General features: G+C 42.5%; 2 protein-coding genes across 3 annotated transcripts in view; both read right to left on the reverse strand.

Moving 5' to 3' along the window:
• Nucleotides 1-6,777: 6,777 nt before the first annotated feature.
• On the reverse strand, nucleotides 6,778-91,572 carry LOC137654628 (sodium-coupled neutral amino acid transporter 7-like). The gene is made up of 11 exons (XM_068388426.1): nucleotides 90,940-91,572; nucleotides 88,398-88,519; nucleotides 77,462-77,542; nucleotides 52,050-52,167; nucleotides 50,883-51,015; nucleotides 32,950-33,061; nucleotides 30,148-30,252; nucleotides 28,985-29,181; nucleotides 10,275-10,356; nucleotides 8,272-8,389; nucleotides 6,778-7,103 (listed from the first exon to the last, which is right to left on the reverse strand). The coding sequence occupies exons 1-11, from the start codon at nucleotides 91,259-91,261 to the stop codon at nucleotides 6,913-6,915; spliced, it is 1,581 nt and encodes a 526-aa protein (XP_068244527.1). The 5' UTR covers nucleotides 91,262-91,572; the 3' UTR covers nucleotides 6,778-6,912.
• A 19,497-nt stretch (nucleotides 91,573-111,069) lies between these two features.
• The window catches only part of LOC137654629 (uncharacterized), a 129,704-nt gene continuing 96,594 nt past the window's right edge, over nucleotides 111,070-144,179 (reverse strand). For both annotated transcript variants that reach the window (XM_068388428.1, XM_068388429.1), the window contains exon 8: nucleotides 111,070-111,741. In XM_068388428.1, coding sequence (XP_068244529.1) covers nucleotides 111,535-111,741 — 207 coding nt within the window. In that variant the 3' untranslated portion in view covers nucleotides 111,070-111,534. The remainder of the gene's footprint in view (nucleotides 111,742-144,179) is intronic.

Raw genomic sequence — 144,179 nt, forward strand, 5'->3', positions numbered from 1 at the left:
CAAGAGGCCACCTAGAAAGGCAATGGCAAGAAGCCACCAAGAAGGGCAATGGCAAGAGGTTGCTGAGGAGGCCAATGGCGAGAGGGCAATATGCCACCAAAAAGGGCAATGGAACTAGTGAAAAAGGTCGCTGTGGTGGGCAATGGCGAGAGGGTAACAGACAACCAAGGAGGGCAATGGCAAGAGGGCAAGATGCTGCCGAGGAGGGCAATGACAAGAGGGCAAGAGGAAGCCAAGGATGGCAATGGCAAGAGGGGAAGACGCGCCTTGCCAAGGAGAGCAAGGGACAGAGGGCAAGAGGTCACCAAGATGGGTAATGCCAAGAGAGAAAGAGGCTGCCAAAGAGGGCAATTGAACCAGTGCAAGAAGCTACAGTGGAGGGAAATGGCGGGAGGGCACAAAGGAGAGCAATGGCAAGAGGCCGCCAAAGCGGGTAGTGGAATAAGTGCAAGATGCCGCCGAGGAGTGCAAGGGCAAGAGGCTCCGAGGAGGGCAAGAGGCACCCAAGAGGGACCATGGCAAGAGGTACCAGGGAGGGCAATGGCAAGAGGGCAAGAGGCACCCGAGGAGGGCAATGGCAAGAGGGCAAGAGGCACCCAAGAAGGGCAATGGCAAGAGGCTGCCAAAGAGGGCAATGGAACAGGTGCAAGATACCGCCGAGGAGGGCAAGAGGCCACCGAGGAGGGCAAGAGGCCACAGAGGAGGGCAATAGCAAGAGGACGCCGAGGCAGGCAATGGCAGGAGGGCAAGAGGAAGCCAAGGCGGGCTATGGAACAAGGGGCCAGAGACCGCTGAGGTGGGCAATGGCAAGAGGCCACCAAGGAGGGCAATGATAAGAGGGCAAGAGACCATCAAGGAGGGCAATGGCAAGAGACCATCGAGGAGGGCAATGGCAAGAGGGAAAGAGGCCAGTGAAGAGGGCAATGGCAACAGGGCAGGAGGCTGCCAAAGAGGGCAATGGCAATACTTCTCTGAGATGGGCAATGGCAAGAGGGCAAGAGGCACCCGAGAGGGGCAATGGCAGGAGGCACCAAGGAGGGCAATGGCAGGAGGCACCAAGGAGGGCAATGGCAAGAGGGCAATGGAACTAGTGAAAAAGGTCGCTGTGGTGGGCAATGGCGAGAGGGTAACAGACAACCAAGGAGGGCAATGGCAAGAGGGCAAGATGCTGCCGAGGAGGGCAATGACAAGAGGGCAAGAGGATGCCAAAGATGGCAATGGCAAGAGGGCAAGAGGCACCTAAAGAGGGCAATGGCAAGAGGTACAGAGGAGGGCAATGGCAAGAGGGCAAGAGGCACCCGAGGAGGGCAATGGCAAGAGGGCAAGAGGCACCCAAGGAGGGCAATGGAACAGGTGCAAGATACCGCTGAGGAGGGCAAGAGGCCATCGAGGAGGGCAATGGCAAGAGGATGCCGAAGCAGGAAATGGCAGGAGGGCAAGAGGAAGCCAAGGCGTGCTATGGAACAAGGGGCCAGAGACCGCTGAGGTGGGCAATGGCAAGAGGCCACCGAGGAAGGAAATGAAAAGAGGGCAAGAGGCCACTGAGAAGGGCAATGCAAGAGACCATCGAGGAGGGCAATGGCAAGAAGCTGCTGCGGAGGACAATGGCAAGAGGGAAAGAGGCCAGTGAAGAGGGCAATGGCAAGAGGGCAAAAGGCCACCAAATAGGGCAATGGCAACAGGGCAGGAGGCCACCAAAGAGGGCAATGGCAATACTTCTCTGATATGGGCAATGGCAAGAGGGCAAGAGGCTCCCGAGAGGGGCAATGGCAAGAGGCACCAAGGAGGGCAATGGCAAGAGGCTGCTGAGGAGGGCAATGGCAAGAGGTGAAGAGGCCGGTGAATAGGGCAATGACAAGAGGGCAAAAGGACACCAAAGAGGGCAATGGCAAGAGGACACCAAAGAGGGCAATGACGAGGTCACCGAGATGGGCAATGGCAAGAGGACACCAAAGAGGGCAATGACGAGAGGTCGCCGAGATGGGCAATGGGGCGAGGGCAAGAGGCCGCAAAAGAGGGCATTGGGACAAGAGCAAAAGGTCACGGAGGAGGGCAATGGCGAGAGAGCAAGAAGCCACCAAGAAGGGCAATGGCAAGAGGTTGCTGAGAAGGCCAATGGCATGAGGGCAATAGGCCACCAAAGAGGGCAATGGAACTAGTGCAAAAGGTCGTCGTGGAGGGCAATGGCGAGAGAGCAACAAACAACCAAGAAGGGCAATGGCAAGAGGGCAATATGCCACCGAGGAGGGCAATGACAAGAGGCTGCCAAGGAGGGCAATGGCAAGATTGGAAGATGCTGCCAAGGAGGGTAATGGACAGTGGGCAAGAGGTCACCAAGATGGGTAATGCCAAGAGAGCAAAAGGCTGCCAAATAGGGCAATTGAACCAATGCAAGATGCTGCAGAGGAAGGAAATGGCGAGAGGGTAATAGGCCACTGAGGAGGGCAATGGCAAGAGGCCACCAAGGAGGGCAATGGCAAGAGGCCGCCAAAACGGGCAGTGGATCAAGTGCAATATGCTGCCGAGGAGTGCAAGGGCAAGAGGCACCAAGGAGGGCAATGGCAAGAGGGCAAGAGGCACCGAGGAGGGCGATGGCATGAGGGCCAGAGGGACCCGAGAAGGGCAATAGTAAGAGGCACCGAGAAGGGCAATGGCAAGAGGGCAAGAGGCACCCAAGGAGGGCAATGGCAAGAGGCCACCAAAGAGGACAACGGACAAGATGCAAGATGCCGCCGAGGAGGGTGAGAGGCCACCGGGGCGGGGAATGGCAAGAGAACGCCGAGGCAGGCAATGGCAGGAGGGCAAGAAGAAGCAGAGGCGGGCTATGGAACTAGGGGCCAGAGGCCACCGAGGTGGGCAATGGCAAGAGGCCGCCGAGGTGGGCAATGGCAAGAGGCCACCGAGGAGGGCAATGGTAAGAGGGCAAGAGGCCACTGGGAAGGGGGAATGACAAGCAGGCAAGAAGACGCCGAGGAGGGCAATGGCAAGAGGGTAGGAGACCATCGAGGAGGGCAATGGAGAGACCGCAGAGGAGGACAATGGCAAGAGGCTACTGAGGAGGGCAATGGCGAGAGGGGAAGAGGCCAGTGAAGAGGGCAATGGCGAGAGGGTAAAAGGCCACCAAAGAGGGCAATGGCAAGAGGTCGTTGAGATGGGCAATGGCGCGAGGGCAAGAGGCCAACAAAGAGGGCAATGGAACAAGTGCAAAAGGTCACCGAGGAGGGCAATGGCGAGAGGGCAAGAAGTCGCCAAGAAGGGCAATGGCAAGAGGGTGCCGAGGAGACCAATGGCAATAGGCCGCCAAACCGGGTAGTGGAACAAGTGCAAGATGCCGATGAGGAGTGCAAGGGCAAGAGGCACCGAGGAGGGCAATGGCAAGAGGCACAGAGGGCAATGGCAAGAGGGCAAGAGGCACCCAAGAAGGGTAATGGCAACAGGCACGGAGGAGGGCAATGGCAAGAGGACAAGAGGCACTCAAGGAGGGCAATGGTAAGAGGGCAAGCGGCACCCAAGGAAGGCAATGGCAAGAGGCCAACAAAGAGGGCAATGGAACAGGTGCAAGATGCCACCGAGGAGGACAAGATGCAAGCGAGGAGGGCAATGGCAAGAGAAAGCTGAGACAGACAATGACAGGAGGGCAAGAGGAAGCTATGGCCGCGAGGAGGGCAATGGTAAGGGGGGCAAGACGACGCCAAGGAGGGCAATGGCAAGGGGGCAAGAGGACGACAAGAAGGGCAATGGCAAGAGGGCAAGAGACCACCGAGAAGGGCAATGGCAGGAGACTGCTGAGGGCAATGGCAAGAGGCTGCTGAGAAGGGCAATAGCAAGAGGGGAAGAGGCCGGTGAAGAGGGCAATGGCAAGAGGGCAATGGCAATAGGGAAAGAGGTCCTCAAAGAGAACAACGGCAAGAGGACGCTGAAGCAGGCAATGGCAGGAGGGCAAGAGGAAGCAGAGGCGGCAGAGGTGGGCAATGGCAATAGGCCGCCGAGGTGGACAATAAGAGGCAAACGAGGAGGGCAATGGTAAGAGGGCAAGAGGCCACTGAGAAGGGCAATGGCAAGCAAGAGGACGCCGAGGAGGGCAATTGCAAGAGGGCAGGAGACCACAAAGGAGGGCAATGGCAAGAGGGGAAGAGGCCGATGAAGAGGGCAATGGCAAGAGGGCAAAAGGCCACCAAAGAGGGCAATGGCAAGAGCCCGCCAAAGAGGGCGATGGCATGAGGTCGCCGAGATGGGCAATGGGGCGAGGGCAAGAGGCCGCCAAAGAGGGCAACGGAACAAGTGCAAAAGGTCACCAAGGAGAGCAATGGCGAGAGGGCAAGAAGCCATCAAGAAGGGCAATGGCAAGAGGGCAATAAGCCACCAAAGAGGGCAATGGAACTAGTGAAAAAGGCCGCCATGGAGGGCAATGGCGAGAGGGCAACAAACAACAAAGTAGGGCAATGGCAAGAGGGCTAGATGCTGCTGAGGAGGGCAATGACAAGAGGGCAAGAGGCTGCCAAGTAGGGCAATGGAAAGGGGGGAAGAGGCTACCAAGGGGAGCAATGGACAGAGGGCTAAAGGCACCCAAGGAGGGCAATGACAAGAGGTCGCTAAAGACGGCAATGGAACAGGTAAAAGATGCAGCCGAGGAAGGCAATTAACCACCGAGGAGGGCAATGGGAAGAGGACGCCGAGGCAGGCAATGGCAGGAGGGAAAAAGAAAACTGAGGCAGGCTATGGCACAAGAGACCAGAGGCCGCTGAGGAGGGCAATGGCAAGAGGCCGCCGAGGTGGGCAATGGTATGAGGGCAGGAGATCACCAAGGAGGGCAATGGCAAGAGGCTGCTAAGGAGGGCAATGGCAAGAGGCTGCTAAGGAGGGCAATGGCAAGATACTGCTAAGGAGGGCAATGGCCAAAGGGGAAGAGGCCCGTGAAGAGGGCAAAAGGCCACCAAAGAGGGCACTGGCAATAGGGCAAGAGCCCGCCAAAGAGGGCAATGGCAAGAGGTTGCTGAGATGGGCAATGACGCGAGGGCAAAAGGCCGCCAAAGAGGACAATGGAACAAGTGCAAAAGGTCTCGAGGAGGGCAATGGCGAGAGGGCAAGAAGCCACTAAGAAGGGCAATGGCAAAAAGGTTACTGAGGAGGCAAATAGCAAGAGGGCAATAGGCCACCAAAGAGGACAATGGAACTAGTGCAAAAGGTCGCCGTGGAGGGCAATGGCGAGAGGGCAATGGCGAAAGGGCAAGATGCTGCCAAGGAGGGCAATGGCAAAATGGAAAGACTGCTAAGGAGGGCAATAGCACAAGGGCAAGAGGTTGCCAAGGTGGGTAATAGCTAGAGGACAAGAGGTCACCAAGGAGGGCAATGGCAAGAGGGCAAGAGGCCACCAATGAGGACAGTAGCAAGAGGGCAAGAGGACGCCGAGGAGAGCAATCGCAAGAGGGCAAAAGGCTGCCGAGATGGGCAATGGCAAGAGGCCACTGAAGAGGGCAATGGTAAGAGGGCAAAAGGCCACCAAGAAGGGCAATGGTAAGAAGGCAAGAGAATGCCAAGGAGGGCAATGGCATGAGGGCAAGAGGCTACCAAGGAGGGCAATGGCAATAGGGCAAGAGGCAGCCAAAGGGGGCAATGGCAAGAAGGCAAGAGGTCGCCGAGATTGGCAATGGCATGAGGGCAAGAGGCCACCAAAGAGGGCAATGAAACAAGTGCAAGAGGTCGCTGAGGGCAATGGCGAGAGGGCAAGAACCCACCGAGAAGGGCAATGGCAAGAGGTTTCTGAGGAGGCCAATGGCAAGAGGCCACTAAAGAGGGCAATGGAACAAGTGCAAGAGGTCGCCGTGAAGGGCAATGGCGAGAGGGCAGCAAACAACCAAGATGCCGTCGGGGAGGGCAATGACAAGAGGGCAAGATGCTGCCAAGGAGGGCAATGACAAGGACTAAAATTTACCACCTTGCTGCAAAAGACAGTTTTAGACAAATATTTAAAACTGTCCCACCATGTTGATATTTTGATTCTTTTATCTTATGTATATTAGTAAATTTTTTGTCTCCTTTCATCCATTTTTTAAATTTAAAGCTTACTGTATTTCATTCTAAGGGAAAACTAGGAAATATATATACAGTACACAAGTTCTTGAGTCTTTTCTAACATATTTTCTCTTACAGTGCTTTAAGCTGCTTTTAAGAAAATTTAATCCATTCCACAACACACCAACAAAGTATCAAAAGAATAATTTGCCAGAACTACCTATCGGAATTTAACTTTACAAAATTTTTTTAAAAGATGAATCTAAATCAAAGATCAAAGTAGAGTGGACTACAAAATTTCAAGGACCAAAAATCTATTTGAGAAAGTTTTTCAAATACCTTAATTGAAAAAGACTTACTGTGAGGAACTATCTTTAATAGATTTTAGAAAATTCATTTTGCATGTTTTATGGTATTATACTGCATTTCTCAAGTTAAATGTGGCAAAAACTTTACTGGTATTTTGTTAAGTATTTATGAGTTGGTTTTCAATTAATACAAATCTATATCCAGGGACACTGCAATTACAAAATCCATGAATTACAATAAAAAGTATAATTGGGAATTATTAGTTTTGCTAAAACTTGAGAATTATATAGCATGTCTCCCCTTAATAAAGATTTGTTCTCATTGGAAGTAAAGTTAATTTCAATTCAAAATATTGTACTGTAAACTGCAAAATTTCCACAAAATGATAGTGAGTACAGAAAGTCTGATGAATGAAGACAAATTTTTTTTCAATTACATAGGAAAAAATAACTAACCTTTAATTTGAAAAAATTTATTGCATAAGTAGTATAAAATGAGAATGCATCGTACTGTACTTAAAGTAGGATAAATTAATCAAAGGAAAATGTATAAGCAAAAGATTGTCCAAATATCTTGCTAAATGCAGAGCAATTACTCGCACAATGGTGTGGATTCGTCTGGATCCAGCATATTTTCTATTCCTAATACAAAAGCCAGACCAAAAGTAAACATTCCTAACATTACATACATTACACCTACTGCGCACCACCCAACTTCACGCCATGATTTTGTAGAGCTGTTCATTTCACTTTCACATAACACCAGCTGCAACAAACTCATACCTGAAAGAAAGGAAAGGGTTTTACTATTATATTCATGATATTCCTTTATAAATATGCAATATATCATTTATCTTCAGAAATCCTTAGCTTGCTGCAATATGTGTATTGTACAGCCGGCTACATAAATTGTAAGTCTTTGCTTTTCTTATTATTTCATTTAACAGTAGTTGGTCATTGTTAATAGTTTGGCAATTCTATTTAATCCATGCTGTCTATTTAATCTATGCTGCAATTGCTTCCTTTCTTACTAGACTCTATAGGCCAACTACAGGTTCATATTGCAGTGCAACCTCAAGTTAAACAAACTGCTCTAAATATTAAGGTCTACCATTTATTGTAACTCTGTTCTATACTATCTTGCCCACATCTGGTGCTTTTGTAAAGTTTGGAAATAAAAATTCTCTACTTCACATATACATGTAATGTGTAATCCTCTAGTGACAAAATCTTTTTCATATGGAATAATAATATTCACAAATACACCTTTCCTATAACTGTTTCGTGACTATTCTACACACTACTTTTACTTCTGAAGTACAGTACTTCCTTTCCTGAGACTATATACATTTTTGCTTGCACTGATTTTTTAGTTTTCCTACTCTATTTTACATTTCCAAGTATACATCCCATGATTTCCATATTAACCCTAATTACCTTCACAAAGTAGAGCCTCTTTCCCACAAGCAATTAAAAGCTCCTGAACCAAAGAATCAAAGAGTAAACTAGACAAAATAGTCAAACAAAGAAACTGTAAATATTCCTAAAACTGTTTTAAAAGTCACTCTAAGGCTAATTCTTAAACAAATCTGTTAGATTATTCATTTATCCTGTCCCTTTTGTGCAGTCCTTGACCTCCCTGTCCCTTTTGTGCAGTCCTTGACCTCCCTGTCCCTTTTGTGCAGTCCTTGACCTCCCTGTCCCTTTTGTGCAGTCCTTGACCTCCCTGTCCCTTTTGTGCAGTCCTTGACCTCCCTGTCCCTTTTGTGCAGTCCTTGACCTCCCTGTCCCTTTTGTGCAGTCCTTGACCTCCAAATTCTCAGAAAGGTTGTAACAAATAAAGGAAAACCTACTTTTAACATGAAAGTTACATCAAGATCATTGATAATTATATTTTGCACAAATTAAATAGGGAATTTAGCATACAGGGAATCTGGAGATAAAACCTCACCTGGGAAAACAAATATGAAAAATGCAGCAAGGCTTCCTAGCAGTTTTACTACAATATCAATATTGGGAGTAAATGATGCCATTAAAATTGATGCCAACCACAGCACTATGGCAATAATCTGTAAGACAAGAGATAAAAAACAATTAGTAATGTTAGTCTCAATGAAACATCAAACCTTGAAACTATCAACACTGATAATAGTACCGTAATATTTTCTACTAACATACCAGTATTAATCAAAATATACTTTTAACAACAAATCATAAAACAGTATATAAATACCATTAAAATTTCTCCTCATCATTATCTTTTTACATAGTTCTCTTAAACCAAATTGTTTTAAACACTTCCCCACATAACCACTTAATATTTTCTGGGTCCCTCTGTCATACTGTAGTCCAGTTCTGTACTGCAACTTTCATCTCTCTTATTTTTCTGATTAACTGCTCTTCTTTGCTCCCAATTACATAACCAAACCATCTCCCTTTAACAGCTCCTTGGACACCAAATATAAATGCAACTTGATTTGTTATATGACCACGCAAACAATCAAGCCATGAATCTTGGCTTGCCTGTATTTCAATAATCTCTTCCTCTGTCGTTGATGTTAGCCCCTTTTCTCATTGCTTTCTTTATACCAACTCCATGGTCCAGTGTATTTCTACTGACAAAAGAAATGTTCCATCTCTCGGACTATCTGTCCCTCTCATCTCTTTAGACCACCTCATTCATAGTATCGTCCACCTCCTCCGGTTCTTTCAATTCTTGGTATCTCTTGTGATATCTATTATACCTTACATCACTTTTAATTCATCCACAATATGCACATCTACTTTCCTGAAGGTCAATTTAGAACTTTTTCTTATTCCATTTTCAAGTTTCAAAACTTTTATTTAGTTTTTCCTGGTCTCCATTCTCCACTTCCCTATTGTTAATTAATATTGAAATCTTTCATTTTGGGCATAACATGTGCTAAAATATTTCTTCTGAACTATTGTTAAAATTCTATTTAGGTTCCCTTTAAATTATACTGATAACACATGTCTTGCCTTGCTTGCATCCTATAATATACTTTTTCCTTCATAATCTATCTGTAACATTAAAATCTTATTATATTTTGGACCAGTTTAACATACTCTTTCCTTATGCTTTGTCTTGTCTATATTTTACAACAATTTTCTGTGTGCTACTACCAATTTTATTGACTTCTACTTACTTTCAACTTTGACACCTTTGCACAATACATTGGTCTGATGGTATTTTTCACGTCTCCATAAAAATGTGGTGGTTCTAACATCCATGGTTAGTTTTTTTTATCATAAGCATCTTTGGGAACTCCTTTTTTTTTTTTTTTTTTTTTTTTTTTACTATGAGCATGTTTTTTCACAAAGCCCTTGTTAGTTCATAAATACTACCTTTTGTCCATAAATTTGTCGTATCCTGAAGAATGTTCTTGTATTCATGAGCAGCCCATTAATTAATTGTTGTCCAAAGACATTGTAGTTCTTGATTCCTTGCTGTTAAATACAGTCCCTGTGCTATCAGCCTGAATCTCAAAACTTAGTCATCATAATCATCAATTCATAAACATCTGCTCTCCCTCAAAGGTTACGCAATGTTACGAATGAGTAATAAAATCCAGAGACTGGCAACTGTACATATGGCACTAGTTTGAATGTCGCCCATATTTTCTCTCCTAATGCAAAATTTGGGTAAGAAAGACATTGGCTCCTGATGATAAGAGACGTAAGTATACTTGTCTATTCAATAGCACACTATTTTAATTGGGGTATTGCTTAACATCATAGTTCAAGATAGTCCTTGTCAGTGGTTTGTTCAGCTGCCTGGTGGTAAAGGACTTTTATAAAATTTGGTGGTCTTTTTAACTCTCTACTGATGAGACATTTTACCCATGGTAGAAATCCTGAACTTGAAACACACGCAAATGTAGCATAATTCTACTAATAATTGGAAATAGTCTGACAATTTTTCAATATGCTTACCCTTCTTCGGATAGGTTCATCTAGTGATGCTTCAACAGGAGATAAAGATCTTATTTGTATATAAAGGTCACTCACTGCTTCCCTGTTTAAATGAAATGGCAGGTATCACTGCATATGAAGGAAAACCATAGAAAACTAAATATACAGCACAAATATACAGCATGAAAAACTTTTCATTGTTCCTGATTATGATTAGAACAATGCGGATGATCCGTGTAAAAAAAAATTTCCAATGAAAAATAATTTTAAACATTTTGTTCAACTGCATTCTTTTACAGATCCCAACCTCCTTACTTTGATGGCTTACTCCTGTCCAGAAGATAAAAAAAAAAAGCTCAACTATTGACTAAACTTCCAAATAAAAGTTTCAAAAGGTAAGAATTGTATGCCTTCCATACATAGCAGGATCCCTCTTTTATTTCCATCGTTTTTTTTTTCTCGGTTGGGGGTCTATCAGACGTGGGATGACATTATCAGTGCAATCACTTAGTATGAAACAAGATTGTTGAAAAAAAGATTTTGATAAAATAATTTTCCCCTATTATTCATTACTGTAATTTAGCAATATTATATATTACTGTACTTTACTAATGTTAAATGGGTCCTTTCAAATAATTATGACAAACTGAGTATTTCAGCAGTAATTACCATCTAATCTGAATCTTGCTTGGTTAGCTTCTAGTCCCATTTATTCTATGTATGTAAACTCTACTTGACTTTTTTTAATTATGGGTCTCGCTTTGAGTGTCCCTAATAATGCACTCCTTACTTACAATGAAGATTTATTATGAAAGGTTCTAGCGCCATTCAAGGCCCATACAAGATAAAGACTAAAAAAAAAAATCCATACTGCCATACTGCATATAGTTAACAACAGGATAAAATAATAAGAATTCTCTTGTAGACTGATTTGTTGGTTGCCATAAAGGTCCTCGAAATTAAGAGATTTAATTGGGCCATACACCGGACAATATTATTGGACCTATGAAATATTATTATGACTTGGGAAATAAATATTCTCTTAAATCTCCAGCCTTGGGAAACATGCACCTAATTTGAGCAAGAGGTAATTGAGAGGAAGGATAACAAGATAAGGCTCCTTACTCCTGAAAAGTGTACAATGAAACAAGGGTCAAGGACCAAAGGAGGGCAAGAGCCAAAGCTGGACACAGACAGCAAGATCCATAAGAGGACAATGAGAAGAGGGCAGGGACCAAAGGAGGGGAACAACCCAAGCAGGGCAATGAAAAGAGTACATGGACCAAAAGAGAGCAAGGAGAACAAGGCAAGATCCAAAGAAGGGCAATAGGATGACAATACAATAGAAAGAAGGGCAATGAGAAGAGGGTAAGATCCAAAGAAGGGCAAAAGGATGGTAATACAATAGAAAGAAGGGCAATGAGAAGAATGGAGGAAGGGCAATGTATAGACGGGTATACCCAAATACAGCAAGATCCCTAGTTGGGAAATGAGAAGAGGGCGAGAGCCCAAGGCAGGCGATGAGAAGAGGGCGAGAGCCCAAGGCGGGCGATGAGAAGAGGGCGAGACCCCAAGGCGGGCGATGAGAAGAGGGCTCTCTAAAGCGGGCGATGAGAAGAAGGCGAGAGCCCAAGGCGGGCGATGAGAAGAGGGCGAGAGCCCAAGGAGAGCAATAGCCAAAGGAGGGCAATGCAGAGGGCAAGAGCCAAAGGAAGGCAATGCAGGGAAGGCAGGAGCCAAAGAAGTGCAGTGAGGAGAGGGGAAGAACAAATAGAGGGCAATGAAGAGAGGCAAGAGCCAAAGGAGGGCAATGCAAGAAGGACAAGAGCCAAAGGAGTGTAATGCAGCAAGGGCAAGAGCCAAAGGAGTGTAATGCAGCAAGGGCAAGAGCCGAAGGAGGGCAATGCAGAGAAGGCAAGAGACAAAGGAGGGCAATGCAGAGAAGGCAAGAGACAAAGGAGGGCATTGGAGAAAGGGCAAGAGCCAAAGAAGGGAAATGCAGAGACAGCAGGAGCCAAAGGAGGGGAATGCAAAGGAGGGGAATGCAGAGAGGGCAAGAGACAAAAGAGGGTAATGCAGAGGGCAAGAGCCAAAGGAAGGCAATGCAGGGAAGGCAGGAGCCAAAGAAGGGCAGTGATTAGAGGGGAAGAACAAATGGAGGGCAATGAAGAGAGGCAAGAGCCAATGGAGGGCAAGAGCCAAAGAAGGGCAATGCAGAGAGAGGCAAGAGCCAATGGAGGGCAATAAAGAGAGGGCAAGAGTCAATGGAGGGAAATGCAGAGGCTGGAACCAAAGGTCAAAGTAGAGAGGGGCAAGAGCCAAAGAAGGGCAATGCAGGAAGGATAAGAACCAAAGGAGGGCAATGCAGGAAGGATAAGAGCCAAAAAGGGCCAATGCAGGAAGGGCAAGAGCCAAAAAGGGCCAATGCAGGAAGAGCAAGAGCCAAAGGAGGGAAATGAAGAGAGGGAAAGAGTCAAAAGAGGGTAATGAAGTGAGGGCAAGAGCCAAAGAAGGGCAATGAATAGAGGGCAAGAGCCAAAGGAGGACAATGCAGAGGGCAATAACCAAAGGAGGGCAATGCAGAGGGCAAGACATAAAGGAGGGTAAGACATAAAGGAGGGCAATGCAGAGGGTAATAGACAAAGGAGGGCAATGCAGAGAGGGCAAGAGCCAAAGGAGGGCAATGCAGAGAGGACGAAAACAAAATGAGGGCAATAAAGAGAGTGCAAGACACAGAGTAATGAAGAGAGGTCAAGAGCCAAAAGAGAGCAATGAAAAGAAGGCAAGAGCCAAATCTATGCAGAGGGCAATAGCCAAAGAAGGATGGCAAGGCAGAGATACAAGATCCAAAGGAGGGTAATGCAGAGACGGGCAAGAGCAAAAGGAAGCCAATCAAGAGAGGGGAAAAGTCAAAGGAGGGCAATGCAGAGGGCAAGAGCCAAAGGAGGGCAAGAGTCAAAGGGGGCAAGAGCCAAAGGGGGCAAGAGCCAATGAAGGAGGGCAATGCAGAGAGGGCAAGAGACAAAAGAGGGTAATGCAGAGGGCAAGAGCCAAAGGAAGGCAATGCAGGGAAGGCAGGAGCCAAAGAAGGGCAGTGAGGAGAAGGGAAGAACAAATGGAGGGCAATGAAGAGAGGCAAGAGCCAAAGGAGGGCAATGCAGCAAGGGCAAGAGCCAAAGGAGTGTAATGCAGCAAGGGCAAGAGCCGAAGGAGGGCAATGCAGAGAAGGCAAGAGACAAAGGAGGGCAGTGGAGAAAGGGCAAGAGCCAAAGAAGGGAAATGCAGAGACAGCAAGAGCCAAAGGAGGGGAATGCAGAGACAGCAAGAGCCAAAGGAGGGGAATGCAGAGAGGGCAAGAGACAAAAGAGGGTAATGCAGAGGGCAAGAGCCAAAGGAAGGCAATGCAGGGAAGGCAGGAGCCAAAGAAGGGCAGTGAGGAGAAGGGAAGAACAAATGGAGGGCAATGAAGAGAGGCAAGAGCCAAAGGAGGGCAATGCAGCAAGGGCAAGAGCCAAAGGAGTGTAATGCAGCAAGGGCAAGAGCCGAAGGAGGGCAATGCAGAGAAGGCAAGAGACAAAGGAGGGCAGTGGAGAAAGGGCAAGAGCCAAAGAAGAGAAAGGGCAAGAGCCAAAGAAGGGAAATGCAGAGACAGCAAGAGCCAAAGGAGGGGAATGCAGAGAGGGCAAGAGACAAAAGAGGGTAATGCAGAGGGCAAGAGCCAAAGGAAGGCAATGCAGGGAAGGCAGGAGCCAAAGAAGGGCAATAAAGACAAGACAGGAGTCAAAGGAGGGCAATACAGAAAGCAAGAGCAAAAGGAGGGCAATGCAGAGAGGCAATGCAGAGAGGGCAAGAACCAAAAGAGGGTAATGCAGAGGGCAATAGCCAACGGAAGGCAATGCAGGGAAGGCAGGAGCCAAAGAAGGGCAGTGAGGAGAGGGGAAGAACAAATGGAGGGCAATGAAGAGAGGCAAGAGCCAATGGAGGGCAATGCAAGAAGGACAAGAGCCAAGGAGTGTAATGCAGCAAGGGCAAGAGCCGAAGGAGGGCAATGCAGAGAGGGCAATGCAGATCGGGCAAGAGCCAAAGAAGGATGGCAAGGTGGAGATGCAAGAGCCAATGGAAGGTAATGCAGAGATAGGATAGAGCCAAAGGAGGGCGATACAGAGGGCAATAGCAAAATGAAGGTAATGCAGAGATAGGATAGAGCCAAAGGAGGGTGATACAGAGGGCAATAGCAAAATGAAGGTAATGCAGAGAGGGTAATAACCAAAGGAGGGCAGTTCCACAGGAAGGCAGTACAGAGAAGGCAATAGCCACAGGCACAGGAAGGCAGTAGAGGGAGAGCAAGGGCCAAAGGAAGGCATTGCAGAGTGGGCAAGATGCAAAGGAGAACAATGCAGAGAGGACAAGAGCCAAAGAAGGGCAATAAAGACAAGACAGGAGTCAAAGGAGGGCAATACAGAAAGCAAGAGCCAAAGGAGGGCAATGCAGAGAGAGTAATAGCCACCGGAGGGCAATACAGAGAAGGCAAGAGACAAAGGAGGGCAATGCAGAGAGGGCAAGAGCCACAGGATGGCAATGCAGAGAGAGTAATAGCCACCGGAGGGCAATGGAGAAAGGGCAAGAGCCAAAGAAGGGAAATGCAGAGACAGCAAGAGCCAATGAAGGAGGGCAATGCAGAGAGGGCAAGAGCCAAAAGAGGGTAATGCAGAGGGCAAGAGCCAAAGGAAGGCAATGCAGGGAAGGCAATGCAGAGGGAGTAATAGCCACCGGAGGGCAATACAGAGAAGGCAAGAGACAAAGGAGGGCAATGCAAAAGGGCAAGACCCAAAGGAGGGCAATGCAAAAGGGCAAGACCCAAAGGAGGGCAATGCAGAGAGGGCAAGAGCCACAGGATGGCAATGCAGAGAGAGAGTAATAGCCACCGGAGGGCAATACAGAGAAGGCAAGAGACAAAGGAGGGCAATGGAGAAAGGGCAAGAGCCAAACAAGGGAAATGCAGAGACAGCAAGAGCCAAAGGAGGGGAATGCAGAGAGGGCAAGAGCCAAAAGAGGGTAATGCAGAGGGCAAGAGCCAAAGGAAGGCAATGCAGGGAAGGCAGGAGCCAAAGAAGTGCAGTGAGGAGAGGGGAAGAACAAATGGAGGGCAATGAAGAGAGGCAAGAGCCAATGGAGGGCAAGAGCCAAAGGAGGGCAATGCAAGAAGGACAAGAGCCAAGGAGTGTAATGCAGCAAGGGCAAGAGCCGAAGGAGGGCAATGCAGAGAAGGCAAGAGACAAAGGAGGGCAGTGGAGAAAGGGCAAGAGCCAAAGAAGAGAAAGGGCAAGAGCCAAAGAAGAGAAAGGGCAAGAGCCAAAGAAGAGAAAGGGCAAGAGCCAAACAAGGGAAATGCAGAGACAGCAAGAGCCAAAGGAGGGGAATGCAGAGAGGGCAAGAGCCAAAAGAGGGTAATGCAGAGGGCAAGAGCCAAAGGAAGGCAATGCAGGGAAGGCAGGAGCCAAAGAAGTGCAGTGAGGAGAGGGGAAGAACAAATGGAGGGCAATGAAGAGAGGCAAGAGCCAATGGAGGGCAAGAGCCAAAGGAGGGCAATGCAAGAAGGACAAGAGCCAAGGGGTGTAATGCAGCAAGGGCAAGAGCCGAAGGAGGGCAATGCAGAGAAGGCAAGAGACAAAGGAGGGCAATGGAGAAAGGGCAAGAGCCAAACAAGGGAAATGCAGAGACAGCAAGAGCCAAAGGAGGGGAATGCAGAGAGGGCAAGAGCCAAAAGAAGGCAAGGCAGAGAGGGCAAGAGCCAAAGGAGGGCAATACAGAGAAAGAAATAGCCAAAGGAAGGCAATACAGAGAGAAATAGTCAAATGAGGGTAATGCAGAGAGGGCAAGAGCCAAAGGAGGGCAATACAGAGAAAGAAATAGCCAAAGGAAGGCAATACAGAGAGAAATAGTCAAATGAGGGTAATGCAGAGAGGGCAAGAGTCAAAGCAGGGCAATGGAGAGGGAAAAAGCCAAAGTAGGGCAATGAAGAGGGCAAGAGCCAAAGGAGAGCAATGAAGAGAAGGCAGAAGCCAAAGAAGGGCAAGAGCCAAAGAAGGGCAAGACCCAAAGAAAGGCGATTAAGAGAGGGCAAGAGCCATAGGAGGGCAAAGAGAAGAGAGGGCAAGAGCCAAAGGAGGGCAATAGAAGAGTGGCAAGATCCAAATGAGGGCAATAGAATATGGGCAAGAACCAAAGGAGAGCAATGGTAGAGAGGTAGGAGCCAAAGGTGGGCAATGAAAGGGCGAGGTCCAAAGGAGAGCAATGACCAAAGGAAGGTAATGAGGAGAGAATCATTTAAAGGGAGCAGAGAATCATTTAAAGGAAGGCAATGAAGAGGGAATGGTTTAAATGAGGGTAATGAGTAGAGGGCAAGGTCCAAAGGAGGGCAATAAAAAAGCAAGAACTAAAGAAGAGCAATAAAACAGTAAGAACCACAGCAGGGCAATGAGAATAAAGCAAGAAAATAAAGAGGGCAAGGGGCAATGACAGTAGAGGGCAGCAAGCAAAGGAGAGCAATATTAGTAGATGACAAGAAGCACAGGATGGCAGTAAGAAGAATGTTAGAGGGTAAGAAGCACAGGAGGGCAATAAGAATAATATGCAGAGGGCCAGATGCAATGGAGGACAATGAGAATAATGCAGAGAGCAAAATTCACCGAAGGGCAATGAGAAGAATACTGGGGCAAAAAACAAACGATGGCAATGAAAATATTGTGGGCCAAGAACAACAATCAGGCAATGAAAAAACTGAGGGGACAAGAACCACCGCAAGATATACGGGAGGGCAATGAGATAATTGTAGAAACAAGAACCACCAAAAGAAGAACAGGTAGGCAATGAGGAAATTGTGGGGACAAGAACCATAGGAGGGTAATGAAAAGGATGCAAGAAGCACAGGCTATGAGAAGAATACAGAGGATAAGAACTACAGAAGGGCTGTGTAAAGAATGTAGAGGGCAATGAGAAAAATTTTGGTGACAAAACCACATAAGTATTAGGAGAGCAAGAAGCAGAAGAGAGCAAACAGAAATATGTAGGTAGCCAATGAGAATAATGTAGAAGGAAGGAATCATAGAAGGGCAAATACTGTAAAAATCTTGAGGGAAAACAGAAGGACAGGAAGGCCAATGAAAGAAATTTATAGGGTAACTGGAAGAATGCAGTGTGCTGGAACTACATGAGCAATAAGACGAATGTAGTGGCCAAGAAGCACAGGAAGAAAAGAGAACACAGGTAATGAAGAGGACACAGAGACAAGGAGGACAATGGAGAGAACATGGTGGATTAATGAGAACAAATATGGAAGACAGGATAGACCGGAACCATGGAGGGCAAGAGACATGATACATAGTACAATGTACTCTGCTAATAATACAATAAAATCTTGAGACCTAGCCTTCAAAGGTTTCTTGAAGCTAATAAAATTGACAGGCAGATTACCAATTGTTTTTTCTTTAGACCGTTACTGACCTTTTTCACACATCACAACAGAATTACAAAACCAAATGGAGCAAAATAGAGAATTACTACACTACAATTGTATTTTTCAGATCTTGCAGACAATAAATCTTCATAAATACAATACATATTTTTTGTTCTTTTCCCCAAAAAATATTCCATAGTAGACAATGTTACTTCAGATGACATGTGGCTATGAAATTATCATTGTAATGCATAGGTGGGTGGTAGTGTAGAGCTTTGCCTCATAAAGGCCTCACTAAGTATTTAATAGTGCTCTACTGCTAAACACTTGTGGTGAAAACAATGACACAAAACTCTTTATTTATTAGGAATTTTATATTTAAGAGTGTGAGTTTTATATTGTTTTTCATAGTTTGTTCTCGTGTATTTAGCTTACTGACTACTCCATTACTGCCTGGTAGAGTTGTATAAAATTAACTAAATTTTAATGTTTAATATATAGCAGATTTCAAAAGCAAACAATGACCCGTGTATCACCATACAGAACAACCAAAGATATACAAATGGGTTAAACAAGAAAATCTAAAGTATGTTACCCTAGTAATCAACTCTAAAAAGTTCCTTTAAATAGCAGAGGGATGGTAATCGGAATGTAAGTCGACAATAGTTCAACAATAGTTTGCATTATATGCAGAATATTGACAATAGATGAACAATTTTTCCACCAATACACGAGTGCTTTTAAATAATGAAGTAGATAAAGCATATGTAAAAGTGCATCTGCTCTCCCATAGAATCTGTGTGTGTGTAAACAAAATTGTAAAGTAGCTTTAAGCAGATTATTATTATCTTAGTCTATATTTCTTGTTCTTTGTAATAGGATATATTGCATAAAAAATATTAATTCAACACTGAGTTTCCTTTTAGTTAAAAGTCACTGAATCCAGCCAATTCATTATAAACAAAGTCTAAACAAACTATTATTTGAGCTTGCAATTCTTGATAAAAGCACCTCAAGACTTTGTTCCTAAATGTGGCATAGCAGTCTCTATACAGTATCACTATCTCATCAGAATTTGTGGGAACTTGTTATCCGATGTTTTGGTGGCCTTAGTTTTGCCACATGAATCATAGATTATTGAAAGCTACCCTTCTAGGAGCCTAATAAAGTAGCAATACTGTATTGTAATAATTATAACCGATCTTCCTTCTGCTGGCCCTGAATGAGTAAGTACTTATTATAATTCAAAATATTTGCATATTCTTATACATAACAAAAAGACCAAACCAAATGAGGCATAGGGCATATGTTGAGCAAGGTTCCACAAAGCCACATACAGTACATACATACTTGTACTGTACAGTATATCTTGAACATAGGGAAAAAAATAAATAAATACAAAGCAAATACCTAAAAATTTACAAACCTAGACATAAAGTGGCAAATAAGAGTCAAGTATAAACTAAAGGTTCTCCAACTAAAGCATAACATCAGCAACTAAAGCATAAAATCAGTACCTATACCCCAGACAAGAGGACTTTTTCAGGTTTCCGAGTCATCTAGTAGTGTGCCTGATATTGGGAACACTGAATAAAGTGTTCACTAGACTGAATTAATTACCTTTGTCAGGAAAAGCAATACTGTACTGTACTATATAGCAATATAATAGTTACTCTATAGAAAATAAAAACCTTTTGCAAGGCAAAGTAAACATACTGTACATGTCCTATTACCAACATAACGCACATTTTACCGGTATAAAAAACTACCCGCAGTAAGAACTACTAAATGTTAAACTAAGACAGAAACAAAGTAATAAAGTTATTAGATAGACGAAAAATGGGTATCACCTCCTAGGGAATACTGTACATCCAAAAGCACTTTAGTCCAATTTATTAAAAAGGAACAAGCAGAAAGCCAGGCAAATGGGGTCAAATGGCCACATTAAAGAACCTTAAGTACTGACAACATAAGTGTGTCATGCAAAACATTCACTGCAAGCCATTACCCCTACTTACCCTTACAGTGAGTTATTCACCTTTCAACCATTGCTGGACTGGTTTCAATTTGATAGTGATCAGCATTTGCTCACTATCTCTGATCATGTGTAAATGGCACTTTTCAAGATCCATCGTTTATATTTCCATATGAACATACTTATAAATATACTGCACTAATGATATAAAACTTCAGGAGATTTTTTGCAACAAAAATATTCCCTATATACATGCTAAAAAAAATTGAAAAATAGTCCATATGAACATGCTAAAAATAAAAATGTCCGATTTTTTGCACACAAAAATATGCAATGTATAATACAAAGAATTCATTAATCTTTTTAAAAAAAAATATCTTAAAAATAACTGCAATTATTACCATTCACATCTAAAAACTGACATAAAAGGACAAATTTAATAATGAATACTAATTTACACAATCCCACAAAAATAATTTTTGGGCTCAAGCCATGGCGTCCTGATGGAAGGTTCCTGTTTGGTAGCTTCCTTGGGTATAAGACTACTAAGATATTCCCAGAGAATTTAACCACAGGTTATCACAGAATTCTAACTTCTGGAGCGAGTATCTCAAAGGTTTCCCTTTAAGACATCGTAATACAACAGGGGACACGCATGTCTGGTCGTGCCACATAGCTATCTCCACCCCGAACAGGGTTAACGCTTCGGTGTGTAAGGGCTGAGAATAGCTGGGAGCCGTTCCACAGCTAATCTCACTCGTGGCTACTACTGATACTCGAGACGTAAACAAACGGACGCCATTGCTCTAATGACGTCACGAGCGTCTTTATCCTTTTGTTAGTAGCTGCCCTACTGAGACGGATTTTCCCTTGTGTGAACTTTATCGTTTTGCATCTTCGCTATGTCGTTACCTTCAGCCTCGCCTTCTTCTGGAAAGTTGAGTACAAGGTTCCAGTATTGTTTAATTAAGCTCTGGCCGTAAAGTAAATATTATTTCGCGAAATAATTGATGTTTTGTGGCGGAGCTGTGCCTCTACCGGACCCGCCATTTTATGGCGTCGTTGTTGTTTTGCATGTCTTAATTAGTTAGCCACAACAACGCTTCCGGCATTATATACTAATCGAATACATTAGTTTATTTAGTCTTCATAGCTAGGAACTTTTATATCGTGTTAGACGCTTTTTATCGGTCATCGATTGACCTCATACCAGTCGGCTACTATAGCCCCCAGGCCAGGAGCCTATATACAAGTGTTCATGCATGATTTATCAGTGATCCTAGACTAAGTTATGAAGATAGTGGCATTATTATTTTACAATACTTTTGACTAGTGATGCAAATGTTTTCGCCTTCAGGGACCATATAGGGGATAGGCTAGTCAGTGATTCTTTCTAGCCTAACCTAACCTTAGGACCCCTATATGCTTCCTTCATCCCCTGCCTTGGCACTCCCTCTATTTAGCCTTGATCCCTTTTCTGAGTAAAGGGATTTATTGTCTAATAGAGTATTATATCGCCTCTCAGTCCTCCCTAAAGGAATGAACCCCCTTTAGGATTGCGTCTGAGAGTGAGGTTAGGCTAGCCTACCTCTATGGCTAGGATAGTCTACGACTTTCCTGCGATAGCGATATGTCTTCTTCCTTGCCTAGTTCAGGACTTTTAGCCCTGATCTAGGCCGGGTTAGGAAGGTTTCTCTGTTCCATGCTGAAACTGTACTCTTGCACCGTTTTTAGCTGATCAGCCTAATCTTAGGTTAGGGAGTGTCCTCCCTTCCCTTTGTGGCCGCTCTGGTACAGAAACCCTTCCTGGGAAGACCCCTCTCTTCTCCCTCCCCACCTATCTCTTGTATAGCCTAGCCTATGCTTAGGTTAGTTTATACTCATCTGTCCCCTGTCCTACAATTCCTCCTTAGGGTGGAAGAGTAGGGCTACCCGAGCTTCCCTGTGCTGTCCGCTCTGGTACATATACCTTCATAGTGTCCTATAAGGTTAGTTACTAGTGTAGCTCTGCATAGGGGAGTCTCCCCCCCCCCCTCTTGGGTGTTCCCTAGCCCTCCCTTGGGCTACCTGCTCCCGGTCCCTAGTGACCCCTGCTTGGATGCTAGAGCCTGTCTCTATCATGGGTACACCCCCTCAGGGAGGGGGAGGGATGTCTGGAACCCTGACGGTACTTCCTACATCCCTTCCCCCCTCCCCCTGTCTCTCTCTCTATCCGGGTGCCGGTCTCTTGCCGCCTCTACTGCCGGCAATACCTGCCTCCCTCTTGGTGACTTCCCTACCCTTGCCCCCAGCCCCCCGTGTACCGAGGGACTGCCGGCTGCCGCCGGCTACTACCGGCGGCTCTCCTACTCCTATCTATTCGTCCGCTTGCCGGTCGATCTCCGGAGTGCCGGCATATACTGCCGGCAACCCGATACTACCTGTACCATCCTTACCCGTCACCAATCCGGCATCCTCCGGCTGCCGGAGCCGCCGCTCCCTGCCGGCGTGCCGCCGTTGTGCCGGCGGCCGCCATCCTGGTATCTAACTGACTTTGAAAATTGTCTGTTCTAATGCCAGAATCTATGCTGGAGCGAGCTCCGGCGTGCCGGCGGCTGCCGGATGCCCCGGAGGCGTCAAGAATACTTGCACCCCCTCTCTTTAGCTATCATAAGACTAGATAGCCCTACCTTGCAAATAGATAAGCTGCTTTGCTTCTGAGATCAGTACCTAGTACTGCTCTATTAGTGATCATGCTGTCTCTTTGCATTCTTCTATTTCCAGCATGCTATGTGCATCTTAGCGCGGCTGGTTGCCAGAAGCAATTACCTTAATGAGGCCTTCTGGCTCTTATCTGGGAACCGAATGAATTCGATCCCAACCTTGTCCTTGGCTTTCCATGGAGTTCCATTATAATGGGAATCCTAGGAAACTATATCCAATGATCTAGGTCATTTGGATTATCCCAGGACCAGCCTATGGTAACCAGCCGGGCGAGATGCATGGAGCGTGTCTCCTTTACTGTTTCATTCTCTATGCATCACACCTTCCTTAAGTTAAAATTAATGATTAATGTTAACTTAATTTAAGAGCCATTCTTATGGCTCCCCCATACTCATTTTCTCTTTCTTCCACAGGAGGAGCAGATGAAGTGCGATTTCGCCTACTGTGCTGTGAAACGCTCCCAGTTTTACGGACATACGGCGTGCAGGACTCACGCCCCTTGCTCAGACAAGAAAGGGGATTGGAAGTTCTGGAATCCACTGGAATGTACGGTCTGCCAGGCCTATCTAGTTGAGGCCTTCCATAACCCTCCCTCAGCGGAGGTTAGAGACATTGCTCGTGAGAAACTGCGCAAGTGGGTGCGTGGTTTTCAGAGAAATGCTACTGGACCGTACCTGGCCACCGAAGAACTGAGGTCCCTGTTGTTCCCTAAGGCCTCCCCTGATTCAGTGGTTCCAAAGGAAGCAATCCCCACTGTCCAAATTTCAGTGGAACCTGATGTGGTCATGGCTCAGTCCATGCACGAGTGCCGTTTAGATTCCGAGGATGATGAACGGATCTCCGACGTCTCGGAAGACACGGAGAAGACGCTTATGGCTCAAGGAGCCGAAGAGGACGAAGACAAGGTGGAATACACCGAGTCGGAGATTGGAGCTACTCCCTCGTCCATCCCTCCGCCTACTCCTACACCGACGGAATTGTCCCTTCCGTCTACCTCCTCGACCCCGGATCCTTCCTCTTCCACCCAAGAACTGATCCGACTGATTAGAGCTGTCATGGACGACAGACTGAAGGAGAACCAGGAGTCCATCAGGTCTATGATTGGATCCAGAGACACGAAGAAGATCTCGGTCAAGGATCTCCCAGCTTGCTCTCATGCCAACCCGTGGAGGTATGCAGAGCATATGGTTATTGCAACCGGCAGGATCTTTGTTAGCGACAAGATCGGCACGGTCCCGTTGGAAGATGTGGAGTTCTTCCCAAGCTTCGAGGCCTACCCGGACTGTTACGTCCGACTTCGTGCCGAACCTGCCTCGAAGGAGGAGACCGAACCTAAAGAAGAGATAGTGTTCGATCTCGCAAAGGCCCAAGCTATGCTAGCCAACGCATTTAAGAGCAGGGGCTTTACCTGCTCTAAGCTTCCTGCCTTGAGCAAGAAGCATCCTACCTATGTCGCACCTGACACTGCGATTCTTCCATTTCTGGAAAAGGCCTTAGCTGCATGCCTTAAAGCGGCGGAAGAAGGGAAACCCTGCCCTGCACTGGAGGAGTGCAGACCCTTCTCCATCGTGACACCCCCTGACACTAGGCAATGGAAAGATGTCCAACATACTTTCGTCGTGGGTAGGCTCGATCCTGACGTCGCCGGACGTCAGTTTAATGAAGACCTCCCTAAGCTCAACGACCACCTCCTTCGCCGGGAACAAGACACGAAGGAGAGGCTTGCAGCTTCGCTTTCTCATCAAGTCCAACTTGAAGTAATGGCCTGTGACACAGCGGTACCCGATCACTACATGGTACTGGCCAAATCCCACTTACTCACGGTAATGAAGGACTTGTACCATTTCATAAAGGCTCGTAGAGCCTGTCGTGAATTCGTGTTTGTCGGTGCCACCGTGAAACACGAACCCCGGAGGCTGATTTCCTCCAACATCTGGGGAAAGCACCTGTTTCCTTCTGACCTTGTCAAGGAAATAACTGACAGAGCCGCCACGGAGAATAGGAACCTTCTCCACAAGTGGGGCATGTCCAGAAAAAGGAAAACCTCTCAGGACGATGGACCTCAGCCTAAGAGGAAACCTCAGAAGCCAAAACCCCAGCAACGTCAACAACGACGTCAGTTTCCGGGACCCGCTACCTCCCAAGTGGTTGCCCAACCACAACAGACCTTTCAGTTGGTCCCCCAACCGGTGTTGTCACAGTCACCGGTCTTCACCCCTGCCTTTGAGCAGTCATCCACTACCTTTCATGCCAGAGGTAGAGGCTCGTCCAGGGGTGCAAGCAGAGACGCCTCTCGTCGTCCCTCCAGAGGTAGAGGAGGAAAGGGAGCTAGCGGCCGAGGCAACAAGTCCTCGGGACACCAGAAGCAATGAAGTGCTTCCGGTGGGAGGAAGACTCCGCCAATTCCAGGATCGTTGGACCTTCGATCCTTGGGCACACAGCATCATCAAGAACGGTCTAGGCTGGAGTTGGGTGCAACCACCCCCAATCTTCCAGCGGTTCTTTCAACCATCAACCCCCATTCTGGAAGAATATGTTCTAGACCTCTTGAACAAGAAGGTGATAAGGAAGGTAAAGTCCACCAGGTTCCAAGGGAGACTGTTTTGTGTTCCCAAGAAGGACTCAGACAAGCTCAGAGTCATTCTGGACTTATCCCCCCTCAACAAGTTCATAGAGAACAACAAATTCAAGATGCTGACGCTTCAACAAATAAGGACCCTTCTGCCTCAGGGTTCCTACACGGTCTCTATAGACCTGGCGGATGCCTATTGGCACATTCCAATGAACCATCACGCTTCCTCCTACCTAGGATTCCGACTCCAAAGGAAAAGCTACGCCTTCAGGGCCATGCCATTCGGCCTCAATGTGGCCCCTCGGATCTTCACAAAGCTGGCGGATGCCATAGTACAACAGCTCCGCCTAAGAAACGTCCAGGTGATGGCCTACCTCGACGACTGGCTAGTCTGGGCTCCCTCGCCCGAAGAGTGTACAAAGTCTTGCGACGAAGTTACCCAGTACCTAGAACACCTGGGATTCAAGATCAACGAGAAGAAATCTCGCCTCTCTCCGGCTCAGAAGTTTCAGTGGTTGGGAATCCACTGGAATCTTCAGTCACACCGCCTTTCCATCCCCCAGAAGAAAAGGAAGGAAATAGCAGGGTCTGTCAAGCGACTACTGAAATCCAAACGCATTTCAAGACGACAGCAGGAACGAGTTCTAGGCTCTCTACAATTCGCCTCAGTGACAAACCCAGTGCTTCGTGCACAGCTAAAGGATGCCGCGGGAGTCTGGAGACGATCGGCATCCATCGCTCGAAGAGACCTCAAGAGACGGCTTCCAAACAGACTTCGACGCCTCCTAAAGCCGTGGTCGGAAGCAATGGCCCTGAAAAGGTCCATTCCTCTCCAACACCCTCCTCCATCACTCAACATCCACACGGATGCCTCACTGGAGGGTTGGGGAGGTCACTCCCACCTGAAACAAGCTCAAGGGACCTGGTCTCCACTATTCAAGACGTTCCACATAAACATCTTGGAGGCCATGGCGGTCCTTCTTACTCTGAAGAAGTTATCCCCGCCACCCTCGATCCACATCCGTCTAACCCTAGACAACTCGGTGGTAGTTCGTTGTCTCAATCGCCAGGGCTCAAGATCGCCCCAGATAAATCAGGTGCTTCTCCCAATCTTCCGTCTGGCGGAGAAGAAGAAGTGGCACCTGTCTGCAGTTCACCTACAAGGATTCCGCAACGTGACAGCGGATGCTCTATCTCGGACAAACCCGATAGAGTCGGAATGGTCTCTAGACGCAAGATCATTCTCCTTCATCTCCAATCAAGTCCCAGAACTTCAGATAGATCTCTTTGCAACGAGCGACAACAATCAACTTCCTCTGTACGTAGCCCCGTACGAGGACCCCAAAGCAGAAGCGGTGGACGCCATGTCACTGGACTGGAACAGATGGTCGAAGATATACCTGTTCCCTCCCACCAACCTTCTGTTGAAAGTCCTCTCCAAACTGAGAACCTTCAAAGGGACAGCGGCCCTAGTGGCTCCCAAGTGGCCCCGGAGCAACTGGTACCCCCTGGTCCTGGAGCTGCAGCCCAAGCTGATCCCTCTCCCGGGCCCAGTTCTCTCTCAACAAGTACAGAAGTCGACTGTCTTCGCTTCATCATCGAAAATCAAGGACCTTCATCTCATGATTTTCTCTCCCTTGCCGCAAAGAAGAGGTTTGGGATCTCGAAGAAAAGTCTAGACTTCCTAGAGGAATACAAGACCGAATCCACGAGACGGCAATACGAATCATCCTGGAGGAAATGGGTCTCCTTTGTTAAAGCAAAAAATCCTAAAGAAATCACCATTGATTTCTGTATGTCCTTCTTCATTCACCTTCATGGACAAGGATTAGCAGCCAATACGATCTCAACTTGCAAATCGGCTTTGACTAGACCAATTCTATATGCTTTCCAAATTGATCTGTCCAACGACATCTTTAACAAACTGCCGAAAGCATGTGCTCGCCTACGCCCAGCACCCCCTCCGAAACCGATCTCCTGGTCACTAGACAAGGTGCTCCATTTCGCCTCCAACTTGGACAATGATTCATGCCCCCTCAAGGATCTGACTCAGAAAGTTATATTTTTATTTGCTCTCGCCTCGGGAGCTCGAGTCAGCGAAATAGTGGCATTATCAAGAGAAGAGGGACACATCCTGTTTGCTGATTCAGGAGAAGTGACCCTCTCCCCCGATCCGACGTTTCTCGCCAAAAATGAATTACCCACCAAAAGATGGGGCCCTTGGAGAATATGCCCCCTGAAGGAGGATGTCTCTCTATGTCCAGTAGAGAGTCTCAAGGTCTATCTTCGCAGAACTTCAAACTTTGGTGGAGGCCAACTCTTCAAAGGAGAAACATCGGGCAGCGACCTGTCACTGAAACAATTAAGAGCGAAAATCACCTACTTCATTCGCAGAGCGGATCCGAACAGTACACCCGCTGGTCATGATCCTAGAAAAGTGGCATCTTCTCTGAACTTCTTTCAGAGCATGGACTTCGAGAGCCTTAAGAACTTTACGGGCTGGAAGTCCTCGCGAGTTTTCTTTAAACATTATGCGAAACAAGTGCACGAAATCAAACATTTTGTGGTAGCCGCAGGTAGTGTTATGAAACCTGCACCTGACTCTGCGTAGAACAGTGAGTTACTTGGGACTCTAACTCTTCGGGTGCCTATGTTGACCCTCGAGTGATTCATAGTGATGTCTAAAAACACTTAGTGCTTTTATAACTGTTCTTATCCCAGGTGGAATGTCATAGTGTTACACAAGTGCCGCATGCCTTGAGCATGATGTGTTATTTAAAGACTTGCGTTCCTCGAGAACGAGTACCTACTAATCCTGAAATTCCCTTTCAGATTCAAGAGCAAGCCTTTATTTCTATGTACATTATTATTACTGTAAATGAACTTTACTTTTTGCTGTAAATTATTTATTTTCTGCATTGTGAAATAAAATTTCTATTTTATTACTTGTGCGTCTCTTTCAGCTCCTACTTACTATGAAATACATACTGTCATAGTTTTATTTATTCCTCCTTTCTTATGGTCATGAAGAATTTAAGATGTCTATTCTTAAATTATATTCACCTTGTCTCAGTAAGGTTCCTACTCGAATACTTACTTCTGATAATCAGGAGATGAACCCTACACACAGTGCCCAACCACCACTGGCCTACTCAGAATGTTCCTATACAAATATCAAACATTCTGCTTCATCTCTAAGCTCTTAAAAGCTCTTCTGTCAAGATGAATAGCCCTTCAATACCACTTTGACGTCGGCATAGCCCATGGGAACTTCCTACCAATGGGGGGCAGGATACTTCGTTCCTATGGTTCTTACCTAAGATTACTTTGCTATTTTGTCAATGCCTAGGCACTTAACTCTGGGGGAAAATCTACCACGATACATTGATTCTCTGGTACTCTTCCATCAGGACGCCATGGCTTGAGCCCAAAAAACGGATTTTGAGCGAAGCGAAAAATCTATTTTTGGGTGAGATAGCCATGGCGTCCTGATGGACCCTCCCTACTACTTCGTCAGTTTGTTCCCACCCTACACAATTGTATCATGGTGATGGGCAGCAACTGGCGCCAGGATAAAGACGCTCGTGACGTCATTAGAGCAATGGCGTCCGTTTGTTTACGTCTCGAGTATCAGTAGTAGCCACGAGTGAGATTAGCTGTGGAACGGCTCCCAGCTATTCTCAGCCCTTACACACCGAAGCGTTAACCCTGTTCGGGGTGGAGATAGCTATGTGGCACGACCAGACATGCGTGTCCCCTGTTGTATTACGATGTCTTAAAGGGAAACCTTTGAGATACTCGCTCCAGAAGTTAGAATTCTGTGATAACCTGTGGTTAAATTCTCTGGGAATATCTTAGTAGTCTTATACCCAAGGAAGCTACCAAACAGGAACCTTCCATCAGGACGCCATGGCTATCTCACCCAAAAATAGATTTTTCGCTTCGCTCAAAATCCGTTCTATCCAGATCAGCACAATGCAAATACAGTATATGGTATACATCAGTAAATAAAATTTCAAACTTACCTAACACAAAAAAGAAGAATTGGATATGTAGTCCATGATTTAATTCCTAAAAGAATAATTGCAACAAGCACTTGTACCTTTCTTGCATCATATGACAAAAGGACGTCACCACTTACAAGAGATCCAAAAGTGAGATATCCGTAGTTTGCTGATATAGTATAAATAGTCAAGCAAACAAAAATTGCCGACACACATGCCTGGAAAAACAATAAACTACAGTGTATAGGGTACATGCCTGGAGAAATAATAATCTATGTACCGTACCTTACCCTCTCTATAAGGTAAAAATATGCTAATGAAATAAATTTTGTCATACAGACAGCTTTCTAAATATAAATGAATACTGTATAACCAATTTTGTTTTGGGGATTGCTGATAATCTCAATTGTTTATATTACAGTTAAGAAATTACTAAGCTTGGTGACATTTATGGATTTCATTGAGCAATGGCATTCTGACCCACAAAGTGGTTGATGTTCCACAAATTTGGAAAGCCTTGACCTCCATTTTATGCTATTTTCTAATAACTTTAGTCTCAAACTATTGATTAACCCAAGAACATTGATGTAGCTTCTACAAGTGTTACAACCTTTCCTCCACTGACTTTTAAGAATATGCATTTCATTGAAAGGCCAACAATAACCTATTTCCTCCATAAAATAATCAAAAGACAAAGATTTCACTGAGTGATAGCTTTCTACATCCCCAACACCATATTATTTTGCAATTTGACTTTCTTTACTTGATTCTAACAACAACTAGTAGTTCTAGCAGTTAATGCTACAACTGCTTGAATCGCAAAGAACTGCACTTCAATAATATAACATCAACTGACCAACAAAAGCTCTAAAATTCACACTTACCCTTCAAGTGTGTATTTGAAAGAATAACCAATGATACAATTAACTAAAATCTGTTTCAGGATAAGATCATTATATGAATTAAGGTAAGGAAGATTTGTCTGATATTAGGAGCCAAAAGATATATTTGTGACAAAGAAGACACAGTCATGTGGAATTTTTCTTCTTGGAAAGACAAGATAAAAAAAGATTAATGACCTTGACGAAATTAATGCTTTAAAAAACTAAGAAATAGGAAGTAGTGTTCTTGGTGCAGTAAATCAAAGTTCTGGGATAAATAGAGAAACTATTGCACATTCTTACCTTTGCAAAAGTTGGACCATCTTTTTTTTTCAAACATGAATATATTGGGACACTGCTTACGTGACACTGGTAGCCAAAGCATATGGTAGGCAAAACATTGACAACCTGTAATGAATATAGAATATGAAATTACAGTATATCATACTGAAAAGTACATGGTACCATAAGATTATTACAAAACTAATCCCCATGTTCTCATAGCACTATAGTTGTGCAAATTTTTTATTAAACAATGAATGTAAGAATGTAGCAAATTACACTCTAAATAAGTACTTGAATTACTTTTAATCTTTAAAAACAAACAACGTGCACAGATATCACTGCTAAGGCGTTTCTAGGATCTCTTACAGACTAGAGACAAAAGCCTACACCTGTCATGATAAACTGAGAGGAAGATAAAAGATAAAGAAATTACTGATACTGTACTTAATTTCAACAACTATTTTTCATGCAATCTCAAATAACCATGGTAAATAAAGTCTTTTTTTTTCAGCTTCCAAAAAATCAAAAATATAACGACTAAAGTGATGGATCCAGTTAATCAAAGTTTTCAGTTAATTATGGGTATTTACATGGAACCTGACACTTGCAGTTACAGGAATTGTTCATAACCGGATAAGAATCCCTTTCACTTCCTCGGTTTAAATAAATGCCGTGTAAAATATTAAAGAATTCCACTGCCCCTATACTTATGGAATATGGAAAATAGAAAACTGGGAAATGTTTGGGAGGCATAACAGAAAAAATTCTCTACCAAGCAGAAAAGAGAGACTCGCAGTTTTCCTAAATTCTTGCCAAGGGGGTGAAAATTATAGCAGACTCTTGGCAAAAAGTGACAAACCTTTCCTCAAAGTAGTTGCATCAAAACAATGTATTTGGATATTATAGAACTAAAGAGAAATTCTATGGTAGACCTATTGGAGATTACCATAAAGAGGATATACCCAGGTTACCACTTACCTTTCCCAGATCAAGCACCTAAGAAGACTGACATACTTGTACACTTGTGGGCTAAAGTAGATTTCTATCCATGTAGTACATTGTCGATTGAACTTGAATAAACCTTTTCACAAACTCATTCTAATCTTGGCAAAAATCATTGCTTGATCCTCATTACCTCTTGACTTACCTACCCAAGAAATTTCCAATGAGGTCAAATAACTGCATCAGCCTAAAAAAATATTTCATTACTTACTTTCATGAATGACAAGTTTTCATGTAACTGCATCCAGAGCCTACAAAGTGTTTGTACCCAAGAGAGTTTGTAATTCTGTGTTTATTGTTATCAAATAAGCTCTCCCTACCTCTGGTGCTATTAGCATTAACGAAGAATCAATCATTTCATAAAATCTATCGAAAATTAATGTGCTATTCATTCTAAGAAGAGAGGACTCAATTACTGCCCACAAAATAAATATATTTTGCCATATCATAAGACCCTTTTTTCTAAGGTAAGAGCAGCAGGTGTAAAGATTGGGTGCATAGTACCAGGTCCTTTCATTCCTACCACCATTTTGACTAAACTTGTTAGCAAACGACACTCGCATTCATTTCAAAAGGATGCAATCAAACACATTTAGTGAATCTTTATACAAAAAGAAACTAATTGGCCTGAGGATGTCATACGATTGTCACGCCAGCTACAAAACATCAAGAGAATAAAAGAGAACTTATTTCACAACCCGAGTGTTAAAGCATTTTGACTTACATCCCCACACACAAGGGATAAGTAGACAGTATTAACTTTTGTGTAGGTGCGATCAGTTTTTAAACTAGGTGTATGTCTAAAAAAAAATCACCCATGGTTCCTTGGTAACATTTTATATTCTATTATACAGTAGGGGACAGAAGAAAGCTTTTAGGTAATTTGTATAAGGGGAAATGGCCAAAAACTTTTGGAGAAGGAAAATAAAAAATGAGTGTTAGGGTAATAAAGATTTGATGTTAAGAAAAAGCAACCCTATACAGGTAGGTTATTATGCCAGCTGCCAAAACCAGCTAAAAAATGTTTGGTGGCAGCCGCCCATCAGACAGGCACACTGACAGGCAGGATTATAGCATTCGCAATGGGTGTTCCATACTGCATTAGTCTCCTCCCAGTGTGCCAAACATCCTTCCCCACAGCCACAACACCAAGCTCTTGGAACAACATACGGTTATGCCAGTACAAGAAATAGCGCGGAAGCCTTTTAGGGCTTTGCACGAGACGAGAAAGGAGTGTTGTCATGTAATAACCTTTTGATCTAATTTCCATGCCATTTAAATTGTTTTAAAGTGTTTTTCCTATTTTCCTTGTAAATTATTAACTAGTATTAATTTCTGACATTAGGGTTTACAAATTGTTCAATAATTATTATCACAAATTTAAAAATGAGTACAGTACATGTGAAAGTATTTATGGATGTGTGGAATGCATCAAATTAATTTTTCTATTTCTTATGGGAAAAATTGTTTTGGTTTACGAACATTTTGGGTTGTAAGTTCACCCCCGGAACGGATTAAACTCGTAAACTGAAATATCTCTTTATTATAGATGCTTTGCCAGAGAAAAAAAAGATCTGAGTTTAATATGCAAGATGCTCTTTAACACCCAAAACTATTATTTCAAGATGACACCAAACTATAAAAAAATTTAAGAATTTGGCACACTTTGCTTGTTGATATAATCAAATAAAAAGTGCTCGATACCACTAATAAAAACATTGTAAAATAACAAAAGTTTGTATTTCAGTAGAAGCACTCTGGCATCTCTGAGTTAGCCAAATCTTGCTTTGATATGTACTTGTACATGATGTTACTAACCTCTGACCAATGAGAATCATATATTATCACAGGACCCTTTGGGTAGCTTCCCAAATAGAACTCTTCTACAATGATAGCCATCAGATAAAATATGGACAAAACACCAACATAACTGAAAATAGACATAAAGAAATATAAAAATGCCTTCATAACATCACTAAGCAAGCAAAATTCTATAACTTGAATACAATAGTCTGAAGACAATACAGTGGAAAAATACTGCTACTACAATGTCAAAAGTATTTACACTATTCTGTTCAACATGGGCTCTTTACCACAATATGATAATACAATTAATGTAAAAAAAAATATTGCATCATTACCTATAAAAGTGGCAGGCTTAATTCAAAAGCAAAAGTCAGCCATAAAAAGATATAATCTAATTTGATAAGTGTATGGCTGGGATTTTCTAAACCTAATGGAATACTGACTACATTTAAATACATCATATGTCAATAAAAAAAAATATATATTCCGCTAAAAACCTAAGGTGCAAGAACATACTTTGTAACTACTGTACATCAAACTACAATAAAATTGTAAAGATATAAGAAATCAGTCAGAGATAGCATTTCCAAATACACAAATGTATAAATTATCGAATCAGTACTGCTTACAATGTGTGTTGCAAACCATCCTTTACAAAATAACATTAATATTTTAGTTTAGTTTATATAGGCCATCGTGTCACTTGTTAAAAATTTCATATGGCATGACTAGAGCCTTTGTTTTTGTGTGACTGGGGAAAGCTGGAGCAATGAAAAGTTGTAGAGGTCGGATTGTTAGCCAAGAGGAGACCTGAGGGAATAGATGAAAAGTTAAAATTATGAAACAAAGACTTAAGGAATGCTGCAAAGAAGTTTTAGTACAGTTTGAAATGCCATGCAAATAGAGGTACTGTACTTTATACGGAAGGTATTTCCAGTATTTCTTTGGCCCATGACAAGTGTTTTCTGCACTTGTCATTTTACCATTGCCTTGATTTTCTTCCAACCAGGTAATTAAGCCTCCTAAAATTTGTCCAACTTTGATTTCAGTGAGCACAGAAATTTACTGTATGTCAAGTTGAAAAATACCCTTCAACAGAAATCCCAATACACCAAGGCTTCGAACAGAAAACTATCAAGTCTTGCAGACATATTTTGGTAATACCTAGAGTGGCACTAGACTAGTTTTTCTGGAGTTTTCCCAGAACTTAAAGTTAATTTTCTTTTCTGAATGGATTTCTTAAGTGGTCAGAGATTAAAGAAACATTTTTACATAAGAGGAACGGTTAAGGAACCACAATTTTTACAATTTATATTCACTCGCACTCTTTTCCCAAGCAAGTGACAAAGAAAATGAGGATCATTATCACCCAACAATAAATCAATTGATCAACCCACATAGAAATGCATAGCATAAATCCAAAAGAAGACATTCCCTAATAATTTGCTTGATAGGGCAATGTCACTCTCCCTTGCCTTTGCCATTCATGAGTGGCCTTGAAACCTTTAAGCCTTTAAACAAGAACTTGATCTGCTGTAGACATGGTCGCATTTGAAAGGTTTATCCAGAACCTTTGCAACACCTCAAAACAACCCTTTCATTAGTGGTCTATTTCACATGCATGTACTTAGTGATCTTAAGATAAATGACAGCTTAAAGGCTGAAATTATTCTTTTTTTATGGGACATGCCATCTCTCTTTAAAGTCTTTTGTATGATATCAATTTGGGCATCTTGAGAACTTTTCAAGACAGGTTTCATTTCAAATTTATTCAACACTTATCTTAATTTGTTTTATTTTTAGCCATTCCTATTTCATAGTTTGTTCTTTACTTCATTTTTTCCATACTGACCTGCTTTCCATATTGGATAGAATCCTTTACCAAATTGATTCATGGCATTATTTTTTGTTGAAGATAATGATTATTAAATGATTAAGGCATGAATAACTACTGAATACAGTAGATATTAAGTGGAGCAATAATACAAATAAATTTGTCATAATATTAACCCACCCAAGGATGAGCAATTGCTGAGAGTTTTACTGTTAGGATTATAAGTTAAACCTTCATTGTTTGTAAATCTGACTTGAAACCTAATGTACCAATCTAAAACAGGACTTTTTTATGCATGATAGAACGCCAATAAAAGAACAGATGCTATTCTGGGAAACTCAAAGCCTACGCTAGTGGTCTATATACAGTACTGTACAATAAAACAAATTAAGGTGAATTCCAAAACAAGATAGGATGAATACCAAATAGTGGCTAAAATAGAGAAAAAGTATCGCATACTGTACTGTAAGGTATGTTTAAAATTCTTGAGGGAAACGATCAGAACAAGAGCCTGAGCCTGAGTTTCAAAAACAAATGTGTGAAAATTAAAATACACCCTAAGCCGAAAAATAAGTTCCAATAACACCTTCACTAAGCCACAAAACCACTGACATTTGCTTGTATAATCAATAAACTTTGTGGAACATATTGATTAAACTGATCTTTCATCCAAATCTCTATTTCCACTTCACATCTCTTATTAATATTGCATTGTTCATAATATGATATTTTAATTATAAAATAAATTTTTGAATATACTTACCCGGTGAATATATAATAGCTGAGCCCTCCGGCGGCTCGACAGAAAAAACACACAAAAACTCGCGAGCGATCGCTATGAAGGTTGCGGGTGTGCCCACTAGCGCCAACTATCGGCCAGATACCGTATATACATGTAAACAGACCCAATTCTTCTCATCCCGCTGGGTCTCTATCGGGGAGGAAGGGGGGGCCTTTAATTTATATATTCACCGGGTAAGTATATTCAAAAATTTATTTTATAATTAAAATATAATTTTTAAATATTTAACTTAGCCGGTGAATATATAATAGCTGATTCACACCCATGGTGGTGGGTAGAGACCAGAGTTAATTAAGTTTACAGCGTATATGCTTAGAGTTTTTGACAGTTATATCATAACAAAACCCAAATATATATAGGTACCTGGTAAGGAAGTTGACTTAGACGATTACTCTGCCTTATTAGTCTGTCTTCCTCACGAAGCCCAGCGATCCTCTTAGGATGCTGAAAGACTCCCAGGAGTTGAAGTATTGAGGGTTGCAACCCATACAACAGGACCTCATCAAACCCCTAATCTGGGCGCTCTCAAGAAATGACTTTGACCACCCGCCAAATCAACCAGGATGCGAAAGGCTTCTTAGCCTTCCGTACAACCCAAAAAACAATATTAAAAACATTTCAAGAGACCGATTAAAAAGGATATTGGAATTAGGGTAATGTAGTGGTAGAACCCTCACCCACTACTGCACTCGCTGCAACGAATGGACCCAGTGTGTAGCAGTCCTCGTAAAGAGTCTGGACATCTTTTAAGTAAAATGACGCGAACACTGACTTGTTTCTCCAAAAAGTCGCGTCCATAATACTTTGCAGAGATTTATTTTGCTTGAAGGCCACTGAAGTTGCTATAGCTCTAACTTCGTGTGTCTTAACCTTAAGCAAACATCGGTCTTTCTCATTCAAGTGAGAATGAGCTTCTCGTATTAAAAATCTGATAAAATATGACAAAGCATTCTTTGACATAGGCAATGATGGTTTCTTAACTGAGCACCATAATGCCTCAGATTTACCTCGTAATGACTTAGTACGAGCTAAATAGAACTTAAGAGCTCTAACAGGACATAATACTCTTTCCAGTTCGTTGCCTACGATCTCTGATAAGCAAGGAATATCAAAAGATTTAGGCCAAGGACGAGAAGGCAGTTCATTTTTGGCCAGGAAACCAAGTTGAAGTGAACAAGTGGCTTTTTCTGTAGAAAAGCCGATGTTCTTACTGAAGGCATGAAGTTCACTGACCCTTTTAGCCGAAGCCAAGCACACTAGGAAAAGTGTCTTGAGGGTGAGATCCTTCAGGGAGGCTGAATGTAATGGCTCACACCTGTCTGACATGAGGAACCTTAGGACCACATCTAAGTTCCATCCAGGAGTTGCCAAACGACGTTCCTTAGAGGTCTTGAAAGACTTAAGGAGATCTTGGAGATCTTTATTGTTGGAAAGATCTAAGCCTCTATGTCGAAAGACCGAAGCCAACATGCTCCTGTAGCCCTTAATCGTGGGAGCTGAAAGGGAGCGAACCTTTCTCAGATGTAAAAGAAAATCTGCGATTTGGGCTACAGAGGTACTGGACGAGGACACAAATGCTGACTTGCACCAGTCTCGAAAGACTTCCCACTTCGACTGGTATACTCTAATGGTAGAAGCTCTCCTCGCTCTTGCAATCGCACTGGCTGCCTCCTTCGAAAAGCCTCGAGCTCTTGAGAGCCTTTCGATAGTCTGAAGGAAGTCAGACGAAGAGCGGGGAGGCTTTGATGGACATTCTTTACGTGGGGCTGACGTAACAGATCTACCCTTAGAGGAAGACTTCTTAGAAAGTCTACCAGCCATTGAAGTACCTCGGTGAACCATTCTCTCGCGGGCCAGAGGGTAGCAACCAACGTCAACCCTGTCCCTTCGTGAGAGGCGAACTTCTGCAGTACCTTGTTGACTATCTTGAATGATGGGAATGCATATAAGTCCAGAAGAGACCAATCCAGTAGAAACGCGTCTATGTGGATTGCTTCTGTATTGAGGACTGGAGAGCAATAGATTGGTAACCTTTTGGTCAACGAGGTGGCAAAGAGGTCTATGGTGGGTTGACCCCAAGTAGCCCAAAGACTCTTGCCCACGTCCTTGTGGAGGGTCCATTCCGTGGGTATCACCTGACCCCTCCGACTGAGACAGTCTGCCAAGACGTTCAAGTCCCCCTGGATGAATCTCGTCAACAGGGAGATGCCTCGATTTCTTGACCATAAGAGAAGGTCCCTTGCGATCTCGTACAGCGTGAAGGAGTGTGTGCCTCCTTGCTTGGAGATGTACGCCAAAGCTGTGGTGTTGTCTGAGTTGACCTCTACCACTTAGTTTCGAAGAAGCTTTCGAATATCATCAAGGCCAAGTGGACTGCTAATAGCTCCTTGCCGTTGATGTGCATGCTCTTCTGACTTGAGGTCCACAGACCCGAGCATTCCCGACCGTCCAGGGTCGCACCCCAACCCAAATCCGACGCGTCTGAGAACAACACGTGGTTTGGGTTCTTGACTGCTAGGGATAGTCCCTCTCTCAGACTGATATTGCTGTCCCACCATTTAAGGCATGCCTTTACTGGTTCGGAGACTGGGAATGATACCGTCTCTAACGTCTTGTCCTAGTTCCAGTGAGAGGCTAGATGGAACCGGAGAGGAAGAAGGTGTAGTCTCCCTAGTGAGACAAACTGCTCCAGGGATGAGAGAGTCCCTACGAGACTGTTCCAACTCCTGACTGAACAAACGTTCTCTTTTCAGCATTAGTTAGACTTCGAGCAGGGCTTGTTCTATTCGGGTGGCAGACGGAAAAGCCCGAAAAAACTGGACTGCGAATCTCCATCCCCAAATATAGAATAATCTGGGATGGGATCAGTTGGGACTTTTAGGTTGACCAAAAGTCCCAACTCCCTGGCCAGACTCAACGTCCAAAGTAGATCCTGCAGACAGCGAAGACTGGACGATGCTCTGAGAAGCCAGTCGTCCAAGTACAGGGAGGCTCGGATCCCCGATAGATGGAGGAATTTTGCCACATTCCTCATGAGCCTCGTAAACACGAGAGGAGCAGGACTGAGGCCAAAGCACAGGGCTCGAAACTGGTACCCCACATTCCTGTAAACAAACCTCAGAAACGGTTGGGAATCCGGGTGTATAGGAATGTAGAAGTATGCCTCCTGAAGGTCGAGAGAGACCATCCAGTCGCCTTCCATTAATGCTGTCAAGACAGCCTGGTAGACTTCATCGTGAAGTTTGTCTTGACAATGAACACATTGAGCGCACTTGCCTCTTACGTACTCCTGCAGTGAACATGGCTGCCAGATCATTGGAGCCATCCCTGAGGGACTTGTTCCTGCAGAGAACGTGGCTGTCAGATCATTGGAGCCATCCCTGAAAGCCTTGTTTATGCATGACATAATTGTACAGCAAAACTTCAAACGCTCGAAAAAACTCCTAACAGGAGATGGTCTAGCTCTGAAGTCGACCATAAAATCTTGGAGCGTCTCATGGCCAGGCGCCAGGGAGAGTCTATGAGGTTTGAGAAGTCTATCTGGGCAGAGGCAGGAACTCCCAAGCCGAGAACTTCTCCCGTGTCATATCAGACTCTCGCTCTATAAGCCAGCTTAAAAGTAGGGAAAGCAAAGGCTGTCTCCCCCAAACTCCTCCTGGTGATTAACCAGTCGCCTAGCAAACGTAAAGCTCTCTTAGAAGAGCGAGAGAGCACTAGCTTAGAAAACAACGGCTTCGAAGTAGCTAGGCCTAGTGTAAACTCTGACGTTTAGGCGAACGAGGAGCAGCAGTTACAAAAAGATCCGGACAAAGATCCTTAAAAATCAGCATGATTTATTTAAAGTCCATAGAGGGCTGAGCAGCTTTAGGCTCCTCTCCGTCTGACAGAGTCCTCAAGGGAATATCAGTAGGAGGGGGATCAGCAACTTCCTCATCTGAAGGAACCTTGTCCGACAATAGCCGAGTCTCAAGCAAGGGAGAGACCTGCCGTGGTGGCAATGCTTGACAAGCAGAGTCCACACGCAAAGGAGCAATCAGTAGCAGTCAAGGACGCTATGTCATGTAACTGCTTAAAGGACTGACCAGTAACAACAACAGGTGCGGGAGGACGTTCGACGTCAACTCGAGACTGCCTTGACTGCTTAGACTGAGCAGTCAAAACAACTCTTGACTGCGGTGCTTGACGCTCAACGTCAAAACAAGTCAACTCTGCTGGTTGGTGAATGTCCTGAACGTCAACAAGAGCAAGCGGCAGCGGTTGAACGTCCACAAGCGGCTGAGAGTCAACACGGGACTGCATCGAGTGAGGCTCTACAAAACACGATTGACGTGACTTTGTAACGTCAATGTCAACAGGACGAGCAAAGGCTCGTTTGGGCGGCTGACGGCCAAGATCTCGATCAGCTAAGCGGCGAGGATCATCGTGAACCTGCTCAACAGAATAGTCCTCCATAAGAGAGGCAAGCTTATTCTGCATGTCTTGCCGTACAACCCATTTAGGATCAACGGGAATGGTTGCGGTAAGAGACGAGGGTAACGTCTGTGACTGCAAAACCTTGCCTACAAAAAGACTCTCGGAGCCTGTGTTACGCTTTTGTTTAGGCGGCGAGCAGTCTTCCGATGACTGCATAGGGTCCGAGCTGTCCTAATGGTTACAACCAGGACGCTGGACCTGTCCTGAAAGGACTGACTTTCGCTTAAAGGGCCTCGAAACCTTGTTCCACGGTTTCTTATGCGAAAAGCCTTCGGATGACGAGGAGAAAATCGTCTCGCTCGTCTTATGGTAGGGGCGGTGTTGATGAGACACGCCTGAAACCATAGAGGGAACGTCTGTTCGCTGATCAAGTCCTCTCGAACCCATAAGTCGTACGACATTACTTCTCCCCTGGGCTTGGGAGCTTGCAAGAGGTCTCGGACTAGGTGAACGACAGGCACGAACAGACGAACCCTCGGTCGCAACACTGATAACACTTTGCGCAATTATCACTTTATCACTACGATTTTCTGTTTTGCACTTACTTCACTGAAATCGAATTTTACAATTCACATTAGGTATGAATAAAACTGATTTCTACCTGAAGCACGCAATTCTACCCTCATCAAAAGGTTATAATTGCGAAATCAGTCGTATAATGTAAGCACATTAATACAAGCAAAAAAACAGTAAACATATATTAAGATAAAAAGATCAGTGGCTGGGAAGGAGACTAAACACTAGTTCATTCAAAACTACGTTTTCAATCTCTCACCGTACAGTGCCTTGGGACGAGAATAAAAACTAAAAACGTTTTATCCTTTCTCCCCGTACAGAGACTAGAGACGAGAGTAAAAAACTGACTCGAGAACAACGTTACTCGCTTGGGACGAGAATAAAGATCGGAACGTTCTCTCTTCCTCTCTCTCTCTCTCTCCCTCTCTCTCTCTCTCTCTCTCTCTCTCTTGATTTCGCACCGAAGAGAAGAGCCCACTTACCTTTCGTCAATAAACAGGTTATTTGACCAAAGGAAAAAACTGAAAGGTTTTTCAATTAACAAGTTCCTTTAAAATAGTATTTAAAACATTTAAGTTTGAAAGAAGAATGAACAAAACGTCAGAATCGATTTACTCTTTCTGCAAAGTGAAACCGTGATTCTCTCTCTCTCTATCGTAACGATAGAGCGCAAACTGCGTAGCATAAATAAACTAAACGTTAGTTCATCTTTGAAACAGTACGAAGACTATTCAAAGAAAATCTTTCATAAAATATTTACTAAAAAATATTTATTTAATAAGTTTTAAATCATTTGCTCTGTAAAAGTTATTTACGATTGAAAGGGCTCAACGTTGTTTAACTTCGGTTTCCAAGTTAGGACCGCCTACTCTCGGATTAGAGGAGGAATAGGAAAGGTCGCATATAAACAAATCATTAAAATTTATCTTGATGTTTATTATAAATGGAAAGCTAATCGAAGAGGCCTAATAAAGGCGGTTGAGATATAAAATGTTATTTTCATTAGTAAAATAAATTTTTGAATATACTTACCCGATAATCATGTAGCTGTCAACTCTGTTGCCGACAGAAATCTACGGTTGGGATACGCCAGCGATCGCTATACAGGTGGGGGTGAACACCACAGCGCCATCTGTGGTCAGGTACTCCAGTACTTCTTGTCAACACCACCTCAATTTTTTCCTCGGTCCACTGGTTCTCTATGGGGAGGAAGGGTGGGTCAATTAAATCATGATTATCGGGTAAGTATATTCAAAAATTTATTTTACTAATGAAAATAACATTTTTCAATATTAATCTTACCCGATAATCATGTAGCTGATTCACACCCAGGGTGGTGGGTGGAGACCAGCATACATGTTAACAAAGAAGCTAAGTATCCCGTATTTTATTTTATTAGTTATTCAAAAATAACATAAAATAAATAAGTACCTGGTAAGGAAGACGACTTGAACCATTACTCTGCCTTTATTAAGTACGTCTTCCTTACTGAGCGTAGCGGTCCTCTTAGGATGCTGAACGACTCTTAGGTGCTGAAGTATAAAGGGCTGCAACCCATACTAAAGGACCTCATCACAACCTTTAACCTCGGCGCTTCTCAAGAAAGAATTGACCACCCGCCAAATCAACAAGGATGTGGAAGGCTTCTTAGCCGACCGTACAACCCATAAAAAGTATTCAAGAGAAAGGTTAAAAAGGTTATGGGATTATGGGAATGTAGTGGCTGAGCCCCCGCCTACTACTGCATTCGTTGCTACGAATGGTCCCAGGGTGTAGCAGTTCTCGTAAAGAGACTGGACATCTTTGAGATAGAATGATGCGAACACTGACTTGCTTCTCCAATAGGTTGCATCCATAACACTCTGCAGAGAACGGTTCTGTTTGAGGGCCACTGAAGTAGCCACAGCTCTCACTTCATGTGTCCTTACCTTCAGCAAAGCAAGGTCTTCTTCCTTCAGATGAGAATGTGCTTCCCTAATCAGGAGCCTGAATAGGTAAGAAACTGAGTTCTTAGACCTTGGAAGAGAAGGCTTCTTGATAGCACACCATAAGGCTTCTGATTGTCCTCGTAAAGGTTATGACCTTTTTAGATAGTACCTAAGAGCTCTAATCTGGGCAAAGTACTCTCTCCAGTTCGTCCCCCACCAAGTTGGATAGGCTTGGGATCTCGAACGACTTAGGCCAAGGACGTGAAGGAAGCTCGTTTTAGCAAAAAACCGAGCTGCAAGGAACATGTAGCCGTTTCAGATGTGAAAACTATGTTCCTGCTGAAGGCGTGGATCTCACTTACTCTTTTAGCTGTTGTCAAGCACACGAGGAAAAGAGTTTTTAATGTGAGGTCCTTAAAAGAGGCTGATTGGAGAGGTTCAAATCTTGATGACATAAGGAACCTTAGGACCACGTCTAGATTCCAGCCTGGAGTGGACAACCGACGTTCCTTTGAGGTCTCAAAAGACCTAAGGAGGTCCTGTAGATCTTTGTTGGTGGAAAGATCCAAGCCTCTGTGGCGGAAAACCGCTGCCAACATACTTCTGTAACCCTTAATCGTAGGAGCTGAAAGGGATCTTACGTTCCTTAGATGTAACAGGAAGTCAGCAATCTGGGTTACAGTGGTACTGGATGAGGAAACTGCATTGGCCTTGTACCAGCTTCGGAAGACTTCCCCTTTAGACTGATAGACTCTGAGAGTGGATGTCCTCCTTGCTCTGGCAATCGCTCTGGCTGCCTCCTTCGAAAAGCCCCTAGCTCTTGAGAGTCTTTCGAAAGTCTGAAGGCAGTCAGACGAAGAGCGTGGAGGTTTGGATGTACCTTCTTTACGTGAGGTAGACGTAGAAGGTCCACTCCTAGAGGAAGAGTCCTGGGAATGTCGACCAGCCATTGCAGTACCTCTATGAACCATTCTCTCGCGGGCCAGAGCGGAGCCAACCAACGTCAGCCGTGTCCCTTTGCGAGAGGCGAACTTCTGAAGTACCCTGTTGACAATCTTGAACGGCGGGAATGCATACAGGTCGAGATGGGACCAATCCAGCAGAAAAGCATCCACGTGAACTGCTGCTGGGTCTGGAATCGGAGAACAATACAACGGGAGTCTCTAGGTTATCGAGGTAGCGAACAGATCTATGGTTGGCTGACCCCACAGGGCCCAAAGTCTGCTGCAAACATTCTTGTGAAGGGTCCACTCTGTGGGGATGACCTGACCCTTCCGGCTAAGGCGATCTGCCATGACATTCATATCGCCCTGAATGAACCTCGTTACCAGCGTGAGCTTTCGATCTTTTAACCAGATGAGGAGGTCCCTTGCGATCTAGAACAACTTCCACGAATGAGTCCCTCCCTGCTTGGAGATGTAAGCCAAGGCTGTGGTGTTGTCAGAGTCCACCTCCACCACCTTGTTAAGCTGGAGGGACTTGAAGTTTATCAAGGCCAGATGAACCGCCAACAGCTCCTTGCAATAGATGTGAAGTGTCCTTAGCTCCTGATTCCATGTTCCCGAGCATTCCTGTCCGTCCAAAGTCGCACCCCAGCCCGTGTCTGATGCGTCAGAGAAGAGACGGCGGTCGGGTTTCTGAACAGCCAAAGGTAGACTTCCTTGAGAAGAAAGCTGTTCTTTCACCCCGTGAGAGTAGACTTCCTCTCTTCGGAAACAGGAACTGAGATCGTCTCTAGTGTCATGTCCTTTATCCAGTGAGCCGCTAGATGATACTGAAGGGGGCGGAGGTGGCGTCTCCCTAACTCGATGAACAGGGCCAGCGATGAAAGTGTCCCTGTTAGACTCATCCACTACCTGACTGAGCATCGGTTCCTTCTCAGCATGCTCTGGATGCAATCTAGGGCTTAGTAGATCCTTGGGGCCAACAGAAAAGCCCGAAAAGCTCGACTCTGAAGATCCATACCCAGGTAGACAATGGTCTGGGATGGGACGAGCTGGGACTCCTCAAAATTGACCAGGAGGCCCAGTTCCTTGGTCAGATCCATAGTCCATCTGAGAATCTCCAGACAGCGACGACTTGTGGGAGCTCTTAAAAGCTAGTCGTCTGACGGAGCCGGACACAAGATCATGGTACTGCTGCACAGTCTGTGAACTGTCAACCATGGGGAAGCGAGGAAGTACAGCGACAACCCGAAGCTGTCTAGACTGTCTGGGTCGTACAGACAACTCCTTATCGGGTTGCTGAGGTTGCCGCACTGCGTCACAACAAGTCACTTCTGCTGGTTGTTGAACGTCTTCCCAGTGACACACTGACTCCGTAAACAAAAAATCCTCTAACAAGGACTAAGCTTGGACTGCATGTCTTGCAACAAAGCTCAAGGTCTATGGGAGCAGGTGTGGTAACAGACGGGGTTAGCGACTGAAGTGGAACCATTACCCTCCCTGGAAGCATGTTATGCTTAAATAAAAGTCCATAGGAGGCTAAGCAGCTAAAGGCTCCTCTCCAAATGACAGAGTCCTCAAGGGAATATCAGAAGGAGGGAGAATAGCACTTTCTCATCTACAGGAACCATATCCGAGAAAAGCTAAGTTCTCTCAGTGAGGGTTTCACTGGTGCAAAAGCAGCAGACTAGAAGGCAACGTTATGAAACTGCTTGACAGTCTAGTGAGTTGGCAACAACCAAAGATGTGTGACTGAGGAGCATGCGGTAAGGTATGCAGAGCATGCTGTATGCAGAGCATGCTGTATGTAGAGCATGCTGTAAGGTAAGCAGAGCATGTTGCATGGCGTGCGGCTTATGCTGCATGGGATGAGGCTCATGCTGCATGGGATGAGGCTCATGCTGCATGGTATGAGGCTCATGCTGCATGGGATGAGGCTCATGCTGCAAGGGATGAGGCTCATGCCGCATGCGTTGAGGAGGATGCCGCATAGTATGAGGCTCCTGCCTCATGGGTTGAGGCGGTTGCCGCATAGCATGAGGCTCCTGCCTCATGGTTTGAGGAGGATGCCGCATAGCATGAGGCTCCTCATAGCATGAGACTCCTGCCTCATGGGTTGAGGAGGATGCCGCATAGCATGAGGCTCCTGCCTCATGGGTTGAGGAGGATGCCGCATAGCATGAGGCTGCCTCATGGGTAGAGGAGGTTGCCGCATAGCATGAGGCTCCTGCCTCATGGGTTGAGGAGGATGCCGCATAGCATGAGGCTCCTGCCTCATGGTTTGAGGAGGATGCCGCATAGCATGAGGCTCCTGTGAGGTTCCTGCCTCAAGAGTTGCGTCTGCCTCAAGGGTTGAGGAGGTAGCTGCGCAGAGAGAGGCTCATGCTGTGAAGAATGCGGTTGCTGCATGCGTTGAGGCGGCTGCCTCATAGCATGAGGTTCCTGCCTCAAGAGTTGCGTCTGCCTCAAGGGTTGAGGAGGTGGCTGCGCAGAGAGAGGCTCTTGCCTCAAGAGTTGAGGCTCTTGCCTCAAGAGTTGAGGCTCTTGCCTCAAGAGTTGAGGTTCTTGCCTCAAGAGTTGAGGTTCTTGCCTCAAGAGTTGAGGCTCTTGCCTCAAGAGTTGAGGTTCTTGCCTCAAGAGTTGAGGTTCTTGCCTCAAGAGTTGAGGCTCTTGCCTCAAGAGTTGAGGTTCTTGCCTCAAGAGTTGAGGCTCTTGCCTCAAGAGTTGAGGCTCTTGCCTCAAGAGTTGAGGTTCTTGCCTCAAGAGTTGAGGTTCTTGCCTCAAGAGTTGAGGCTCTTGCCTCAAGAGTTGAGGTTCTTGCCTCAAGAGTTGAGGTTCTTGCCTCAAGAGTTGAGGTTCTTGCCTCAAGAGTTGAGGCTCTTGCCTCAAGAGTTGAGGTTCTTGCCTCAAGAGTTGAGGCTCTTGCCTCAAGAGTTGAGGCGGTTGCCGCATAGCATGAGGCTCCTGCCTCAAGGAAAGTGGAGGTTGCTGCATAGCGCTGGTACCTGGCAACTCCCAATGCGGCAGCTCACGCATGGAGGCAGGAGGAGCCTCAACATCATACGTCTGGCAGGGTGGACTGCGCAGAGGTGGAGGAGCGCTCGCAGGAGGAGGTGTGCTAACCTTCTCTGCCTGAAACTCCTGCATCAACACCGCAAGCTGAGACTGCATTGTCTGCAGCATAGACCACTAGAGTTTAAGAAAGACAACAACAAGCGGAGCTACTGTCCGTTGAGACTGAGGGTCTAAAACAGCTGGTGCGGCAACAGACGGAGTTACTGCCTGTTGCGATACCACCTTGCCTCTCTGGGAGGTGTGCAGTTGTCGTACTGCAGCTAGTCCGAACTGACCCAGTGCTAATGGCACCACCTAGGAGTTGGACTTGCGCGGAAGGGACCGACTTGCACTTAAAGGCTGCAAGATTTGGTCCATGGTTTCTGCGAGAAACCTCTTCCGCAGACGAGGAATAAAAGGGCTCTCTCGTCTTTGTGTGGGTGGGGTGATCACGTCGGCTACGTGAGTTGGTTACACCCGAAACCACGGAGGGAAACGTCTGTTCGTCGATCAAGGCCTGATGAACCCATAAGTCCTTCGACGTTACTTCTCCCCTGCTTGGGAGCTTGTAAGAGGTCCCAGACTAGGCGAACAACTGGCACGAACAGACGAACCCTCGAACGCAACACTGTAACACTTTGCGCTTATCACTTTATCACTTTTGATTTTCTGTTTGCACTTATTTCACTGAACTCGAAACTTTAAGTGGTTTGTACCTGAAACACGCAATTCTATCCTTCATTAAAAGTTAGTAATTGCGAAAACAGTATTACAATGTAACAGAAAAACATAATGAAAGATAAATAATTCAGTGGCTGGAAAAGAGACTAAACACTAGATCAAATAAACTACGTTTAAAATCTCTCACCGCATAAAGCCTGAGAACAAGAATAAAACTCTAGAAACGTTTACCTTCTTCCCCTAAAGAGACTAGGGAGAAGAGCAAAAACGATAACAACGTTACCCGCTTGAACGAAACGTTTATCCTCCTCTCTCTCCCTCCGTCTCTATCTCTCTCTCTCTCTCTCTTGACTTAGAACCTGAGAGATGAGCCCAATTATATATATCGTTAAAACATATTATTGTTAAAGGAAAAAAACTGAAAGATTTCCCAAATAAAAAGTTCCTTTATTAGAATTAAAACCATTTAAGCTAAGAAAGAATGAACAAAACGATAGAATCGTTCTACTCTTACTGCAACGTGACACCGTGAATACTCTCTCTCTATCGTAACGATAGAGCGCAAGTTGAACGTTCTGAACGTCAACAACTGCAGAGACAAAACAAAACGTTAGTTCAACTTTGAAAACAGTACGAGACTATCAAAGAAATTCTTTCAAAAACATTAAAATAGCATAATATGTTAACAGGTAAAAACGAAATGACGGGCTCAATGTTAATTAACTTCGGTTCCAAGAAAAGACCGCCTACTATTAGGAAAGGTCGAATATAAACAAATATAAAAATTAATTTTAATAAGTTTATAATAAAAGGAAGTTAATCGAAGAGGCCTATAAAAGGCGGAGAGATATAAAATAAATCTATAACTTTTGTTAAGCAAAATTAAGAAAGAGAGTCTATACTCTCTTCGACACCAACACTTCCGTCTAAGGGAAGGATCGGCCATTAAAAGTGAAAGAGAGTTCATACTCTCTTCGTCACCAAAATTAAATCAAAAATTAAATCAAATTAATTCCAAAAACTTGCTAAGCTAATGATAAAGCTTCCTGAATAGCGAAGGCTAAACTCTAGAGCAAATACATCACCAAATCGTGAGCAATAACTCCAGAATCAACAGCGTATCCATGTAGGTCTAGCCGGAGGCACAACAGAGGAAAAATTGAGGTGGTGTTGACAAGAAGTACTGGAGTACCTGACCACAGATGGCGCTGTGGTGTTCACCCCCACCTGTATAGCGATCGCTGGCGTATCCCGACCGTAGATTTCTGTCGGCAACAGAGTTGACAGCTACATGATTATCGGGTAAGATTAATATTGAAAAATATATAGTTAACAACAACAATTTATAACGTGATAAGATAATTGCTAAAAGCCTAAAACACACTTCCGTACTAAGGGAAGGGTCGGCCATTTAAAAGTCAAAGAAAGTCCAAAAAACAATCCAAAGTCATCAAAAATTAAATCTATCCAAAAACGAGTTCAAGATTTAAGTTGAAGATAAAACACCTGCACTGCGAAAGCTCAAACCAAAAGGAAGTACTTCACCAAATATGTTGAGAAAACTCCAGGTTATACAGCGAGTATTGATACATCTTGTCGTTAAGGCCGACAGAGAAAAATTGGGTCTGTTTACATGTATATGCGGTATCTGGCCGATAGTTGGCGCTAGTGGCCACACCCGCAACCTTCATAGCGATCGCTCGCGAGTTTTTGTGTGTTTTTTTTGTCGAGCCGCCGGAGGGCTCGGCTATTATATATTCACCGGCTAAGTTAAATATTTAAAAATTGTACATATAGAGATAAGTGTGAACAGGGAAGAGACACATTATACTTGCATACAACTACAAACAGCTATGCACCATTTTTCAAGTTTTGTGTATCACTACCACAATAAAAGGGGTATATATTCTCTTTTGCACAACTTTTAACATGTGCCTGGTTCAGTTGATAATAACTGTATAACACAGCAAACAGAAATAATATGAAAAATTGTGAAGACATTGTTACTTGCGGCACTGAAAGACATCAACATACACAAACAATAAAATTTTAAGTTCCAAAGCTAGGATATGTAGTAAGGCATAAAATGACAAATGTAATAAAAAAACTTTACAGTAATTTCATATGAATACTGTACAGTAGTTCTAAATTTAGAGATAACTTTGCAACAACATTTTTTTATCAGCAACGTGGCAGATTTGAATAAAGACTGCATTACAACAAATAATAAAGTTAGGATAGGAGATAAAGTGAGCGATTGGTTTCTGGTGAGAGTGGGACAGACAGGGATGTGTGATGTCACTGTGGTTGTTTAACTTGTATGTTGATGGAGTGGTGAGAGAGGTGAATGTTCGAGTGCTTGGACGAGGATTGAAACTGGTAGACGAGAATGACCATGAATGGGAGGTAAATCAGTTGTTGTTTGCGGATGATACTGTACTGGTTGCAGATGCGGAAGAGAAGCTTGGCCGATTAGTGACTGAATTTGGAAGGGTGTGTGAGAGATGGAAGTTGAAAGTTAATGTGGGTAAGAGTAAGGTTATGAGATGTACGAGAAGGGAAGGTGGTAAGAGGTTGAATTTCATGTTGAATGGAGAGTTACTTGAGGAGGTGGATCAGTTTAAGTACTTGGGGTCTGTTGTTGCAGCAAATGGTGGAGTGGAAGCAGATGTACGTCAGAGAGTGAATGAAGGATGCAAAGTGTTGGGGGCAGTTAAGGGAGAAGTAAAAAAATAGGGTTGGGCATGAATGTAAAGAGAGTTCTGTATGAGAAAGTGATTGTACCAACTGTGATGTATGGATTGGAGTTGTGGGGAATGAAAGTGATGGAGAGACAGAAATTGAATGTGTTTGAGATGAAGTGTCTAAGGAGTATGGCTGGTGTATCTCGAGTAGATAGGGTTAGGAACGAAGTAGTGAGGTTGAGAACGGGTGTAAGAAATGAGTTAGCAGCTAGAGTGGATATGAATGTGTTGAGGTGGTTTGGCCATGTTGAGAGAATGGAAAATGGCTGTCTGCTAAAGAAGGTGATGAATGCAAGAGTTGATGGGAGAAGTACAAAAGGAAGGCCAAGGTTCGGGTGGATAGATGGAGTGAAGGAAGCTCTGGGTGATAGGAGGATAGATGTGAGAGGCAAGAGAGCGTGCTAGAAATAGGAAATGAATGGCGAGCGATTGTGACGCAGTTCCGGTAGGCCTTGCTGCTTCCTCCCGTGCCTTGGATGACCACGGAGGTAGCAGCAGTAGGGGATTCAGCATTATGAAGCTTCATCTGTGGTGGATAATGTGGGAGGGTAGGCTGTGCTACCCTAGCAGTACCAGCCGAACTCGGTTGAGTCCCTTGTCAGGCTGGGAGAAACATAGAGAGGAGACGTCCCCTTTTTTGTTTCATTTGTTTGATGTCGGCTAACCCCCAAATTGGGGGAAGTGCCATGGTATATGTATGTATGATATTAAAATTTTGTATGGTCACCTCAACATTAAATTTCAATACCTAAAACATATTTGATCAGGGGATGTCCTAATGGTCCAACTGGAATTCTATTTTATAATCCAATCTACAAAATCTTTATCATCTTTCAAGCTAAGCAGCATGTTGATGTCACACCTACCATTCTCTGACTGTATAAAAGTCCAGCCTTGAAGATATTTACTAAAAATGTGAATTCCTATGAATTTGAAACCCTTATATAAAATCATCTAATAATTACTTACCTCATAAATCTGAGGCCATCAATTCGTTTGAAACAGGATGGAAAAATCAGAGGTAAAGAAGATATTGTCATTGTGAACTTTCTGTGTAGGTACCATCGATGACAGAAATCCATTCCAACATAGGATGCAAATACTAAAAAAAAAAATATATATATAAGGAAATCTATTCTTTTGAAGCATTTTAATTATACCAATGAAAATGAGAAAAAAAAAAATTAATTATATGTTGAGGCCTTTGCTTTATCTATTTTGTCATCAGAAATTGGTGACCTTTCTGTGGGGAGATTTCAACTTTTGGAGACAAAATGTTGGCATGGACAAAATCTCAAAATTAATGCAGATTGAATAAGAATTATCTTGCATTTCAAAAAAAAAAAAAATAAATAAATAAATCAAAGACTAAGTAATCTGGAAAAATGTGAAAAAGGTCTGAGACCGGCAGAATATTTCCTTTTACAAATTGTTCACATCCTGCGCATAACTGAAAGCTATAATCATGAGTGACTTTTCAATGATTTAGTCTGGGATTTATTTTTTTTATGAAAAGGACACTACTCCATCACGACAATTCATCACTCCTGATCTCAACTTTTTGGAAAGGTATAAGATGATTCTCATGCCAAACTTCCATACATTTTTTATTTGGACTTGTAGACCTAATTTGTGCTGAAGCTGAAATTCAACAATGAAAGATTACATAAAATAAAATAAAAGAAAATTTTCTATGGCACCTACATACTACCCACTGAAAGGTTTTTAGAACATTTTAAACCTAGAAAGTTTTTGTAAGGGTTACATTAAGTCTAGGGGATGGGAGGAAGGACATAAAACTTGGAGAAATGTTGTGATGTGATAAGGGGCTGTCTCTAAATGGATACTAGTTAAAGAGAACCAGCTAATACCATTCTATGCAAACAAAGAATGCTTCACTGCTAATACAATGAAAGTTACCACACTTTAGAATACAATAAAAAGTAATGAAGCACGCTAAAAATTTTTACAGGGCTAATCTCACATTCTAAATGTAAATCAGCAGCCACTTTAAATTTAATAATCTTCAAATAACTATTGTATGATGTGGTATTCAACTCTTACGTAAAATAAGTCTGCTTAGATACAGAAATAACTGTAAACATCAAAATATCAACAAATAAAGCTTCACCTTACCTCTGTCAAATTGATCTCCAATAATAATGATAAAAGTAATGCATGTGATGAAACAGTATAAAGATATAAAAAGTGAAGTAACAACACTCCAGCAAGGGTTGCACATTTGTAGAATCAACTGTAAAAAAAGTGAAAAATACCATTACAATCTATATAAAAACAGGAAATTTTTGGAGCAAAATTACACAATTCAATATATATTAGCTTAGGAATGATGGATCAATATATTGTATATATTATCACTAAAACTATGACACCAGAAAATAAGAGGTAAAGCATAGTAATTACAAGCTACGAAAAAATGGGTTTCTTGCAGTGTAGAGAGTCTTAACGTCTTTTGCATGACACTTTAACTGTACTGTATGATAAAAATCTTTTTCATAACATTCAGACAAAAAGTCAAGTCTCCTTTCTCACTCATGGAAATAAATTCTGGTAATTCTTAGCCCTTTCTATTTTTTCTCTTATTTCAAAAGAAAAAATGATAAACTGAAATGTCCTTTACAGATCAAGGACACACTAAAATAAAAAATTCGTAGATAATTTGTATTTTTCCTAACTATACAAACCTTAGCTATTTACATGGGGTAATTACTTTGGCGTAGCTGAATGATGAGTCATAAAGTTTTAACAAGGGTTTCCTACCCCACCGCTAGTTAGCGGGGGGTAGGGAGGGGTAGCTAGCTACCCCTCCCCCCTCACACACACACCGGTGAATACTGTAGCTCACTTTACTTAGAGGTAGGGCTTATCTTGGGGGACAGGGCTGGCGGGCACATAACTGTAAATAGCTAAGGTTTGTATAGTTAGGAAAAATACAAATTATCTACGAATTTGTCATTTGTTCCGTAACTGAAATACAAACCACGCTATTTACATGGGGTGACTTGACCCTTAGGAAGGGAGGTAAGTCCCCTGCCATACTGGCTTTGGCTTGCCCGGGGGCCCTGAACCCGAGTTTATTAAAAGAACTCAAGGGTCGAGGGGCCCCTGCTCCTCGCAGGCAGTTGTGAGACTGCTGCGGCCTACGTAAGTTGTGTGTGAAGGTGAGCAGTGACTTGTCCTAGGAAGTTGACCTGGAGTTCTTCAGATGGAAATCTAGGCTAGGACTCTCCCAATACCACCTCGTCAGGGTATGGGGACATGACAGTTATTAGAGTAAAGTAAATTCATTATAATTTGATTATAAGGTGTTAATACTTTTCCAACCTTTTGATCTTGTTTTAGTTTTTAGTTTATTAATAAGCCAGCGTCATTCTTAGTTTGATGAACTCTGTAGAGAGTCATATGACTTCTCAGTTTTGTTTTTGTTTTCCACCTTCTCCCCCGGTATTAGTGAACTACTGAAGTGCCTTATTAACGATTGCTGTTTTTCTCTCCTATGAGCTGTGTTGACTCGAGTGAAAGGCTTGATCGAATGGTGGTGATAAGTGACAGAGTGAGTTCGAGTTCCTACTCACAGTCTGACGCTTTGCCACTTCATCTTGGTGACCTTTGGAGTTTTGGAAGCACTTCCTTCGCTACTTTGTGTGTGGTCGCTCGTGTTTGTCACCCGCGGCATTCATCAGCCACGTCCCTTCCCTCGTTCGTCGGAGGATTTGCGAACGAGTTGGCCCGTTTCTACTGAGAACGGTGCGGTTTGCGACGTGCGAGATCCGTTGAAGTCCCGGATTCTCGGAGGCTACCACCCTTGGCGTTCCTGTGGCATTTTGGATTGCCTTCGGGCATTGCAGTGATCCAGTTGACCTGCTCATCGGCGTCAGTGAGTTCTTGGAACTCGTGGAGATACGTAGGGCGGCATACCTCAGGTATGAGATATTTTTATTGTTATTTACGACGATCGTGGATCGCCGAGTACCTGTAGGTGTGCACGCCCTTGTTTGCAGTACGGTCTTTTGTACCCTGGATGGCCTGATGGGACAATCTACCGAGCTTTTTGTGATTATTCTGTGTAAATTTGTAAGATTATTTGGTTTTTGTAATTTATCATTTATTAAGTTAAGTTTAACATTTAAGTTAGTTTGTTTGTGTTACATAGGAATAATATTAAGTTTCTCATTTATTTTCTCTTTCTTCCTTCTACCTATCTTAGTTTGTTAGGTTAGTTTTCTGGCCAGTGATTTTGAAAGGTAGCTGCCTGAAATGTTGTATTTACAATCTTCTTATTTCTTAGCCTAGGGATTTACTTAGTTGTAGGTGATCTTTTAAAGATCTTAAGGTTGGTTTTCCCTCAATTTGTATATTCATTTATTTTGCTTATTATTGTTACCAACCCATTATTTTTTTTGTTTGTAAATAAATATTGTAACTTTTGTTGAGGTGTTTGTTCTTTTGTTCCCAAATTGCTGTGTTACATTTTTACTGACCGCAAATTTCTGAATAGAAAGAACCCTTGAAATTACGGCCGTAAATAGGGTCGTAACAATCTGGCGACCTTGCCAGGATTTGCGCTCGGGTGTACACAGTAGTTGGGACTTTGGAACGCTCCTCAGTGGGGGTTATAGTATTTATTTTTTTTGGAAATACCTTTCCCTCCTATCACTATGGCTAATTTGGATGACTTTGAGTTTAGTCCTGCAGAGTTTTTAGGGTCAGCTGACTGTATTAGTCATTTACCAATACTAGGTAAGGAATATCTGGTTAGTTGTGCTAGATGGTTGGGTATTCCTTTCAAAGGGACTGATACAAAGAGGAAATTGCTAATAATGGTAAAGAACTGTGTCATGCAAGGTTTGGCTGAGGCTGAAGGGTTACTTGGTGAAAATATTAGTGATAGAGGTAGTGAATTAGGAAATGATGATAGGGTAGTTGCAGATGATAATGGCATTAGTGGTAGTGCAGGTTTTTCGTTATTTGATGATCCTCCTCAGACTGGAGTTATTTATGAAGGTCCGGCTAATTTGCTGCCAAAGGGAAATATAACCACAAACCCTTTCTTATCTGAAGAGAATTTAGGGCCAGCAGTTCCTACTGTTCCTATTAATTCTAATTCAAAGGAGATTCAAGAATATAACTTAATTTGTAAAAGGATTGAGTTGTTGAAATTGGAACATGCGGAGAACGAGAGGGTGAGGAGGCATGAGATAGAGATGGCCAACATTAATTTGGAAATGGCTAGGTTACAGGGGGCTCCAAACCAATTTAGTACCCCATGAGGTAGCCAGCCTGAAAGGTTTAATATTGGGGCTGCATTAAAATTGGTCCCCATTTTTGATGAAAGAAATGTTCCAGAATTCTTTAAGGCCTTTGAGAGGGTGTCTACACGATTGTCTTGGCCACCAGAGATGTGGACGGTGCTAATCCAGTGTAAATTGGTAGGCAAGGCAATCAGGGTATATAATGCCTTGGAGGAAGGGATAGCCAGGGATTATCACAAGGTAAAGGCACTAATTTTAAAAGTGTATGATTTGGTCCCTGAGGCATACAGATTAAAGTTTAGAAATTTTAATAAACATCCTTCCTTATCGTATGTAGAATTTGCCAGGTTCAAGGAGGAACAGTTTGACGACTGGTTGAAAAGTCGTCAAGTTGTCACTTTTTCTTCCTTGAGAGAACTAATGCTTTTGGAGGAGTTTAAGAAATCTTGCTCCAAAGAACTAAGAATTTATTTGGAAGAAGTAAAGGTCACTAATTTAGGTAAGGCAGCTCAAGTGGCTGACGAATTTGTCTTGACTCATAGAGCAGGTTCAGGCAATTTCGTCAGCAAAGATAAAAGTAATAATGTAGTAGAGTCAGCGAATTTTCATAAAGGAATAAGATGTGATAATAATAAGCCTAAGAATTCAGTGGTTCAAAATAATTTCCAAGCTAGTAACAATGGAAGATTCACGGGTAAACCTGGTACTCGTGTATTTTCCAATGGAGGTAGTACTGGAACGAGAAACAATAATGTGAAGACTTGTTTCTGGTGTAAGAAACCCGGTCATTTCCAGGCTCAATGTCAAGCCAGAACAAATTATCTTCAAAAAAATAATCCTGTGGCTTTAATGCCAAGTACATCTCCTGACGTAAAATTACCCATAATTAGTAGTGATAGTGGTAGTAATTGTACGCCTGGAGATGGAAATAATAATCCACAGGAATGACTGAAGTATGATAAATACATATGGCCTGGTAAAGTAATATATAATTCTGTCATTATTGATGTTAAGTTCTTGAGAGATACAGGGTCTGCTCGTTCGTTAGTGCTGGAAAGCAGTTTGAAGGGTTTGGTGAAGTATACAGGGAACTTTATTGTTCTGGGAGGTTTCCCGAACACAATAGTTTCGGCTCCTTTAGCAGAGGTAATGTTGTCATTCCCTGGGTATTATGGAAAGATCGAGTTGGCCGTTGTTGAGAGTCTTCCTATAGCTGGTATTGATGGCATATTAGGAAATGATATGGTTAATAGTGATGGCCAGGAATTATTTCCAATATTGTCAATCAATAAGTGTCCAGTGGCGGTTACCACTAGAGCTGCAGCGAGAGCTGCAGACTTATTAAATAATGATGAAGAGTTAAATTTGAGTAGTTTAGAGGTAGATGTAGATGTAGGAAGACCCGGGTCAGTAGTAAGTAATGTAGTAAGTAGTGATAATATAATTCCAGATTGGGATCGAACAGCTTTTATTGAAGCCCAGAAAAGAGAGTATAGTTTTAATTTGGGTGATACTTCTGACTTGACAAAGCCTCGATTCTGGGTAAAAAAGGGCCTGTTATATAGGGTGAGTCGTCCCCTGGTTGCTAATGATCACCAAATATCTCGTATTGAGCAAATAGTGGTGCCTTCTCACTTTCAGAGACAAATATTAAATATATCTCATGATGATGCATTCTCTGGTCATTTTGGTGTCTGGAAGACGTTCCGTCGGTTAGCTAAATGTTTTTGGTGGCCAGGAATGAAATCGTCAGTAAAACAATATGTGAAAGAATGTCCAGTGTGCCAAGTGGTAGGTAAACCTAATCAGACAATTGTAAAAGCACCTTTATATCCTATACCAGCTATTGGCGAGCCATTTAGTGAGCTAGTAGTTGATATAGTAGGTCCCCTGCCTAAAACTAAAACAGGTTTTGTATATTTACTGACTGTGATGGATCGGGCATCGCGATTTCCCGAAGCCATTCCCATGAAGAAAATCACATCTAAGGCTGTATTTGATCAATTGGTAATTTTCTTTTCGAGGTATGGAATCCCTCGTAAGATACAAACTGATTGTGGAACTAATTTTACTAGTAAGGAATTTCGAAGTAAGTGTGCAGGTCTGGCCATTCTGCACACTACTAGTGTTCCTTACCACCCAGAAAGTCAGGGAGTGGTGGAAAGATTCCATCAAACTCTTAAATCAATTTTAAGGAGATTTTGCTATGAGCATGGAGAGGAATGGGATAAGGGTCTTCCTTTTGCTCTCTTTGCTCTTAGAAGTCATCCAAATTCATCCACGGGCGTGGCTCCTTTTGAGTTAGTCTTTGGACATAAAATACGGGGTCCTTTAGAAATTCTATATGAAATTTTGGAGTCCGATCAAATAAAGGAGACGAACATGGGTGAATTTGTTGATAACCTTAAAGAAAAACTTTCTAGCGCCTGGAAGTTTGCTAGAGAAAATTTAGCTAACTCTCAGGCTGCTATGAAAAGTAATTATGACAAGAAAACTCGAGCACGGTCGTTTGCGCCTGGGGAATTAGTTTTGGTGTTGGGTACTGATTCGGATAACTTCCTTGAACCCAGGTATAAGGGGCCTTGGAAGGTGTTGAGGAAGTTATCCGATCTTAATTATGAAATAGAAGCTCCCGGGACCAAACGAAAGTGTCGAATTTTTCACATTAACCGACTGAAACCTTATGTCTCTAGTAGATCTGATACTTTGGAAACCGGGTATGAATCAGTTTCTTTGGTGGCAGAGGTGCTTCCCGATGGATCTGAGGAAATAATTAATCAAGTACCTTCGGATGCTCTATCTAAGAATGTGCAATGTTTGGATGGGCTGGATGAGCATCTGAAGCATCTTGATCTAAATCAGAGAAGAGAAATGGAAGGTTTAATTCATTCTTTTTCAGATTTGGTTAGAGACTCTCCCGGATTGACTAGTTTAATTGAACATGATGTAGTAGTAGGAGAAGCTTCGCCAATTAAACAAAGCCCTTATAGACTAAATCCCACTAAAATGGATATAGTCAATAAGGAAATAGAATATATGTTGAAGCATGATTTGATACAACCTTCTGTTAGTCCTTGGAGCTCCCCTATAGTATTGGTAAAGAAATCCGATGGACAGTATCGGATGTGCGTCGACTATCGTAAGGTTAATACGCATACTAAAAATTATTCCTTTCCCCTTCCTAGAATTGACGACTGCATAGACCGCATTGGTTCAGCAAAGTATATCACAAAATTGGATTTGCTCAAAGGCTACTGGCAAGTTCCTTTGTCGGATCGAGCAAGAGAGATTTCAGCATTTGTCACCCCATTCGGCTTGTATGAATGCAAGGTCATGCCTTTTGGGATGAGGAATGCTGCTTGTACTTTTCAAAGATTAATGAACCGTGTGGTCTGTGGATTAGAAGGTACTGAGATTTACATTGATGATCTTGTTGTCCACAGTAATGATTGGAGAACTCATTTACTCAGATTACGTAATGTTTTTGAAGCTCTCCGTGCTGCGGGTTTAGTCATTAACCTCGCTAAATGCGAATTTGGTAAGGCTAAAGTTGTGTATCTGGGTCATGAGGTTGGTCTGGGTCATATAGCCCCAAAACAGGCTAACGTCGAGGCTATAACTAATTTAAAGAGACCGTGCAATGTCCGAGAAGTTCGAAAGGTGTTGGGTATGATGGGCTATTATAGAAGGTTCGTTAGGAACTTTTCTGACATTGCCCGTCCCCTGAATGATCTTTTACAAAAAAAAATAAGAAATTCATTTGGACTAGTGATTGTGAAGAAGCATTCATAAGAATCAAGACTATTCTCATGTCTAAACCTATTTTGGTTTCTCCGAATTTTCAAGCTCCCTTTATAATTGCTGTTGACGCTAGTGATATAGGTATTGGAGGAGTTCTCTTTCAAAGGGGTGAAGACAGGGAGGTGTACCCAATATCCTACTACAGCAAAAAGTTGTTAACGGCAGAGCGTAAGTATTCAACTATTGAGAAAGAGGCTCTCGCCCTGATCCGTACCATATCTCATTTTAAACCATACTTAACTAATCTTTCTTTTCCAGTGGAGGTATGGACGGATCATAATCCGTTAGTGTTTATTGAACGGATGAAAGGGTCTAACCAAAGGATTTTACGCTGGGCCTTGCAACTGCAAGAGCTCAACTTGGTAATTAAGCATATTAAAGGATCTGATAATAAGATCCCGGACACCTTGTCTAGGATGTAAAGTGTTTTTTTTTTTTTTTTTTTTTTTTTTGTGGTCTCCCTGCCTCTTTCGCCCTGCTCGTTCCTCTTTGTGTTCATTTAGAGTGAAAGCAAGTGCTAACTTTATGGTTTATTCCGACATCGTTCCGTTGTTTCGTTTATTTATGCGATATTTTTTTTTGCCAGTGTTGTTTTTAGTTTAAGTATTAGCTGTAAGAAATATTCTGTTCTATATTAGTCTTAGTTTCTTATTAGCAGATAGATAGCTCTTTGTGCCATTTATTATGTCTTTAAGTTTTAGCAAGGACTTTTGGAATTTCGGAACTTTATCTTTTTTTGTGATTTAATACATTTTGCTCTTGGCTTTAGGTTTTTTTTTCAGGTTCTGTGTTTAATTAGACTGTTTATATCTTGGTATGTTTGAGTTATATTTAATGCTAACCTTTTATTTCAGGATGTGTAATGCACCATTGTGTGTACTGTATTAAATAATCCTATGCATGTTTATATTAAGGCTATCTTTACTTTTGAGATTTATTTTATTTTTAGATTTAATTGATTCTTTAGGATGTATAAAAATTTTTACTCTATTTGATTAAAAAATTTTTGTAGGGGGAGAAAGGTATTAGAGTAAAGTAAATTCATTATAATTTGATTATAAGGTGTTAATACTTTTCCAACCTTTTGATCTTGTTTTAGTTTTTAGTTTATTAATAAGCCAGCGTCATTCTTAGTTTGATGAACTCTGTAGAGAGTCATATGACTTCTCAGTTTTGTTTTTGTTTTCCACCTTCTCCCCCGGTATTAGTGAACTACTGAAGTGCCTTATTAACGATTGCTGTTTTTCTCTCCTATGAGCTGTGTTGACTCGAGTGAAAGGCTTGATCGAATGGTGGTGATAAGTGACAGAGTGAGTTCGAGTTCCTACTCACAGTCTGACGCTTTGCCACTTCATCTTGGTGACCTTTGGAGTTTTGGAAGCACTTCCTTCGCTACTTTGTGTGTGGTCGCTGGTGTTTGTCACCCGCGGCATTCATCAGCCACGTCCCTTCCCTCGTTCGTCGGAGGATTTGCGAACGAGTTGGCCCGTTTCTACTGAGAACGGTGCGGTTTGCGACGTGCGAGATCCGTTGAAGTCCCGGATTCTCGGAGGCTACCACCCTTGGCGTTCCTGTGGCATTTTGGATTGCCTTCGGGCATTGCAGTGATCCAGTTGACCTGCTCATCGGCGTCAGTGAGTTCTTGGAACTCGTGGAGATACGTAGGGCGGCATACCTCAGGTATGAGATATTTTTATTGTTATTTACGACGATCGTGGATCGCCGAGTACCTGTAGGTGTGCACGCCCTTGTTTGCAGTACGGTCTTTTGTACCCTGGATGGCCTGATGGGACAATCTACCGAGCTTTTTGTGATTATTCTGTGTAAATTTGTAAGATTATTTGGTTTTTGTAATTTATCATTTATTAAGTTAAGTTTAACATTTAAGTTAAGTTTGTTTGTGTTACGTAGGAATAATATCAAGTTTCTCATTTATTTTCTCTTTCTTCCTTCTACCTATCTTAGTTTGTTAGGTTAGTTTTCTGGCCAGTGATTTTGAAAGGTAGCTGCCTGAAATGTTGTATTTACAATCTTCTTATTTCTTAGCCTAGGGATTTACTTAGTTGTAGGTGATCTTTTAAAGATCTTAAGGTTGGTTTTCCCTCAATTTGTATATTCATTTATTTTGCTTATTATTGTTACCAACCCATTATTTTTTTTGTTTGTAAATAAATATTGTAACTTTTGTTGAGGTGTTTGTTCTTTTGTTCCCAAATTGCTGTGTTACATTTTTACTGACCGCAAATTTCTGAATAGAAAGAACCCTTGAAATTACGGCCGTAAATAGGGTCGTAACAATCTGGCGACCTTGCCAGGATTTGCGCTCGGGTGTACACAGTAGTTGGGACTTTGGAACGCTCCTCAGTGGGGGTTATAGTATTTATTTTTTTTGGAAATACCTTTCCCTCCTATCACTATGGCTAATTTGGATGACTTTGAGTTTAGTCCTGCAGAGTTTTTAGGGTCAGCTGACTGTATTAGTCATTTACCAATACTAGGTAAGGAATATCTGGTTAGTTGTGCTAGATGGTTGGGTATTCCTTTCAAAGGGACTGATACAAAGAGGAAATTGCTAATAATGGTAAAGAACTGTGTCATGCAAGGTTTGGCTGAGGCTGAAGGGTTACTTGGTGAAAATATTAGTGATAGAGGTAGTGAATTAGGAAATGATGATAGGGTAGTTGCAGATGATAATGGCATTAGTGGTAGTGCAGGTTTTTCGTTATTTGATGATCCTCCTCAGACTGGAGTTATTTATGAAGGTCCGGCTAATTTGCTGCCAAAGGGAAATATAACCACAAACCCTTTCTTATCTGAAGAGAATTTAGGGCCAGCAGTTCCTACTGTTCCTATTAATTCTAATTCAAAGGAGATTCAAGAATATAACTTAATTTGTAAAAGGATTGAGTTGTTGAAATTGGAACATGCGGAGAACGAGAGGGTGAGGAGGCATGAGATAGAGATGGCCAACATTAATTTGGAAATGGCTAGGTTACAGGGGGCTCCAAACCAATTTAGTACCCCATGAGGTAGCCAGCCTGAAAGGTTTAATATTGGGGCTGCATTAAAATTGGTCCCCATTTTTGATGAAAGAAATGTTCCAGAATTCTTTAAGGCCTTTGAGAGGGTGTCTACACGATTGTCTTGGCCACCAGAGATGTGGACGGTGCTAATCCAGTGTAAATTGGTAGGCAAGGCAATCAGGGTATATAATGCCTTGGAGGAAGGGATAGCCAGGGATTATCACAAGGTAAAGGCACTAATTTTAAAAGTGTATGATTTGGTCCCTGAGGCATACAGATTAAAGTTTAGAAATTTTAATAAACATCCTTCCTTATCGTATGTAGAATTTGCCAGGTTCAAGGAGGAACAGTTTGACGACTGGTTGAAAAGTCGTCAAGTTGTCACTTTTTCTTCCTTGAGAGAACTAATGCTTTTGGAGGAGTTTAAGAAATCTTGCTCCAAAGAACTAAGAATTTATTTGGAAGAAGTAAAGGTCACTAATTTAGGTAAGGCAGCTCAAGTGGCTGACGAATTTGTCTTGACTCATAGAGCAGGTTCAGGCAATTTCGTCAGCAAAGATAAAAGTAATAATGTAGTAGAGTCAGCGAATTTTCATAAAGGAATAAGATGTGATAATAATAAGCCTAAGAATTCAGTGGTTCAAAATAATTTCCAAGCTAGTAACAATGGAAGATTCACGGGTAAACCTGGTACTCGTGTATTTTCCAATGGAGGTAGTACTGGAACGAGAAACAATAATGTGAAGACTTGTTTCTGGTGTAAGAAACCCGGTCATTTCCAGGCTCAATGTCAAGCCAGAACAAATTATCTTCAAAAAAATAATCCTGTGGCTTTAATGCCAAGTACATCTCCTGACGTAAAATTACCCATAATTAGTAGTGATAGTGGTAGTAATTGTACGCCTGGAGATGGAAATAATAATCCACAGGAATGACTGAAGTATGATAAATACATATGGCCTGGTAAAGTAATATATAATTCTGTCATTATTGATGTTAAGTTCTTGAGAGATACAGGGTCTGCTCGTTCGTTAGTGCTGGAAAGCAGTTTGAAGGGTTTGGTGAAGTATACAGGGAACTTTATTGTTCTGGGAGGTTTCCCGAACACAATAGTTTCGGCTCCTTTAGCAGAGGTAATGTTGTCATTCCCTGGGTATTATGGAAAGATCGAGTTGGCCGTTGTTGAGAGTCTTCCTATAGCTGGTATTGATGGCATATTAGGAAATGATATGGTTAATAGTGATGGCCAGGAATTATTTCCAATATTGTCAATCAATAAGTGTCCAGTGGCGGTTACCACTAGAGCTGCAGCGAGAGCTGCAGACTTATTAAATAATGATGAAGAGTTAAATTTGAGTAGTTTAGAGGTAGATGTAGATGTAGGAAGACCCGGGTCAGTAGTAAGTAATGTAGTAAGTAGTGATAATATAATTCCAGATTGGGATCGAACAGCTTTTATTGAAGCCCAGAAAAGAGAGTATAGTTTTAATTTGGGTGATACTTCTGACTTGACAAAGCCTCGATTCTGGGTAAAAAAGGGCCTGTTATATAGGGTGAGTCGTCCCCTGGTTGCTAATGATCACCAAATATCTCGTATTGAGCAAATAGTGGTGCCTTCTCACTTTCAGAGACAAATATTAAATATATCTCATGATGATGCATTCTCTGGTCATTTTGGTGTCTGGAAGACGTTCCGTCGGTTAGCTAAATGTTTTTGGTGGCCAGGAATGAAATCGTCAGTAAAACAATATGTGAAAGAATGTCCAGTGTGCCAAGTGGTAGGTAAACCTAATCAGACAATTGTAAAAGCACCTTTATATCCTATACCAGCTATTGGCGAGCCATTTAGTGAGCTAGTAGTTGATATAGTAGGTCCCCTGCCTAAAACTAAAACAGGTTTTGTATATTTACTGACTGTGATGGATCGGGCATCGCGATTTCCCGAAGCCATTCCCATGAAGAAAATCACATCTAAGGCTGTATTTGATCAATTGGTAATTTTCTTTTCGAGGTATGGAATCCCTCGTAAGATACAAACTGATTGTGGAACTAATTTTACTAGTAAGGAATTTCGAAGTAAGTGTGCAGGTCTGGCCATTCTGCACACTACTAGTGTTCCTTACCACCCAGAAAGTCAGGGAGTGGTGGAAAGATTCCATCAAACTCTTAAATCAATTTTAAGGAGATTTTGCTATGAGCATGGAGAGGAATGGGATAAGGGTCTTCCTTTTGCTCTCTTTGCTCTTAGAAGTCATCCAAATTCATCCACGGGCGTGGCTCCTTTTGAGTTAGTCTTTGGACATAAAATACGGGGTCCTTTAGAAATTCTATATGAAATTTTGGAGTCCGATCAAATAAAGGAGACGAACATGGGTGAATTTGTTGATAACCTTAAAGAAAAACTTTCTAGCGCCTGGAAGTTTGCTAGAGAAAATTTAGCTAACTCTCAGGCTGCTATGAAAAGTAATTATGACAAGAAAACTCGAGCACGGTCGTTTGCGCCTGGGGAATTAGTTTTGGTGTTGGGTACTGATTCGGATAACTTCCTTGAACCCAGGTATAAGGGGCCTTGGAAGGTGTTGAGGAAGTTATCCGATCTTAATTATGAAATAGAAGCTCCCGGGACCAAACGAAAGTGTCGAATTTTTCACATTAACCGACTGAAACCTTATGTCTCTAGTAGATCTGATACTTTGGAAACCGGGTATGAATCAGTTTCTTTGGTGGCAGAGGTGCTTCCCGATGGATCTGAGGAAATAATTAATCAAGTACCTTCGGATGCTCTATCTAAGAATGTGCAATGTTTGGATGGGCTGGATGAGCATCTGAAGCATCTTGATCTAAATCAGAGAAGAGAAATGGAAGGTTTAATTCATTCTTTTTCAGATTTGGTTAGAGACTCTCCCGGATTGACTAGTTTAATTGAACATGATGTAGTAGTAGGAGAAGCTTCGCCAATTAAACAAAGCCCTTATAGACTAAATCCCACTAAAATGGATATAGTCAATAAGGAAATAGAATATATGTTGAAGCATGATTTGATACAACCTTCTGTTAGTCCTTGGAGCTCCCCTATAGTATTGGTAAAGAAATCCGATGGACAGTATCGGATGTGCGTCGACTATCGTAAGGTTAATACGCATACTAAAAATTATTCCTTTCCCCTTCCTAGAATTGACGACTGCATAGACCGCATTGGTTCAGCAAAGTATATCACAAAATTGGATTTGCTCAAAGGCTACTGGCAAGTTCCTTTGTCGGATCGAGCAAGAGAGATTTCAGCATTTGTCACCCCATTCGGCTTGTATGAATGCAAGGTCATGCCTTTTGGGATGAGGAATGCTGCTTGTACTTTTCAAAGATTAATGAACCGTGTGGTCTGTGGATTAGAAGGTACTGAGATTTACATTGATGATCTTGTTGTCCACAGTAATGATTGGAGAACTCATTTACTCAGATTACGTAATGTTTTTGAAGCTCTCCGTGCTGCGGGTTTAGTCATTAACCTCGCTAAATGCGAATTTGGTAAGGCTAAAGTTGTGTATCTGGGTCATGAGGTTGGTCTGGGTCATATAGCCCCAAAACAGGCTAACGTCGAGGCTATAACTAATTTAAAGAGACCGTGCAATGTCCGAGAAGTTCGAAAGGTGTTGGGTATGATGGGCTATTATAGAAGGTTCGTTAGGAACTTTTCTGACATTGCCCGTCCCCTGAATGATCTTTTACAAAAAAAAATAAGAAATTCATTTGGACTAGTGATTGTGAAGAAGCATTCATAAGAATCAAGACTATTCTCATGTCTAAACCTATTTTGGTTTCTCCGAATTTTCAAGCTCCCTTTATAATTGCTGTTGACGCTAGTGATATAGGTATTGGAGGAGTTCTCTTTCAAAGGGGTGAAGACAGGGAGGTGTACCCAATATCCTACTACAGCAAAAAGTTGTTAACGGCAGAGCGTAAGTATTCAACTATTGAGAAAGAGGCTCTCGCCCTGATCCGTACCATATCTCATTTTAAACCATACTTAACTAATCTTTCTTTTCCAGTGGAGGTATGGACGGATCATAATCCGTTAGTGTTTATTGAACGGATGAAAGGGTCTAACCAAAGGATTTTACGCTGGGCCTTGCAACTGCAAGAGCTCAACTTGGTAATTAAGCATATTAAAGGATCTGATAATAAGATCCCGGACACCTTGTCTAGGATGTAAAGTGTTTTTTTTTTTTTTTTTTTTTTTTTTGTGGTCTCCCTGCCTCTTTCGCCCTGCTCGTTCCTCTTTGTGTTCATTTAGAGTGAAAGCAAGTGCTAACTTTATGGTTTATTCCGACATCGTTCCGTTGTTTCGTTTATTTATGCGATATTTTTTTTTGCCAGTGTTGTTTTTAGTTTAAGTATTAGCTGTAAGAAATATTCTGTTCTATATTAGTCTTAGTTTCTTATTAGCAGATAGATAGCTCTTTGTGCCATTTATTATGTCTTTAAGTTTTAGCAAGGACTTTTGGAATTTCGGAACTTTATCTTTTTTTGTGATTTAATACATTTTGCTCTTGGCTTTAGGTTTTTTTTTCAGGTTCTGTGTTTAATTAGACTGTTTATATCTTGGTATGTTTGAGTTATATTTAATGCTAACCTTTTATTTCAGGATGTGTAATGCACCATTGTGTGTACTGTATTAAATAATCCTATGCATGTTTATATTAAGGCTATCTTTACTTTTGAGATTTATTTTATTTTTAGATTTAATTGATTCTTTAGGATGTATAAAAATTTTTACTCTATTTGATTAAAAAATTTTTGTAGGGGGAGAAAGGTATTAGAGTAAAGTAAATTCATTATAATTTGATTATAAGGTGTTAATACTTTTCCAACCTTTTGATCTTGTTTTAGTTTTTAGTTTATTAATAAGCCAGCGTCATTCTTAGTTTGATGAACTCTGTAGAGAGTCATATGACTTCTCAGTTTTGTTTTTGTTTTCCACCTTCTCCCCCGGTATTAGTGAACTACTGAAGTGCCTTATTAACGATTGCTGTTTTTCTCTCCTATGAGCTGTGTTGACTCGAGTGAAAGGCTTGATCGAATGGTGGTGATAAGTGACAGAGTGAGTTCGAGTTCCTACTCACAGTCTGACGCTTTGCCACTTCATCTTGGTGACCTTTGGAGTTTTGGAAGCACTTCCTTCGCTACTTTGTGTGTGGTCGCTGGTGTTTGTCACCCGCGGCATTCATCAGCCACGTCCCTTCCCTCGTTCGTCGGAGGATTTGCGAACGAGTTGGCCCGTTTCTACTGAGAACGGTGCGGTTTGCGACGTGCGAGATCCGTTGAAGTCCCGGATTCTCGGAGGCTACCACCCTTGGCGTTCCTGTGGCATTTTGGATTGCCTTCGGGCATTGCAGTGATCCAGTTGACCTGCTCATCGGCGTCAGTGAGTTCTTGGAACTCGTGGAGATACGTAGGGCGGCATACCTCAGGTATGAGATATTTTTATTGTTATTTACGACGATCGTGGATCGCCGAGTACCTGTAGGTGTGCACGCCCTTGTTTGCAGTACGGTCTTTTGTACCCTGGATGGCCTGATGGGACAATCTACCGAGCTTTTTGTGATTATTCTGTGTAAATTTGTAAGATTATTTGGTTTTTGTAATTTATCATTTATTAAGTTAAGTTTAACATTTAAGTTAAGTTTGTTTGTGTTACGTAGGAATAATATCAAGTTTCTCATTTATTTTCTCTTTCTTCCTTCTACCTATCTTAGTTTGTTAGGTTAGTTTTCTGGCCAGTGATTTTGAAAGGTAGCTGCCTGAAATGTTGTATTTACAATCTTCTTATTTCTTAGCCTAGGGATTTACTTAGTTGTAGGTGATCTTTTAAAGATCTTAAGGTTGGTTTTCCCTCAATTTGTATATTAATTTATTTTGCTTATTATTGTTACCAACCCATTATTTTTTTTGTTTGTAAATAAATATTGTAACTTTTGTTGAGGTGTTTGTTCTTTTGTTCCCAAATTGCTGTGTTACATTTTTACTGACCGCAAATTTCTGAATAGAAAGAACCCTTGAAATTACGGCCGTAAATAGGGTCGTAACAACAGTATTACAACTTAATACTAGGAACACAAGGGAGCATGGTTTACCTGCAGAGGTTCGAGGTCAGCTGTGCAAAGGACCCAGGATGCTGTTTCTCTCCAAGGGAGGAGAGGATGAAGAAAAGAAAAGGGCCAGACAGATCTTTTCATTCACACAGACTAAAACCGGGTAACAATGCCCACAACCTTCTGCTACTTGTCCAATAAGGAGCCTGAGGTTAGACCAGCTGTTGTGCAGCCACCACAGGGCCGATAGAGAATGTATCGAGCCTCCTGTGTGTCACGTATTGCAGGTAGTGGGCCGTGAAGGTGGTCTGACGCTTCCACACCCCAGCTTGCAGGACCTGCGTCACCGAAAAGTTCTTCTTGAAGGCCAGGGACGTAGCCACGCCCCTGACGTCATGCGCCCTAGGGCGACGTGACGGAGGAGGGTCAGGATTCAAGGCCAGGTGGATTACCTTACGAATCCAGGCTGAGATGGTATTCCCGGTGACCCTCCTCTTCGTTTCCCCGGTGCTCAGGAACAAAGCTCGCACCTGGGGGCGAACTGCAGCTGTTCTTTTAAGATACAACCTCAGACTCCTGACTGGGCACAGTAGGAGATGGTCTGGGTCATCTGTTACAGAACGGAGACTCGAAACCTGGAAAGAGTCGAACCTTGGGTCCGGCACTCCCGGGTTCTGAGTCTTAGCAACAAACTCAGGGACGAAGCTGAACGTTACCTCCCCCCATCCCCTTGAATGGGCGACGTCGTAGGAGAGACCATGAAGTTCGCTGACTCGCTTGGCCGAGGCCAAAGCTAGCAGGAACACCGTCTTCCAGGTAAGGTGGCGATCAGAAGCCTGGCGTAGTGGTTCATAGGGAGGCCTCTTAAGAGACCTGAGGACTCGAACCACGTTCCAAGGAGGAGGTCTCACTTCCGACTGAGGGCAGGAAAGCTCGTAACTCCGTATGAGAAGAGACAGTTCCAGCGAGGAGGAAATATCCATTCCTTTGAGCCTGAAGGCAAGACTTAAGGCTGAGGGATAGCCTTTCACTGCCGAGACTGAAAGGCGCATTTCTTCCCGCAGATAAACGAGGAACTCCGCTATTGCTGGTAAAGTGGCATCGAGGGGAGAGATACCCCTTCCACGGCACCAACCACAGAAAACTCGCCACTTCGCCTGGTAGACTCCTGCGGATGACCTGCGCAGGTGGCCGGACATCCTTTCCGCAACTTGTTGCGAAAATCCTTTCCCTGTGAGGAGATGCTGGATAGTCTCCAGGCGTGAAGCCGAAGCGAAGCTACGGCTTTGTGGTAGATGTTGGAGTGTGGTTGTTTGAGTAGCTCGCGACGTGGAGGGAGCTCCCTCGGGATCTCCGTGAGGAGCTGCAGAAGGTCCGGGAACCACTCTGCATGATGCCATAGCGGAGCTATTAAGGTCATCGAGAGATTGATCGATGTTCTGGTCTTGTTGAGTACCCTCCTCATCAGAGAGAACGGGGGAAAGGCGTACACATCGACGTTGTCCCACCGTTGTTGGAAGGCATCTTGCCAGAGAGCCTTGGGGTCCAGGACTGGGGAGCAGTACAGCGGGAGCTTGGTGTTCAGCGCCGTAGTGAACAGATCCACTGTCGGGGAACCCCACAAAGTCAGGACTTTGTTGGCTATCTGAAGATCCAAAGACCACTCGGTACTCACTATCTGCGTCGCTCTGCTCAGACTGTCGGCGAGCACATTCCTCTTGCCTGGAATGAAGCGAGCCGCTAGTGAAATCGAGTGGACTTCGGACCATCTCAGGATCTCTACTGCAAGATGGGATAGCTGTTCCGAAAAGGTACCTCCCTACTTGTTGATATAAGCCACGACCGTGGTGTTGTCGCTCATCACCACCACCGAGTGGCCTGCCTGCGAAGAGCCAGGAATATGGCCTTCATTTCTAGCAGGTTTATGTGAAGGTACTTTTCTGATCCTGACCACAGGCCTGAGGTCCTGTGGTTCAGAACGTGGGCCAAGAAGATCCACTCCCTTTCGTAGGTTCTCGTCTGCCACCCACCAACTGAGGTCCGCTCGTTCCGCAGATCCCATGGGGATCAGGATGTCCGGGGAGTCGAGTCCTTGACTCCACCGAGACTTGAGTCGCCACTGGAGGGATCTCATTCTGAGGCGGCTGTTGGGAACGAGACGGGTCAGGGAGGAGAGGTGACCGAGGAGACGAAGCCACGATTGGGCTGGGAGTTCCTCTCGATTGAGGAAAGGTTTCGCAACCTTCCTCAGCCTTGCTATCCTTTCGTCTGATGGGAAGGCTTTGTGGAGATTGGTGTCTATGACCATGCCTAGATATACCAGTTTCTGAGAGGGCTGCAGAGAGGACTTCTCGAGATTTACCACGATCCCCAGATCTTGGCAAACTTCGAGGAGCCTGTCTCGGTGGCGAAGAAAGGTCGCCTCCGAGTCTGCCAGGATCAGCCAGTCGTCCAGATAATGAAGGAGACGGATGCCGATCCTGTGAGCCCATGAAGAGATGATGGTGAAGACTCTGGTGAACACCTGAGGAGCTGTGGAGAGACCGAAACACAGCACCTCGAACTGGTAGATCTTGTTGTCTAGGCAAAATCTCAAGTACTTCCTTAAAGACGGATGGATTAGGATCTGGAAGTACGCGTCCTTCAGGTCCAGTGTGCACATAAAGTCTCGCGGTCTCACTGCAAGCCTGACCGTGTCTGCCGTCTCCATGCTGAACGGAGTCTGCTTGACAAACCCGTTCAGGGTCGAGAGGTCGATGACTGGTCTCCAGCCTCCAGACGCCTTTCTCACAAGAAAGAGTCGACTGTAGAAGCCTGGGGACCCGTCTACGACCTCCTGGAGAGCATCCTTCTCCAACATGGTCTGGACTTCGGCCCAAAGGGCCTGCCCTTTTGCCGATCCCATGGCAAAAGAGCTCAACGACACTGGGTTCGCTGTCAGGGGAGGTAGAGAGGCTGTGAACGGGACGCGATACCCTAGAGAGATCACGGAGATCATCCAGGCATCCGCCCCGAGTTGCTGCCACCTTGTCGCGCAACTCTGAAGGCATCCCCCCACTGGTGGACATGCAGGGGGATTGCCAACCCTAGCGCTTCCGGCCTCGGCTGGTACCTCTAGGGTTTTTGCCTCCCCTGGAGGACTTCTAGCCCCTCCTGCTCTTGGCAGGAAAGGGCTTAGACACCTTGGGCTTCGCTGCGGTGGTCGTCTTCTTTGTGTCCTTAGCAGGACGGGACTGCTGGACTGCAGGAGGCTTGTAGGGCCTCGGTGTCAGGGCCCTATGGATGAGGGAATCCTGGTTGGATTTCCTCCACCTCTCAGCGGTGAGCTCCACGTTCTTAGGCTCAAACAGGCTCTTACCGAGAACGGAAGAGTGTCTGAGCCTGCTAGACTCCGCACTGGGTACCTTATGATGGAACCTCTCGGCCACAGCGTCCCGACGCTTGAGGATCGTGTTGGCCCACAAGCTCGAGACTTGATGGGACAGAAACTCAATGGTCTGTGTGCCCGAGAGAAGAAAGGTTTCCAGCGCCTTCCTGGTGCTTTCTTTGGAGAGGTCCTCAGACTGCACCAGGATGCCCAGAGACCCCAGCCAGATGTCGAGCCATGAAGTCGCCTGCATGGCGCACTTGATGACCTTCTCCTGGCTCATGATCTCAGTGGCTGAGAAGGACACGTGCCGGTTGGAGAGTCTCTCGAAAGGGACTCCCCCTGTGAGTTCTTCCACGGAGTGATGCAAGGGAAGACTCAGAGAAGACTCCTCGAGAATCTCGAAGTACCTCCTCTGATGGACTCGAGGAGGAGGGAGGAGCTTATTACCGGCACTCGATCTGCTGGAGGAGGCAAGCTCAGTGAGCTGGCACTCGACCTTGTCCCTGGCACTCTTCATCCCTTGGGACCAGGGCAAAGCTGCACTGGCCCTAGAGGGTTTCTGAGTGCCGTAGACGCAGTCCAGGACCGTGTCCTTCCCTTCACGAGGTGGGACCTCAGGGTCTGGGATCCCATTAAGGTTCCTCATGAGGGTCAGGAGTTGCCGGAACGCGTGTTCTGACTCCTGGTGCTCTCCTCCCGAAGGACTTGCAGCAAAGTCTCCCGTCCCCAGTGGCTCTTCCTGGGGGGACACGTGGACATCCTCGACGACTCTAGACGGTTCCTGCCTGATCCTAGCTGACGATTTGGGAATCGTCTTAGAGTCCTTAGGCTCCCTCCTGGGCGGGATATAGGACTTGAGAAGCGAAGGAGGCAGGTCCTTCTCCACCTCTGGACAAGAAGACCTTTCGGGAAGAGGAGGAACCTCCCCCATTGGTGCGATGGGGGAGTATTCCTGCTCGTCCCACTCTCCTGAGGAGGGGTAATCCTCCTCCGCAGGGGAGGGCGAGAAGGTCTGAGGGGGAGTAGGAGCCTTGCGTAAGGATCTGCGAGGGGACAGAATAGGCCTCGGAGGAGGATCCACGGGAGAGACTCCTCTCTTCCTCTTCAGGGGGGAGGAAGCCGCCGCTGGTTCGTGACCCGAATCAGAGAGGGCTGGTTTAATCGCCTGCACAAGAGCTCTGACTAGGGTGCCGAACCAGGGCTGCTGTCTGACAGTTGCACTGTCGGACACTCCCTCTGGAGGGTAGGGGATCGAGGGATCCCTAGGAGGATTCGACAAACGAAGGTTCGCCTGCAGGGCTGAAAGAGAAGAATCCCTAGACCTGTCCGAGGAGCGCCCCCCCTCTGGCGAGCGCGCTGGCCTGCGCTTGCGGGGAGGGGAGCGCGACGAGGAAGGGTCCGCCTGGCGGCGATCGCGCTGGGGCTCGCACATCGGGCCCTGATCAGGGTCGCGCGTGGATGGATGGCGCGATACTGGAAACTCGCGCACTCGCGTGGGCGGGGGCGGGCGCGAGGGCGCACAGGTGGGTGTTCAGGAGCGATGGCGCGGTGGCGACAGTGCGGGAGCGTGGGCGCGCAGCAGCTGGAGCGGGAACATGGCTGCGAGAGCGCGTAGGCGATGGCGTAGGGATGCAGCGATCGGGAGCTGGAGCATGAGGAGGCCGAACGCGCGGGCGCACAGCGACCTGGCGCGGCCCCGAAGGGCGCGAGATAACGGAGGCGCCTGAGCGCGTGTCCGGAAGAACCGGCTGAGGGCGTGTTAGCGCTGGAGCAGGGTCGCGAGCGACCTGGGGGCGAGAAGGTTGGCGCTGGTCCGATAAGACCGGCACACTCGCCTATGGGCGCGCTGGTCGCGCTAGCGATTGTGGGCGCGCATCAGGATGCGGTCGCACCGGAGTGCGCTGCTGCGGAGGCCGCGCGGGGCGAGCCGCGTGAGGGCGCTCTGGAGTTCGTTGGGCAACCTTAGTTGTCTTAAATACAGGAATGGGGCGCGTAGCAGTAACAGGGCGCGATACTGGACCGTCGTGCGCGATCGTATCAGTAGCAAGCTCGTGCAGTCTAGAGAGAGAGCCCAGAGGCGGCCGTGAGCGCCCGTGCACTAACTTGGGAGCCTCTTGGGCGACGCGCTGAGCTGTAGCAACACGTGGTCGCGTGGGCGCTGGTGCTGGAACTGCGCGCGGACGCGTATCGCGCATCTCCCTAGGTGGGCGCGATGGGTCCAAAGCAACGCGCGGGCGCATTGGTGTGCTCGTAGGGGCTGGTACTGGAACCGTGCGTGGGCGCGTGTCGCGCTTTTCCCCCGAAGGGCGCGACGAGTCCGCAGGAACCTGTGGACGCCTGTGCGCCAACTCAGGAACCTCCTGGACCGCGCGTGATGAAACAGGAATTGGGGGGCGCCGAGGCGCTGGAGGGCGCGTGGGCGCAGGTGGCCGCTGGGGCACCGGTAGCGTACGCGCCGTATCAGGAACTGGCCGCGTGGGCGCAGGTGAGCGCGGTGGCGCTATATCAGGAGCAGGGCGCGTATGCGCAGTTGGGCGCTTGCGCGCTACTTCAGGAACTGCTGGAGGGCGACGGGGCGCCGAAGGGCGTGGGCGCGCAGGGGGACCCTGGCGCGTAACAGGAACAGGGGCGCGAACGCCTAAGGGTGAGCGCCGAGGCGCTATGTCAGGATCAGCAGGAACATCGGCAGGCGGGCGCGCAGGCGGTGCCTGGCGCTTAGGGGCGAGAGGCGCAGTTTCGCGCTCAAGTCCCTGCAGCCCAGAAGGGCCTGGAGACTGCGCAGAGGCAGTATCAGGTGGCGTGTGAAACGCATCAGGAGCTTTAGAAGTAGATGGTCTGGGCGACAGGTCACAATGTCCCGAAGGACAACCATCCTCCGAAGGGGATCGCGAACGATGTAGCTGGCAGGACAGGAGAACAGCGAGTCGTCTCCTCCGCAGAGGAATGTGGTGACGACGAGCCGAAGAGGCGCCTCTTAACCCCTTTGAAGGGGGAAGGAAGGCCTCTACGGCGAAGGGGAGGGCAAGCCTTCCGCCTTATACGCCCACGAGGGGCCGTGGGATCAGCAGGCTGACCATCGACGGGCCTCTGAAGAGGAGTCTCTGTAAGTGAACTCCCCCCAGAGGGAGTATCACCGGCAGAAGAGACCGTGGGACTAAGCTCCTCCCTCGAAGGATGTTCAGAGGGAGAGTCAGAGCCTTCCGCTACCTCAGCCACAGGAACGGGCATTTGGCTAGACCCACGGGATGTTTCCGTCACAACAACGTCAACCACAGACAGAGGATCTATCTCCGCTGAAGTTGGCGATTGTTTGACGGCCGCACCTAGTTTGATCATGTCAAACAGAGCTTCCTTGGAGGGCGAACCCTGCAGCCCCAAGGAAGACCAAAGCTGAAAAAGATCATTATTAGACACAACTCCCTCCTCCGGGGGGAAGGGGCAGCCGCCTCGCTATGGGAGGCAACGACCTCTCCCTCACCTCGGGATCGGTTAACAACATTACGGTCTACGCTACCACTCGGCGGCCTCTCGGAAGAGGCCGCTCGAGTGGGAGCTTCGGAGGAGGAAAGGGCGGCAGAAGAAGACGACCTGGGATTTTCTCTCTTCGGAGCAGCCTCCGAAGGAGAAAGATCCCTTTTAGCCTTCTTCTTACGTCGCCGGGCAAACCTCTCCCACTGGGAGGTAGACCACTCCCTACACTCAATACACACGTTAGACCTATCACACCGTTGGCCCCTACACTTTGGGCATAAGGAGTGAGGATCCGTGTCCACGGCCGACATAAAGGTACCACAAGGACGGCCGGGAAGTCCAGGGCACGTACGCATGATGAGTAATAGAGGCCAACTTCACACACACACTGAAAAGAGAAAGCAAACAAAATTATGGCAGTCAACAAAGAGGAGAGCGCTGACAGGTCTGTCGTCTCTCCGAGCCAAAAGTAAAATGAGCTATTCACCAGTGTGTGTGAGGGGGGAGGGGTAGCATCAACCTGCACCAAATTTTAATCCTGAAATTCACTGATTCAACTACATGATTTGGTCACAGAAGGTAGAATTTTACCCCTGAAATTCACTGATTCGGCTACATGATTTGGTCACAGCAGGTATAAAACTACTGGAACATAGTGTTTTTTATAAAACGACAGAAAAATAATCAACTGTATATCTGATGTTAGGTAGTAAATGGTATGCTAGTAAAGATAAGATGCAAAGGAATACAATTTCTTATTTTGTTAAGAGTTCTTCACCCCTTCTAATATGCACCTTGCACCAATTTTAGCTACAACTCTGTTATAGAGATTCAACAATTACAGTCTATACTCAGCCAAAGGAGCTATACAAATAATATAGCATCATCTGCATAACTAAATAACTTGTCTTATATTAAATCATGTATTTTATGTATCCAATATATTATACAAAGGGCCATGAACAAACACTACCCTGAGGAGTAACAGATCACATTTCGGTAAGCATCAATGTGGTCATCAACAACTACTCTTTGCAATGTAATACTTTTACATTCCATAATAATAAAAAACTATCCACCAACTTCCATTTCTCTAATTTTGAAAACAATAGCCTTATTACAAATGCTTTTAAAAGCAGCACTGAAATTAAAACTAATCCTAACAACTTCATGACCAAACTCTAGAAATATCTGTACAACATTAAGTAGGAAGAAGAGAATCACAAGCAACCAAGACCTTAAAAAAGCAAAACTGTAAACTATAAAGCAGATGATTACTTTCAGCTTTGGCATTCACGCATTTTGCCAACAAACATTACAAACTTACATGGTACAGGTGATACAGAAACTGGGTGATGATAAGCAAACCTAGATCTAAGACTTCCTTAAGTCAATCTGTTGACAACTGATTGCCTGACAGCTAAGCAAGGAGTTCCAGTCAGTGAAGAAGCAAACATGGGGATTTCCCAGGCAGTAAACCTGAAACCCGCTGATGTAGATCTGAAGACCCCGGACCCCTGCAGTGTGCTCTCCTGGGTATCAATCCAGGGGCGACAGCAGCAGATATATCTCACAAGGAGACAGAAGCAGCGAAAAAAGCCTGCCCGACTTTTCTTGGGCATTACCCAGTACAACTCTCACGAACGCCTCGCTCGCTTTCTCCACTCAGGGCAAGTCCCGTCAATGCACTGAAAGCCATAAACCTACACTCAACACACGGTGATGTCTGTGAACAGTCATGCCCCAAAGCACAGAGGGAGTATGTATCTAACAGGCTGCCGATTTCACCCCTCCCCAGGCAACAAGCTTCTTGCTTCCATTGCACAATTAAAAACCAATATTCGCTTCTCGAAAAAATTAATTAATTGGATGAGTTTGACAGGCACTGTCTTTACATCTATACACTACAGTAGTTAAAGTAAAAAAAGGATGCTCTCTAACTGGAAAGGGGAAGGGGCTCCCCAGCCCACACCTTCACCAGTTGGATAACTGCTTGTTACCCAAGTTTCATGACCAATTCCAACTCGTGCTGAAGGTTTGTATGTCGTGTAGGATCAAAGAATCATTTTGTATAGGTGTTTTTTGTCAAAAACACATTTATTGTTGATGGATCAAAAAATCCACGAAACAATGTCAGTAAGGCCTTTTAGCTGTGCATAGAAAACCATTGCCTAAATTTGCTATAACTTTTCTCAACATGATTTAGGATAACTCCTCCAATGCAAGATAAAAAAAACATTGCAGTCATAATAGCATTAATTAATAAAGTAGCATTAACCAAAGCCATAAAGTAGGTATGGGTTTGTTAGTTTTCACAGAATAAAAAAGAAAGGAGAGTAGATTTGATTGGTGATACGGTTGACTAAGTTATGTTTACTTAATAATATGAATTGAGAAACACCAATCAAGCATGCATGAACTACAAAGTAATGAATTGCTTAAAAAAAGACAAGGAGGATATAAAGTGTTAACATAATTAAACAATACAGATAGAACACTAGTTTAACAATTTAGAATTTACCTCTTGATATGTTTTACAATTTCTTTCACTTGCGCAACGCCCAATTATAAGAAGAGATCCTAAGGCACAAGCAGTAAATATCTGTAAAAAGAAAACTTTAATAATTAAAATAAAGTATATAGAATAAAAACTATTAATTCTCATCCGTTATACAAAATCCATCATCTGACAGAATAGTTATAATTAGACCCTTTAAATAGAAATAAGCTATTCATTGGTACTACAGCAAGTGATTTTCCTCATCAGAATAGACCCACACTCGCTCACAAGTGAAGTCAATCTTTGGTCATAATTGAAGTTTGACTCATACTTAAAAAGCAGAATGGTCATATCAGTTACAAGTACTGTGCATTTAAAAACCATCACTGTTTCAAAAAAGCAAACTTTCATCTTTACTAATGACACCACCCAATTTGGGTGGACAAACTTCCAGTTAAACCTCTAATTAAAAATTAAGGAGTCAGACAATGGAAGAAACCTCCACAGCTTAAAAAAGCCCCTCCCACTTGCTTCTGAACTTTAACTAACAGATTACATGTACAGTCACTGCTAATAAACTCTGGACACCTCCTTTAATGGGACAAAAATCAGAACAATGTTATAAAAATGGAAAAAAGGCAAAATTTTTGTTTAATTACATTTTATTCAATATTTCTATATTTCTCCATTATTTTTAAGAACATCTCTTAATCTTTTTGGCATGAAATGAGTTATCTTTAAAATACTATGCATCAATTTCTTCAACTCAACACTTGTAGATCACATCCTTCAACATAGGCAAGGATATTTTTGCTTCTCTCATGGCATTCAGTCATAACATCAGTAGGTCCAGCAGTTTTCTGTTGGATTCAAGTCTGGTGAGTTATTAGGCCAATTCAAATTCAAAATGATGTGTTCCTCAACCACGTTTTTAGCAGCATATAATCGGGTGCAAGGAGTTCCATCTTGCACAAAGAATCACATCCCTAAAAGATCTTTATATAGAGCAAGTTCATTCCCTAAAACATTAACATACTATTCTCCATTCATTGTTGTACTCAGTGGAAGAAAATATATACCACCACTGCAGCAGTATCCACTGAAACACTACTACACCATCATGTAACCAGGATGCTTTACAGTTTTGACTGTGTATCTTGATGCATAACGATTCGATCCATGGGGCCTCATTACCTACTTGCCAACTCTATGAAGGATATAGAGGCAGAATTCATCAGGATTCATCACTTAATAAAATCTTTTCGTCTTTTTTCAGTTCAATGCAAATGTTCTACGCAAAATTTATTTCACTTGTTCTTCATACCTCAAGAAAGAGGTTTCTTTGCTGCAACATGAGACGGAAGACCAAGGTCTATTTTTTCGGAGCAATATTGTACAGCTCTTTCAGATACGTTACCAAGTGAGATGTGATTTCCTAACTTCAAAAATTTTTCTGGCATTGATGGGTTTTTCATAACAATCCTTTCAATTATGTTGTCTTTCCTTTCAGTTGTCTTTCTTGGTTTTCCAGAGCCTTTTTTTTCCATTACAATGAGGTTTCTAAGTCACCCATTTTGGCACAGTTGCACCACAAGGATATGGTACTTTTGGCAATGCCCATCTCTTTTCCTATGGTTTTCACTGACTTCCCACCTCTCCATACTGTAAAAATCTCAACAGATATGGATTTTTTAGTCATACAGTACTTAATCACCAGGCACGAAGAGCACAAAATATAGCAATAACCAAAGAAGAGGATATGCCTGGAGCAAATAATTTGACATGCACCTCGCTTACTGAATTTTCATACACTGAATAGTCTAGACAGGACAAGACAATATTGCCAGACTAATGACATTGCCAAACCTATAACTGAATGAGAAAATGCAGACTTCATGGTAAGAATAGCAGAAAAAGTCTCCGACTGCAAATTTCATCATATAATGGGGTTTGGTTTGTTGTTTATTTGCAGTAACTGTATTACTGTACTAAGGTCAAGATATTGAGGTATGTAACTATCCTCAGCTACTAATAAAATGGTGAATACCTCGTAAAGTTTATATTCCTCATTTAAAAGTTTTATATGCTGATTGATATATCCATCAACAGCCTTAACAGCCAACATTTTACACTGTCCCAGGCTTATATGAATACACAGTATTCAGGAAAGGGTTTTTAAAAATAAATAGGCACCCCACTGCACAGAACTATCAATATCCTATTTATGTTTTACGGTATCAGTTTTTACAGCATTGCTCTTTGTTATACAATTTGATTTTGTTATAAAGAATAAGAAAATTATTCTTTCATCAAAGTAAATATATTAAAGTTAGGTAAATAGCCTACAATTCTATTTACATTATACAGTATTAATATACATAATCACTTATGATAAACTGAAACAAAGCTTCTATACCAAATCCACTAACTTTACAGACTACAGTCATGCACTGGGACCAATATGTACAACCCACAAATTAATTTCCTCGACCACAATATCACAAATTTTAAAGTAATTTGCATTTTTCCTAAACATAAAAACCCAAGATCTTTAATAGCAGCATAACATCGGCAAAGCTGAAACAACTGTTAGACTTTTAAAAAGGCAAACCTAGTTGGTTGCCAGGTGGAGGGTAAGCCTAGCCCACCCAACATGCAGAGCAACCCTCACTTTGACCTTTGGCCTATGTGCTTGTGGGGTGGTTAAGGCAGGTCATGTAATTTCAAGGTATCAGTTTGTATAGTTAGGAAAAATACAAATTGTTTTAGAATTTGTGATTTGTTCCTAAACATAATACAAACCCTCGATTAAGCACAAAAGTGTCAAGGAACTTCTGGGTATACTCTCATAAATAACAAGCCATAAAGGTAGTCTTGAATTTACAAACACAGACATTTAAAACCTGGCCAACAGAAAGATTCCTCTTGAAGGCTATGTTGGAGCCTATATCAATAACTTCATGAACTCTGGGCCTAGCTGGAACCTCAACTCTCTCAGCAGTCAACATGTACATTATATGGATTGTTTCCCGAAGCCAGGAAGAGATCTTTCTTTGTCCTACCAATGCTAAGGTAGAGTTGCTGACACTTAAGCCTGAGGAGTTAGGTCCTTTTCAGATACACAAGCAGAACCCTCACGGGATACAAAAGAATCTCCTCTCAATCACCACCCAACGCTTCATGTAGAGAGGGGATCAAGATGGTCTAGAACCTGGGGTTATTCACAGACGGGATCTGGTATTTGCCCACAAAGTCTGGTACAAAACTAAAGATACCTCCTCCCACACCTCAACACGGGTAATCAAGTAAGAAAGGCCATGCGACTGGCCCAATCGCTTCATCGAAGATAACATTAACAGAAAGACAGTTTTGAAAGTCAGATCTTTGTCTAACAACCTCCTCACAGGCTCAAACAGGGTAAGCGTAAGAGCCTTGAGAATGAGGGTCACGTCCCACTCTGGAATCCTGAGGTCCCAGAGTGGATAAGACTGCTCAAAGCTCCTCATGAGCATAGACAACTCCAATGAGGAAGAGAGGTCTATATCCGTCCGTCAACATACCATGCCAAATCTGAGCAGTAGCTTTTGACATCCGTAGCTGAGATGCATTTCTGTCTGCAAAGGAAGATGAGGAAATCCACAATCTGTGCTAGAGATGCTCAGACTGGAGAGTTTTCCCATCTAAAACACCAATGGCTAAAGGTGGCCCACCTTCCATGGCAGACAGTTGCAAAGGACGTCACAGGTACAGTACTCAGACAATCCCTGTATAGTACCTCACAAAAATCCTTTTACTCGGAGGAGATGCTGCATGGCCTCCAAAGATTTAGTTCCAGCGACTTCACTGATTGGTGGTACTGTACCTCTGACAGAAGAGTATGGAATATTGAGGTAGTTAGCTCTCTTGGAACCTCAACTAGAAGTGCAACCAGATCAGGATACTACTTATCATGTGGCCATCTAGGAGCCACAGGCATCATCCTGACTCCTAGCATAATCAAGACTCGGTTCAGCAGTGCACAGATCAGACTAAACAGAAGAAAGGCGTACACATTCCTGTGATTCCATGGATGTTGGAAAGTGTCTTTGAACAAGGCCAATGGATCTAGAACAGGGGAATAAAAAAAGGGGAGTTTCCTGTTAAGACACATGGAAAACAGGTCAATTCCTGGAGAACTTCACAAGACAAAAATCTCTCCACAACACAGATGTAGGGAACACTCAGACCCTACAACCTGCCCCTGGCAACTCAGTGTGTCTGCCAGTACATTCCTCTCGCCCAAAATTTACCTGGCTGACAATTCTATGGCATGGAATGCCACCCAGATATGCATCCGCTTCCACAGCTCACAAAGAGGGAAAAAGACTGTCCCCTCTTGCTTGTTGATATAAACCACTACAGTAGCATTGTCACTCAACAATATTACTGAATGCCTCCATAAATGTTCTTTGAAAGCTTACAGAAGTTTCAAGGCTGCTTACATTTCTAGGATGTTGTTGTACAGATGCATCTCTTCTCCTGACCACACACCTGAGGTGACCAAGTCAGTCAGATGTGTGCCCCACCCGTCTTTTGAGGCATCCGAGAACTGTTGCATGTCCTTGCAATAGTTTCCTCATCCAGCCATTAGGTAAGATCGTTCCAAGCCTCCTGCTCTACTGGAACAGAAAGGGAAGGGAGATCCCAGGTGGCTAACAAATGATCCTTAGAACACCACTGAAGAAATCTTTGTGGAGCCACCCATGAGGAATGAGCTTCTCCAACAGGGAAAGGTGGCCAAGAAGGCTATGCCAGTACCGAGCTAGAATTTCTGCCTTGAACAGAAATGGTCATGCCTCCTCGTATGACAAAGAGACACTCGCTGCTGCTGTATCTGTCAATATGGCCAAATCTATATAGTCAATTCTTGTTATCAATATTTTTGGTATTCGTGAATTTCTTATAACGCATTAGACATCAGCAAATTATACTATAATACTCAATGGCATCAGCTTGAGATCAGCTGATGACAAACCAAAATGAATAACAATCAGTAATCGCTATTGTTTAAATAATAAATTTTGAAGTAATTTACCGGTAGATATTTTAACTATACAGACCTGAGTTCTTTACATAGCAGAATAACAGCAGTGAAGCTGGAATACGGTAGTTAAAAACTATTATGAGGAGTCAACAACTGGCCAATAGTTACCAGCCAGTAGCAGAGGAAGTATTGGGGAAGCAAAAACCTGCTGGCTCACTGACAAACCACTTTGATGGCAGCTGGGAATTTTTAAGGGGTTGTTGAAGGCAGGAAAGTATGAGTTAGAACTCCGGTTTGTACAGTTAGGAAAAATCCAAATTACTTCCAAATTTGTCATTTGTTCCTAAAAAAAAAAAAAACAAGCCATCGTCCTTTACATAGGAGACTCATCCTTAGGTGGGAAGAAGTCCCCTTTCCAACTGGTTGGGAAACTTAACACAGAATACTCAGAATTCATGCATTTGGAATGCTGAAAGAGTTAAGGATCTCACCACCACGTGCACCAGTGGCTTAGTAATACCAGCTTCAAAGAGTTGTTCTAAGCTGAAAATCTTTATCATAAACCTGGCATAAATATGATTATGGGTTTGCCTGGATCACATTGTATGGCACACATATATGATTATGGGTTTGCCTGGTTACATCACACTTCCCCTCGTAAGGAGTACAGTATGGAGAAAAGACTCTTCCTTACCCGAGTACAGAACAATCACATGCTGAATAAGGCTTACCTTTAACGAGATCAAATCCACCTGACAAGGCCTTTTGATAGCTGTCCCCCACAAGAGGGGGAAGACAAAGAAAAGAAAAGCTCGGACATTCTTCACTTTAAACCAAGACTAGCACGACCTTTGCTCTCAATTTGATGTTAATGCTCCTGTGAGAGGAGCCAAGAAGGTATACCACCAGCTGTGCAGCTAAAACAGGCCATACGGAAAAAGTATCTGGGGACCGGTGAGTCACATCACTCAGATAATAAGCCGTGAACATCGTTTGAAGTTTCCATACACCAACTTGTAGTACCTAAGTCACAGAAAGATTCATTTTGAATGCCAAAGAAGTGCTTAAAATCTGACTACATGTGCTCTTACTGGTGTTCTTCCCGAGGAAGAAGGCGAGGATGGAGATAGGGTCCGAGGGCGATGACCTCTCTTAACCAGAAAGAAATTGTGTTCATCGTTACATTTTTCTTCATCCTCCCTGTGCTGATGAAAAGATGTTACATGTGAGGACTAACAGCATATACACACTTGAGATAGTGCATCGCTCAAACTTTATTTAAGACACTTCTCACCATGCAGAATGGCAGAAAAGCATGAACATCGATGTCATGCCACTGCTGTTGGAAAGCGTCCTCGAATGTCGCCACTGGATCTGAAGAGCAGTAGATGGGCAGCTTGTGGTTCAGTGAGGTAACAAACAGGTCTACTGTTGGCAAACCCCACCAAGTCATGATTATTGTCGCTTTCTGAGGACTCAAAGATCACTCAGAGCCAACCAGTTGTGTCCTCCTCCTCAACTTGTCTGTTACTACATTCTTCCAGCTTGCCATGAAGCGGGCCGACACGGAAATCGATTTGAGTTCCACCCATCTCGCAGTCTCTAATGCAAGATGGCAAAGATGCAGAGACATGGTACCTCCTTGTTTGTTTATATAGGCCACCACTGTGATTTGTCATTCATCAACATCACTGAGTGACCTTGAAGAGGGAAAATATGGTGGAGCACTAGAAAAAACCCTCTCGACTCTTAAAACATATATATGGTCTCAGTGCTCCTGCTCAGACCAGAGCCCTGACACCATATGCTGACAGATGTGAGCTCCCCAACTTTCCTTGGACGCATCTGTGAATAATAGGAGGTGTCAAGAGTAGGTAACCTTTCTGGAGGTTTGACTTGTCCAGTCACCATTACAAGCCCATTATGGCCTCTTCCCCTATCGGTACCGGTGAGAGGGGATGGTAAAGATGTTGAGACTAATGCCCTTTAGGTTCCCACTGAACTGACCGAAGGTTAAGGTACTCAGCGCTGCAAAGATGTCAGATGCCTTAATAACTTTTACCACTGATGTACCAGCAGATGAGGCTGTCGAAGGAAGGGGAAGAGCTACCTTTCTTAGTTGGGATATCCTATCCTGAGACGGATAAATCCTTCCGAGAACCGTGTCTATGTCCATTATGAGGTATGCGAGTCTTTGCATGGCAACTAGCAGACTTTTCATCATTCCCCATGTTCTCTAGATCATGAATAAAAGAAAGGAGCCTGTCTCCGTGGAAGAGAAGGGTTTCCTCTGACTATGCCAGGATTACCCAATTGTCCAGGTATCAGAGGCAACAAATGATGTTGGCATGTGCCCACGCCAAAACTAGAATGAAGAAGTTCAAGTCACACTCGACCTACTCTGTATCCAGAAGCTTTGGTCCTGCTGGTTTAGGAAGAATCCCCTCTGATTCTTCCAAGTTATGTTGTGTTCTTTTTTGGAGACAGTACCCGGTAGGCCTCGAGAGGTAGTCATCTAAAATAAGGTCTCGCCCTACCTACTTGAAAGATGACTGAGACAGAAGGAGGGCGGTTATCGTGACCCTGCCAGACTCCCCTATGGACTCAGAGTCCTGAATCCTTTTGGGAATCCTTGGATCCAGTGAGAGGGATGACTTGGGGACAGTCTTCCAGTCATTGCTCTCTTTGCGGCAAGAGACTGCCACTAAGGGAGAGAGGTAAACAGAGGATCTTTCCTGTTCCTGGAGAACATCCATAAACTGGGCAGAGTTGCAGGTTGCCGTCATCCTTCCTCCATCTCTTGGGTAAAGGGGTGCGAGGAGTAGCAAATCCAATTGGCGAGAGGCAGTAGTTATCTACAAGGGTGATCTCCCTAGAAAAGAGATCCCCTATGACTCCTAAGCCGAGTATTCCCTCGAGGACGCATTTCCTACATCTTCTCCCATGATGTCTCCTAATGTCCAACTTAAAGGTACAGTATATGATGCATTGTTGCTTTTGTTACAGGAAATGAAAACACAATTAGGGTTGGATGCCTGTTGAGCTTGGTTGATTCACGTCTTATTGATGAGAGTCAAGAAGAGGTACTTCATGAAGAAGAAGAGGGTTCCATGGAAAAACGTCCAGGCAAAATTTGGCTAGCACGTTCAGGCACGTGTTCAACTAAGGTGCATTTAGTGTGTTCAGAATTAGGGTATCTACTGTCTAACATGTTCGGGTGATGCACATGTCGCACGTTGCCAATGGGTTCTTGCATATCTGTCGGGAGATATACACATAGCGCATTCAGGACAGATGCGTTTCGTACATTCAAGCAAGAGGAGTCTAGCACGTTCAGAGAGACACGTCTAGCGCATTCAGGAGCGACGCATCTAACACGTTCAGGAGAGACACGCCTAGCACATTCAGGAGATATGCCTAGAGTGTTCAGGAGAGACATACCTACCACACTCAGGATAGACACGCCTAGCGCTTTCAGGAGAGACACGCCTAGTATTCAGGAGAGACACGCCTAGTGCGTTCAGGATAGACATGCCTAGTGCATTCAGGAGAGACGAGCTTAGTGTGTTCATACAGGGAGCATCTACTATATACAATTCATGTGATATGCATTTAGTGAGTTCAGGTGAAGTATGTCTGAATAGGGTACATGCAGGTGAAGCATGTCTTGTAGAGGCGCGTGAAGGAAAAGCTCACCTGGATGAGGCGCGTGAAGGAAAAGCACGTCTGGGTGAGGCGCATGAAGGAAAAGCTTTTCTAACCTCCTGGCTAGTACAGTGGTAACATGTTTGCCTAGCATTCGCATGGCAGCAGATCAATCCCAGCCCGGGACTGTGAGTTTAAGCTTTTATTGGAGAGGCCACTGCTGTGGTTGGGCTTGCCCCGCAAACGTTCTGGAGAGCACCTAATCTGATGACACTGAAACTGAAACGAGATACCTTTACCCTTTACATTTGGAAGAGGCATTTGAAGGAAAAGGTCATATGGATGAGGGACGTCGTGCCGAGACATATCCAGGAGAGGTACTAGAGGGCAAAGCACGTCTGAAAGTTAATGCGAGTTGAGGTGTGGCAAGTCAAGGACAGGTGCTAGCAGGAGAAGCTCGCCTGGAGGTTGAGATGCACTAGGGTGAAATACTTCTAGGAAGGCACTAGAAACCGACACGCATCTGGAGGTTGAGGCATGCTGGGGCGAGGCATATAGGGGTGAGACGGTAGGAGTTGAAGCTTGTCTACTTGAAGTGCGTGATGGAGAAGCGTGGCTGGTTGAGGCCATCTCTGGAGGATACTCCTAACATCTGGGCTAGAGAAGAGGAGACTTGCCTACTGAAAGCCCGCCTACGATCGTACTCCAAAGAGGAAGGATCTGGTAGAAGTAGTATAATAACCCTATGAGCATGCTCTGAAGAGTCAGTGTAGTCAAAAGGAGGAGTCCATCTATGGAGGCAAGGGTCAGGCACTCTATTAGAAATCCTCTGGGCAAGTGATGATATGTGCTTCACTCGGGAAGGGTACCTGAGAGACAAGTCTTCACTGAAGACTCCAAAGGTAGCTGGGAGACGACTGCAGACTTCAACGAACTGAAGGGCTGACATCCTCCAAAGTAGGGGCTGCAAGATGATCCTGCTTGTGTCTGCAAGACAGAGCCAGCTTCAACTTCTCTACGAAGGTGAACCTTGAATTCCTAAGAAGGGCCATAGCAAATGTAAGTCATTATCTAACTAAAAAGAAGATGGCTCGCTATGAGAAGGAGGGCCCACCATTTCGCTAGGTAAAATGGATGGACCCCTTACCCCATGGCTTGCCCTAAGATTTAAAGCCCACCACTTTTATTCGATTGGCCCCAGGAGGACACCAATGGAGAAGAGTCAGAAGGCAGAGTACCAGGGTTGGAAAAAGCAGAAGATGACCCTGAAGGTGAAGAATACTTCTTGGGCTTCTGCATACTTCTCTCAATGATGATTTTTTTAGAATGTGATAATGTTGTCTGTTATAACTACTGGTGAACTGACAAAACTGAATGCCTCATAACCTACACCTAGCACACAAGGAAGATTAAGAACAATCATGACCACTTCAAGAAGCACAGAGAGTATGGTTCTACATCTGGTTAAGATATAAATCACTTGCAATGTTTACCCTTCCCCCAGCAAGTGTGAATATTTTACTTTACATCCATCACAATCAACAGCCAGCAATCACTTTCTGTAAGAAAAAAAAAGATAAAAAGGTTTGGTAAAGGTATAACAGTACATTCGTACTTGTTGCTGCCTAAAACAAAAGGGACATGCTTCCGACAGGCAGAGGATGGGGCTTCTCACTCAGACCCACCACCTGTCGTTAAATACCTCATTAATGATTTCAATGTCTGTTCCAGCTCCGCTGAAAACATAGTCCCTATTTTAAAGGACAAAAGGTTTGTATATATGTAGGAACAACTTTTATTTTAAGTTGGGGTTCACTTCAAATGAAATCCATACATTACAGGTGAATCAACTTTCAAAAGCTAAGACATCATATCAAGTGAGCTCTAGCTTTCCTTGGAAAATTATATAAAACATATATTCAATTTTCCTTTATGGGCGGTCCTACTTTATAACTTTCTGTACACCATTGTCTCAATCATCAAAGTTTCCCTTAAATCACAAAGATGACAATCAATTCATTACAACTTTCAATTTTACATGTGCAATGGAAATGTATACAGAATTTTCTAGCATATCAGTATTTTACCAGTTCACTATTCTTATAGCTTCCTTTGAACCACTCAGTTTCAGTTAATCACACTCTTTTTAAACCAAACAACAGGAGGAAAACATTTCCGTACAGCAAATCCACCAACAATACACAAGTAATGTATCTTAAAACTATTGACAATTGTATAATAGAAACATGCTTTGCAAATAACCAAGCATAATATTGGTATAGTACCTACCACATGAATAACATTTCCAAGTACTATTCCACCTGCTTCATGGAATGCTTCTGGGAAATTTAAAAGACCAGCTCCTAAACCAGCATTTACTATCAGGAACATTGCCTTTCCCCAACCAATACCTGAAAAGGAAATAATTCAATTGAGTAAATTGAAGAAATTGCATGTATTACATGCAAGAAAAAATTAAACCACTTAAACATAATCCTAAAAGGATTAGTATTGGATCTATTAGGAAAAAAGAAAATAAGCACATAAATACAAAACTAATGTTATTATTAAAACATAATTCTTAAACCATAATTACAATATTTATCAAAGTTCACTTCCGTTCCTCCTTTGGAGGAGACAAAATCTAAACAAAAATTTTTACATCTTGCCCCATCGATACAAATTGATGAATTGTCTAGTGCTCCCCAGCCATCCTGGATTTCCAGCATAAACGGTGGCTGCCCAGTGAGTGCATGGCCTTTCTTGTTCTCATCTAGGAGTGTACCAAGAACTTCAAAGAATGTTTTGCCCATCACTATTGGGGAAGGGAAACCACTAATGAACTTTGGTAAGTACTGAAATTAATATGAATTTAAAGATTATTTTAAATTCAACTTATCTTGCCAAAATTAATTGTTGCCTACAACACTAATGAGGCAGGATTGTAGTGGTGGGCAACTTCTCAAGCAAAAAGACTATACTGTACCAAAAATAAATCACAAAAGTATGGCTCTTACCTATACGTACTCAAGAATTGCCTTCATCACTTTAAAAGCAAGTATCTTTTTGAACGACTGTATTATACAGTACTGTACTTGAATCCTATTGGCCCCATAATGCAACCAAACCTATATGGCTAGTCCCTAAAGCTACTACGTACATCTAAAACCAGAGCCCTTACTAAATCTTAACCATACATGTGTCTGGTTGCTGCTATAGGATATACATACCAATCATCCCAAACTCTCCCCCCCCCCCCCCACACATATAATACATAGCAAAGACTGAGGTGCTTCTCTACTGAACTGCTTTTAGAACCCCATCAAAGGAAAAGTTTCTAATACAGTAAAAACATAATTTGTAAACTTAGCCTATGAATTACATCAAATAGTTTGGTTAATATATGATACTTTAATTTCTAGTGAAACTGGAATTCGCTATAAGAGATGAACGAGTACTGGCTATTTTGGTATTTTTTTCTCCGTAAGACTAATGGGTTATGGGACATAATAACTTACATATCGATCAATCAAAATGAGAAGACCATTTCATTTTCTAAGTCCATTATTCACTTTTGAAAGACTGATTGTGGGTTACTGCCAAGGCATTCCCTGCATTCACTTTTGGTAGCTTTCTGTTTTTTGTATGATGTAATCATTACCTGATGTTTTTAACCAATTAAGAACTTCCAAATATTTATGCATAAGATCCCGAATGTTGTTTTAAAAGACCCATTTTTATCCCATCCAGTTTCAGTTCCATCATAACTATCATTGGAAGACGACGTTTTCCATGAGAATTAAATGCATTTTGAAGTTTAGTGTAATTTTTTTTTTTCTCAGTTATTAATCATATAGTATTTTAAACACTCCCTATCAGTATATAGCTATTGTTGCTCATGCAAAAGTAAAAAATATCCCCAAAATAATGACCCACATGAATGACATATGCAGCTCACCTATGCAACGCTTGCCAGAACAGAAGAGCAGTGAAATTGTTCATTTGTGAGAGAAGTGAGCCACAGCAGAGTAAAAACCATTAGAGGGCAGTGATGTGAATCATAGTTAATTTTAAGATACTTCAATTTCATGCCACTTGTATATCAGCGGCCAGTTCCTCACCCGTTCATTAAAAACGGACATCAACTAACCTAAACTTTCCTCCCTAACCTAACACACAAGCCGTTTCCTTACCTACTTACCTAACGGGGTGCTAACGCCCACCTGCAACCCCCTTACACTGCCGTATTCTAAGTTAGGCATAATAATACATACAGTTGGCCGCTATCATACATACACCCTCATGCCACTTACACGAACCATATATCTATTTACTGGGTACTTGTGTTTATTATGCATTTCTGACCATTACTATTACTGCAAATCAGTCGTTTATAGGGTTTCCCCACCCAAAAACCCAGTTTCCCATAATTGATATTAAATGGGGGGTTGAATAACTCATAGAAGGGTGGTTTACCCCAATATTCATGGTCTGAAATGGACAAAACACACAATAACAAGTAGGAAAAATATATGGTTCATGTATTTGGCCAGAAATTAAAGTGACATACATTTACCAATAGTTCATGGTCTGGGAATGATTCTAGGTTAGGCTAAATCAATATACGAAAAGCCAATTTTTGGACTGTACGAGATTCTGCCTCAATGTTGTCTAGCATGCATAACCTAACCTGACCTACACATGCTTAATTAAACAGGGAATTTGCTCTCATCAGTCTGCAGCTACAAAACGAAACACCCTCGGACAATGTCCTTCATAAATGATTTTAAGACTTGTCCTATTTGAAACATAGCAATTCTAAGTTACTAACCAGCATAATCATCATCGTCATAAGCGCTGTCAAGCTGGCACGACTGGATAACATCGCCCCCAATATCACCTGGCAGCGAATACTGTTCATGATTTTGGGCCAGCAAACTGTGTGTGTCATCATCTTCAATAATGTCTTCATCGACGATTGGAGTGACGAGTCCAACGACATAGCGGTCAGATGATCCAGGTCCAGATCTGTTTCTTCGTAATCTCCTGGCAGCTTCCGTACTTACAACTGCTATGGGGACAATACTATCTGCTGCATCGGTGGATGGTTTTGACGCCACTTCTTCAGACGGCATAGTATGGGCTAAACTCATCACTATGTGCAAAGAAAGGCTAAATTACTTGCATTCCCTGCCGTATATATTAGCCTCGAGTAACAGCACAAAATGTAAGAAGGCCAATATTTATGTTGTTTCGATCATTATTACACCCATCACAAACGTAAACTATATGCTACGGACAATTCACTCGCCTAATGAATTCAATTAGGCATATGCAAAACTTAGTCACGAGAAGATAAGTCACTCAGTTACTCCCCCTTGCAATCAGCTGATGAACGTAGTTGCTAAAGTGACAGTCACTGGCCAGAGCAGCGTTTGTTTACAATTGTTCCGCCTCCGATTACGTCCCCATGTTGACCAACATAAAACTTTTTCCTTAAGTTTATATTTAATGCTTAAATTATACCTAAAATAATAATTGCACATATTTCTTTATATCAATTATAATACAAATGTATACTGGATTGTTACAAGAATTCAAGTAGTTTTGAATATCCTAAGTCATATATTTTCCAACTACAACAAAAGTTTGTAGCCCTGTCAACCAGCTGATGCTTTGAAGTCAATGGACCCGCAAATTCCCGTAGAGTAGTTTTTTGTTTCACTAAATTCGTTCAGATCCATACATTTTACATCTATGGAGGTTTCAGACAGTGTTTTCACAATCAATAAGATATCACAGGGTATAGCACAGCGGACGTTGGGTACACTGCGTATTTTAATAATTACCAGTTTAGGTGCGATCTCCTTCAGTATTGCTAGATTTTTTGTTAATAGCTACATGTATTGATTGATAGTCAGTAGCATAAAACTAAAAAAAATGACTTGATTATAAATAAGTTTGGTCGTTACCTTCTTACTCTTTAAAATGAAGGTCATTACTAGTCAAAAACGTATTTCACAATATTTGCAAGAGGGATTATCTTCAATATGCGTGTAAGCAAACTTATAGAGCATCCATTTTCACATTTTTTTCGTTTAAAAAATGAAAATTGGGATTTGTCTAATCCACTTCAGCTATCTATATCATTTTAGGTGCAAATGGAATAAGCACGGTGTTATCGATTCATCCTAACAAGAAACAGGTCAGCGCTAATTATAGCTATTTATTTCTACAATTTCTGTGAATTCCTTTCCTGATGAGATTAATATAAAAGTTTTATTTCAAAGCTTGCCCATTTGCTAGAAAATATCATAGTACCTCAAAATCGCTAAGAAAGTATACCATTTTAAAGTTCATGTATGTTTTAGAAATATATAAAACCCTTAACAAAATAGAATAGTATTTACTGATTTCTCATCAAAGTTTCAATTAACTTAATTTTGATTAAACTGTAGCCATTCTTTTATTGCTCTCTCTCTCTCTCTCTCTCTCTCTCTCTCTCTCTCTCTCTCTCTCTCTCTCTCTCTCTCTCTCTCTCTCTCTCTCTCTCTCTGTATATATATATATATATATATATATATATATATATATATATATATATATATATATATATATATATATATATATACATATATACACACACATATATATATATATATATATATATATATATATATATATATACATATATATATATATATATATATATATATATATATATATATACATATATATATATATATATATATATATATATATATATATATGTGTGTGTGTGTGTGTGTGTGTTCAAATCTTTCGGAAAATTTCAAAGTTAGATATCTACACTTAGAGTCTCTGTCTACAAGGGGCTTCTTATTCCTCCCCCCCCCCTACATTACTACATAATATGTTGGAAAGCCTTTGGGTAAGGTACTATACTGGGTAATGTCATTTTTATCAGCATATTTTGTTTTTCATAAAACACACACACACACACACACACACACACACACACAAAGCTTGTGAAGAATGGCGAGTAGATAGAATCTCACAAAAGAACCTAAAAGGCATTCTTAAAACCTTTAAGTCAGATCCCACATGTGGGTCCAGATCTATATATACATGCTGAGCTTGTGTTGTAAGAAAGAAAACAAACAAACCTATGAAAGGAGAAAAATCTGATTTGTTTAGTTTAGCAATAAAAAAGATACTCCATGTTACATGATGAAATGGAAGCAAGTGAAGATGAATGAACAGCAATTTAACAAAAAAAAAATGGAATCAGCACTACAGATAGGTGGAAAAAGTTCCTTAACAAGATCAAGGAAAACTATCAACAAATAAAAGAAAAAAGTATTGAAAAAATAGAAAATGAGGGTAAAATCCAAGCCATATGAAATAGAATCAGCAGAACTTTCCCAAACATTAAATAACCTGAAAATTCAAGACATTCGTAAATACAACCGGACCAAAATTGAGGAAACACCAAAGAAAGGAAGAAACATCAAGTTGATGAAAAAAAAAATTGGAACGTGAAAATTGAAATAACAACAGAAGAAATGGAGTGATAAAATTGCAGAGTATTTCCATTCAAAGCTATACAATAGTGATATAATAAATAACTTTGTCAATATATATAATGAAGCACCTGAACCGGTACATAAAGTAACAGTAGAAGAAGTAAATATATCATTATAAGATATGAAAAGAGGCATAGCAGCGGGAGATGATGAACTAACAATTGATCAACTGATTTATTGATATTGAAAAAATTTCATAATAGCATAACTCGCTGGCCTCTAAACAAACGTTTGCAAAAACGCTCTTTACCTACAGTTCGGAAATAGTTATCATTACATTAATTCACAAAAAAAAGGGATATACAAAAGACTTGAAAGATTACCACCAAATAGAGTTACTCTCAATTTATAAAATATTCACAAATATCATATTAGGCCGAATAAGAAGGCAGCTATAGTTTAATCAACTAAGAGAGCAGGCAGGTTTTAGAAGCAGATATTCAACAGTTGACCATATCCATGCAATTAGACAGCTAATGGAAAAAATCAACTGAGTATGAGAAACCACCATGTATAGAATATGGGAAAGTTTTTGATTCTGTAAAAATTTCAGCAGTGATGAAAGGCCTTTAAAGGCAAGAAATAGATGAGTTTTATGTTAAAACACTTGAAAATATCTATACGGGCAGCAGAGCAATCCTAACACTACATATAGATAGTGAGAAAATTCCTATTGAGAAAAGGAAACTCCATCTCTAAATTATTTACAACGTACCTAAAAGAAGTTTTTAAGAATTAAGATTGGGAAGATGTGGGAATTAACAATAATGGGGAATAACTGAACAACTTGAGAATTGAAGATAACATAGTTCTATTCAGTGAATCATGGGAAGAATAGCAAAAGATGATGGAAGATTTTAACAGAACAAGATATTTTTTTTCTTATGATTTTTAATTTGGATAACTTATTATAGTTACCCCTTATCCTTTCATATTTTCATTTCCTCACTCGGCGTTTTCTTTTACTTAAACATGGGGGTACTAAGGTAAAGTGGCAGTTTACTATATACTTGGGCTTTATGGTGTTACAGCGGTAGAAACATGGAAAAAAAGGACATAGGCCACGTACGTTGGTTCTTTAATAAGATATGTGTTTTGAGATATAATTCTTACACTGGATTTTATTATAATTTACGCATTGCTAGCCTAAGGTAATTTTATTTTTTATTTCTGTTGCCAACCCAGGGCTGATTATGTTTTGTCCACTGCACCAGCCCTTTGCTAAACACTGATTCAGTTTTGATATACCAAATCGTTATGATTATTCTTGTGTATGTTTTCTTAGAGTTGTATGATTGGTCTGAGTATTGTAAATAGAAATCTAAACCACGCCTGAACCTTACTTTCTACAATTATGAGTATAAGACCCTGCCTGAAAGTCCTGATCTGACACCTCAACATGCAAAAAAAAAAAAAAAAAAAAAAAAAAAAAAAAAAAAAAAAAAAAAAATGCCCACCTGTCTGGAAGAAGAACCCAGGTGAAACCCTTTGACCCAGCAATCTGAGCATTCGCCTAGAGAGCCAACCTAGTACACATGTGCTCAAGATACACCTAGGGGCAAACTGAGACTCAAAACCAGCCATGGGGCATGGAGTTTTGCGTATGAGAGCAGCACACTTGGCAAGCGAAGCGAGCCTATTCGGCTGGAGATTTGAAGATTTAGAGGAGGCGTGCTTTAATGTCCCAGGAGAAATTTTGGAAAAAAAAATAACTGGTTTGCGTGCCTTTTTAGGACATCTAATAAATCAATTTCAATGGAAATAAACAAACTTCTATAAGTTACTATGCCATAGCCTGTATGTAATAAAAACACAGTAGGCCAACATGAATCAATATATGTTTACTACAAGTGCTGAATAAACATATTTTGTCCATATTAACTGATAATAATTCTAATACAACCACTGAAATACTATTATCACTATTACTGTACCATGAAAATATCAATATAATTTTGTTGTTACTATTATACTTATTCTTGATAGTTAACCATGCCTCTAATGAGGAGGTTTGTTTATGGCCACATATCTTCTGCCATGTGATGTCTAGTCTAGCGATGGAAGAAGCAGTAGCTATACCAACACCAATAAGGTTATTAGTGGTATAGGTTATACCTGTGTATTGTTAATACTATTGCTTTTTTAAAACTTCAGACAAGACGGACTTATTCAAAAGAAAGAATAAACATAAAAGCTAGTGTGCCTGGCAAGTTATCAATATATCCGCAATTTTCTAAGCAGATTCCTCTTCTCAGTTACCTTATCTATTATAATATCAGTATCACAAGTTTTTAAGATAACGTTCTCTACTGTCATCTACTGATAATGCTCTTAATGAGTGTAGCCTACTCATTAGGTGAATGTTGATAACTTTTAAAGGCGAGAAACTTCCCTATGATGTAACCTGTGTAAAGGGCAGGGTGAGCAAGAAATTAATTGTTAAACCTATAACATGATATTCATCAGTCAACAAGTTATATCCATTAAGTATTTGATAAAAACATACTGTACAACTTTTACGAAATGAACCGTTGCTAATGATCATCTCTCTCTACCAAAAACAACCGCTACCGTGACAATCATTCACCCCTATACCTTTAACATTATAATCTTCCAGTGGCAATTGTTTTAGTTTCCCCAATAGTAAGCTAGACTTTTTAACTTAGATTGTAACTGAAGTAGGCCGGTTTGACAAACACGTTTTTAAAGTGATGTTTGAATGCGTGAAACACTTTTTAATTGGTCAAATGGTCTGAAAATATGTCTGATTGAGCCTGACTTTCTGGAATGGGCTTCATTCATCAACAAACCATTTGCAGCATCAAAAAATCGTTCGTGCCTGCATGTTTCTTCACCCATCCTCAAATAATTACGTAAGCCATCTGGCTCTAATTACAAATCGACAAACAAGTTGGTATGTGAAAGTTGATCTCTTTAACAGCCAGTCCTCCTACAAGTTTAATCTTTTTATCCTTAGTGCCACTGCTAAGCCAATGGAAATCAAACCGTCATGGCGGAAAGGCATATCTTTGCTTCAAAAAACAACGCAAGTCACATAGTCGAGGACTGAGGTTTGGAATATATTTGGTTTGACTGTCTGACATTTCTTCAAATAGACTGACAAGTAGATTGTAGAACCGAGTTTGACAGTGGCTACTCAATATCCATATCTTTGCATTGATAAAGATTCTTTTACTTTAGAAAACTTCTTTAAAATTCTAGGTTTAATTTTGAATGAAAATTTCTTTTTAGTTGGAGAAGCCAGATAACTAATGATATAGGGCTTCAACGGGGAAAATAACATAGTGAGGAAAGAAAATAAATAAACTATGATAAGAAATGAATAAAGTATATAAAATATCTTAAGATCAGTAACCGATTCAACTGGCTGATAAGCTACATCATTTCCCAATCTGGTCACAGCTGGAATTAAACTTTTTGAATAATGTGTAGTCTCCAGCTTTATGATGGAGACGGTATGACTATCAGAATTAATTGCATACCTAGTATACATACAGGATGGAAAGTCTGGAAATATCTGATTATAAAGTAGTGTCAGAATTATGAAAAACCTTACACTACAACAAGCATAAAGAACTAAATAACGGTGTTAGAGATTAATATCTAAATAAAGTTTTTGTCCAAAAAATTATGAGTCAACAGCTGGAGAACAGACAGGAGAACAATGCTAGAAAAAAAAGGCAGAATTAAGGAATTAGAATATTTCTTCAGAATAGATTAATCAAAGAAAATCTTAAGATACTTTCTCAATAAGTCATTTTTTGTAATCGAAGAAACCATCCAATTGTTTCTAAAAAGGAAATTTGCAATCCCACACCGAAAATTTTAAAAGGAGTTAAAATAACATTATCAGTGCAGAGATATGAAAACTGAGGATCCACTGTCCTCAACCTACTTATAATCATACTTTTTTTGAGTTTTATTATAATTTGTGCCATGCACTAATTTTAGCTAGATCTCTGTTAAGGGATTCAGAAACCCGACCTAATTTCAGGAGACTGAATTGAAGCAAAGACATTGGCATCATCTGCAGGTTTGTTTTCCGGGCCAAATCACATATTATGTGTATATAGTATGAAAAGTAATGAGCCATTAATACCACCCAGAGGAACACCAAATATTACATTCCTGTAATATCTACGGTGCCCACCAACAACTCTTGGCAATCTAAGTATAAACACTTAATAATGATGCTATGAAAAGACCCATATAAAGGTTAAAGCTTTAAGGTGTCTAGTTTCAGTTTGTTTCATCAGAATTAATGCTCACCAGAACGTCAGCAAGGCAAGCCAAACCGCCACTGTGATGCCCAACCACAGCAGTAAACAGCATAAACTCACGGTCCCGGGCGGGGATCAATCTGTTGCCATGCAAATGATAGATGAAAACGTTACCACTGTACAAGCGAGAGATTGGAACTTTTTCATATCACTGAATTCAAAATTACAATATGTTTAAAAATGCATTTTCTAATATCAATTATTGCATAAATATATTCTGTATGAATTTTGAGCCTTTTAATAATTTCCTGTGGCCACAGAGGCATAACAACTACATTATTAGAATAGTACCAATGTATCCCTGCGTATAGTAAGAGGTGACTAAAAGGGTTTGGGATGGGGAAACTGGGAATCCCATCTCCTGTAGAGTTACTTCCTGTGAGATATCAAAGGATAAGAGCTGAGGGAAGAGTAATTGCTCCTCGCACTCTAGTTTTTGGGATTTCTGAATGAGCGTGGAAGTAGTAAGATAGAATAAAAGATGTGAGATTGGAAGCATGTTTTGGAATAGAAGGATGGATGTATTTACCTTGTGTTAGACAGAGATAAAAGAGTAGGGTGAAGTGATGTTTGGTGAAGTGACAGGTAGTGTCTGGAACTGAAAGAGTGAATGGAAGGAAGTATCATCTAGGTTAATGTGGGTGAGGGTTAGGTTGGGTAGGGAATGTTGTGCTTTTTTTTACTGCGTATGGGTCAGGTTGTGAGAAAAGTGAAGAGCAGAATGAATTAACTAGGTGTGTAGAAAGAATTGTGTAGTTGTGATGGATGACTTAAATGCCAGAGTGGGTGCTGGAGAAGCAGATGGTGTCACTGGGAAGCATGGTATACCAGACGAAAATGAAAGTGGTGAGAGACTGCTAGATGTGTTGAACAAGAGCTGGTGATAAGTTGTAGTTAACAAGTATGCATTGGTAAAAGTGGTACATAGAAGAGTGGTAGAAAGGGCATTAATGGATTATGTGTTGATAAAAAGAATATTTGGAAATTCTAATAATTTTTTTTTTTGACGGAAAACTCGTTGTAGCAAAAAAGTGGGTAAATAGAATGGAGGGGTTTTAAAAGGGAGATAGTAAAAGTGATAGAGGTTGAAAAAGAAAGGTTGGAAGAGGCATATGACAGGGTGAAAGTGAGAGAAACTGGTGATCTAGAGGAGTGGAAGCTAGTAAAAAAATTTCTTGGGTTTACAAGTGATGTGTGTGGCAAGAGGATTGATAGAGGCAGCATGAGGAAGGGTTATGAGTGGTGGAATGGAGTGAAGATAAAAGTGGAAGAGAAAAAGATGACATTTGAAAAATGGCTGTATAGTAATAGTGTACAGAAGTATGAAAAATGTAAAAAGAAGTAAAACATAAGGTAGCCGAGTAAAAAAGGGCAACTGACTGAAGGTGGGGTCAGGGATTGGTTCATTCGTATGAAGAGAATAATAAGTTTTGGAAAGATGTGAAGAGAATAAGGAAAGGTGGATCTAGAAATGAGGAGACAGTGAAAGATGGAAACGGAAGGTTGTTGAAATGCGATGAATGAGGCAAGGTAAAGGTAAGTTGAATATTTGAAAAGGTTGCTGAATGTTGAAGATAATAGGGAGGCAGATATAATTGCTGCTGCGGGTGTTGAGGGAGCAGTGATGGGAGATAAAAATGAGAGAGATCACAAGAGAGGAAGTGAAGACGGCAATTGATGAAACGAGAGCTGGAAAAGCACCTGGTATGGGTGGTGTGAGGGATGAGATCTTAAATGAAGGGGTGTGACTTTACTTTTGTGGTTGATGAGATTACTTAATATATGTTTTATGTTGTCAATGGTGCCAGTGGATTGGGTGTGTATGTATATTGTTCGGCTATACAAAGGTAAGGGAGATGTGCACGAGTGTTGTAATTCTACGGGTATTAGTTTGTTGTGTGTGGTAGGAAGAGTGTATGGTCGAGTGTTGATTTATAGGATTAAGGATAAAACAGAAGATGCAATCTTAGAAGTGCAGGGTGGATTTCAAAGAGGTAGGGTATGTATGGATCAGATTTTTATGGTTAGGCAGATATGCAAGAAATATTTAGGAAAAGGTAAGAAGGTGTATGTTGCATTTATGGACCTCGAGAAAGCCTGTGATAGAGTTGATCGGGAAGCGGTGTGGGATGTGGTGAGGTTATATGGAATTGGTTTAAAGTTGATGCAAGAAGGTTAGTTTATACATAGGCAGTGCAGTGTGTATTAGGATAGTAAATGCAGTGAGTGAGTGGTTTCCAGTGAGAGTGGGGCTGAGACAGGGTTGTGTGATGTCGCCAGTTGTTCAATTTATGCAATTAAAGAAGACACAGACCTAATGTGACTCTCAAAAGTAAATTTGCTATCGAGAATCACACCTAAAATTTTAAGTCATACAAAGTTAAAGAAACATTATCAATGCCAGGATATGGATGTTGAGGAGCCACTGTCCTTGACCTACTTACAATCACACTTTGAGTTTTGTTAGGATTCAACTTCATACCCCATAATTTGCACCATGCACTAATTTTAGCTTGATCTCTATTAAGGGATTCACCAACCCCAGGAGATGGAATAGATGCAAAGAGAGTAGCATCATCTGCATATGCAACAAGCTTGTTTTCTAGGCCAAACCACATGTCATGTGTATATAGTATGAAAAGTAATGGGCCAAGAACACTACCCTCAGGAACATCAGATATCACATTCCTATACTCGCTATGGTGCCTATCAACAACAACTCTGAGATATATTACTTGAAAATTCAATAATAATGCTAAGAAACGACCTACAATCTCCCAACTGTTGGAGTTTGAAAACAGAGGGCTGATTAACATGGTCAAAGGCAGCACTAAAATCAAGGCCAATCATACAAACTTCCTGACCACAATCAAGGGATTTCTGAACAGCATTGGAGATTGTAAGAAGGGCATGGGCATCACATGCTTCAAGGACTTTACAAAAGCCAAATTGCAAACTAGGTAAAAGATGATTACCTTCAGCAAACCTATTAAGACATTTTGCCAAAAGACGTTCAAAAACTTTAGATAGCATGGGAGTTATGAAAATTGGGCGGTAATCAGTTGGACTTGAGCTACTACAAAAACATTTACAGAGTGTAGTAACAATAGCAATTTTCCAACAAATGCTAAAAGCTCCACTTCTTGCTACCTAAAAAAAAAAAAAAAAAAAAAAAAAAAAAAAAAACTACTTTGGAAATAAGAATTTTGCAGTCTTCATAAAAAGCAAAGGAAAAATGCCATTTGGGTCTACACCTACATAGGCATCAAGGTCCATCAAGAGCTTTAATTTCATGAGATTGAAAAGCTAAACCAGTTAGTTTAGCCTCAGGAAAAGAGGAATGAGGAAGTTAGAGTTTCTCATTACTCTGTTTACTGACAAACACATCAGCCAAAGGGTTACCTTTTCTTTTGGACAGTGAGTGACAGAGCCATCTGGTTTAAGTAAAGGAGGAACTGTTGCATCTACACCTAAGAGTGCATATTTAAGGGTAGTCCACCACTTATGTTCCTGGGTTGTACCAGAAAGGGTTTCTTGTATGGCTACATTATATTCCTTTTCACTTGAAGCATAAACTCTCTGAGCAAAAGCTCTAAGTTGAGTACATGTATAGTTATTCCACGTCAAATCTGATCTTTTACCCTTCCTGCTGTTGATCAAAACCAATTTTATAATATAGACCAGTGCTCATGTATATAACCAGCACCTTTTGTAATTTTTTAATTGAATGATTTATCATTGAGATTTTTCCAGATTTATTACTGGCGAGTGCAGATTGAGATGTAAAGATTTAAGACTATAAAATATGTAGAGTATTATGTGTAAAGTAAAACCTCCTTGATACCAATTTATTGCACCTCAGATTGTATAAGATATGTAAAGTAAACCCTGTTTGACACCAATTTATTGCACTAAGTGATAATTCATAAGTGTAAATTCTCTTTATATAGGTCATGGGTATATTTTTGTAAACCATCTGTATTATTTAAAACCTAAATTTTTTGTAAAACTCTATTACCACCTCAATTCTGGTCATTATTATTCCTTAAAATATATAAGTCATAACCCTAAAGAACTAAGTTCGAGCATTTCAGAAATTTATTTTGATACGTAAAACAACCAGAAATAATCTAACGGGTGGGGCTTGCAAGGATAAAAAACTAATTTCACTAAGAGGTACAGTCAGAAGAGGTTGGACAGCAAGATGTAAGATTTGAAACAAGAACGGAGGTAAGGTACAAAAATATAAAGCAAGTGCAGCTATGGGCCAAAGAAACAGTTCAAGACCTTTAGGAAATGACAACAGTGCACTATGTGAGATGTAGCCTCATAAGGGGGAAATTCCTAGCAGATGAACATTGAAGAAGGTGATTGAACTGTAAGTTGGAAAAATTAAGCAGAAACCAAGGTAAAGTAAAAGACTGAAAAGTGAGTACTGCTAGAGGGTAAAAGTGACATTTCAAAACCCTTCGGCAATGCCTGTATTGTATCATGTGAACAGCAATGCAGACTTGGTGCTACCTACACCTAGTCCCTATTATATTCTCAGATAATTGTTCATGCCTTAAAAATTTATTGTGTGATTTACTAAGGGCTCCAGGTATCTCTATGCAGTTTTCATTATGAATAAGATAATTGTGACCATTGTTACAAATCTTAAAAAGTAAGGAGTGCCCTTAAATATAATTTTCTTGTTTTTCTTTTTTGTCCCTCTCAGGAGGGTACTTAATGAATGCGATACAAAAATTTCTTATACATCTTTAGCCAAAGTTGAATTGTCCTCTGCTTTCACAATCCTCATATTATTGCATAAATAAAAGAAGATCATGATAGTGTACCACTCAAACTCTCGCCAACAAAGTCACCAGTAATTCTGAGAACTGTGAAAGATCATAAGCAATTTGTCATCTGACAAATTAGGCTGAAGAAGGAAGCGGCATGCACATTGAGGTTGCCCTATGGATGCTTAAATGCATCTTTCATTAAGGGACATAAATGTCGCACAAAAGAGCAGAATACCAAGAGCTTCATGTCTAGCCATGTGAGAATAGGGTTCACAACCAAGTTCCATAGACCTCAAAGACTCTTTTCACTATTTCAGGATTAGAGACCACCCCGTCACTATTAAATATCCCTAGCAACTGAGATGAAATATGACAAACTTATAACAGAGTTTGTATTTTTCCTAACATACAAACCCAAATTCTTTAATATAGGAGATATTCTAGAGTGAGCCGGAAAATACGGCAGAAAAACCTTAACAAGGTCGTTAACAACCGGGTGGGTGATTACCCACCTGTTAGTGGTGGGGGACCGCCGGTCGGTAGCTGCTGTTTACCTTCAATCGGATTCTTGCTAGGACTATCCTAGGGGGCGGTGATGGAGGGAAGATTTGTGTAAAGAATCCGGGTTTGTATGTTAGGAAAAATACAAACTGTTATAAGTTTGTCATTTGTTCCTACACTTGATACAACCCCTCATTCTTTACTATGGGATACTTAGTCTTGAGGCCAAGGTGACCAAGGAGTTCCCTATTCCTAGGGAAGATAGTCCTCAGACTAGAATCTTTTGAAGCAACAGTCTTCCGTTAATCTTCTTTCTTTGTACATCCCCCTAATCTCAGCACGACTGAAGGTTTGTAGCTTTGAGGAAACAAATGTTTCAGGATGAAGTGGGTCAGCAACATTCGACTTGGACCCCTTCAAACTTAGGATTCCCCCAACCTTGCAAAGGGGAAACCTCGTGACCATGAGTATAACTTATACCCTGTGAGAGGAATCAGATGAGTATCATACCTTATTTCCATTGGCAAGTCCAGCTGAAATTGGATACAGACTAGGATCCCCAGATGGGAGGGAGAAGGAGACGAAGAAGATAGATGGATGTCCTTCTTAAAACCTTGTGTAACCCAGTATCCTCAGCCAATGGTTACTGTCCCCTGAAAGGGCGTAAGGTAGCTACATCACCTGTTGACCTGTCACAATAGGCACTATAGAAAGGGTGTCTAGAGACCTATGCGTCACGTCGCTCAAATGGTGAATGGTGAATGTAGATTGGCGTTTCCACACCCAAGCACTTAGGACTTGGGAGACCGAGAAATTTCTCTTAAACGCCAGCGAGGCAGCCACTCCCCTAACTTGATGGGCTCTGGGTTGTGCTGCCTCTGGGTCTTCGTGAAAAGACCTCGCAATAACTTTCTTAAGCCAGAAAGGGATGGTGTTGCGAGAGGTTCTCTTCTTTACCTTGCTGGTACTGGTACTAAGGAAGAGATGACGGAGACGTGGTCTGAAAGGTCTGGTGCACTTCAGATATTTCTTTAGCACCCTGACTGGGCATAGTAATGACTGGTCTGTATCCTGTGTTACCTTATTGAAGGTGGAAAACCGAAATTCTCAAAATCTCTCATCAGTAGATGAAGGATTATGAATCTAGCCACCAAGCCCGGTACGAAGTTGCGAGACACTCCCCCACCCCCATCCCTTAGAATGGGTGACGTAAGACAGACCATGTAGCTCACTGACCCTTTTAGCCGAGGACAGAGGTACGAGGAAGATGGTCTTAAGGTTCAGAAAGTAGCCAGAGGCCCCTAAGGGCTCATAGGCCAGACACTTCAGGGAACGTAAGACACGTCTCATGGTGATGGTCTAATCTCAACGGGGGGGGGGGGGGGGGGGGGGGCAAGATCACTCAAAACCCCGAATCAACCAAGGTGATGTCTTCCGAGGCAGAAAGGTCAACCCCTTTTCAGTCTACAGATGAGGCTCAAGGCTGAGCGATAGCCCTTAATCACTGAGACTGAGAGGAGCTTTTCCTCACTGAGGTACAAAAGGAAGTCTGGGAACTACTGATACTTCCTTTTGAGAACCAAATTGCTCCACATGGTTGCTGTTGTAGCAGTTAAAAAGGACTACCTGGAGTCTTGGTTTGACAAGTCCTCGTGGCTTGCGAGGTAGCCGACTGTATCAGACCATGTGTCAAGCCAGCAGGGACATCGAAGTCGCTTCCATTGCCGAGGCTTCTGTGACTGAGAAGAGCCTGGAAGTGTAGAGTGTCTCTTCGAGGATTAGCCCGGTGTGAGCCTCGCTGTGAGGGGATCCAAAATCAGAGGAGAAGGGTTGATGTCTCTGATCTCAGCGAACAGACCAGGTTTAAAGGTTTAAAGGTTGATAGAGAATGGCAGAGGCAAGGGACAGTGACATTGCACAAGCAGTTAGGACAATGCCCTAGAGACTGACCATATATGGTCAACGATCAAGCCTCCTCTCCATTCCAGCTAGGACCAGAGAAGGCCAGGCAGTGGCTGCTGATGACTAAGCAGATAGATTTATAGGTTCCCCCAAAACGCCCAACCTTAGCTCACAAGGTTGGTAAGGTTGCAGGCACTAATGGCACTAATGAGTCTGAGCGGGACTTGAACCCCAGACTGTCAAACACCAGTCAGAGACGTTACCAATCAGGCCACAGCCAGAAGATCAATTCTGGTCTTTGGGTTTGGGGTGGACGACATAGCCTGTCCAAGGCTGGAGCGTCAAGAGGTCGAGGAGGCAGATGCAAATCGACGAGGCATGAGATATTACACTAGTTCTTAGAGTCCTTAAATAGGAGGATTCTAAGTCCCTCAACGGCAGCTCTCCTGAGGAATCCACAGGCTGTGCTAATTCCTCGCGTGTTATTACAGGTAAAAGTGGAGACACGAGTAGCAGACAAACCTTATGTCTTACCCCTCGTATCTTTCTTATCGAAAGGGGAAGAACGGTAGAAGTCGGAATGTCTGGAGGTAATGGCGAAGACGGTTGACGAGACTCGGGAGACTCTGTCATAAGAGTAAAACTCTTGATGATGATGGCCGCGCGCATAGCGTTAATTGTGTGCGTGCGCGGACACTCTGTGCTAATTGTTACAAGAGCCCGACGACTCAGCGTAACTGAAACTCGAAGGTTCCAAGTCGTGTGAACTTGAAAGTCCAGCGCGACAGAGGACCGAAGGACTCCTAAGGTCATGAGAACCCGTAAGATCAACATGACGAGAGTTCAAAGGCTCCCGATCACGCCCGTCGAAAGGGAGATCGCCACGAGACCCCGAGGGGTCAACGTGAGGACAACCAGTAGGTTCAAAAAGACGTCTCCTTCCAGCACAAGAGGGAGAACGTCAGGGATGAAGATAACTCCTCCGCAGGGTAGATGTGTCCTCCCGAAGGAGAACGTTGCTTAAGACAAGGCTCTCGCTCCACCCCTGGAGGAGAACCAAAAGTGTAAGGGAGAGGAGCGTGGATCAGCAAACACCTACAAGTTTTCTCTCGTGAATGGGAGGAAAGTTCTCCCGAAGGAGATCGCCTAAAACAAGCTTTCTCCCTGCTATATGGGGAAAAGCGTAGGCATAGTAACCTCTCTCTCGCAAATGAGGGAGAAGTCCTCCCAAAGGAGGATATTGCCTAAGACAAGTTTTCTCCCAGTTCTATGGGAAAAACGCAGGCTTAATAATTTCCCTCTCGTGAACGAGAAAGAAGTCCTCCCCATGGAGGACATGGCCTAAGACATGCTTTCTCCCAGTTCTATGGGAAAAAAGCATAGGCGTAATAATCTCTCTCGCGAACGAGAGAGAAGTTCTCCCAAAGGAGGACATCGCCTAAGACAAGCTTTCTCCCAGTTCTATGGGAAAAAAGCGTAGGCGTAATAATCTCTCTCTCGCGAACGAAAGAGAAGTTCTCCCGAAGGAGGACATCACCTAAGGCAAGTTTTTTCCCAGTCTTAGGGAAAACCGTAGGCGTCATAATCTCCTAATCGTGAATGAGAGAGACGTCCTCCCGATGGATGACATCGCCTGAGCCAAGCTTTCTCCCAGCTTTTATGGGAAAAAAGTGTAGGCGTATTAATCTCTCTCGAGAATGAGGGAGAAGTTCCCCCCGAAGGAGGAACAAGCCTTAGACTTGCTTTTTCCCAGCTAAAGGGGAGAAAGCACAGTCTTCGGGGATGAGATAGCAGAGGTAAAACTCATCGAGCTGTTCGCAACTCTTCATGAAAGAGGGAAGGCTGCTGAATGGCTGAAGTGGGGAAGCTTTCCCTTGGAAGGGGGGGTGGTTCTCTCATGCAGCCCAATTCCGAGGAAGGTTACCACTCCCTCGTAAGGGGAGGTTCTCTAACCCCTGGAGGCGAACCTCCTGGCAGCAATCTGTTTCCCAACAAGTTGATCGAGTTACAGGTTGACAACGAGTGCTACCTCGTAACATGGGTAGGTCATGAGCTGCCACATGAAGCGCAGGATAACGAACAGAGCGGCTGAAGCCCTTGGCATTGCGTTCTACGTCGCTGCTATCTGGGTGTTTTCTTTTAGCCTCTCTAACACGTTTCTCCTTTCCCTCCTGCTCTCAACCGAAGAGAAGAAGGGCCGAACCCCAGCATCTTCCTCCGGGGTTTCTGAGAGACTCGTAATCCTTACCTCAATAGGGAGCAAAGGAACTCTGGAGGTTGTCCTGTCTGAAACACGAGAGCAAGGGATTGACCCCGCAAGTGTATGACCGGAGATTTGCGTGTGTAGTGCTAATTGCGTGCAAACACCTTGCGTGACAAGAGTCTGAAGACACTGCCATAAGAGTTAAACTCCTGATGGTCATGGGCGCAGTGTTGGTTGAGCGTACGCGAACACTCCGCGCGACAAGAGTCCGAAGACTCTGTCATAAGAGTAAAACTCTTGGTGACTTGTTTCACGAGAACCAGAAGGTTCAGCATGATCGTATGTGCCCCTAGAGGTTGTGTTGTGAGAACCCGAAGGGCCAGAGCAACGGGAAACGGAAGTTTCCCTTGTCACGAAACACCGAAGTGTCAGCAAGACTAAATGCACGAGAGCCCGAGGTTTCAGCAGAAAAAGAAGGGATAGCGCACCGGGAAACCGATGTTTCCTTGTCACAAGACCCCAAAGTGTCAGAGATCGAGAATTCGAAGGCGAGAGCGATCTTCTCTGAAGATAAGGAGTGAAGCGAGGAGAAGCGCTCTATCTGACTTTTCTAGAGCGAACGGAGACCCTCAAACTATTATGAGAAGAAGAGGGTTCGAGGTCAGGACGTGCTTTGCCCTTGGCCGTGCTCCTGGCTTCTTAGATGATCCCTCGCAAGAGAAAGACAACAGCGAGGCAGAACGATGACGAGAGGGAGCGTTCTTCTTAGGTTTGTGGCAAGAGCGCATATAGTCTCGAGGAGAGACGGAAAGCGAGAAAGAGCGAGAACGATGACATCACTTCGGCGAGAACATCTAGGTGAAGGCGTATACGGGCGCGCGGGAGAGTGTTCTCGCATGTCTGTGCCAGCCGAAGGGCGCGTGCGCAGGAGAAAGTTCCCTAGCGCACAGGCGCACAGTGGATTCATACGGGGCACGCGGGAGCACGGGAGAATGTTGGCGTACATCCCTAGGAGAGGATTCATGAGCGTGCGCTCATATCCTTGCGGATGCGAGCGGGAGAAGACTGGCGCGCCGGTAAGCGCTGGCGCTTTACTAAGGGTTGGCGCGCGGGAGAAGGCAGCATGGCTAACTTGTCAGAAGTCCTGCTATCAGTAGAAAGTTGGCGAGCAGGTTTTACCTGGCACGTAGGATGGTGAGCAGTATGGCGGGCAGGAGAGTCAGATGTTGGGCGCGTATGCACACGTGCAGAAGAATGTTGGCGCGCGGGAGCGCATAGGAGAGCACTGGCGTGCAGGAGAGCGCCATTGCGCAGGAGATCGGTGGTGCGCAGGTAGTTTGCACGCAGGTAAGCGCATGGCGCGTGATGGAGCTATGCTCTTATTGGAGCGTATGCGCATGTTGGGGCGTACGCTCTTGATGCCCTATGTTAGGGTAAGGAGGAAGCACTCTTCTTAAGTTTGTGACAAGAGCGCTTATAGTCTTGCGGAAAGACATTTCGTGAAGAGATAGAAGGCGAGGAAGAGCGAGAACGATTATGTCTCTTCCTATGTCGCCTGTGTCTCGCGAAGGAGTGCGAGTTCTCCTTTTCTTCTTCTCTCTCTCTCCCTCCTAGGCTCCGAAGAGGGCGAGGACAATGAAGTGGAGGAGGAGGAGGTACTGTAATGTCCACTTCTATATACTTGGCAGGGGGACCCTCAGAACACCTATGACCTCTGTAGCCAGGGCATAGGAAAAGAGGATCCACCTCCAGCGGCGACATAAGGGCGCCCGGAACACTTCCCATAATAGAGGACATCACATCCAACAAAGAAAAAGAAAAAGGATTAATCAAAAAAACAAAAAAGAAAGGCTAGTCTGCCAGGCAAATAAAGCAGGAGCATCGGTGTTACCACTGCGACGGCTAGAATTCGATTGAAGGTAAACAGCAGCTACCGACCGGCGGTCTCCCACCACTAACAGGTGGGTAATTAACTGCCCGGTCGTTAATGACCTTGTTAAGGTTTTTCTGCCGTATTTTCCAGCTCGTGCTAGAATATCTCCTATAGTAAAAAATGAAGGTTTGTATCAAGTGTACTAACATACTAAAATTAATCTGACTAACATCTCAACCTCATGGCAGACTGTCAACTTTGGCACCTTGCCAATTTGCAGAGGAGAAGGGAGACTGCTCCTCCATGCTTGCTGATTTATACCTATCTTATCTTCTAGAGCAATCTTAAAGCAGTACTATACCGCGGGAGGCACAGTAAATACAGGGTGCATGAGAACAGTAGTGTTCATGACCTAGAAACCACACGGCAAAAGTAAAGTGCACTTGAGTGTGAAGAGGTGACATCAAGAGTGCACATCACACAGGGAAGTATTTGTGATCAGAAGATCACATACCAAAGTTGACAGCACTTTAGTATGAATAGATAGGAGTATACAAGCATATGAATACTCTAAGTCAGATAAATAAGTGTGACTACACATGCACACCCCTACCATAAGTCCAATGAATGAGAAGGCTAGCACAAACAGGTGTGATGGCACTCTCATAGGAGTGCACTCTTGTGAGCAAGGGAGATGGTGCACGATCAATTTTGAGTAGGTAAGGTGGCACTTCCTTAGATGTGTGCTATCCCAGGCAAGTGACGTAGTGCTCCCATTTGCGATAGTGAATGGCTGAGGTGAAAGATGCGTGTGATCAGATGCGGTGGCACTTTGAGTACGATCACACGATCACGAACAGATAAGGTGGCGCTCTCTTAGAGACGAGTGAGCACATACAGTAATAGCTTGTTAATGCATAATAACCCTGTAATGGACACCCAAATATATGAGATTGCGCACCTCTAGGAGCATGGAATCACAAAGAAATGAGGTGGCGAGCATGCTAACGAATAGTAGTGCTAATGGGCATAAGCAAACTAGCAGGTAAACTCTCTGGCTCTTTCTTTACCCTCGATGAAGGATTGGGCAATAATGTCTCTCCCCTGGGGTTGAGAAACAGTAGGAGTGACTTGCATGAAACTTTTTTTTATTAACCTTAAAAGACTAATGGTTCAAAGATGGGAAAAAGAAGGGCAGCGCCAATTTTTTTTCTCCAGACAGAGAGGGTGCTCTGTCATTGCTAATAGACAAAGGTGTGACAGATGTAAAGGAATAATTTGAAGTTCTTCCTCCATCAATGGTGAACAACAAAAGTTTCATTCCTAAGTTACGATGCCATCGTCATCACTACTACACATTGGCAAGGGAATAAACAGCAACAGGAATGCTGTCAACAGGAACAAAAATAAATCAGCATTTTACAGAGAAATTTTTAGTCAGCTACAGTTATCGGGAAAACTACGAAACCTTTTGTCTTCATTACATTTACTCGTTCACAATGAATTGCTGGGAATATGTCTTTATTCTCCGACAGCTTAAAACAAAAGTGGCTACTCAGTGAACTGGCTGGGGGTAGACGTGCACCATCCCGAGCATGTGAGTGGGTGCTCCCACACACAGGTGCAACCGTGAACAGTTGAGATGAGAGAAGTGTGTGATCATATGCGGTAGCACTAAGTAGGAGCAACACCTCATTACATTATAAATTTTAACCGATGAAGTTCCAGCCTTGTAGAAAGACTGCTATCAAAGTACGAGGATTTGTACTCGTGTAGGACCACAGGTGAAATTAGTAACTAAAAGGAAGACACTAAGAAACAAAAATCATATACAGTACATGAAAAATTCTTTTACTTTAGAAGTGATACTCGTAACATCATATACACTAAAATAAGTATACAAGTTATAAAAACAATGTATAAATCTTGATTAGTAAAACATTTTCTTAGAATTAATCAGGTAACTAAAGCAACTACCATCCAAAGGCTTAAATGTTACAAAAATTATTAGAAAATATTTCAACTGATAATGGATACTTTAGAAATCAGGCTAGTTGTTAACAGCATCAAAATTTACAATGCTGTATATTTAATTTTTTTTTAAAATTTTGATGATACAGTAAATCTTGAGAACTCCTTTGAACATAATAAAATTGAAGCGTGCTATTTTAACATTTAAAAAGTTGAAGGAAATTAATTTCAAAATTACTAGTGATAAAATTTTGCTACAAAATAGTTGTTTAAGCACACAGTATGAAATTCCTATAATACTATAAAAACTGAATTATTATTCATTTTCACAAACTGACTCCCTCAAGTAGTCTGGCTAGTTCTACTTCTGTTTCTTGCCTTCTGCCTAATTTAATTTTTTCCTCATTTGTTAAAAGATGTCCATCTTTCTCTTTATTTTCTAATCTTTTTATTCCCACAAGGCGTTTCTCTAAAATTCTCTTCTGTTTTATAATTTCCTTCAACCTCTCATCCTCAGATTGCTCTTGCTGCTCCTGAAATTTCATAGAAGAAGAATAGTGGTTTCAGCAAGTGTTAGTATTATCCATATAAAGTGATGTGCATTCAAAGAACTAATTACACTACAGCAAAATTTATCGCTATGATAATATTAGTTACTAAATCTTTTCAAAATTATTTACCAGTTAATTTGATCAGCATAACCACCTTGAAATTACACAAATTGACAAAAATAATGTAAAAATAAACCAGGAACTACAAACTCTATACCAGTGATGCATTGTTTAATATTTCATTTAGTCAATAGATTTGATTAACTTTAAGGCACTACACAAGTTGGGAGAAAGAAAAACTTATTTCCCATGAATAATATACTGTGGAAATACAAGAAAGATGAATATTCAATGACAAATACTGAAGTAATAAAGGAAAATAAATTACATACTACTCCACTATTGTCGTGGATAAATAGAAGCAACATGCACCAAACTCGCTACATTGTAAAAGCCCTATTCTGGGAGAGAGAGAGAGAGAGAGAGAGAGAGAGAGAGAGAGAGAGAGAGAGTTTTAAATCAATTTATTGGTCTAATTGGTGTCAAACATTCAAGTACATATTGTTTCCATCTAAAGAATAATTAGGTTATACAAAAATAATTCATATGAAATACAAAATAAAATTTTGAGCTTCATTTAATGAACATGATAAATTTCTAGGATTTCTTCCAGATTACAGCTAAATAAAAAGCATGAGAGAGAGAGAGAGAGAGAGAGAGAGAGAGAGAGAGAGAGAGAGTTAAAAGGATTTTGGATGTCTCAAAGACTTTTTAGTCCCACTATCCGCAGAGACTCCACTTGCTCTTTGGTAGAGCGATTTACTTTAAGCATTTAGAGTTCTTAAGATCTTGTCTAACTTATTCTTGAACTCATTTGGCATGTTACTGTTTACTACATCCAATGGAAGTTTATTCCAAGTATTAGCTATTTTTTATGTACAGAAATTGCCATATTGAGTGGTGTTGCAATGTATCTTTGCAATTCCAGTTTGTATGAGAGAGAGAGAGAGAGAGAGAGAGAGAGAGAGAGAGAGAGAGAGAGATCATTATTACTTTACTAGAAACTAAGCTACAAAGTTGGCTGAAAAAAAGTTTTACGAATCAAGCATCCCAATGCAGAAAGCACTCCAATACAGTACATTAAAAGAAACACAAGTAAAAATCTTATAAAAAAGAACAACAGAATAGCAAAATATATGATGAAAAGGAAGATAAATAACAAAATTTTGAAGTGACTCATTTTAATCTCCTAGACAAAAAATGCTTTTGCACCAAGTTTGAACTTTGAAAATTTTGAGATACAACTTCAGTACAGTATATGGTTAAGAAGCCCATTCAGCAGTTTAGTCACAGTAGGAATAAACCTTCAAGAATAAAAAGGGCATTGAACCTGACTTGCACAAAGAAAGGGATGACTGTTCTTATACATATACAGTATGCGTAATGTACAAGATGGACTAAAAATGCACTTGCAGTATTAAGTAAAAGATAAAATACCTATGACAGGAAGAAGAATGAAAGAAGGTGAGAATAAAAATGCAGTTGCACTACCAAGTAAAATTTAAAATACCTGCGACATGAAGAAGAATGAAATAAGGTGAGAATAAAAATGCAGTTGCACTACGAAGTTAAAATAACCACGACAAGAAGAAGAATGAAAGAAGGCGAGAATCAAAATGCGGTTGCACTATCAAGTAAAAGTTAAAATAACCGTGACAAGAAGAAGAATGAAAGAAGGCAAGGATAAAAATGCAGTTGAACTATTAGGTAAAACTTAAAATACGCGACAAGAAGAATGAAAGGTGAGAATAAAAATGTAGAAACACCATAACGTAAGTTAAAATACCCAAGGCATGAAGAAGAATGAAAGAAGGTGAGAATAAGGGTTAAGTATATATAAATTTAAATGAGGATGCTTCATTTCTTTAGTTGTCTTCTGATAAGTCTTTGAATGCCAATAATTACCCCAATACTATTCTTTTTCTTTCTCTCATTAAACTGCATACATTTTTCATAATTTTTGTGCATTAGTATTCAAAGGATACCATGGAATGCATGAGAATGGTTAGTACAGTATAATATACCATCTCCTCCTCCTCTCGGCCTACTTGGTTACTCTCACCTACCTTAACCGTATTTAGCACTACTATGTAACTTCTAATGTATTTCATGCATAAAGTACCATTTTGAGATACTACCGCTAGAGTTATGGGGTCCTCTGACTGGCCAGACAGTACTACAATGGATCCTTCTCTCTGGTTACAGTTCATTTTCCCTTTGGCTGCACATACACCAAGTAGTCTGGCCTATTCTTTACATATTCTCCTCTGTCCTCATACACCTGACAACACGGAGTTTCCCATACAATTATTCTTCTCTCACGGGGTTGACTACTGCACTCTAATTGTTCAGTGGCTACTTTCCTCTTGGTAAGGGTAGAAGAGTCTTTTAGCTATGGTAAGCAGCTCTTCTAGGAGGACACTCCAAAATCAAATCATTGTTTTCTAGTCTTGAGTAGTGCCATGGCCTCTGTACCATGGTCTTCCACTGTCTTGGGTTACAGTTATCGTGCTTGAGGGTACACCCAGGCACACTATTCTATCTTATTTCTCTTCCTCTTGTTTTGTTTATTTTTTTTTATAGTTTATGTAGGAAATATTTATTATATTGTTACAGTTATTTTTAAATATTTTATTTTTTCCTTGTTTCCTTTCCTCACTGGACTGTTTTCCCTGTTGGAGCCCCTGGGCTTATAGCATCTTGGTTTTCCAACTGGGGTTGTAGCTTAGCAAGTAATAATAATAATAATAATAATAATAATAATAATAATAATAATAATAATAATAATAATAATAATAATAATAATAAAGACCAAGACATAATACTACTTCCAAGTTATGATACTGGAGGCTTCTGCTATTATACTGTACTTTAGGTTAAATCCTCTTAAATCGGGTTTACTTTTTGGCTGTCCATACTGCTTTCTTAAAATAATAAACAGTAAAAAAATTAATATATCACATCAATCAATTCTTTCATTTTTTGTGATTTTGATGTAGCATCATTAACTGCAATGTGCTTCCATGTGATTTTGTGTAAAAAGGAAAAAAAGTCTATGGTAATAAAAATGTTATTTTCATTAGTAAAATAAATTTTTGGATATACTTACCCGATAATCATGTAGCTGTCAACTCCGTTGCCCGACAGAATTCTACGGGAGGGATACGCCAGCTATCACTATACTAGAAGGGGGTGTACTCACAAGCGCCACCTGTGGCCAGGTACTACAGTACTTGTTGTTGACGCCACCTCACTTTTTCCTCGGTCCACTGGTTCTCTATGGGGAGGAAGGGTGGGTCAATTAAATCATGATTATCGGGTAAGTATATTCAAAAATTTATTTTACTAATGAAAATAACATTTTTCAATATTAAACTTACCCGATAATCATGTAGCTGATTCACACCCAGGGGGGTGGGTGAAAAACCAGTGTACAAGACTAAAGGATAGCTAAGTATCCCGTATTTCATATAATCAGTTATCCACAATAACAATGAAATAATAAGTACCTGGTAAGGAAGTCGACTTGAACCGTTACTCTGCCTTTAATAAGATCGTCTTCCTTACTGAGCGCAGCGTTCCTCTTGGAAGGCTGAATCAACTCAAAGGTGCTAAAGTATACAGGGCTGCAACCCATACTAAAGGACCTCATCACAACCCTTAACCTCGGCGCTTCTCAAGAAAGAATTGACCACCCGCCAAATCAACAAGGATGTGGAAGGCTTCTTAGCCGACCGTACAACCCATAAAAAGTATTCAAGAGAAAGGTTAAAAGGTTATGGGATTATGGGAATGTAGTGGCTGAGCCCTCGCCTACTACTGCATTCGTTGCTACGAACGGTCCCAGGGTGTAGCAGTACTCGTAAAGAGACTGGACATCTTTGAGATAGAATGATGCGAACACTGACTTGCTTCTCCAATAGGTTGCATCCATAACACTCTGCAGAGAATGGCTCTGTTTGAAGGCCACTGAAGTAGCCACAGCTCCCACTTCATGTGTCCTTACCTTCAGCAAAGCAAGGTCTTCTTCCTTCAGATGAGAATGTGTTTCTCTAATCAGAAGCCTGAATAGTAAGAAACTGAGTTCTTAGAACTTGGAAAAGAAGGTTTCTTGATAGCACACTATAAGGCTTCTGATTGTCCTTGTAAAGGTTAAGACCTTTTTAGATAGTACCTAAGAGCTCTAACTGGGCAAAGTACTCTCTCCAGTTCATTCCCCACCAAGTTGGACAGGCTTGGGATCTCGAACGACTTAGGCCAAGGACGTGAAGGAAGCTTGTTTAGCAAAAACCGAGCTGCAAGGAACATGTAGCCGTTTCAGATGTGAAAACAATGATCCTGCTGAAGGCGTGGATCTCACTTACTCTTTTAGCTGTTGTCAAGCACACGAGGAAAAGAGTTTTTAATGTGAGGTCCTAAAAAGAGGCTGATTGGAGAGGTTCAAATCTTGATGACATAAGGAACCTTAGGACAACGTCTAGATTCTAGCCTGGAGTGGACGACCGACGTTCCTTTGAGGTCTCAAAAGACCTAGGGAGGTCCTGTAGATCTTTGTTGGTGGAAAGATCCAAGCCTCTGTGGCGGAAAACCGCTGCCAACATACTTCTGTAACCCTTGATCGTAGGAGCTGAAAAGGGATCTTACTTTCCTTAGATATAACAGGAAGTCAGCAATCTGGGTTACAGTGGTACTGGTTGAGGAAACTGCATTGGTCTTGTACCAGCTACGGAAGACTTCCCCTTGAGACTGATAGATTCTGAGAGTGGATGTTCTCCTTGCTTTGGCAATCGCTCTGGCTGCCTCCTTCGAAAAGCCCCTAGCTCTTGAGAGTCTTTCGAAAGTCTGAAGGCAGTCAGACGAAGAGCGTGGAGGTTCGGGTGTACCTTCTTTACGTGAGGTAGACGTAGAAGGTTCACTCCTAGAGGAAGAGTCCTGGGAATGTCGACCAGCCATTGCAGTACCTCTAAGAACGATTCTCTCGCGGGCCAGAGCGGAGCCAACCAACGTCAGCCGTGTCCCTTTGCGAGAGGAGAACTTCTGAAGTACCCTGTTGACAATCTTGAACGGCGGGAATGCATACAGGTCGAGATGGAACCAATCCAGCAGAAAAGCATCCACGTGAACTGCTGCTGAGTCTGGAATCGGAGAACAATACAATAGGAGTCTCTAGGTTATCGAGGTAGCGAACAGATCTATGGTTGGCTGACCCCACAGGGCCCAAAGTCTGCTGCAAATATTCTTGTGAAGGGTCCACTCTGTGGGGATGACCTGACCCTTCCGGCTGAGGTGATCTGCCATGACATTCATACCGCCCTGAATGAACCTCGTTACCAGCGTGAGCTTTCGATCTTTAGACCAGATGAGGAGGTCCCTTGCGATCTAGAACAACTTCACGAAAGAGTCCCTCCCTGCTTGAAGGTGTAAGCCAGGGCTGTGGTGTTGTCAGAGTCCACCTCCACCACTTTGTTAAGCTGGAGGGACTTGAAGTTATCTAGGCCAGAAGAACCGCCAACAACTCCTGCAATTGATGTGAAGTGTCCTTTGCTCCTGATTCCATGTTCTCGATCATTCCTGTCCGTCCAAAGTCGCACCCCAGCCCGTGTCTGATGTGTCCGAGAGGAGACGGCGGTCGGGTTTCTGAACAGCCAAAGGTAGACTTCCTTGAGAAGAAAGCTGTTCTTACACCACGCGAGAGAAGACCTCCTCTCTTCGGAAACAGGAACTGAGACCGTCTCTAGCGTCATGTCCTTTATCCAGTGAGCAGCTAGATGATACTGAAGGGGGGGAGGTGAATTCTCCCTAACACGATGAACAGGGCCAGCGATGAAAGTGTCCCTGTTAGACTCATCCACTACCTGACTGAGCATCGGTTCCTTCTCAGCATGCTCTGGATGCATTCTAGGGCTTGGAAAATCCTTGGGGCCGACGGAAAAGCCCGAAAAGCTCGACTCTGAAGATCCATACCCAGGGAGACAATGGTCTGGGATGGGATGAGCTGAGACTCCTCAAAATTGACCAGGAGGCCCAGTTCCTTGGTCAGATCCATAGTCCATCTGAGAATCTCCAGACAGCGACGACTTGTGGGAGCTCTTAAAAGCCAGTCGTCTGACGGAGCCAGACACAAGATCATGGTACTGCTGCACAGTCTGTGAACTGTCAACCATGGGGAAGCGAGGAAGTACAGTGACAACCCGAAGCTGTCTAGACTGTCTGGGTCGTACAGACAACTCCTTATCGGGTTGCTGAGGTTGCCGCACTGCGTCACAACAAGTCACTTCTGGTGGTGAACGTCTTCCCAGTGACACACTGACTCCGTAAACAAAAAAATCCTTTAACAAGGACTAAGCTTGGACTGCATGTCTTGCAACACAGCTCAAGGTCTATGGGAGCAGGTGTGGTAACAGACGGGGTTAGTGACTGAAGTGGAACCATTACCTTCCCTGGAAGCATGTTATGCTTAAATAAAAGTCCAAAGGAGGCTACGCAGCTAAAGGCTCCTCTCCAAATGACAGAGTCCTCAAGGGAATATCAGAAGGAGGGAGAAAAGCACTTTCTCATCTACAGGGACCATATCCGAGAAAAGTTAAGTTCTCTCAGTGAGGGTTTCAATGGTGCAAAAGCAGCAGACTAGAAGGCAACATTATGAAACTGCTTGACAGTCTAGTGAGTTGGTAACAACCAAAGATGTATGACTGAGAAGCATGCGGTAAGGTATGCAGAGCATGTTGTATGCAGAGCATGCTGTATGCAGAGCATGCTGTATGTAGAGCATGTTGTATGCAGAGCATGCTGTATGCAGAGCATGTTGTATGCAGAGCATGCTGAATGCAGAGCATGCTGTATGCAGAGCATGTTGTATGCAGAGCATGCTGTATGTAGAGCATGTTGTATGCAGAGCATGCTGAATGCAGAGCATGCTGTATGCAGAGCATGCTGTATGCAGAGCATGCTGTATGCAGAGCATGCTGTATGAAGAGCATGCTGTAAGGTAAGCAGAGCGTGTTGTATGGCGTTAAACATTTCTCAGAAATTCCATGACCAGTGCTAGAGTGCTTCATGCATGCTTGCATGGGGTTTTAATATCAACCTAATATTTACCTTACATTCATAACTCATGATTCATTTTTGTTTTGAAGATATTTTTGCCATATTCTGCGATATTGTTAAAAATATATTGCAAGGAATACATATATATTTTTATATAAGTAAGACAAATAACCTCCATTATCATAATGTTTATGTAGGCATACTGCAAGTTATGAAAGTAAAGAGGTGTTATTATTGTCATTTGTTATTTCTCAAGTTGAGGAGAAAGTAGCAGATGCATGCGTTGAGGTGGCTGACTCATAGCATGAGGTTGCTGCCTCAACAGTTGCGCTTGTAAGGTTGAAGGATGCGCAGTAGCAGGTTCCTGAGGAACGAGTTGAGGTTCCTGAGGTGTGAGCTGCGAGCGTTCAGGAAGTGGTTGCGCAGAACGCAGTAATTGTCTCGCGAGTTGAGGCTCCTGAGGCGCAAGGCTAAGGTGTTGTGGTGCTTGCCTTGAGGAGGGTTGAGCTCGCTGCAGCGAGAGCTGAGGAGACTGACTCATGGATGGGAGAGGTTGTTGTACCTCAACCGAGTGTTGCATCAATGGTGGAGCAGCAAGTGGAAGCGGAGGAAGAGAGGTATAAGCCTCCTGATCCCATTGCTGAGGTTGCCTTAAGGAAGGCGGAGGGAGTTGTACACCACTGGGAACAGTAAACTCAGAACGTGGCTCAACATCGTACGCCTGGCAGGCGGTACTGCGGTCAGGCGGAGCGAGCGCAGGCGGAGCGAGTGCAGGCGGAGGCGGAGGCGCAACACTCTTAGCCCGACACTCACGCATCAGGACCGCAAGTTGTGACTGCATGGACTGCAGTAGAGTCAACTTGGGGTCGGCAGACACTAAGGTCTGCTGAGGCGAAGCCTTAACAGAAGAGATCTGTTGCGGCAGCACCTTACTCCTTTTAGGAGGTGTGCAGTCACCTGATGACTGAGGAGAGTCAGAGCTAACCCAATGACTGCATCCGGGTTGTTGAACTCTAACTTCGTACGTCTGGCATAGGTCTGGACTTTACGTTTAAGAGGTCTTGAGACCTGAGACCAGCGTTTTCTCCCCGAAATTTCTTCTGCAGACGAGCAAATTAAGGGCTCAATCGTCTGCGGGTGGGAGTGACGGTCTCTGAAAGACACGCCCGCAACCACCGAGGATACTTCTGTGCGCCGATCAAGGCCTGCCGAACCCTTTTGCCCTTCGACATTGCTTCTCCCCTGGGCTTGGGAGCTTGCAAGAGGTCCCGGACTGGGAGGACGACTGGCACGCACAGAAGTACCCTCACGCACAACACTGACACACTTAGCGCTAATCACTTATCACTTTTGATTTTCTGTTTGCACTTATTTCACTGAACTCGAAACTTTAAGTGGTTTGTACCTGAAACACGCAATTCTATCTTTTCTCAAAAGTTAGTAATTGCGAAAAACAGAATTACAATGTAACAGAAAAATCTAATGAAAGATAAATAATTCAGTGGCTGGAAAGAGACTAAACACTAGATCAAATAAACTACGTTTAAAATCTCTCACCGCATAAAGCTTGAGAACAAGAAAAAACTCTAGAAACGTTTACCTTCTTCCCCTAAAGAGACTAGGGAGAAGAGCAAAAACGATAACAACGTTACTCGCTTGAACGAAACGTTTATCCTCCTCTTTCTCCCTCCGTCTCTATCTCTCTCTCTCTCTCTCTCTCTCTCTCTCTCTCTCTCTCTCTCTCTCTCTCTCTCTCTCTCTCTCTTGACTTAGAACCTGAGAGAAGAGCCCAATCATATATATCGTTAAAACATATTATGTTAAAGGAAAAAACTGAAATATTTCCCAATTTATTAGAATTAAAACCATTAAGTTAAGAAAGAATGAACAAAACGCTAGACACGGTTACTCTTACTGCAACGTGACACCGTGAAAATTCTCTCTCTATCGTGACGATAGAGCGCAAGTTGAACGTTCTGAACGTCAACAACTGCAGAGACAAAACAAAACGTTAGTTCAACTTTGAAAACAGTACGAGACTATCAAAGAAATTCTTTCAAAAACATTAAAATAGCAAAATATGTTAACAGGTAAAACCGAAATGACGGGCTCAATGTTAATTAACTTCGGTACCAAGAAAAGACCGCCTACTATTAGGAAAGGTCGAATATAAACAAATATAAAAATTAATTTTAATAAGTTTATAATAAAAGGAAGTTAATCGAAGAGGCCTATAAAAGGCGGAGAGATATAAAATAAATCTATAACTTTTGTTAAGCAAAATTAAGAAAGAGAGTCTATACTCTCTTAGACACCAACACTTCCGTCTAAGGGAAGGGTCGGCCATTTAAAGGTGAAAGAGAGTTCATACTCTCTTCGTCACCATAATTAAATTAATTCCAAAAGCTAACTAAGCTAATATAGAAGTTTCTAGTATAGCGAATAGCTGCAAATTTTAGAGAAATACTTCACCAAACCGTGAACAATACTCCAAAATCATAAGCGTATCCAAGAACGTCTTGCCGGAAGCACGACAGAGGAAAAAGTGAGGTGGCGTCAACAACAAGTACTGTAGTACCTGGCCACAGGTGGCGCTTGTGAGTACACCCCCTTCTAGTATAGTGATAGCTGGCGTATCCCTCCCGTAGAATTCTGTCGGGCAACGGAGTTGACAGCTACATGATTATCGGGTAAGTTTAATATTGAAAACTTCAACTTACTTGCACTCTTTCTGACCAATCATGGAAAACTTGATATACAGCTAACTTTCTGATGTCCTCCAAAGTGAGAAATTTCAATATTAAGAGGAGGATATGATGCATTATTTTATTAAATGACTATGTTTACTTTACTATACCTTATTTCAAGAAAAGGATATTATTAATTATCTTCAATTTGTAATTATAAAATTGTAAACTAAAATAAAACTTCTAAGTAACAACTAACAGAGAAAATTTCTAATATCTAATAACTAACTTACAAAGCTACAAAGCATTACAGTACCTTACTTCTACTGTATAAGAGTAAACGACAATAAAACTAAGCTAGCTCATTCAAGAAAAATTAATTGATAGCAAACCTTGTATTTACAATAATGCCAAATGTTCATTGAAATACTTGAATTTCACCTAATGTGAAGGAAGCAGTGGATTTCACAACATTTACAAAAAGAAATATACAATACCTCAAATGTCAAGACACCTGTATGGTGGTCAGCTTTACCATTTAAATTTAATCATGCAATGAATGCTAAATAATTCTCTAGCAATCATTTACAAGAAAGAAAACTTGGATTAACATTTCAATATATGTTATTCAATTAATTTCTAATGATAAATACTGTACATTCTTTAGCCAAAATATTATAAAATCTGATGCATCTTATATTTTTTCATGTGACAGGTTTGTTTAAACAATATTGTCATCCCTGAAAGAACTTGGCAGACACAGAAAAGGATTTTTTACTCCTTTGAAATTCTGAAGACTATTTTATCATAAAAATTACCAACAGCAAGCAAACCTGAAATCATCAAATTTTCATGCACCTCCAGAAACTCAAGAGCTATATGCCAGCATGAAGAGACTACTTTGATGGAGTGTCTGCTGGCAGATATAAAAGTTGTCTTCCTACTAGACTATTCTGTATCCATCATCTTCCTACTGAATACAGTATACAAGTGGCACATTTTGGGGATACATTTGGCAAAAACATCACCCCTTTGGTTCAGGGATTATTCATAAACTAAAAGGTAGCTATAGGCTTAATCAACGTATGGTATGGATTGATCGTGAGGTCAAAACCACAAAATTAATGGCCCAAAATTTGGGCATGAGTTTTCATATTTGGAGGTTGGAGGATGGCTGGAGTGGTTGTGTGTGTTTTGGATTCAAATTTCTCAAAATTTGGTGGATGGACTGATGAATGTGGGCACCATGAAGTAAAAGTTGAGAGAGGTTTGAAAAAAATATGGAAGAAATAAAACGAGAACAAAGGTACTGCACAGTACAAGGCTGGAAAGTAAAGGCCATACAATTCGGTACTTGGGCCAAGGAAGCAATTCAGTAAAGTTGATAGCTTGGAGAACTTAAGCACAAACAACAATGATAGATTATTTCAACAAAACTCCATAGATTACTTTAACCAAATATCACAAAGCTAAAATTCTAAAATCTCAGACCTTTTAAGAAATTTTTCTTTCAATATTAACATAAGATCTAGACTTTTGTAATTTTCAACTGAAAACTAATAAAAAAAATTGTACAAAACAAATATGGACTTGAACATACAAAACCTACAACACTGTTTCTCTTTTTCCCAAATCCTGACACTTGCTGTTCGGCGTAAGTTTAGAAAATCTCATAAAAGAATAGTAAAATATAAGTGCATTCTCTTCACACTTCACTAAGACATCAAACTGTGTGGCTTACTCATTAAATATCTTTTGGTCAAAAGTGTCTGACCAATGCAAATACAAGAAAGAAATACAGCACTTAGCTGAACTGAATAAAATCTGTACTAACTAGTTCTCACATTAATTTCTATAAATTAGCATTAAAGAAAATAAGAGGGTTAAAAGATTCTGTACCAGCTATAAAATTTTCACAAATGAGGTAGCATACTTTCAATAAATTTAATTGCCAGGTATCTTTAGGAAGAGAGAACTGGAAATTCATATTAAATATGGAAAAATGTTATTTTTATTAGTAAAATAAATTTTTGAATATACTTACCCGATAATCATGTAGCTGTCAACTCCGTTGCCCGACAGAATTCTATGGAGGGATACGCCAGCTATCACAATACTAGAAGGGGGTGTACTCACCAGCGCCACCTGTGGCCAAGTACTATAGTACTTCTTGTTGACACCTCCTCAATTTTTCCTCGGTCCAAAGGTTCTCTATGGGGAGGAAGGGAGGGTCGATTAAATCATGATTATTGGGTAAGTATATTCAAAAATTTATTTTACTAATGAAAATAACATTTTTCAATATTAAACTTACCCGATAATCATGTAGCTGATTCACACCCAGGGGGGTGGGTGAAAAACCAGTGTACAAGACTAAAGGATAGCTAAGTATCCCGTATTTCATATAATCAGTTATCCACAATAACAATGAAATAATAAGTACCTGGTAAGGAAGTCGACTTGAACCGTTACTCTGCCTTTAATAAGATCGTCTTCCTTACTGAGCGCAGCGTTCCTCTTGGGAGGCTGAATCAACTCAAAGGTGCTAAAGTATACAGGGCTGCAACCCATACTAAAGGACCTCATCACAACCTTTAACCTCGGCGCTTCTCAAGAAAGAATTGACCACCCGCCAAATCAACAAGGATGTGGAAGGCTTCTTAGCCGACCGTACAACCCATAAAAAGTATTCAAGAGAAAGGTTAAAAGGTTATGGGATTATGGGAATGTAGTGGCTGAGCCCTCGCCTACTACTGCATTCGTTGTTACGAATGGTCCCAGGGTGTAGCAGTACTCGTAAAGATACTGGACATCTTTGAGATAGAATGATGCGAACACTGACTTGCTTCTCCAATAGGTTGCATCCATAACACTCTGCAGAGAAAGGCTCTGTTTGAAGGCCACTGAAGTAGCCACAGCTCCCACTTCATGTGTCCTTACCTTCAGCAAAGCAAGGTCTTCTTCCTTCAGATGAGAATGTGTTTCTCTAATCAGAAGCCTGAATAGTAAGAAACTGAGTTCTTAGAACTTGGAAAAGAAGGTTTCTTGATAGCACACTATAAGGCTTCTGATTGTCCTTGTAAAGGTTAAGACCTTTTTAGATAGTACCTAAGAGCTCTAACTGGGCAAAGTACTCTCTTCAGATCATTCCCCACCAAGTTGGACAGGCTTGGGATCTCGAACGACTTAGGCCAAGGACGTGAAGGAAGCTCGTTTAGCAAAAACCGAGCTGCAAGGAACATGTAGCCGTTTCAGATCTGAAAACAATGATCCTGCTGAAGGAGTGGATCTCACTTACTCTTTTAGCTGTTGTCAAGCACACGAGGAAAAGAGTTTTTAATGTGAGGTCCTAAAAAGAGGCTGATTGGAGAGGTTCAAATCTTGATGACATAAGGAACCTTAGGACCACGTCTAGATTCCAGCCTGGAGTGGACAACCGACGTTCCTTTGAGGTCTCAAAAGACCTAGGGAGGTCCTGTAGATCTTTGTTGGTGGAAAGATCCAAGCCTCTGTGGCGGAAAACCGCTGCCAACATACTTCTGTAACCCTTGATCGTAGGAGCTGAAAGGGATCTTACTTTCCTTAGATATAACAGGAAGTCAGCAATCTGGGTTACAGTGGTACTGGTTGAGGAAACTGCATTGGTCTTGTACCAGCTACGGAAGACTTCCCCTTGAGACTGATAGATTCTGAGAGTGGATGTTCTCCTTGCTTTGGCAATCGCTCTGGCTGCCTCCTTCGAAAAGCCCCTAGCTCTTGAGAGTCTTTCGAAAGTCTGAAGGCAGTCAGACGAAGAGCGTGGAGGATTGGGTGTACCTTCTTTACGTGAGGTAGACTTAGAAGGTTCACTCCTAGAGGAAGAGTCCTGGGAATGTCGACCAGCCATTGCAGTACCTCTAAGAACCATTCTCTCGCGGGCCAGAGCGGAGCCAACCAACGTCAGCCGTGTCCCTTTGTGAGAGGAGAACTTCTGAAGTACCCTGTTGACAATCTTGAACGGCGGGAATGCATACAGGTCGAGATGGAACCAATCCAGCAGAAAAGCATCCACGTGAACTGCTGCTGGGTCTGGAATCGGAGAACAATACAACAGGAGTCTCTAGGTTATCGAGGTAGTGAACAGATCTATGGTTGGCTGACCCCACAGGGCCCAAAGTCTGCTGCAAATATTCTTGAGAAGGGTCCACTCTGTGGGGATGACCTGACCCTTCCGTCTGAGGTGATCTGCCATGACATTCATACCGCCCTGAATGAACCTCGTTACCAGTTAGCTTTCGATCTTTAGACCAGATGAGTAGGTCCCTTGCGATCTAGAACAACTTCCACGAAAGAGTCCCTCCCTGCTTGAAGATGTAAGCCAGGGCTGTGGTGTTGTCAGAGTCCACCTCCACCACTTTGTTAAGCTGGAGGGACTTGAAGTTTATCAAGGCCAGAATAACCGCCAACAACTCCTTGCAATTGATGTGAAGTGTCCTTTGCTCCTGATTCCATGTTCCCGAGCATTCTTGTCCGTCCAAAGTCGCACCCCAGCCCGTGTCTGATGCGTCCGAGAGGAGACGGCGGTCGTGTTTCTGAACAGCCAAATAGACTTCCTTGAGAAGAAAGCTGTTCTTACACCACGCGAGAGAAGACCTCCTCTCTTCGGAAACAGAAACTGAGACCGTCTCTAGCGTCATGTCCTTTATCCAGTGAGCAACTAGATGATACTGAAGGGGGGGGAGGTGGAGTCTCCCTAACACGATGAACAGGGCCAGCGATGAAAGTGTCCCTGTTAGACTCATCCACTACCTGACTGAGCATCGGTTCCTTCTCAGCATGCTCTGGATGCATTCTAGGGCTTGGAAGATCCTTGGGGCCGACGGAAAAGTCAGAAAAGCTCGACTCTGAAGATCCATACCCAAGGAGACAATGGTCTGGGATGGGACGAGCTGAGACTCCTCAAAATTGACCAGGAGGCCCAGTTCCTTGGTCAGATCCATAGTCCATTTGAAAATCTCCAGACAGCGACGACTTGTGGGAGCTCTTAAAAGCCAGTCGTCTGACGGAGCCGGACACAAGATCATGGTACTGCTGCACAGTCTGTGAACTGTCAATCATGGGCAAGCGAGGAAGTACAGTGACAACCCGAATCTGTCTAGACTGTCTGGTTCGTACAGACAACTCCTTATCGGGTTGCTGAGGTTGCCGCACTGCGTCACAACAAGTCACTTCTGTTGGTTGTTGAACGTCTTCCCCGTGACACATTGACTCCGTAAACAAAAAATCCTCTAACAAGGACTAAGCTTGGACTGCATGTCTTGCAACACAGCTCAAGGTCTATGGGAGCAGGTGTGGTAACAGACGGGATTAGCGACTGAAGTGGAACCATTACCTTCCCTGGAAGCATGTTATGCTTAAATAAAAGTCCATAAGAGGCTATGCAGCTAAAGGCTCCCTCCAAATGACAGAGTCCTCAAGGGAATATCAGAAGGAGGGAGAAAAGAACTTTCTCATCTACAGGGACCATATCCTAGAAAAGCTAAGTTCTCTCAGTGAGGGTTCACTGGTGCAAAAGCAGCAGACTAGAAGGCAACGTTATGAAACTGCTTGACAGTCTAGTGAGTTGGCAACAACCAAAGATGTGTGACTGAGAAGCATGCGGTAAGGTATGCAGAGTATGCTGTATGCAGAGCATGCTGTATGTAGAGCATGTTGTATGCAGAGCATGCTGAATGCAGAGCATGTTGTATGCAGAGCATGTTGTATGCAGAGCATGTTGTATGCAGAGCATGTTGTATGCAGAGCATGTTGAATGCAGAGCATGCTGTATGCAGAGCATGCTGTATGCAGAGCATGTTGTATGCAGAGCATGCTGTATGCAGAGCATGCTGTATGTAGAGCATGTTGTATGCAGAGCATGCTGAATGCAGAGCATGCTGTATGCAGAGCATGTAGTATGCAGAGCATGCTGTAAGCAGAGCATGCTGTATGTAGAGCATGCTGTAAGCAGAGCATGCTGTATGTAGAGCATGCTGTAAGGTAAGCAGAGCGTGTGCATGGCTTTTAACATTTCTCAGAAATTCCATGACCAGAGCTAGAGTGCTTTATGCATGCTTGCATGGGGTTTAAATATCAACATAATATTTACCTTACATTCATAACTCATGATTCATATTTTTTGCCATATTCTGCGATATTGTTAAAAATATATTGCAAGGAATACAAATATATTTTTATAAGTAATACAAATAACCTCCATTATCATAAGGTTTGAAAATGGAGGTAAGGTATGCTGAACAGCAGAGTCAGAACGAGCTGGAACAACAATAGTTGTGGTTTCCTCTTCAAGACTCTGTTGAGGGAACACCTGAGGCTCAGTCTGCAAAGGCTGATCAAAGGAAGTAGCAGAAGGTAGGCGCATGGGTGGAGGAGGCTGACTCCTGGCATGAGTGGCTGAACCCAAGGGTTGCGCTTGCTGAGCGGTTGGCGGAAGCGGAGTAGCAAGTTCCTGTTCCTGTGGTGTGAGCGGAGCGCGATGAGGTAGAGGCTGCGCAGAACAAGGTAAATGTCTCGCAAGCTGAGGCTCCTGAGGCTCAAGGCTAAGGTGTAGTGGTGCTTGCCTTGTGGAGGGTTGAGCTCGCTGCAGCGAGAGCTGAGGAGACTGACTCAAGGACAGGAGAGGTTGTTGTACCTCAACCGAGTGTTGCATCACTGGTGGAGCAGCAAGTGGGGGTGGAGGAAGAGAGGTATAATCCTCCTTATCCCATTGTAAAGGTTGCCTTAAAGAAGGCGGAGGCTGAACACCACTGGGAACAGCAAACTCAGAACGTGGCTCAACATCGTACGCCTGGCAGGTGGTACTGCGATCAGGCGGAGCGAGCGCAGGCGGAGGGAGTGTAGGCGGAGGCGGAGGCGCAACACTCTCAGCCCGACACTCACGCATCAAGACCGAAAGTTGTGACTGCATGGACTGCAGTAGAGTCAACTTGGGGTCGGCAGACACTAAGGTCTGCTGAGGTAAAGCCTTAACAGCAGAGATCTGTTGCGGCAGAACCTTACTCCTCTTAGGCGGAGTGCATTCAACTGATGACTGAGGAGAGTCAGAGCTAACCCAATGACTGCATCCGGGTTGTTGAACTCTAACTTCGTACGTCTGGCATAGGTCTGGACTTTACGTTTAAGAGGTCTTGAGACCTGAGACCAGCGTTTTCTCCCCTAAATTTCTTCTGCAGACGAGCAAATTAAGGGCTCAATCGTCTGCGGGTGGGAGTGACGGTCTCGGTAAGACACGCCCACAACCACCGAGGATACTTCTGTGCGCCGATCAAGGCCTGCTGAACCCTTATGCCCTTCGACATTGCTTCTCCCCTGGGCTTGGGAGCTTGCAAGAGGTCCCGGACTGGGAGGACGACTGGCGCGCACAGAAGTACCCTCACGCACAACACTGACACACTTTGCGCTAATCACTTATCACTTTGATTTTCTGTTTGCACTTATTTCACTGAACTCGAAACTTTAAGTGGTTTGTACCTGAAACACGCAATTCTATCCTTTCTCAAAAGTTAGTAATTGCGAAAACAGAATTACAATGAAACAGAAAAATCTAATTAATTCAGTGGCTGGAAAGAGACTAAACACTAGATCACTCTAGAAATGTTTACCTTCTTCCCCTAAAGAGACTAGGGAGAAGAGCAAAAACGATAACAACGTTACTCGCTTGAATGAAACGTTTATCCTCCTCTTTCTCCCTCCGTCTCTATCTCTCTCTCTCTCTCTCTCTCTCTTGACTTAGAACCTGAGAGAAGAGCCCAATCATATATATCGTTAAAACATATTATTGTTAAAGGAAAAAACTGAAATATTTCCCAAAATGAAAAGTTCCTTTATTAGGATTAAAACCATTAAGTTAAGAAAGAATGAACAAAACGCTAGACACGGTTACTCTTACTGCAACGTGAAACCGTGAAAAAACTTTCTCTATCGTAACGATAGAGCGCAAGTTGAACGTTCTGAACGTCAACAACTGCAGAGACAAAACAAAACGTTAGTTCAACTTTGAAAACAGTACGAGACTATCAAAGAAATTCTTTCAAACTCTGTGGCGGAAATAGCATAATATGTTAACAGGTAAAACCGAAATGACGGGCTCAATGTTAATTAACTTCGGTACCAAGAAAAGACCGCCTACTATTAGGAAGGTCGAATATAAACAAATATAAAAATAATTTTAATAAGTTTATAATAAAAGGAAGTTAATCGAAGAGGCCTATAAGAGGCGGAGAGATATAAAATAAATCTATAACTTTTGTTAAGCAAAATTAAGAAAGAGAGTCTATACTCTCTTAGACACCAACACTTCCGTCTAAGGGAAGGGTCGGCCATTTAAAGGTGAAAGAGAGTTCATACTCTCTTCGTCACCATAATTTTCAAATTAATTCCAAAAGCTAACTAAGCTAATATAGAAGGTTCCAGTAAAGCGACAGCCGAAATCAAAGAGAAATACTTCACCAAAATCGTGAAAATACTCCAAGAACATAAGCGTATCCCAGAACGTCTTGCCGGAAGCACGACAGAGGAAAAATTGAGGAGGTGTCAACAAGAAGTACTATAGTACCTGGCCACAGGTGGCGCTGGCGAGTACACCCCCTTCTAGTATTGTGATAGCTGGCGTATCCCTCCATAGAATTCTGTCGGGCAACGGAGTTGACAGCTACATGATTATCGGGTAAGTTTAATATTGAAAAAAAAAAAACTAAAACTTAATGGAGATGTCATTACATATTGCAATATAAACTATCTACCGTATATATTCAGTATGTTCTATTTTCTTTTTCTATCATGTTCAGCGTACATGCATCTTTCTTTCTCTGAAGCAGAGATGGATATGTTGCGAGCTCATGTCTAATCAAAGGAGATTGATAAAAAGCACAGATGTGCCCGAGTTTAAACTTTCCAAAGTTAAAGTATGGGGGTGCTCTTGTGCTAGGAATTTTAATTCTTATATCTAAGGATTCATCAAGTTTATTAACCTTAATTGGAAATTGTAGAGCAAGGTTATTTATACAGGAGGTGAAAGCCTTTTTGGTCAAATGCTCTATTAATGGGAGAATCTCTGTCTTTAATGTTAATTTCACTTGATCTCGTATCACAGTACTGACACAGATTGCTCAACATTTTTCTAATTCATCATGAGTAAACAAAATTTTTCAAAATAACCTTAGAACTTTGCCCATATATTTCATTTCAGTGGTCTATTATTGATAATACAGATCCAACATCACAGTCACAGAGCAAGATGATAAAGGAGTGATCTGAAATTAATCAAAGAGGGGAGATCAAATTCTTTAATTACTTTTAGAACTTTCTGTGCTAAATCTCTGTCTGCTGAAAATAGTGGTCCAATGATGAAATAGAATACGGTGTTTCAAGCCTTAACCTACAATCAAAAGTGGATTTATGCAGTTTAAATTCTATTTCATATAATGAATCTATTTGCCACTTTTTTTATTTTTGTTTCTTAAGGTAAATGTGGGTATTGTAAGAGAGAGAGAGAGAGAGAGAGAGAGAGAGAGAGAGAGAGAGAGAGAGAGAGAGAGAGAGAGAGAGAGAGAGAGAGAGAGAGAGAGAGATTAATAAATGAAAATTCTATGGCAGTCATGTAGTTGCTATAGCTTTGTTCTTTAAGTGTGCTTATTCTTGTTAGCAGTAATATGTGAACAGCTGATAATGCCTAAACTTTACAAATGAAAGAAAAGGGCACAGCAGTTTTATTTAAACAAGATATTAATGAATAAATGAAAAACAAATTGAGATATGAAGATTCATTTTGGTAGTGTTATACATTCTTATATCTTTAGTGTTTGTATACAGTATTATATAGCAAGCCAAAACTAGCAGTCGGCAGATTGAAGAAAAGGCTGTGGATTTTCAAGCCTTGCCTTCTTGCAAAAATTGACTTACTGCAGTACAGTATAAGGGCAGTACATATACTAATAACTATATCATATTTAATTACCTGTTTTGGGGGAAACGTATACATTGAACACAATTATATAAGATTCCCATAACGTAAGATTTTTTCAGACCTAGCAACTAGGAAACTTATGCTCAAGTTGTCCACTACAAAAGTAACTTTAACGACGAATCTACTTAACAACGGGGTTGTTATCCCATATTGTATTATAAGACTGTAAAAAGGCTTATTTTATATACAGTACAGTATATGTTAAAGTAAAAATAAAACAATTGTAACTCTAAAATATTGTTGTGTTCTAGAACAGTTCTAGATACTTCTCATGACTACTTCGATGACAGCTGTCTGACGCGCATGAGTTCTATAGGAATATTTGAGAGAGTCGCTGGCATGGCAAAGTGTTACATAATGTTAGTCCTGCATGCAAAGAATTCTCTAGAGAAAATGGATCCCAATATAAAGGACATAAGTGACGAGAGAGAGAGAGAGAGAGAGAGAGAGAGAGAGAGAGAGAGAGAGAGAGACTTGACTGAACATCTTTCGTGTAGTGGAGACATTTCAGCTACAGCCGCTGTTACCCGGAATCTTGCACAAACCTAAGTTACGAAATATCTTGAGGATAAAGAAACCTTGGAACTTATTCATCAGCTGTATTGCTGCATATCAAACTTTATATCCAAAACCAAGTGTCATTATGTCTCTCACTGCATTGAAAATTCAAGAAAATTGTGGAGAATGGATGGCATAGGTTAGTATTAAGTACAGTACCGTGTAATTATAAAGTGTTTGACAGAAAAACAGCAGCAAGTGACGTAAGAAGAATGAGAAATGCTAGTGGAAGAGGTATCAAAATAAAAGGACCTTAATATCCAGGATGTATGAGGAGACAAATAAAGGTGAATGAAGCTGTATTAGCGGGAAATTTGTTATTCTGGTTATGTGACTTTTTAAAACTTTGTATGCATTTTCAATATCTAAATTTCTGGCTATAATTCAACAGTTGAATAATAAGACAAGAGACTTATCTTCTTTATTATTTGGAGACATCCATGGTGAGGGAACTATTCAATGTTGAATGAAATTATTTTATAAACTGTAAATGGAAATCATAAAAGGAAACCAATGGAAAAGACTTTTCCAAATTTTAATATTCATTAAGCAAGATGATTTTATGTATTCATAAAATGAAAACTTGTAAACATAACTCACTACAGTTGCCACAGGAATACTCTACAAAACATTCATGTGAAAAAATGAAAACTTAAAAATCCTCTGAAGCTGGTTACAATGTATCTAAATAATTATGGACATAAGACTATTAGTAACTTAATACACTACTGAGTATTTAAACCATTCTAGCTTGTTAAAAATGGCACCTGATGTGTCCTTGGGCCATCATGAAGTCATGAAGAAAATCCTCATAACCTTAAGTAAATAGTTTTAACAACTATATTCAACCTAATAACAAAAAACAAAAAACTAATAAATTCACAGAAACTGATATTACTGTACTTACAACACAAGGGGGAATTCTTACTTAGGAAACATTTTACAAAACAAATCGTAAAGCACACAAACACACACAAAGTTGGCTGCAACAAGAAAACTACGGCTTTCCTCTTCTCACTGACTGAGATTGTGCCATCGCCCTTCAAAATATTTATCTATAATTTGTCCCCTGAGATATCTTGAGAAAGTTTTCTTATATAGATCCTAGTAGTATCCAGTACATTCTACTGCTCACTGTATGAAACAAAAAAGCTTACTATATTGATATCCACAATGCACATTGAAAATAAATGTAAAGAAATTTTTATACTGTATTGCGTGTTTATAATCAATCCTGATCCTAGATATCTTACACAAAAATACAAATTTAAAAAATGTGTACTTCTCCCAGATATAAAAACCTGAATCCTTTGAATGAGTTTACTCGGTTGCGGTTTGGCTACTACCAGAATTAAGGAAATCAATGGGAGATTCTGGTAACATTTTATGGTTGTCAGCATGCCATCCACGCAGGGTATGAGTCAGTGGGATTCGCAACAATTGCTCATAGTTAAGACTTGAGGGGTGGATGAGGTGGGACATAATGATTAAATGACTCATTTGTACAGCCTGGAATGATACAAATTATTCTTAAAATTTGTTTGTTCCTATACAAAATACAAACCCTCAACATCTAAATACGAGTCTTCTCAGTGGATCAATTACAGAGAAGGGACCATTCTGCTTGGTAGACTGCTGTTGAGGACTTAAGGAGGTACACTGAAAATCACTTAGCAGTCTGTCTTGATAAGCTTTCTTTCGGAGGTGCTGGATAACCTTAAGCTGTGTAGACAACCAGCGAGCTTCGTTGTGAAACCTTTTTACGTGAAGTTGACGTAGAAGTTATGACCAATTTAGAAGTTCCATTGGAACTTTATGAGAAGATCTAGAAGATCCTGATACCTATCCATGTGCAGCCATTTTGGCACAACCAGTGTTACTCAGATTTTTTGATGACCTGATTTTGTTAAGCACCTGACAGAGAAGGCAGAACGAGGAGAAAAGACAAACATCCTTACCGTCCCACAGGTGTTGGAATGCATCCTCTATCACTGCAGTGATTTTGTTGTTCAGATGAGTGGCAAACATGTCTATAATAGGGGAACCCCTCAAAGTTCGGAGACTCGTTGCCACTTGAGGATTCAAAACCTTATGAACTAACTACTGTCCGTAGTCATTCCTCTTCCCTGGAATGAATTATACTGAAAGGTGAATGGTCTTTACTTGAGCCAAAAGCCCTACTCATGTTGCCATGTGGCATAGCAGATGTGATACAAAGCTTCTTATTTGTTGATAAGTTGCATAGCAGATTATCATCATCATCATTATTATTATTATTATTATTTCTACTAAAAAATCTGCAACCCTAATTGGAAAAGCAAGATGCTATAAGCCCAAGGGCTCCAACAGGGAAAAATACCCCAGTGAGGAAAGGAAACAAGGCAATAAACAATAAAGTAATGGAAAATTAAAATAAAATGAAGAAAGGAAACAAGGCAATAAAAAATAAAGTAATGGAAAATTAAAATAAAATATCTTAAAAAACATTAACATTAAAATAGATAACTCATATACTGTATAGACTATAAAAAGACTTATATGAGCCTGTTCAACATAAAAACATTTGCTACAAGCCCCCTATTACTTGATGTGCTGCTAGCTGGCCTAGCAGATGGGATACAGAGGCCCTGTTTGTTGATGTAAGTCATTAGTTGTGTCGTCACTTATCAACACTACCGAGTGACCATTGATAGTCTCTGAAAAGTGGAGTAAAACAAGGTATGCTGCCTTTAACTCTAGAAAACACTTCATGTGAAATGAATAGTCTTCCTCTGACCACATATTGTACATGAAACCTGTTCCTTCCTTACATGGGCTCCCAACCCTTGGCAAGAAGCATCTGAAAAAAAGAAGAAACTCTGGAGTTGGAACCTGTATGAGAGATTGGGCTAAGATTTTCCTTTAGCCACCACTCTTTAGTGCCCACTAGCTCATTATAGAAAGCAAAGATTTATCCACTTGAAGGGTATTAGCTTCTCTAGGGAGGAAAGATGGCATACAAGCTTTTGCCATGATTAAGCTGGAAGAAAACACTTTTCCAGAAAGAGCTGAAACCTGTCTAAACCTCTGGATTCTGTCTGAGGACGGCTACACTCTGGCTTAGGCCAAGTCTACATCCATGCCCAAGAAATGTAAGCGGCATTGCGGGATGAGACTGGACTTTCTCTAAGTTTAGGCAAACCCCCAGCTCTTGACCAAATATCAAGCAGGAGGTTCCTGTGATGAATGAGCTGTGATCTTGACACTGCTAGGAAAAGCTAATCATCCAGGTACCTTAGAGTCTTATCCCCATGGCGTGTGCCCAAGAGGAAACCAGAGTTAACAGACATATAAATTCCAGTGGTGCTGTGGACAGGCTGATGTATAACACCTTGAACTGATATACTATACTTTCTCACTGAAAAGAAACAAATACTTCCTTGACCTTGGATTAACAGGGATCTGTAAGCAAGCAACTTTCAGGTCTACGGTCAGAGGAAGTTCTAAGTTCTGATGGCTTGAATTACTGTACTTAGTATCTACATTATGAACCTTGTTTAGAGAACGAATTGGTTTAAGTGGGAAAGTTTATGACAGGTCTCCAGCCTCCCGTCAGTTTCTCTACCAGGAGGATATGGCTGAAGAAACCTAGAGTCCTTTCACTTCCTCAATAGCATTCTCCCTGAACATTTAAGATACCTCTTCTCAAGTAAGAGGTCTTTCTGGAATGCCTTCATATAAAATTATGGGATATTTGAGTCAGAGTTAGTGAAGGGCAACAGCTCGTGAATAGGAGACCATACCCTGAGTTAAGATTGACTAGTTTTTTCACACTTTTCCACTGCTGCTGTTGCTTCTTCAAGGGGGCAGTGTAGGGTAGTCAATAATGCTGGAATTTTTAAAATAAAGAGCATCCATTTGCATCATTTTTTTTAGTACACATGGCTGGTACTGCATCAATTCTTTTGAGGATGCAGGCACCCCAATTGGAGATTGTCTGGTGAAAAAGTTCTTGGGCTTCCACAGAACGTACTCAAGTCCTCACAATTCCTTTTGATATCTGTATCATTAAGTTCTTCAGAAATGGCAAAATATCACAGCCCTCAATTGGGGATAAAGCCAGTAGCATACTTGAAAGGCCAACATGGCTGCAACTTTCATATTCTGCAGCTCAGTAGCTTAGAAGAAATAAGAGATAGGAAAGTTTATTAACAAATGTTCCCAATCGAGTTTACAAAGTCCAGGCCAACAGGAAGGGAACTTGGTATACCACAGGGTTCACATAAAATTCTCCTTGCCTCAATAAGGCAAGAGGTGATAATTTCGAATTCTGAAGATCGACTTGACCTTTGCGAGTACTCTGAATCAGACACCTATTCTAGTTAACAATTCTAGCATGTCTATCTTGATTCAACAATGGCATGCAAATTTATGGAGCGTATTCTGACACTCAAAACGAGTCTGTTAATCATACAAAGCCTATCTGAAACTTGGCGGTTCACCAAGTCCGTCTATACCATAGACCTAATCAGGCTCAATTTTTAAAAAGTGGGGTTGCCTTCTCAGGACCTAATGTTGGTGCCTGTAAGAAGGGAACCCCAGAGGCATCTACTGTTGTCTCTGTAATTTGTTCAGGAGTCCTCAATCGTGATACTTGTCAGATCGTAATCTATCTTACTTTGTCTTATCGTAGAAGCACTTGATTCTTGATTCATAAAAAGGTCATGGATTTTTCACTCTTTCAAGAATATCTTTCATCTCTAAATGAAGCAATAGAACCCGAATGAAAATGATTTCAATCAAAATGAATACGAGACAAGTCATAATAAGAGGGAGAAGGGAGAGGAGGTCTCTGAACTAGAAACCTGCGGAAAGGAAAAGGAACGCTCTGATGTATCCCACCGAGTGTATTTTTGTGTCAAATAATAAGGAGGGGAGTCCGACCTCTGTCTCTCATGTGGAGGTCGATCCCCAAAGTCTGAAGAAATGGCAGGCATGGATCCACTACTTGTTTCCTATCAAAATTCTGTACTTTTCTAGGATTTAGTTTAAACTTCTAGGTTTTAGTTTGAAAACTCCCACAGCTATTCTAAATTATCTAGGAACAAGGTTAGCAATGGCCAACTTAGTATTCACATTTCTAGTTGGACCTGAAACTGTACAAGATAATCTGATAAAAGACAAAAAACTCATTCCATTCATGTCAATAGGAGTTGTTGTTGCTCATGAAATGGCAGCTTCATATCCTGCTTGCAAGTGAGATGGGATGGCGATATGTTTACTTGAGGACATGTGACAAAAGCAGCACATGAATACTTCACTGCACATTCCATGACTGAAGCGTAATAAAAGAACGCTTGCTTGTACCTTAAAGTCAGACTGGAACTCTTTTACGGGCCTGCGGGTGCAGTGCTAAAGTTGCACTCCTACTAGGACGATAAGACCAGGCCTGTCATTCCTGGTGAGATCTACCAGAAAATTTGAAAAAGAAGTGGTCTTCCTTGGAGAGGAGCTGATTGCCAGTTTTTGAGGGTATGCCTTACCTTTAAGATCCCTCAGAGTTAAAATGAAGGTCATAATTGTTATGAGTGTAAATAGGAGACTAACATGCTTCTAATAAATTTGCTTCTGTACCAGGAGAAATAGGTTGATCTGTCACCTCTTTAGAGCAGAATCTAAGGTGGCATACTTTTGACCGATACTTTTAACATTCTCAATGTGGAGTGCTCATGCATAATGCAGGATTTTCTCCTCCATTATGCACGAGCATAATCTGTAAAATCTGAAATTAAAAGGCAATCTCCGGGGCTAAGCACGCTCAGGGGAGGGGGGGGGGGGTAGATGGAGACTTGCTAAGGTTCACATAAGCTGCTGAGACTAACGAAAATTGTGACGTCTCTTGTTCTGGCTGCAGAAAAGCTGAAGCCAAAGGATCTGTATCACTGTGTAAGATTTCGGGTTCACTAATTACAATGGCTGATAGCACATCTACAAAATCCTTATATTACACAAAATAGCCATCCCTTTTTGGAATCAGATTTTCAGGAAACTGATAAGGAAGGATCCAAAATTGAAAGATCAGGATTCTGGATAGGCTTCTAGTTCTTGCTCTCGGCAAAGTAAGAAGCAGGAAAACTATCCCTCTTAGCCATCTTCTTCAGACAACCATTATATTTCTTCTATTGATAGGGTGTCCAATCCCTGGAAAATGAACAAGTAGAGGTAGAAAAAGCATTGCTCACCACGACACCCAGGACACAAATGATGGGGATATACCTCCACTTGGCTCATACAGGTGCCACAAGGACTACCTACAAGACTTGGGCAGGTTCTCATATTAACTTGACACTCGTAAACACAGATGCACTGTATGAGAAATACGACAAAAAACGAAGCACAACGTGGACAGCGGTCGAAGCAGATGTCCGACTGGAACGAATGATGCAAGTCTTGCTGACTTAGATGACCCTACAGTGAGTGGGTTGGATGTTGGTGACCATACTATGTTACCAGAATACTATAATTTCCTTAATTCTGGTCATAGCCAAACAGCAACGGAGTGAACCCAATTAATTGACGAGGGTTTGTATTTAGCATAGGAACAAATCACTTACCCAGACCACACAGTTACTAGACTTGAATAAAGCTTGCCTTCCATATTTGTCAATAGGGGAAGGTTCAGCAAACACCTTTCAAAGGGATATCTTCATTCATGAAGATTATTTACTTCAAACCATAATGGCACAGAATGAAAGCAAATTTTATTCCATCAAACAAGAGATAAAAAATGTCACAAACTTGGTTCCATACCCAAACAACAAGAAATAGATACTGTAAATAAGAATTTTGGCCCATTTTTAGCCAGCCTCTTTTACAGGAAAATTTAGACCCTAACAAACACACACATACTACATTCAGTAACCAGGCGTGTACAACCAAGAGAAAATGAACAGCCTTATTGAAGTGATGGAATTCTCTCCATTACTTGTGAATACAGGTATAACATGAACCAGGAATGCAAGTCATCTAGTGATAGATGATTAAGTTATTGACAAAATACAGAAGGCGATAGTTCAGTGGAGCAGCAGAGGCTTACTCTATCTTTTGATCATCACCACAACCAAGGCCACCTTCTCCACCATAGCTTAGCTCATAATATTTAACACTGTAGCCTCTGAGGCAATGTTTTTGTCAGTGCTCAGGTTTCTCTTTCTATCACAACAATTCAAGCTGTCAACTTCTTCCCAAAAGCCAAGAATAGCATCTTCACCATAGTCCAAGCCAACATCTCTAATAATATACCCTAGGTTACTGTCCACATCAGCAAATCCCAGATCAACATCCTCATCACTACTTCACAGGTCAATGTCCCCTTAGCCCAATGCTCCCATCTCTTATCACCACAACCTGGAATAGAATCATCATTCCCAAGATCAGACTCCGCTACTCCAGTCCAGGGACATAACACCATTACTACATCTCTAGGCCATCTTATCCCAGGTAGTAGATGTGCCTGGGTATTAGCCACCCATTGAGATACTACCGCTATTCTTACCACTCTCTCCTCTGGCCTCATACACCTGACAATATTGGGATTACCAAACAATTCTTCTTTGCTCAAGGGGTTAATTACTGCAAGTAATTGTTCACTGGTTACTTTCGTCTAGGTAAGGGTAAAAGAGACTGTTAAACTGGTAACCACCTCTTCTAGGAGAAAGAAACTCTAAAATCAAACCATTGTTTTCTAGTCTTGGGTAGTCCCATAGCCTTTGTACCATGGCTTTCCACTGTCTTGGATTAGAGTTCTCTTGATTGATGGTGCACTCAAGCAAGCTTTTCAATATTTCTCTTCATCTTGTTTTAGTCATGTTTTTATAGTTTATTTATGAAAGATCTAATTTAATGTTGTTACTGTTCTTAAAAAATTTTATTTTGATTGTTTTTTTTTATTGATCTTCTAGCTTAATTTTTTCCTTGTTTCCTTTCCTCAATGGGCTATTTTTCCCTGTTGGAGTCCTTGGGCTTATAGCATCTTGTTTTTCCATCTAGGGTTATAGCTTAGCTAAATAAATAATAAATAACTAATAATAATTAATAAATAAATAATAATAAACAATAATAATAATAATTAATAATAATAGTAATAATAATAAATAAAAAGTCTTCATCCCAATTTCCACCATAATCCAAGGACCCTTCTCCATTACAACAGCAGTTTCATGTCTCCACTACGACAGCACTAAGCCAATAACTACATTACAACAACCTTTTAAAATTGCCTCACAAACAATTTCAATTTAGACATCTGAAATTTGCTGATATTCTATTGTCACAAAACTTTCATTTTCTATAAAGATGTCCTCCAAGACATATTTCCCTATTGTCATGATATTGGCCATTCTCAAGAATACACTGTAAATTCAAGTTTCCTCAAAATATGTTATTTTCCTTAGTAAAATAAATTTTTGAATATACTTACCCGATGATCATGTAGCTGCAACTCTGTTGCCCGACAGAAAAAACCTAAGGTCGGGATACGCCAGCGATCGCTATACAGGTGGGGGTGTACAACAACAGCGCCATCTGTCGAGTAGGTACTCAGGTACTTCTTGTCAACAAGAACCAATTTTCTCCTCGGTCCACTGGGTCTCTATGGGGAGGAAGGGAGGGTCCTTTGATTCATGATCATCGGGTAAGTATATTCAAAAATTTATTTTACTAAGGAAAATAACATTTTTCAATATTAATCTTACCCGATGATCATGTAGCTGATTCACACCCAGGGGGGTGGGTGGAGACCAGCATATATGTTAACATTAGAAGCTAAGTATCCCGTATTTCATTTTAGCAGTTATTCAAAATAACATAAAATAAATAAGTACCTGGTAAGGAAGTCGACTTGAACCATTACTCTGCCTTTTTAAGTACGTCTTCCTTACTGAGCCTAGCGATCCTCTTAGGATGCTGAGCGACTCCTAGGTGCTGAAGTATGAAGGGCTGCAACCCATACTAAAGGACCTCATCACAACCTCTAATCTAGGCGCTTCTCAAGAAAGAATTTGACCACCCGCCAAATCAACCAGGATGCGAAAGGCTTCTTAGCCTTCCGTACAACCCAAAAACAACAATAAAAAGCATTTCAAGGAGAAAGATTAAAAAAGGTTATGGGATTATGGGAATGTAGTGGTTGAGCCCTCACCTACTACTGCACTCGCTGCTACGAATGGTCCCAGGGTGTAGCAGTTCTCGTAAAGAGACTGGACATCTTTAAGGTAAAATGATGCGAACACTGACTTGCTTCTCCAATAGGTTGCATCCATTACACTCTGCAGAGAACGGTTCTGTTTGAAGGCCACTGAAGTAGCGACAGCTCTAACTTCATGTGTCCTTACCTTCAGCAAAGCATGGTCCTCCTCATTCAGATGAGAATGGGCTTCTCTAATCAAAAGCCTGATGTAATAAGAAACTGCGTTCTTAGACATCGGTAAAGCAGGTTTCTTAATAGAACACCATAAAGCTTCTGATTGTCCTCGTAATGGCTTTGTACGTCTTAAATAGTACTTCAGAGCTCTTACTGGGCATAGTACTCTCTCTTGTTCGTTTCCAACCAAATTGGACAGGCTTGGGATCTCGAACGATTTGGGCCAAGGACGAGAAAGAAACTCGTTTTTAGCTAAAAAACCAAGCTGTAAGGAACATGTAGCCGTTTCAGATGTAAAACCTATGTTCCTGCTGAAGGCGTGAATCTCACTGACTCTTTTAGCTGTTGCTAAGCAAACGAGGAAAAGAGTCTTCAAAGTGAGATCTTTAAAAGAGGCTGATTGAAGAGGTTCGAACCTTGCTGACATAAGGAACCTTAAAACCACGTCTAAGTTCCAACCTGGTGTGGTTAACCGACGCTCCTTTGAGGTCTCAAAAGACTTAAGGAGGTCCTGTAGATCCTTGTTGGTGGAAAGATCTAAGCCTCTGTGGCGGAAGACTGCTGCCAACATGCTTCTGTAACCTTTGATCGTAGGAGCTGATAGGGATCTCACATTCCTTAGATGTAAAAGGAAGTCAGCTATCTGCGTTACAGAGGTACTGGTTGAGGAAACTGAATTCGCCTTGCACCAGCTTCGAAAGACTTCCCATTTTGACTGGTAGACCTTGAGAGTGGATGTCCTCCTTGCTCTGGCAATCGCTCTGGCTGCCTCCTTCGTAAAGCCTCTAGCTCTTGAGAGTCTTTCGATAGTCTGAAGGCAGTCAGACGAAGAGCGTGGAGGCTTGGGTGTACCTTCTTTACGTGCGGCTGACGCAGAAGGTCCACTCTTAGAGGAAGAGTCCTGGGAACGTCTACAAGCCATTGCAGTACCTCGGTGAACCATTCTCTCGCGGGCCAGAGGGGAGCAACCAACGTCAACCGTGTCCCTTCGTGAGATGCGAACTTCTGCAGTACCTTGTTGACAATCTTGAACGGGGGGAACGCATACAGGTCTAGATGGGACCAATCCAGAAGAAAGGCATCTACGTGAACTGCTGCTGGGTCCGGAATCGGTGAGCAATAATTTGGGAGCCTCTTGGTCATCGAGGTAGCGAACTGATCTATGGTGGGCTGACCCCACAGGGCCCATAGTCTGCTGCAAACATTCTTGTGAAGGGTCCACTCTGTAGGGATGATCTGACCCTTCCGGCTGAGGCGGTCTGCCATGACATTCATGTCGCCTTGAATGAACCTCGTTACAAGCGATATCTTTCGATCTCTTGACCAGGTGAGGAGGTCCCTTGCGATCTCGAACAACTTCCTCGAATGAGTCCCTCCTTGCTTGGAGATGTACGCCAAGGCTGTAGTGTTGTCGGAGTTCACCTCCACCACCTTGCCTAGAAGGAGGGACTTGAAGCTTCTCAAGGCCAGATGAACTGCCAATAGCTCCTTGCAGTTGATGTGAAGTGCTCTTTGATCCGGATTCCACGTGCCCGAGCATTCCCGTCCGTCCAGTGTCGCACCCCAGCCCGTGTCCGATGCGTCCGAGAAGAGAAGGTGGTCGGGGGTCTGAACAGCCAATGGAAGACCTTCTTTGAGAAGAATGCTGTTCTTCTTCCACCAAGTCAGCGCAGACTTCATCTCTTCGGATATAGGAACTGAGACCGCTTCCAGCGTCATGTCCTTTCTCCAGTGAGCAGCTAGATGATACTGAAGGGGTCGGAGGTGGAGTCTCCCTAACGCGATGAACTGGGCCAGCGATGACAATGTCCCTGTTAGACTCATCCACTGCCTGAGTGAACATCGGTTCCTTCTCAGCATGCTCTGGATGCATTCTTGGGCTTGACTGATTCTGGGGGCCGACGGAAAAGCCCGAAAAGCTCGACTCTGAATCTCCATACCTAGATAGACTATAGTTTGGGATGGGACGAGTTGGGACTTTTCTATATTGACCAGGAGACCCAATTCCTTGATCAGATCCATAGTCCATTTGAGATTCTCCAGACAGCGACGACTTGACGGAGCTCTTAAAAGCCAGTCGTCCAAATAGAGGGAGGCTCTGATGTCTGCCAAATGCAGGAATTTGGCAATATTCCTCATCAGTTTGGTAAACACTAGAGGTGCCGTGCTTAGGCCAAAGCACAGGGCTTGGAACTGGTAAACGACCTTTCCAAAGACGAACCTTAGGAAAGGTTGGGAGTCTGGATGGACGGGGACGTGAAAGTACGCGTCTTTTAGGTCCAACGAGACCATCCAGTCTTCCTTCCTGACCGATGCTAGCACCGACTTCGTCGTCTCCATGGTGAACGTCTGCTTGGTGACAAAAGCATTGAGAGCACTGACGTCCAGCACCGGTCTCCACCCTCCTGTCCTCTTCGCTACTAAGAAGAGACGGTTGTAGAAGCCCGGGGATTGATGGTCCCGGACTATGACTACCGCTTCCTTTTGTAGCAAGAGAGACACCTCTTGCTGTAAAGCTAGCCTCTTGTCCTCCTCTTTGTACCTGGGAGAGAGGTTGATGGGAGTAGTTGCAAGAGGAGGCTTGCGCAAGAACGGAATCCTGTACCCCTCTCTTAGCAACTTCACAGACTGTGCGTCTGCACCCCTGTTCTCCCAAGCCTGCCAG

The sequence above is a fragment of the Palaemon carinicauda genome, chromosome 15 (genome assembly GCF_036898095.1).
Source record: "Palaemon carinicauda isolate YSFRI2023 chromosome 15, ASM3689809v2, whole genome shotgun sequence".
In the NCBI taxonomy this organism is placed as follows: Eukaryota; Metazoa; Arthropoda; class Malacostraca; order Decapoda; family Palaemonidae; genus Palaemon; species Palaemon carinicauda.

Coding starts and splice junctions, on each gene's coding strand:
- LOC137654628 (XM_068388426.1), bottom strand. CDS start 91,261: ATGAGTTTAGCCCATACTATGCCGTCTGAAGAAGTGGCGTCAAAACCA. Junction 33,062..50,882: donor GATGGCCTCAGATTTATGAG/GTAAGTAATTAT, acceptor GTCTATTTTCAG/TTATGTTGGTGTTTTGTCCA. Junction 7,104..8,271: donor TTTCATATTTGTTTTCCCAG/GTGAGGTTTTAT, acceptor CCTTTCTTTCAG/GTATGAGTTTGTTGCAGCTG.